Source organism: Anomaloglossus baeobatrachus, chromosome 5, assembly GCF_048569485.1.
Source record: "Anomaloglossus baeobatrachus isolate aAnoBae1 chromosome 5, aAnoBae1.hap1, whole genome shotgun sequence".
In the NCBI taxonomy this organism is placed as follows: domain Eukaryota; kingdom Metazoa; phylum Chordata; class Amphibia; order Anura; family Aromobatidae; genus Anomaloglossus; species Anomaloglossus baeobatrachus.
Window position 1 is genome coordinate 526,347,309 of NC_134357.1, and position 144,179 is coordinate 526,491,487.

Below are 144,179 nucleotides of genomic sequence, written 5' to 3' on the forward strand. Positions count from 1 at the left end.
TATTTCTGTTGGCCTTTAAAAATTTTTTTGTGTAAATCAGATTTTTTGGGCTTAAATTTTACCTGGCGGTGGTGAAGGTGGACACATTCTACAGTTCATAACAGATCACTTATTTATTACCCAGGAGGACAATGGTCCTTTATAGTTTGTTGTTGCAGTTGTGATGCCAGAATGTACGACGTGTGAAGCCTGAGGAGGTCTACAGCGATCATGTGGCATTATGTTTGCAGTCAAGGATTAGCTGTAGTGTTCAGGTGAAGATTTGTGGTATTGTGACCATAAACATGGAGGCGTTGCTATTATAATTTATGCAACTCCTGTTCTAGTCCAAATAAATAGAAATCTACACATTCTAACTCCTGAGCTGTTCAGCCTTTTTCTCTCCAGAACTTTTATTATTACATGGGATTCTTTATGATGTTACAAATTGGCTCATCTTCTGATTCAGGTTCCTACATTATCGGATCCTCTCAGTGCAGATCTTCTATATAATAGAATTTTCCTGATTGACCCATCAAGGATGGACAGGGACAGACCAAAGATGGTGGAGAGGATATTACACCTCACCCTAGAGATCCTCTTCCGTCTTACTGGAGAGGTGAGAGATTCTGATGACGTCACATTACATCATTCTTATCTATGGGAATAACAGATGGACAGAACTGGAGAGGTGAGGACTCTGGAAATGTCTGTAGTGAGATTTATTAATGTGTCTCTCCATAACCAGGATTACACAGTAGTGAAGAAGACCTCTAGTGAGGACTGTCAGGACCCTGTGTCTGAGGGATGGGGAAGACCCCTGAGCCCAATCACAGGGCCTCCACCTCACCCCCTGATACATGAGGACATCAATGACCAGAAGATCCTAGAACTCACTTACAAGATGATTGAGCTGCTGACTGGAGAGGTGACACTGCTGGGACATTATACAGTACCGCTATGAAGGGATCGGGGAGATGATTGTGTAATTGTATGTGTCAGGTTCCTATAAGGTGTCAGGATGTCACCGTCTATTTCTCCATGGAGGAGTGGGAGTATTTAGACAGACACAAAGATCTGTACAAGGACATCATGATGGAGGTTGCCCAGCCCCTCACATCATCAGGTAATAGACAGGACTAAATACAGACGGCCTAAAGTTATCTGTATGTAAAGAATGAATTCAGTCCCTGTATGTGTTTCCTCCAGTTCTATCCAGTAAGAGGACAACACCAGAGAGATGTCCCCGTCCTCTTCTGCCACAGGACTGTAAGCAAGAAGATCCCAATGTCCCTCAGGATCATCAGGTAGATGGAGAGAAGGTGTTGTGAAATGTCTCTATGGTGTGTAAATCAAAAAAGGCCGTGGAGCCTCTGTTAGGAGTCTCGACACCAGCCAGATATCCCTCCGGGAAGGACCCAGTGGCTCTTTTTAGGAGACCTCCATAACCACCATATTAAGTGGCCCTTTTAGTCAATATCCAACTTTTTGACAAGTTTAAAGATATGACAAGGGAAATACCAAGGCCAGGTATCCAACCACAGACAGCTTTTTCGGGGTATTTCCCCTCATCATAATATGGTGGTTATGGTGGTCTCCTAAAAAGAGCCACTCCTTGGCTGGGTCCTTCCCGGAGGGATATCTGGCTGGTTTCTGTGTCGAGACTTCTAACAGAGGCTCCACGGACTTTTTTGATTTGCAGATTTCCCAGGGGGCAATGTACCTAGGATTTCACTGTGTTGAGCGCCCTCGCTGGCTGCCGGCAGTGTTTTCTCTGCCTGGTCTCCTCGAGCTCAGTAATTGTTTTGTCTCGTTGGTCTACTAGGCATTGCTCCCACCTGGCCGGAATCCTACTCCACACTGATGAGGGGCAATACCCCGAAACAGCTGTCTGTGGATGGATACCTGGCCTTAGTATTTCCCTTGTCATCTTTAAACTTGTCAAAAAGTTGGATGTTGACTAAAAGGGCCACTTAATATGGGGGTTATGGTGATCTCCTAAAAAGAACCACTCCTTGGGTGGGTCCTTCCCGGAGGGATATCTGGCTGGTTTCTGTTTCGAGACTCCTAACAGAAGCTCCACGTACTTTTTTGATTTGCATATTTCCCAGGGGGCAATGTACCTAGGATTTCACCGTGTCGAGCGCCCTCGCTGGCTGCCGGCAGTGTTTTCTCTGGCTGGTCTCCCCGAGATCAGTGATTGTTTTGTCTCCTATGATGTGTAGACGGCTGTGCAGGTCTTGTGTTCAGTCTTTTTTTCTCCACCAGTATTATCTGTTTTATACTTGTGTAATGAGAACGGTGGAGATGGCAGGATTAGAGCTGATCATAGATGTGACTTCTCCATCTGTCTGTGACTTTTACAATATTTGTTTAAGGTGGAAGATCTGACCCATATTAATACTACAGAGACCTATGTGAGGGATGATGAGTGGTGTAAAGTGGAGATTCCTACATATGACTACCCAGGTGAGTAGTAACCACTAAATGCATAGAAGTCACAGATTCTACTGTCGCTGATTTGTACAGTTGTGTTAAATCTTTTAGGGTTAATTACACTTTCAGGTTTTTCAGTTTTACATTCACCCCTTCTGTCAAAATAATAAATATAGATGAAAATATATTGTTATAAATATAATAACATAAAATGATAAAATAAGGATATAAAATACAGAAGAAATTTGCCAATAGAGGGGGAAAAAATGCAACTTATCTTGGAACTAGCTGCTTTTTTTAATTCTCAATGGTTTTCAATTTAAAATAAGATTTATCAGCAGCTCAAACAAAAGTTTTTTAATATACAACAGTAAATCTCTCAATGAATTGTAGCTCCCCACACTTGGCAGCATTCATGCAGTCCCAAACCATGATACTCTCGCCACCATGCTTGACTGTAAGCAGGACATACTTGTCTTTGTACTCCTCACCTGGTTGCCGCCTTACACACTTGATACCATCTGAACCAAATAAGTTTGTTTTTCTCATCAGACCACAGGACATGGTTCCAGTAATCCATGTCTTTAGTCTGTCTTGAGCAAACTGTTTGCTGCCTTTCATATGCATTATCTTTAGAAGAGGCCTCCTTCTGGGATGATAGTGATGCAGACCAATTTCATGCAGTGTGTGACATATGGTCTGAGCAATAACAGGCAACACCCCACCCCCACCCCTTTAATCTCTGCAGCAATGCTGACAGCACTCATATGTCTATCTTGAAAAACTAATCTCTGGATATGACACTGAGCATGTGCACTCAGCTTCTTTGGTCAAACATGGTGGGGCCTGTTCTGAGTGGAATCTGTCTTGTTAAACTGCTGCATGGTCTTGGCCACCATGCTGCAGCTCAGTTTCAGGGTGTTGGCAATCTTCTTATAGCCTAGGCCATCTTTATGTAGAGCAACAATTCTTTTTTTTCAGATCCTCAGAGAATTCCTGTGGTGCCATGTTTAACGTCTAGTGACCAGTATGAAAGAGTGTATGAGCGATAACACCAAATGCAACACCCCGCACCCCATTCACACCTGAGACCTTCTAACACTAATGAGTCACATGACACCGGTACAATTTGGCCATTTTCACTTAGAGGTGTACTCACTTTCGTTGCCAGTGAATTTAACATTGTCTGTGTGTTGAGTTATTTAGAAGGCACAACAAATTTACTTTGTTATACAAGCCATACACTGACTAGTATACATTGTATCAAAGTGTCCCGTGAAAAGATATAAGAAAATATTTTAAAAAATGTGAGGGATGTACACACTTTTGTGATATACTGCATGTATATTCTTCGGTATGATCACTGCCAAGCTCCCCAACAACTAAAGAAAAACTAGCCGCCATCACTAATCATTTATTACAGGCAGTGTAGCCAGTGTTCCTGTGTACAGTGGAACCTTGGTTTACGAGAACAATTCGTTCTGGGAGTATGCTTGTAAACCAAGTTACTAATCTAGCAAAGCAAAATTTCCCGTAGGAAATAATTGAAACTTAGACAAATCGTATCCACAACTTGTGCAATATCCCATCCTGGTCCCCTATTGTGAGATTCCACACACAAACACACACATATTATGCTCACCTTACCTTCCTTTCCCTCTGCGGCCTCCTGGTTGTTGTAGTCCGCAGGTATATGTATCCAGTAACCATCGCGACCGATGCCAGAGATTTCCCAGTCAGCGCTTCAGTAGCAGACGTCATACGCAGGAGCCGCTTGCCTCTGATTGGTCAGTGCACTGCCTTTGAGAAGCGCTGAAAGCGGAAGTACTAGCATCAGTCGCGATGGTTACCGGATACACATACCTGCGGACTACAACAACCAGGAGGCAACCGAGGGAACGGAGGGTAAGGTGAGCATAATGTGTGTGTGTGTGTGAGTTTGTGCGTGTTTGTGCGGACTGCAAGCGCGGGTCAGAGCGCAGTGAAAGTACGGAACCAAAACTTTGTGTGGTGAGTATTTGCTCGTACAGCAAAGCATTACTCGTAAACCGAGTTACAAACTTACAACAAGCTTTGCTCGCATAGCGAAATACTCGCACACCAAGTTACTCATAAACCGAGGTTCCACTGTATATTAATTTGTAAAGTATTGTTACAGCTGTATCTCTTGGAACATTCAATACCTTCCATTATGATTCTGTATCCTTTTTCCTTATGCGGAGTTGATAAATGTAATTGCTTTGTTATTGCTAATAAAATTGTTACTTCTCTGTACCTCAAAAGGGTCATTTTCAGTGCAGACGTCTTATGACCAAGAAATCTCCAATGCCTGAGAACCTATAGCTATTTTAATATTAGGTGTTTTTCTGAAAATAAGACAGGGGCTTATAATATTTTTGCTGCAAATGATGCGCTAGGCCTTATTTTCAGAGGTTGTCTTACCTTTTCCCATGAACAACGATCCACGTTTATTCTTGAACAAAAAAAAATCAACATTTATTCAAATATAATCATATCATCATATTCTGGAACATTAAAGTTTTGTGCTAATCCAATTACTGGTTCACATGTAAATTTTCTTATCTGATCAGCTATTCTCATAGTGCAGAACCAGTCCTATAGTGGTGGGTAAATATCAAACTTACAATGGTTTAAATTACGGTACTTGTTTACATTTATTATTCTCTATGTAGTGCTAAGCTTATTCCCAAAAAAAGTAGACATCCCCTTAAAGAATAGCACTTACCAGACCCTAAAGAATTAGAGTTGGTAAGTGAATGAGCTCTCACATACAAATCAGTGTCACTGTCAGGTCTCCCTGCGTTCTACAGCGGTTGGCTCCCCCTAGTGACTGGAAGCAGTATCAGTCGAGTGGAGTGATGTTGGTACCCGATCTGTTTGTGAGAGCTGTTGTGCAATGCAGTCGGAATGGTGAGGGACCTGACAGCGACGCAGATCTGTGTGAGAGCCCATCCACCATCGACACTTGCCAATTATATTTGTTGGGGGTCTGGAGAATGCTATTTTTTTTTCTTTGTGTGTGTGTGTGTGTGTGTGTGTGGTGTCTGCTTACTTTGATGGATATTTTTGCTGTATTCTTAGCTTTTTTAGCTGCTTGGACACTTCCATAACCGCAACTAGGGCTTATTTTTGGAGTAGGGCTTATATTTTAAGCATACTCCAAAAATGCTACAAGTGCTTATTGTCAGGGTGGGTCTTATTTTCTGGGAAACAGGGTACATATACATAGGTAGTATAGGATATCTCAGTATTCTAATTGGAAGTTTTTATACATTATATAATCATGTGTTCACCGTAGTTTCAAAGAAATGTTAAATTGTGGTTTTTGATTATTAGGATTTACCTTACGCATTACGCAAAATGATGTGTTTTGTAAAATGTTTTTCTGCCTCCTATCATATTTTGCTACTTGCTATGCAATTTGTATGGGATTTTTTTCATATAGAAAAATTATAAACTAAGTTTACATTATACAAAAATAATGTTTTTTTTTTCTCTGCAGGTGACTGTATCTGGAGTTCAAAGAACTATGCAATGTCTTCAGATTTTAAAGCATTTCATCATGGAATCTCACAAGATATATATGAAGAGCATGCCAGTATCCTAGATATACCATCATCTATTCAGAGCCAAGATTTATCACTTAATCCTTTTCAACAGGTCCTAGCTCCTCTTTCTTTTCAGAAAAATAAAAATCACATAACAGATTTTGAACAAAAACAATCCCACAAAGAAGCGAATCAATTTGCAAGTGGAACATGTTACATAGACATATCAAATGTTGTTAAGCATGTGAAAAGTCATACAGAAGCAAAGGCATTTTCATGTTTACAATGTGGGAAATGTTTTAAGCGAAAATCAAATCTTTTTGAGCATCAAAGAAGTCACTCGGGAGAGAAGCCATTTTCATGTTCTGAATGTGGGAAATGTTTTGCCACTAGTTCAAAACTTGTTATACATCAGAGAACTCACACAGGGGAGAAGCCATATTCATGTTCTGAATGCGGGAAATGTTTTACAGAGAAATCATATCTTATCTCACATGAAAGAAGTCACACTGGGGAGAAGCCGTACTCCTGTTCAGAATGTGGAACCTGTTTTAGCCGTCAATCAAATCTTATTCGACATGAAAAAAGTCACAGAGGGGAAAAACCATTTTCATGTTCGGAATGTGGGAATTGTTTCATACAGAAGTCAGACCTTGTGACACATCAGAGAATTCACACAGGGGAGAAGCCATTTTTATGTACAGATTGTGGGCAACGTTTTAGCAGAAAATATTCTCTTCTTACACATCAGAGAAATCACATGGGGGTGAAACCATATTCATGTTTGGAATGTGGAAAAGGTTTTAGCCGAAAATCCTGTCTTATTAGACATCAGCAAAGTCACATAGGGGATAAATCATATTTATGTTTATAATGGGAAAAATAATTACGCGAAAAACACATTGTGAAAAGCATCAGAATAATCACACAGGGAAGAAGCCATTCTATGTTCAGAGTGTAGAAATTTTTTGTCCACAAAAACATTTTCATATGCATCAATAAACTCACCCAGGGAAGTAGATATATACTTTTTGCTTCAAACTTGTTTTACTAACAGATTGTACAATAAAACATACAGTGCCTTGAAAAACAATTTGTGCTCCCTGGATTTTTTTTCACATTCTTTTCACGTTACACTCACAAAGAAATATAACCACATATTCCACATCTTGTACTACCGTAATCCGGATAGCATCCTAACAGACAGTAAATCCACTTATATCCTCTGAAAAGAATATACATGATGCCAATACTCCTCATAAAAAAACAGAACATTTTATTAAATCTGGGATAAAAAACATACATAGACAAAGGGCACAACAGGGTAGGGAGAAGTGCAAATGTAAGGCTATGTGCGCATGTTGCGTACTAGCCCTGCAGAAATTTCTGCAGCGATCTGAAGAGCACACGTGCGCTTCAAATCGCTGCAGAAAATGTCCGTAGAGAAAAAAAAAAAAAGCCGATTTCATGCGCTCTGCCTGCAGCTCCTGCCATAGACAGAGCAAGAGCTGCCGGCAAAGCGCACGGAAGAAGTGACATGTCACTTATTAGAACGCAGCGCTTCGGGCAGCAGCCAAAGCGCTACGCTCTGACGCCACGTGCGCACGGCCCCTGCACAATCTCCATAGACTGTGCAGGGGACGCAGGACGCATGCAGTTACGCTGCGCTACAAAGCGCAGCGTAACTGCATGGATATGTGCAGTGAGGTCTGACAGGCAGAACCACTGTGAGCTACGGCTATGCCAGATATCCATGACGGTCACTAACCATATTAATGTATTTGAGATTGTTTTGGATGTTCCCTTGTGTGCAGTGGAGGGAGCGCTCAGTGGCACTCATACTTATGTTGCTAATGCGATGATTATTTAGTTGGAAAATGTACACTTTGTATCTAGGGTTTTTTTTATTGACTAACCCTTGGTGCCTTGTCTGAGATTCCCCTCCCCTGGTCACGTCTGCATGACCATCTGGTGTAGTGTTCCATTAGCATAGCACTTAGTCTGTGTGATAATAATATTACATATGACATAATTTTGAATGTTTATTCCCTATGACTTATGAGAGATAAGTAAGTCTCTCTACCCACCCTCCCCCCAATTCGTGGGAGTTACATTTGCACTTCTCCCTACCCTGTTGTGCCCTTTGTCTATGTATGTTTTTTATCCCAGATTTAATAAAATGTTATGTATTTTATGAGGAGTATTGGCATCGTGTATATTCTTTTCGGACGCTATGAGTGGATTTACTCACAAAGAAATGTATTTAATTGGGATTTTATGTGATATAACACAAATAAGCAAGTATTTGGGAAGTGTAAAATAAACGATACATGGTTTTCTAAATGTTTTAAAAATATAAATCCGAAAATTGTGAGGTGTATTTGTATTTAGCCTTCTGTAGTCCTAAATAAAATCCTGAGTGACCAGTTGCTTCCAGAAGTTACCTTAGTAAATTGAGTTTACCTGTGTGTAATTTATTTTCAATTTAGCTACAGCTGTTCTGTGAAGAACTCTGAGGTTTGTTTGAGAACATTGGGGATCAAACAGCATCGTCAAAACCAAGGGCCACACCAGACACGTCAGAGATACAGTTGTCGATAAGAGTAAAGCACGGTTAGATTATAAAAAAAAAAAAAAAAAAAATACCTCGGCTTTTAACATCACATATATGTTAGATCCTGGTGGTGGAAACACTGGACCGTACACCAGAGTCTCCTGGTGAGGCAATCAGGCCGGTCACCCCACCAGAGGGCCTTGATGCACGGCAGCCGAAGCACTCCTGGTAGCAAGACAGTCCGTACGGAGAACTGGGAAGTAGATGTCCCTGGGATCACAGAGTTCCAGAAGGTAGTCCGGGTGACGAGGCTCAGGGTCAGAGGCCGGGTTGAAATGTCAGGCGGAATCCGGAACCAGCTGAGCGAGATGGCAGGTCACCAAACGGAGCCATGGACCGGAGACTGGCGGGACTGAAGAGATGGTAAAATGTCAGCCGACAGTCCCCGACAGGAGTTCTGGAGCAGTCGTGGTTAGGACCGGTTGGCGTGGCAGGACAGGCTCTGCGAGACAGACAAGGGTTAATACCGGACAAGGCAAAAAGGGGACCTGAACTCCTAGCTTACTAAACACGTAGAACAGGCCCCGCCCACCTGGACGCTGGCCCTTTAAGAGAGGGTCAATGACCGCGCGCCCTAATGCGCATGCGCGGGGCCCGTGTGCCAGACGCCAGGGCAGGAAGCGGTGCAGAGGAAGCAGGAGTGCTTGACAGAGTATCCAGCGTCGCAGAGGAGCGCGGGGAACAGGACGCAGGAGAGGAAGCAGGAAGGCCGTGGAGGAGAGGGCCGGAGACCGGAGCGGTGAGCAGGGAGCGCAGTCGGGACCCGGAAAGCAGGGCACGGGGACTGGGGAGCAGGACACGGGAACCGGGGAGTGTGACAGTACCCCCTCCCCGCAACCGGGACAGGAAGCCACGTATCAGGGGGGTTCCAACATTCTCCCGGGGCTCCCAGGACCTATCCTCAGGACCATAACCTGCCCAGTCCACTAGGAAGAACTGCCGACCCCGTACGGTCTTCATGGCCACGATATCCCTTACTGCGTAGATGTCATAGTCAGCAATAGGAGGAGGAGCCGTACTGATATCAGCGGAGAAGGGACCAAGGACAACCGGCTTGAGCAGGGAGACATGGAAGGAGTTGGGAATCCGCATCGTGGCCGGGAGCTGCAGCTTGTAGGAGACCTCATTGATCCGGCTGAGAACCTTAAACGGTCCGATGTATCGAGGACCCAACTTGTACGATGGTAGCTTCAGTCAGACATATTTGGAAGCCAGCCAGACCAGATCTCCTGGAGAGAAACACGGAGGATCCAGGCGCCTCTTGTTCGCGTGCCTCTTCATCTGCAGGGAAGCGCGCTCAAGGGATGTCTTGACAGAGTCCCATATAGCTGAGAAGTCCCGGACTAGAGCATCAGCAGCAGGGACATCTGAAGCCAAGGATACTGGTAATGGGATGGGAGGCTGAAGTCCTTAAACGACATAGAAAGAAGAGCTGGAGGTGGACTCGCTGATGTGATGGTTATGGAAGAACTCAGCCCAAGGAAGGAGTGTGGACCAATCGTCGTGATGGATGTTGACATAGTGGCGTAGGAAGGAGGTCAGGATCTGATTGACTCGCTCCACTTGGCCATTCGACTGAGGGTGTGAGGGTGGTAGGCCGATGAAAAGTCCAGAGACACTCCCAGGTGTCTCCAGAGGGCCCTCCAGAAGCGCGAGGTGAACTGAGTACCTCTGTCGGACACAATGTGTGCGGGAAAGCCATGCAACCAGAAGATGTGCTGTATGAAGGCGTCAGCGAGCTCCTGGGCAGAGGGCAGTCCGACCATGGGAACGAAATGAGCCATCTTTGAGAAACGGTCCACCACGACCCATATAACCGTGTGTCCGGAGGACAAGGGCAAGTCCGTAATAAAGTCCATTGCAATGTGTTGCCACGGAACGGAGGGAATTGGCAGAGGCAGGAGACGACCGATTGGCAGGTGCTTGGGAGTCTTGTTTCGGGCACAGGATGGGCAGGCTGAGACAAAGGATGCGACATCTGTGTGGAGGGACGGCCACCAATAGTGACGGACAATCGTACTCCATGTTTTCTTCTGACCAACATGGGCAGCGATTTTCGAGGTATGACCCCAGTGTAAGACTCTTTGTTTGTCGGAATCAGGGGGTATCTGAGCCAGAGAGACAGGGGCCACCGGAATGACTTTACTGGGACAGATGATGGGCTGGAACGTCTCATCCTCCTGCTCCACGGACACGAAGGACCTGGACAAGGCGTCTGCCCGCATGTTCTTATCCGCGGACCGAAAATGGAGTTGGAAATTGAACCGGGCAAAAAACAAGGACCAGCGGGCTTGTCGCGGGTTCAGTCTTTGAGCAGACCGCAGGTATTCCAGGTTCTTGTGATCCGTATAGATGATCACAGGGTATACTGCTCCCTCCAGGAGGTAGCGCCATTCCTCCAAAGCCAGCTTGATAGCCAGTAACTCTTGATCACCGATGGTGTAGTTGCGTTCTTGTGCCTAGAAGCTCTTGGAGAAGAATCCACAAGTGACCATCTTCCCGGTGGAGGATTTTTGCATAAGCACTGCCCCGGCCCCTGAGGAGGAGGCATCCACCTCCAAGGTGAACTGTCGGTTCAATTCAGGTCGATGGAGAACAGGAGAGGAAGCAAACGCCCACTTCAGGGAGCGAAACGCGGTGTCAGCCGCGTGTGACCAGTCCTTCGGGTTAGCCCCCTTCTTGGTCTAGGCAGAGAGAGGCACAGTCAGAGCAGAGAAGTGGGGAATGAACTGCCTATAATAGTTGGCAAAGCCAAGAAAGCGCTGAATAGCCTTCAGTCCGGCAACCAGCAACTCGTGTAGCCACGCTCCAGCGATCCCTGCCAGGTCAGGTTGCTGGTGGGATCGCTGGAGCGTCGCAGTGTGACATCTCACCAGCAACCTCCTAGCAACTTAGGGGTGCTTCACACACAGCGAGCTCGCTGCCGAGATCGCTGCTGAGTCACGCTTTTTGTGACGCAGCAGTGACCTCATTAGCGATCTCGCTGTGTGTGACAATGAGCAGCGATCTGGCCCCTGCTGCGAGATCGCTGCTCGTTACACACAGCCCTGGTTCGTTTTCTTCAAAGCCGCTCTCCTGCTGTGACACACAGATCGCTGTGTGTGACAGCAAGAGAGCGACAAATGAAGCGAGCAGGGAGCAGGAGCCGGCGTCTGACAGCTGAGGTAAGCTGTATCCAAGATAAACATCGGGTAACCAAGGTGGTTACCCGATATTTACCTTAGTTACCAGCCTCTGCAGCTCTCACGCTGCCAGTGCCGGCTCCGGCTCTCTGCACATGTAGCTGCTGTACACATCGGGTTAATTAACCCGATGTGTACAGCAGCTAGGAGAGCAAGGAGCCAGCGCTAAGCAGTGTGCGCGGCTCCCTGCTCTCTGCACATGTAGCTGCATTACACATCGGGTTAATTAACCCGATGTGTACTGTAGCTAGGAGAGCAAGGAGCCAGCGCTCAGTGTGCGCGGCTCCCTGCTCCCTGCTCACACTGGTAACTAATGTAAACATCGGGTAACCATACCCGATGTTTACCTTAGTTACCAGTCTCCGCAGCTTCCAGACGGCGGCTCCGTGCAAGCGCAGCGTCGCTTGCACGTCGCTGCTGGCTGGGGGCTGTTCACTGGTCGCTGGTGAGATCTGCCTGTTTGACAGCTCACCAGCGACCATGTAGCGATGCAGCAGCGATCCTGACCAGGTCAGATCGCTGGTCGGATCGCTGCTGCATCGCTAAGTGTGAAGGTACCCTTACAAGCGATCCCTATCAGGTTGGATCGTTGTTGGGATCGCTGGTAAGTTGTTTAGTGTGACTGGGCCTTTATGCTCTTTTGTTAAAGGCAATCTATCAGGTGATTTTGTAGTACAATATTAATGTTATCTTTAAATAGGGCTGAAAGAGTCCTTTCAGGATTAGTAACTTTTATATATCTTCCTCTTCCTGTTATCTTGTTGTACACTCCATAGAATTCAGTGTGACATAGTAAATAGTCAAGTGTATATAAATATGAACTGAAATTGCACTGCTGCCCCCACACAAACTGCCTACCACCTCTCCGCAGTGATAGTGAATGCACTGAGAGGGGGGAGCAGTGAATATGTAAATTGTATTTACATACATGTAACTAGTGTGAACAAGACACTGAATTCTACAGAGCTAACAGCAAGGTAACAGGATAAGGTAGAACAATAAAACTTACTAATCCTGAAAAGTCTCCTTAAGCTCTATACTACAAAATCATCTGACAGATTCCCTTTAAAGGATAAACCCAATAATGTGCCTCAAACTAAAACACAGGGAATGTGCGCTTCTTAAAGCCAAATATCCCAATCCATATGATAAGAAATTATGTCCACCATGTTTTGGACAAACTATCTGTGAAAAAAACCCTTTAGTTTGCCAGAGATATTAGATGTATGATTAAAGTAGAAATAAGAAATATGTTTAAGGTTATGGTTCAAGAAAAAATGTATCTTTGGCCCACGCAGGCAGACACTTGACACTTTGTATTTCTCCCCTCCGATTCGGAGATCATTCAGATAGCTCTCGCTCTTTTCATCTTTGGATGATGGGATTAGGATTGTGATTAATATATGAAGCGTAAAAAAACTCTAGATCAATTTAACCCCTTCACGACCGGCCGATTTTTCGCTTTCCGTTTTTTTTTTTCGCCATTCTTTTTCTGAGAGACGTAACTTTTTTATTTTTCAGTCAATATGGTCATGTGAGGGCTCATTTTTTGCGGAACGAGCTGTACTTTTAAATGAAACCATCTGTTTTACCATATAGTGTACTAGAAAACGGCAAAAAAAATCCAAATGCAGAAAAATTGCAAAAAAAGTGCGATAGCACTATGGTTTTTGAGATATTTTATTCACTGTGTTCACTATATGGTAAAACTGATGTGTGGGTGTGATGCCTCAGGTCAGTGCGAGTTCGTAGACACCAAACATGTATAGGTTTACTTTTATATAAGGGGTTAAAAAAAATCGGAAGTTTGTCCGAAAAAAGTGGCGCACGTTTTACGCCATATTCCGTGACCCGTAGCGGTCTCATTTTTCGGGATCTATGGCTCAATAACGGCTTATTTTTTGCATCTCGAGCTGACGTTTTTAATGGTACCATTTTTGCGCAGATGCTACGTTTTGATCGCCTCTTATTGCATTTTGCGCAAAAGTTGTGGCGACAAAAAAACATCGTTTTGGCGTTTGGAATTTTTTTGCCACTACGCCGTATACTGATCAGATTAATTGATTTTATATTTTGATCGGGCGTTTCTGAATGCGGCGATACCAAATGTGTGTATATTTTTTATTTTTTTAACCCTTTAATTTTCAATGGGGCGAATGGGGGGTGATTTGAACTTTTAGGTTTTTTGTTTTTTTTTTAATTTTTTAAAACTTTTTTTGAACTTTTTTTTTTATTTTACTAGTCCCCCTAGGGGGCTATTGCGATCAGCAATCCGATCGCTCTGCAGTATCTGCTGATCACAGCTACAAGGCTGTAAACAGCAGATACGCTCTCTTTCTCTTTTGCTGTGCCGCTGGCACAGCGAAAGTGAAAGATAGTCAGGTGTAGTACAGGAGTCATCACATGACCCTGTGCTAGCATGATAACTATCGGAAGTCACGTGATCGCGTCACGTGACTTCCGGTATCGGGCGGTAAGTAAATGTTTACCGCGATCGCGCTTATAATGGCGCTGTCACATATTGACAGCGCCATATAAGGGGTTAAACGGCACGAGCAGATAACGATTCTGCTCGTGCCTAGCAGGCACACATCTCAGCTGTGCAAATCAGCTGAGATGTGTGCCGATTGCAGCATGATGCTGCCGGCAGACCGCGGGCAGTAACATTATGACCGCAGGGACGTAATTTTACGGCCCGCGGTCGTTAAGGGGTTAAAATATAATGTTGGGATGTCTGGAACATCACAAGCATTGGTCCTTTCCAATGCACAAAAATGTTTTCTCCCCATTATAACGAGAATGTAAGAAACCAGGCAAGAAACAAAAGTATCCCTTTGAAGAGGAAATAGCAGCTATTTAGGATAGACTTCCACAGATAAATGCCACAGTTTTGTAAAGTTTTCAGAAAGTCATGGTTTCTTTTTGATGACATGGGATAGTTACAGGAATTTTTAGACGGTAAAAATGGTCTTTAATTTTCTAGCTAAATCAACTAGAAGCACAGATAAAAAGTAAAGCCCTTGGTGTAAAAATGTTATCAAAGTTCCCTATGATTGAAAGAGTGGCTGACCTTTTAGCAGATGCCTTGAAAGACACAGTACTTTTGGCCACGAGGTCACTAACTTCATCCTATGCAGCTTTTCAAGTCCTATGGATAAAATGTTGGGCCTATGGCTGAGAGGCACTAGGTACTTAGCGCATCCTCCCATTATGGGAGGTGCCTGAGCATTGTTGTCTTGATAGACACACTGCTAGTTGTCAGGTCCTGTTTCCTGTATCCATTATCTGTGCCTGCAAACCCATACCTGGGTTCTAGTTCCTGCCATGCCTATTAGAACCTGCTGCACCTGTGATGCCCTGGCGCCGCCAGGTGGTCACAGAAGAAACAGTACACCCCACACAACACCATCCCACATCAGGAACCATCTGCCACAAAACCCTAGCCACCCCCCCAGGGTAGGAAGGACACACCAGTGGGCGGGACCAGGCAGATTGGGAGCGCCCACCTAGGGGTCTTGAGGCTCCGGAGGAGGGAACCAAAAAAAAAAAAAGGAGAAAGAAGAAGAGAGTTGAGGAGAAAGCTCTGTTGGAGTCAAGTCTGAGCCTAGTGAAGGGTAGCCAGGGTAGTGGCCCTGGTCTACTGGCTAGGTGGCAAGCAGTGGACTGTGTCCAAAGGCGACGGGAGATCGGTCGCAGGAAATCCAAAGTGGACCGGAGCAGGGTTGGAGCCCGCCGGTACCGACAGCGGAGATCCGGTCCGGAAACCATGCACAGGCGGGGTACCTGGACCCTAGTTAGAAGACGGTTGCAAGCCCCTTCTCTAATTAACCAGGCCGGGGACAAGGTTCCAGACGTTGTTCCAGCCAGTGTGTTAGCCCAGATAGAGCGGAACGGCAGCCCACCGCAGGGGATAGGGTATCTGCAACAACCCACTGAGATCCCACAGGTCAGTTTTCGTGGGCACATCTCCCAACCAAAACAGAACCGGGAGAGGACTCCCCCGTTCCACACGAGGTTGTCCAAAGGAGAAGAAAAGTACATAGTGCCGGAGGAAGGGACATTGGTACACCAGCTGAGTGTGGGAACAGTGTACACCCGGAAGCGGCAGCCGGCCACTGACACCTTGGTTTACCAGCGGACTTGTGTGCAATCATTTAATCGTGAGTAAACCAACACCCTCCGGTCCGGCCCGGTGTACCACCAACAGCAGCCATCACCTCCCATGTTCTGGACACTGAGGCCCAGGGCATCCACCCCTACCCACGGAGGGGTCAAACACCTAGCTGCCCCTCCATCGCCCCCGGGTTCTCCCCAACAGCAGCGGTGGTACTCCACCTTACCACACACCCTGGGTGGCGTCACAAACTATCTACAACAATCCCCTGTACATATTACATCCCCTTTTTATTTGAGTGTACGCACGACCCCCGGGTCCGGAGACCCCTCGAGCCACTGTGGATCCGGATCCGAGCAGCTCGGCTGCTTACGTGGGGGCGGCGCACACCTGTCTGTACCTACTGTACCAGACGTCCAGTCTGTACCTACCTGAAACTGCCGTCCAGTTTGCACCAGCTGTCCAGTATGCAACAGCCATCCAGTCTGCATCTGAGTCCATCGTTGCATCAACAACCCTTGGGGTCAGTTGCCATAGTGCTGTGAAATTCCCTGGAGTAGCACATTGCGGCTATCTTCCAGCACAAGCCTATCCTCACCATGAGAGGCTCTAGTGAAGACATGTGTCATGGGATCCTTATCCGATATCACACAATCAACAGAGCAAGAGATGATTGAACAATCCAAAGCATATTTATTCCATGCAATCCAGAATGTCCATCAAATAATCCACCACAAAAAAGGGGTAAAATAGTCCAAAAGTGGCATACATGTCTCAGGGATGAGTCACAATCCTTCAGTAGTCCTTTTCCAGGGAAATCGGGGTGTCTCAGTCTCTCTGGGGTGTCAGCCTCTCACAGAGGATCAATCTAAAGGTCCAGTCACACTAAACAACTTACCAGCGATCCCAACAACGATAGGGATCGCTGGTACGTTGCTAGGAGGTTGCTGGTGAGATGTCACACTGCGACGCTCCAGCGATCCCACCAGCAACCTGACCTGGCAGGGATCGCTGGAGCGTCGCTACACGAGTTGCTGGTGAGCTCACCAGCAACAAGTGTCCTAGCCCCCAGACAGCAGCGCCGCGTGGAAGATGCTGCGCTTGGTAACTAAGGTAAATATCGGGTAACCAAACCGATATTTACTTTGGTTACCAGCGCACGCAGCTACATGTGCAGAGAGCAGGGAGCAGTGCACACTGAGCGCTGGCTCCCTGCTCTCCTAGTTACAGCACACATCGGGTTAATTACCCGATGTGTGCTGCAGCTAAATGTGCACAGAGCAGGGAGCAGCGCACAATGCTTAGCGCTGGCTCCCTGCTCTCCTAGCTACAGCACACATCGGGTTAATTAACCCGATGTGTCCTGCAGCTACATGTGCAGGGAGCAGGAGCCGGCACTGACAGTGAGAGCGGCGGAGGCTGGTAACAAAGGTAAATATCGGGTAACCAAGGACAGGGCTTCTTGGTTACCCGATGTTTACTGTGGTTACCAGCCTCCGCAGAAGCCGGCTCCTGCTGCCTGCACATTTAGTTGTTGCTGTCTCGCTGTCACACACAGCGATCTGTGCTTCACAGCGGGACAGCAACAACTAAAAAATGGCCCAGGACATTCAGCAACAACCAACGACCTCACAGCAGGGGCCAGGTTGTTGATGGATGTCACACACAGCGACATCACTAGCAACATCGCTGCTACGTCACAAAAGTTGTTCGTTAGCAGCGATGTTGCTAGCGATGTTGCTTAGTGTGACGGGGCCTTTACTCCTTCTCTCTTATCCTTCTCAGCCAGACTGAATTACTAATCCCTCAGGTAAACAGAGAGTTTAGGTGGATTCCAGGACCCCTCCCTCAGACCTAAGGACAGAAACACTTCAAGGAGTTATAACCCTGCAGACAGGATAAACCATACATCGAATACACAGACCACTACGCCCAAAACATGAACCCACACAAAATGGTACATGACCCACAATATCCCACCATCACAACGAGGTAGTCTCTTAGTTACACCCCTGCAGGTTAAACTGGTCCTGTGGCAAAGTGGGTCTACACCTAACAGAATAACACCAGCATTGGCTTTCAACACTGACTGAATCCTTCTGGGCATACTCTCATTCAGATTCAAGCATGTCTTGACCAAAATCTGATCCAAAGTCTCTTCTAGACATTCCCAATGTTGACGCATACTGGTCGACACATTTGGATACGTATACAGCTATTTCTTCAACTCTACTCACAAGTGTTCGATTGTGTTGAGGACTGTAGACTGTGGGGGCCAAACCAGCATCTCTTCTTCATTGTCATTGAAACATTTCTTCTCCAATTTTGACGTATGCTTCAGGTTATTGTCCTCCTAGAATACTATGCCGTCCTTTTCATACCCATAGTACTCGAGTATACGAAGTAACTCGTCGCGTAGGATACTCACATACAGTATAACTCAGCATTAAGACCACCATTGATCCTGGTCAAGTATCCAATGCATTTGGCTGTGAATCAACCCCATATCATCAGGCTTTCTCCACCTAAATTGACAGTTCCTTCAGTTTCTCAATCCATTTTTTCCCTTGTTTCTTTCAGACCCATTTGCACCCATAAGAGCCCAGTCTATAAATTTTTGTCTCATTGCTCCAAACCACCTGTTTCCAATCTTCTACTGTCCACTTCTTGTATTTTTTTGCAAATTTAAGCCAAAATGTCATATGACGATATTGAAATTGAGGCTTCTTTGCCTTTTTCTGGCCACCATTCTAGACTTGTGCATCGTGCTTTACATGGTGCTAGCATGGACATCTGTGATCTCACTATTACAAAAGCATACAAGCCACTTCCACTGACGTGTTTGTTGTGTCAGAAATAATAGACCTTGTTATGGGCCAACTTGTTTATGAGTTTTGAATGGATGGACAGACAATTTCCTATACTTCCAATTTCATTTTTCATTCACAAGATGCAGTTTGGCAATTTTTCTTGGCCAAGACGTTCACTTCTTGGCTTTTGAATGGATGGATGAACTTTATTTCATATTCTTCCAACTGTTGTGGCACTCAAAAGATGCAGTTTGGCAATTTTCTTGGCTGAGAGACCACTATTGATGAGCTGGATGATGCTGTTTTTCTTTTCTTGGGAAATCTTCTTCATCTATGCTCCTTGATTCGAACCAGTGACCTTTCGTATGTGAAGCAACCTAATAACACACTTAGCTATTAAGGAATGTGAGAACAGGTTGTAATTTGTAATATACAGGAGGAAAAATATTTTTATACTTCCAGGGGCAAAACTGTAACAATGCAGTGAAATGTCAAGGATCTGCATAATTAATCATATGCTAAATAGTTGCAAGTGAAATTTATGTATGACATAGCCAAGATGATTGTCTATAAAATTATGGTAGTCCCCCGCTCAAAGCTGTAGTGGATGGTGAGATATGGAGCCTGAAATGCAAACATTCAATACATTGATACCCTTTTGCGCTTCAGTATATAAAAATGAAGGTACTTAGTGCACATATTAGCCTACCAGCAGTGACAAGGCGTACCTTTCTTTGATGGGACCCTAAATTAATATCATGCCTCTCTAAAAGTCTACATATTTAAAATGCAGGCAAGATCCAGCACTAATTGTATGACTGTCATGTCAGCAAAGGTCCTCCAGTACTCTCAACATTGGAAACTACACTGATAATGCAGAACTGCAATTGTTAATTTAGTTTTCTAGATAATTGAAAATAAATACAACCTGCGCCTCACAGAAAGCACCAGAATGAACTGTGCAATAACAAAAAAACCTGAAAAAAATAAAAATAATTTAAAAAAAGTTGACAGCAAAAAAAAGGTTGATAGCTAATTAGCTGTCAACCCTGCTGCCATCTTCTTTTCTTTGCTTGAAACAATATCAATCTTTATGGTGTCTAGGGCAGGGGGTTCTTTCTTATAGTTAACTAGCTGTAGTACCCGGTGTTATCCGGGATAGTAACTGTCACTCTGTCTCTCTCCCACTCTCTCACTCTCCATATCTGTCTGTGTCTCGGTGTGTCTGTCTGTCTCTGTGTGTGTCTTTGTGTGGCTGTGTCTCTGTTTCTGTCTTTGTGTGTCTCTGTGTGTGTGTCTCTGTGTATGTGTCTCTGTGTATGTTTGTCTCTGTGTGTGTCTCTGTGTGTGTCTGTCTCTACCAATATTATATTAACTCACACATAATCTTCTTATACTAAGAATGTCCTTCGTTGCCTATAGCAACCAATCTGAGCTCCTATTAATGACCTGTAGCTCCCAGCTCCACTGACTTTAATGTAAGCAGGTTTTATGGTGAATAACTGCAAAGCGCGGTGTCATGAACAGCCGGGGGAGTCACTCAGATATCCCGCAGCTGTTCACGGATTTGTCAAGAACACGACTACTCTCTAGCGCCCCCTTAGTGTCAGGTCAATTTCGGAACTGCCGGACAATAAGTAAATGAGGCTGCTGAGCTAATAATGGCAAATATTGGAGGTCTCACAGCAAGGGTTAATGTATATATCACTGATTCCCGCTAATGGAATATATATATACCTCGGTACCCTTAATGATAGCACCACAATAATTCTGCTGCCACCACCGAAACTTGGTACAGGAAGTTCGGACACTCGTTACAGATAGCATAAGGCCCTTCGGGTTTTGGATTCACAAATATAGAGCATGAGGAAAGAAACTATTACATTTTACATATTTAATCCGAAAATAGGCAGAGTTTATAAAAATACAGTGCCGACAAGTAGTATTCAACCCCCTGCAGATTTAGCAGGTTTGATAAGATGCAAATAAGTTAGAGCCTGCAAACTTCAAACAAGAGCAGGATTTATTAACAGATGCATAAATCTTACAAACCAACAAGTTATGTTGCTCAGTTAAATTTTAATAAATTTTCAACATAAAAGTGTGGGTCAATTATTATTCAACCCCTAGGTTTAATATTTTGTGGAATAACCCTTGTTTGCAATTACAGCTAATAATCATCTTTTATAAGACCTGATCAGGCCGGCACAGGTCTCTGGAGTTATCTTGGCCCACTCCTCCATGCAGATCTTCTCCAAGTTATCTAGGTTCTTTGGGTGTCTCATGTGGACTTTAATCTTGAGCTCCTTCCACAAGTTTTCAATTGGGTTAAGGTCAGGAGACTGACTAGGCCTGTTACGGGGGGACCGGCAGATTATGACCAGGGGGTATATATCCTAATCGCCAGTCGGGGCCCACCGTGCTCCAGATGACAAAGGAGCTGCTGGCACCTGAGGGTTAGGCGGAGACTATAGAGCTGGATGGCTCTGAGATAACCCAGGAACTCTGGGAACCGGTCACGTGTGTTGGGACACGTCAGACCGGACGACAACCCGATTAGCGTTTTGGTGCACCTAGCGCTACACCAACCACGTGTGCAGGAAACACGTCAGGCCGGGTGGTAACCAGGTAGCGTTGACCAGAAGACCGCCACGAAAGCGCCCTGTCGGCCACGTGTGTAGGACACGTCAGGCCGAGCGGTCCTCCGATTAGCGTTTCTGGCCACCTCTCGACTGGCCACGTGTGTGTAGGACACGTCAGGCCAGATGGGTACACCAGTAGCATTGACCGGGAAGCCGAGGAGGATAAGGAACACCCTGTTAACTCCACAGGGGTCCTGGGGTACGCTGTCCGTGCGCGTAAGAGGCACAAACGGACAGGTGGCGCAGCATGTGCGTTGTCCGTGTGCGTAGGGGGCACAATCGGACAGGAAGCACAGCAGCCGCAGCCCAGTTAACGCCACTGGGCTGCTATAGCAAGACTGGAACGGCAGGAGGGAAGCACGGCGCCTGACCCTGATGTGCCGAGCCATGAATCTTGGCGTGACAGGCACCGTTCGCCTAACCCTACCTACTGCTTCCCAACATAGGCTTATGCCGCAATGAGGCTCTAACATGGAGGTGTGCTCTGACTGAGCAAAAGTGAAGACTGCGCACCTCCATGTTGTCTCCAGCCCCTTTTATAACCTGGGTCCGCCCCAAACCCAAGGTGGAACCACCAAGGTCCAATAGCAGAGTGCCATGTCATCAGTGACGTCACATGCGACCTATCCGGAACCGCCACGTCATTCATGACCTCATGGCAGCCATGCCCCAAACACTTCACCAGTCATCGTCTGATGACCAATACTGAGGTGCCAGATCATAGGGGCGGGCCTCTGCGAGCCAGTCCGGAGTTGCCACGTCATCAGGACACCTGACACCCTCTGCCCTATTAGGGCCTGCCACCTCACGGACATGCTCAGTGAGGTCCTTACCGGACCTAGCCTCTGGTGCACTAAGTGGCTGAGCATGCCCAGTAGCCTGAGCAACAGGCTCAGAAAGCAGACTATCAGTTTGAGCATGCTCAGTAGGCACATCCCAGAACTTAGACACAGCACGAAGTCCACGTACCTGTGCAAAGAGGCTGTTGGGGTTAATTGTGGGAGCATGCTCAGTAGCCTGAACTGAGGACTTAGTCTCAGACATAACACAATCAGGCTGAGCATGCTCACTAGGCAAAACACCGGGCTTAAACTCTGGCTGGGGTAAATCGGCGCACACATGCGCACTAGCCGCCTCTCCACACTTAGACGTGGTGGAAGGAACAGCCAACTGGACGACCCGAGGCACGGCCAAGAACGGCAGCCGGCGCCTGGGCGCAACAGGAACTGCAGCAGGCTGCTTGCGGCTATGGCGGCGCCGGTTCGTAACAGTACCCCCCCCTCTAGCGGCCCTCCCACTTGAATGGTCTATAGTCGCCACAGATACCACTGAGCGACGGGCGGAAGATGGAGACATGCAGTGGGAGCTACAAGATTCGCTCCACCGCGTAATCACCCCAGATGACCAGTCGATATGTGGGGAATGTTGCTTCAACCAAGGAATACCCAGCAGAATATCATCTGCACCCTTAGGGAGAACCAGAAATGAAATGGTCTCCCTATGCCCAGATGACATGGCAAGGGTAATGGGCACTGTCCGCTGGTGAATTACCTTGGGCAACAAGGACCCATCCAATACACGGACTCTCACTGGCCTTGGCATTTGCACCAGTGGGATGGCATGCCGCCGGGCAAAAGAGGAGGAGATGAAACTATCCCCAGCACCTGTGTCCACACTTGCCCTTGTGGACCATATTGACCCCTTAAAGGAAATGGACGCGGGAAACGTCACCCTAATGGATGACGCAGAGTCCAGTCTACCTTCAGCTATGGTCACCAATCGCGGTCGCTTACCCTGACGCTTTGGGCAACGGTTGGCATAATGACCATACTGCCCACAAGCGAAACAGGAAATGCCCTTGCGACTCGAAGACCTAGCAACACCAACCCTAGCGATGTCCATAGGGAGAGAGATGTCCTCTAAGGGAGGTGCAGTAGGAGAGACCACTACAGTGGCTGAACTACCCTCTGACCTGCGCTCCAGCTGACGTTCGGAGGTCCGCAGGTCAATGCGGGTAGCCAGAGTCATGAAGCCCTCAAGGGTAGTTGGTACCTCACGCGACGCTAATGCGTCCTTCACGTGCGAGGCTAATCCCCTCCAGAACAGTGGAATGAGAGTCCTCTCTGACCACCCCAGTTCTGCAGCAAGTGTCCTGAAACTCACAGCATATTGACTTGAGGAGGTACGCCCCTGCTCCAACGTCAGTAGCTGTAGGGCCGAGTCGTGAGTGACCTGAGGCCCCAGGAACACTTGTCGCAAGGACTCCAAAAACTCCTTAGAGTCCTGTACTACGGGGTCATTCCTCTCCCACAATGGTGTAGCCCACTCCAGTGCTCTATCAGAGAGCAAGGAGATGATAAACCCCACCTTCGACTTCTCTGTAGGAAACCGTGCAGCCAACAGCTCTAGATGGACTGAGCACTGGTTCACGAATCCCCTACATGCCTTGCTGTTCCCCGTAAACTTGTTGGGCAGCGAGAGGTGAGGGAGGGTTGGAGTAGGCTTGGTGACTGACACCATTGCAGCCGCTTGAGCCACCACATCATCCATATCAGCAAGAGCAGACTTCTCCAGAGACCTCACTCTAGCATCAAGCTGCAGCATGAACTGACGTAGCTGCTCCATCTCCGCCATGCCAGCCAGACCCTGGCGCAGTCTTACTGTTACGGGGGGACCGGCAGATTAGGACCAGGGGGTATATATCCTAATCGCCAGTCGGGGCCCACCGTGCTCCAGATGACAAAGGAGCTGCTGGCACCTGAGGGTTAGGCGGAGACTATAGAGCTGGATGGCTCTGAGATAACCCAGGAACTCTGGGAACCGGTCACGTGTGTTGGGACACGTCAGACCGGACGACAACCCTATTAGCGTTTTGGTGCACCTAGCGCTACACCAACCACGTGTGCAGGAAACACGTCAGGTCGGGTGGTAACCAGGTAGTGTTGACCGGAAGACCGCCACGAAAGCGCCCTGTCGGCCACGTGTGTAGGACACGTCAGGCCGAGCGGTCCTCCGATTAGCGTTTCTGGCCACCTCTCGACTGGCCACGTGTGTGTAGGACACGTCAGGCCAGATGGGTACACCAGTAGCATTGACCGGGAAGCCGAGGAGGATTGTTACGAGGGGCTGTCTGATAATAACCTAAAGGAGTATCAGACAGTCAGGGTCCACCGTGCAAAGACTCTGCTGCAGACTATGGCAGAGTGCAATACCTCTGTTAACTCACAGAAGGATATAATAAGTAAAGCAATTCCTCCCTTACTTGGAGGGTGTGTGGAATGATCTCTGTTAATAATCACAGAGACAAAGGCAATGTGTGCGAAATGGCACCTACCTAGGTCCGCTCTTCTAATGGTGCAAAAGAGACGAACAGCAGCGTAAGCCGCACAAATCTCCTACCTGCGTTCGCTCCACTAGTGTGCGAGGACACGAACCACTAGATATGGCACCTGCCTAGGTCCGCTCTTCTAGTGGTGCAAAAGAGACGAACAGCAGCGTAAGCCGCACAAAGCTCCTACCTCTGTTCGCTCCCCTAGTGTGCGAGGATACGAACAACTGCCAGACGCAGTATAAGGAACGTTACCCTAGCGGTAACGTCCACCTACGAGTCGAACCACAAGGCCCAGCCAGACCATGTGCCTCAGGCACCTGCCTATGTCCGCTCCCCTAAGAGGTAAGGATACGGACAGCAGCCGAAGCTGTAAGGTATAAGAACGCTACCCTGCCGGTAGCGCTCACCTAGCATAGACAGAGGAATGCCTAGAGGAACGCTCACAGAGCGTCTACTCTTATGCATGAACCAAGAGGACTGAGCGCCATGCGGCGTCTGTCAGGGTCTTATATAGACTCTGTGCCTCATCCAAGATGGAGGACTCCAGAGCCAATCCGCTGCCAGAACGACAGGAGTGACGTCATGCTGGCCTATCACCGAGCAAGGCATCACAAGCACATGACCAGCGACCAATCGGCATAGAAGGTGTCAGAGACATGTGACCTCGTGTCAGCGATGATGTCACCCGCACATGTGCAATGGCTCCAAGATAGGACTTAGTCTCCGGCGCTCGCACATGTGCAGTAACAAGAAATCTGGACTTAGTCTCCAGCGCTCGCACATGTGCAGTAGCAAGAAATCTGGACATAGTCTCCAGTGCTCGCAGCAACCATAACAAGGATAAGGAACACCCTGTTAACTCCACAGAGGTCCTGGGGTACGCTGTCCGTGCGCGTAAGAGGCACAACCGGACACGTGGCGCAGCATGTGCGTTGTCCGTGTGCGTAGGGGGCACAATCAGACAGGAAGCACAGCAGCCGCAGCCCAGTTAACGCCACTGGGCTGCTATAGCAAGACTGGAACGGCAGGAGGGAAGCACGGCGCCTGACCCTGATGTGCCGAGCCATGAATCTTGGCGTGACAGGCACCGTTCGCCTAACCCTACCTACTGCTTCCCAACATAGGCTTATGCCGCAATGAGGCTCTAACATGGAGGTGTGCTCTGACTGAGCAAAAGTGAAGACTGCGCACCTCCATGTTGTCTCCAGCCCCTTTTATAACCTGGGTCCGCCCCAAACCCAAGGTGGAACCACCAAGGTCCAATAGCAGAGTGCCATGTCATCAGTGACGTCACATGCGACCTATCCGGAACCGCCACGTCATTGATGACCTCATGGCAGCCACGCCCCAAACACTTCACCAGTCATCGTCTGACGACCAATACTGAGGTGCCAAATCATAGGGGCGGGCCTCTGCGAGCCAGTCCGGAGTTGCCACGTCATCAGGACACCTGACACCCTCTGCCCTATTAGGGCCTGCCACCTCACGGACATGCTCAGTGAGGTCCTTACCGGACCTAGCCTCTGGTGCACTAAGTGGCTGAGCATGCCCAGTAGCCTGAGCAACAGGCTCAGAAAGCAGACTATCAGTTTGAGCATGCTCAGTAGGCACATCCCAGAACTTAGACACAGCACGAAGTCCACGTACCTGTGCAAAGAGGCTGTTGGGGTTAATTGTGGGAGCATGCTCAGTAGCCTGAACTGAGGACTTAGTCTCAGACATAACACAATCAGGCTGAGCATGCTCACTAGGCAAAACACCGGGCTTAAACTCTGGCTGGGGTAAATCGGCGCACGCATGCGCACTAGCCGCCTCTCCACACATAGACGTGGTGGAAGGAACAGCCAACTGGACGACCCGAGGCACGGCCAAGAACGGCAGCCGGTGCCTGGGCGCAACAGGAACCGCAGCAGGCTGCTTGCGGCTATGGCGGCGCCGGTTTGTAACAAGGCCACTGCAACACCTTGATTTTTTCCCTCTTGAACCAGGCCTTGGTTTTCTTGGCTGTGTGCTTTGGGTCGTTGTCTTGTTGGAAGATGAAATGACGACCCATCTTAAGATCCTTGATGGAGGAGCGGAGGTTCTTGGCCAAAATCTCCAGGTAGTCCGTGCTATCCATCTTCCCATGGATGCGGACCAGATGGCCAGGCCCTTTGGCTGAGAAACAGCCCCACAGCATGATGCTGCCACCACCATGCTTGACTGTAGGGATGGTATTCTTGGGGTCGTATGCAGTGCCATCCAGTCTCCAAACGTCACGTGTGTGGTTGGCACCAAAGATCTCGATCTTGGTCTCATCAGACCAGAGAACCTTGAACCAGTCTGTCTCAGAGTCCTCCAAGTGATCATGAGCAAACTGTAGACGAGCCTTGACATGACGCTTTGAAAGTAAAGGTACCTTACGGGCTCGTCTGGAACGGAGACCATTGCAGTGGAGTACATTACTTATGGTATTGTCTGAAACCAATGTCCCCACTGCCATGAGATCTTCCCGAAGCTCCTTCCTTGTTGTCCTTGGGTTAGCCTTGACTCTTCGGACAAGCCTGGCCTCGGCACGGGTGGAAACTTTCAAAGGCTGTCCAGGCCGTGGAAGGCTAACAGTAGTTCCATAAGCCTTCCACTTCCAGATGATGCTCCCAACAGTGGAGACAGGTAGGCCCAACTCCTTGGAAAGGGTTTTGTACCCCTTGCCAGCCTTGTGACCCTCCACGATCCTCCACTTTGTCTTTCCCATGTTGACCAAGTATGAGTGCTGTTCACAAGTTTGGGGAGGGTCTTAATTAGTCAGAAAAGGCTGGAAAAAGAGATAATTAATCCAAACATGTGAAGCTCATTGTTCTTTGTGCCTGAAATACTTCTTAATACTTTAGGGGAACCAAACAGAATTCTTGTGGTTTGAGGGGTTGAATAATAAATGACCCTCTGAATAAACTTTTCACAATTTAAAAAAAAAATAAAAAAAGAAATAACATTCTTTTTTGCTGCAGTGCATTTCACACTTCCAGGCTGATCTACAGTCCAAATGTCACAATGCCAAGTTAATTCCGAATGTGTAAACCTGCTAAATCTGCAGGGGGTTGAATACTACTTGTAGGCACTGTATATAAGAATTTACAAGAGTGAACAATACAAGTACAGTATATAATTACATAAAAATAAAAGGGAACAAAAATGAAAGATTACTACACCTGGTCACGGATTATGGCTCAGATATAGGGAGAGAGGCAGCCCCTTGGAAATGGACAATTCTATACACAGAATGTATATCCTCTGGCATTGACACAGAGTGTTCTAAGACACTGGCTTTTATTAACCTCTGAAGGCAAAAGGAGGAAAGGATCCAGCACAAAATACCTCCGAATAAAATGTCGAAGCTTTATTGGCAAATATTAAAAAGATGACCGGATGTCACCTCTTTCCCATCCTGCTCAGCAGCAGGTGACGGCCGGTCATCTGGCCAGCGAACGCTTGCGCATAACGCTGGAGTAATAGGGGAAAGTGCGGTCACGAGGTTATGGGCGGCACTTGCTGATGACACTCACAGCTCCGCCCATAACCTCGTGCCTGCGCAAAGCGTCACCAGTGGTCACACGTGCACACAGTGCACGGCACTGCTACAGTGGAACAGCACATGCACGGGACCACGGGCACCCAGGGGCGGCGTCCTGAGCTTTGAAATTCAGCGTTCGGGGGCGGCGTAAATCGGCAGGAGGACAGCAACGGGCCCCAGGCAGCCCGCCCCCATGGAAGATTTACGAAATTTGCATAAGAAAAGGTACAAGTTTACAAAGTGTTTATTTTGGTATAAAAGGGGCCACAAGAACTATAGGAAGCTTCCTAGAATGCAGCCCAGGAGCTGCAGAGGGGGGAACTTTTAGCTTTATAGCTAAATTTCTGATGACAGGTTCCCTTTAAAGGGACAGCACAGCTGTCCGGAATATCACTAATAAATAACCTTGGGTATTTAAGACTTGCTACTCGCCATGGCAAGTGCTTATTCAACGTGTCCCTGTAGCTTGTCTCTTGTACGATCTACAATGAGATGGGGGGGGGGGGACACAAGGTACAAGTGTTTATTTACAATGACAATCCATCCGTCTCAAGAAAATGGGGGATAGATAATGGCTGCCTGGACCATTTGGCCAGAACCTTGAGATGTATTTGGCTGCCATGGAAAGGGATTGAGAACTGGGAAGTTTGCCTCCATGGATGAAAAGCCCTCACAAATGATTGGTCTCAGGATGCTTTACTGTTGTCAGACACAGAACTCATGTTAGGATTCCCCTTATGTTCTCTAAACGATCATTTTTCAAGAGGTCTTGAACATTTTGAAGGGACCGCACCAGACAAAATAGCTTTGCAGGAAAATGAAACCACAGTTTTGGATAAACAGGCCGACGAACAAAAAAAACAGAAATTGTGATAAAGTCTAAGCCGTGATTAGAAAGAATAGGTTATGTCAGTATTTAGACCAGAAGGTGATAACCAACTGCCAAGGCAAATGGCAGAACTCCTGAAAAATAAAAGTTAACACGGGAAAAATTACTTAAAAGGGAGGTCCAAAGGCCAAATAAATTTTAATCTAAATCCCTATCTATTTAGTGCCATAGTCTAAACTATTTTCTAATATGCTTGGATTAAACATCTAAAATCCTTCCCAAACGAAACTGTTATTGGGTTAGTTTTCTTTAGTTCCTATGTGATGACGCTTTGTTTGAGAATCACAGTTCACCCTGGGATACTGAAACTAAGCATCATCAGGGTACAGAGGCTGGTTTGTACACATCATACACACATGGCTCCTCTCCTTACATGTCGTACACACATGAGCAGTATTATTGTACTGTAGTTATATGTACATTTGCATGCATATAGCCCCTCTCCATAGAATTGAATGCAGATGGCTCCTACTCCACATACGTCTCTGGAAAATACACACGGCTCCACTTCATACACGATACCGCTCCATGCGCGTTGTGTACATGGCTCTGCCTTGTACACATTGCACACATGAAGCTCCGCTCTGTACGTGTTATACTCACATGGCTCTGCTTTGTGTGTGGCATTCACACCTGGGTCCGCTCTGTGAGCGTCCCACACATGCGGCTCTGCTCCGTCCATGTCCTACACACGACTTTGCTCCATGCGCATCATTCACATGCAGCTCCGCTCCATGCGTGTCCTAAACACGCAACTTTGCCCAGTGTGCGCTCCGTACTTGTCGTACACTCGAGACTCCGCTCAGTACGTTATACACTCTGCTCTGCTCCGTACACCTCGTACACACACGGCTCCGCTCCGTACACCTCGTACACACACGGCTCTGCTCCGTACACGTTGTACACACATGGCTCCGCTCCAAACACCTCGTACACACACGGCTCCGCTCCGTACACATCGCACACATGCATCCATGACACCCAGCACAGCAGTCCTGCACACACTGAGGAGCTGACCATGTGACCCCTGACTCCTCCCCTCCATGTGACATCATCACAGGTCCTGTAAGCACAGAGCAGCCATATATCTAGTGTGCGGCTCTGCAGGTGGAGGTATGTGGAGATTCCCCATTACTGGGCACAGTAACCCCTCCATTCCCGGAGATAGTGTCCCCTCCCCCAGCTCTGCCATGTGTATATGTACAGTAATATACAGCTGGGTGTGCTCATGTATACAGGGGAGGTCACTCTGGGCTTGGGGACAGATGACGCTTTCTCTCTGGGGTGGGGATTTATAGGGACATTTCTGGAGACAAGGTGATATCTTTAGGTATACGGTGAATTAACCATGTCCTTAGGTGGAACTGGCGAATGTATTCTCCCTGCAGTCGCGCTCAGTGTCGGACTGGCCCCCCAGAGAGTCCTCCGGTGGCCCAGGTCACTGACACTGCTGCTGTAGGGTTGGAGCATGTATGAAGGATGCAGCTCCATTGTGGCCCAGTTCTGCAGTCCATCCTCCTCCTCTTCTATAGCTCCTCCTCTCACAGGAAGTTTTGTCTTCCTTGCTGTGAGGCAGTGACAGTGAGAGGTGTCCTCCAGCTTTAGCTGCACTGAGTGGACCATTTTTTCACGACTTTTTCACTTTGTTGTAAAGTAAGCTTATATGTGTGTTAGGCCAGAGTCACACTTGCTAGTAACTTGCGTGAGTTTCGCATCGCATCACCCGGCACGGCCGCGCGAGTTACTAGCAAGTGTGACTCTGGCCTAAGGTGTATATCAGTATTGATGTGTGTGTTTATACTCCTGTATAATGTTTGTATAGATATTAACGTGAACCTGTCAGGTCCAATATGCACCCACAACGACGAGCAGTTCTGGGTGCATATTGCTGATCCCTGCCTAACCGTCCCTGTATACACTAGCATAGATAAAGAGATCTTTAGAAAAAGTGCCTGAGGGCATTATATCTCCCGACTAGCCCAACTCTTAGCATGTTAGTATGCCCACAGGGGTGTACTAACATGATATTCAATGCAGTCTCACCAGCGGTGATATGTGTACCTGTGTCCGTGGTGAGCGCTGTTCTGAATGTCGGGCACTTCCGGTCATGCGCTCTAGACCTGTCTGAAGCCGGGACAAGTATTCCTGGCTTCATACTGTGCATGACCGGAAGTGCCCGACATTCAGAAGCACAAACACAGGTACATACGTCACTACTGGTGACGCTGCATTGAGTAACATGTTATTACGCCCCTGTGGGTGGGCTACCATTCTAAGAGGGCAGAGTAGTCGGGGGATATAACGCTCTTGGGACTAGTCCCCGCTCTCATTAGCATAAGATAAAAGCTTTATAAATACTTTTTCTAAAGATCCCTTTATCTATGGTATTGTATACAGGAACGGTTAGCCAGGGATTAGCTATATACACCCAGAACTGCTCGTGGTTCTGGGTGAATATTGCACCTTACAGGTTCCTTTAGGGTATGTGCGCACGTTGCTTTTTACCTGCTTTTTACCTGCTTTTTTGCTGCTTTTTCTTCTGCGCTGTTTAATGCCAAAATGGATGTGTTCTTCTATTCAAGCAAAGTCTATGGGAATTTGGGTTTCTTGTTCACACTATGTTGTTCAAACTGCAGCCTTTTTGTGGCAGAACTTTGGTCAAAAACTCAGCTTTGCAGTGCAAAACCCAAATGGCAAAAACAATTGACATGTTGCTTCTTTGAAAAGCTGAGTTTTTGACCAAAGTTCTGCCTCAAAAAGGCAGCATTTTGAACAACATAGTGTGAACAAGAAACCCAAATTCCCATAGACTTTGCTTGAATAGAAGAACACATCCATTTTGGCATTAAACAGCGCAGAAGAAAAAGCAGCAAAAAAGCAGGTAAAAAGCAGGTAAAAAGCAACGTGCGCACATACCCTTAATGTGGGGCCTCATTCAGTAATGCGAATGGAGAAGTATCCTGATCTTGATGCATCTTGTACCCTGAATACGATTATAACCTTAATGCATCTGTCTATGCTTTGCATAATCACCTGGTATCTGTCCTCGGCTATTTCCTTGACTACAGTTTTGTCTCCTTATTATGTCCCTGGTATTATTTCCCCAATTTCTGACCCAGCTACCCGACTATTCCTGAGGCCTCTTTCACACGTACCAGAAACACGGACACACGTAGACCCATTAAAATCAATGGGTCTGCGCACACCTGCGTGTTTTCGAGTGTCCATGTGCTCCACACGTCGACATGTCTGTTTGTCTCCAGAAGCACTGATGTCACACGAACCACACACTGATGTGCTCCTTGTGACATCAGTGTGACGTACTGGAGAAAACTTGTGCCTGTGAAATAAAATTATTTTTTTTACTTATCTTCTACTTCTACTATCTTTGGCGCTGCTGTCACTTGCTTCCGGACCTGCTCATTATGCCCATACATATTAACTGCACCGCCGACCCGGAAGCAGCAGGAACGCCGGGGACATTTAAGTATAGACGTTCATTCTTTCCGGATGTCACACGGGTAGTACACAGAAAACACGCACACACACATGCACCTACACCATGGACCATGCAAAATGTATGTGTTTTGCATGGACGTTTGAAAGAGGCCTAAGAATCACACCTCTGGCCAGCAGTGATACTGTAGACTCACTCACGGGACCTGTTGTAAATCCAGATTCTCTACAGAGGTGAAAGGGTGTAGGCCAGGATTCCTCTGGGATCTCATCATGGAGTGGATAGAGCCAAGTCTGTCCAAGGTACCCTTCTTGGGCTGATGGCCTCAGACAGATTTAACAAATGGGGAGAAATAGTTTAAAAAGGGAAGGAACGACTGCTGTAAGGCTATGTGTTCATGGGATTATGTACCTGTGGATAAATCCGCAGGTACATCCGCAGGTTTCCCGCAGCAGATCCCCAGAATCCACAGCTATACATAGCTGTGGGATTCCAACGAAATATCTGTGGTATACCTGAGGATATTCGTGCAACTTACCTGCGGAAGTCCTGGCTTCTATCTCCATAGTGGAGGGCCGGGAATTCCGCAAAATCCAGATAAATCTGCAGGTTTTCCACAACAAAATCCGCGGGAACAGAGTCCCGTGGGCACATAGCCTTAGGGTTGTGATCATTAATGACTAGAAGTGTGAGGTCTTGCTAAGTATATAAATCCATCACCCTTAACAAGGCCCGCTTTACTTGTTGTCCTTGGGTTGGGAATCTGAATAAAAGCTTAAGCTCTGGAAGAACCAAGGTTGTTTGTCCCGTATGTTTCCCTTGTGGTGGTGTAGGTGGAGGCATTCTAAAGATAACTACAGATCAATAATTTATAACACAACATCGTGGTCCCTTGAAGTTTGTTTCTGCAATGTTTCCAATCTGCAAAAACAACATTAGTTGCAGTGATGCCAGTATGTATGGCATGTGACCCCCATGGTGATCTACAGCAAACATGTGGCATTACATGCTGGCATTAATTTTTAGCCAGTGATTAGCTGAAGTATTCATGTGACGTTATCCCAACTGTGGAGGAGCAATTAAACTCGTGTTCCAGTTCATAACATCAACACCATACCTCCCAACCGTCCCGGATTCTGCGGGACTTGCACGATTTATCAGGGCTGTCCCGCACTCCCGCGGCTCACAGCTGATGTCCCGGCTCCTCCCCTCAGTGAAGTGAATAAATTAAATTATCATCGGCTCTGGATTTTCGGGGCGGCCGGGACTCGGACTCGAACTCGTGGAACTGTGAGTTCATTGTTTCAAAGGCAGCAGCTCTAACAACTGAGCTACTGCCTGTAATGAAAGCAATAGTAAGATTTTGTTATCTTGACCTCTATACTGCAGGTGAGACACCAGAAGCAGGTTATTCAGCTGCAAAGATGGATGAATGGATGATAGAGGGATGAATGGAGGGATAGAGGGATGAAAGGAGGGATAGAAGGAGGGATGAATGGAGGGATAGAGGGATGAATGGAGGGATAGAGGGATGAAAGGAGGGATAGAGGGAGGGATGGATGGATGATAGAGGGATGAATGGAGGGATGAAAGGAGGGATAGAGGGATGAAAGGAGGGATAGAGGGAGGGATGGATGGATGATAGAGGGATGAATGGAGGGAGGGATAGAGGGAGGGATGGATGCATGGATGATAGAGGGATGAATGGAGGGATAGAGGGAGGGACGGATGGATGATAGAGGGATGAATGGAGGGATAGAGGGATGAAAGGAGGGATGGATGGATGATAGAGGGATGAATGGATGAATGGAGGGATGAATGGAGGGATGAATGGAGGGATAGAAGGAGGGATGAATGGCGGGATAGAGGGTTGAAAGGAGGGATAGAGGGAGGGATGAATGCATGGATGATAGAGGGATGAATGGAGGGATAGACGGATGGATGGATGATAGAGGGATGAATGGAGGGATAGAGGGAGGGATGGATGGATGATAGAGGGATGAATGGAGGGATAGAGGGAGGGATGAATGGAGGGATAGAGGGAGGGATGGATGAATGGAGGGATGAATGGAGGGATAGAGGGAGGGATAGAGGGAGGGATGGGTGGATGAATGGAGGGATGAATAGAGGGATGAATGGAGGGATAGAGGGAGGGATAGAGGGATGAATGGAGGGATGAATGGAGAGATAGAGGGAGGGATGGATGATAGTGGGATGGATGGATGATAGAGGGATGGATGATAGAGGGATATATAGATACACGACAGATAATAGATAGATAGAGATAGAATCATAGATAGATAGAATCATAGATAGAGAGATAGATGGATAGATAAATACTGTATCTCAATGTTGGTGAAAGAGTCAGATTCATTTGTTCCCATAAAACTACTATAAAGAAATGAGGAAAAAAATACAAATACAATTTTTTTTTTTTTTTTTTATCTTCACCACCTTGGATTCAAACCAGCAACGTTCAAAACTTGTGTCCAGCAACCTCCTAGCTTTCCTAGCTGCTCTAGCTGTTGAGCCACTAGGATTGATGATGTCAGAGGGAGGATTTCACATAAATGAACCTACAATGCAGCCTCTTACACAGCAGATTACACAGGACACAGCTACATTGTACAGAGCAGCATCTCTATGTCCTGTATTCTAGAGGGAGAGGAAAAGAGGATTTTTTTTCTTCTAATAAAGTTACTAAAAATAATAAAAAAAAATAGAATGTAATTTTATTGCACTTTTTTATAAAATAATAAACATCACAAATCAGCAAATAACATGGACATATTTGGTGTCCCTGTAATCGTAATGACCTGAACAACACAGTGATCAGATTATTTATGGGGATCGGTAAATGGCGGGAAAAAAAAGGCGCAGTTTAATATTTTTCTTTATTAAAACCCATAAAAAATGTAATAACAATGGATCACTGAGGCCGTGTTCACACATAGCGTAAATGCTGCATTTTTTCTGCAGGTGTCCGTGCCACGAGTGCAATAACAATGTTCTCTGATTATTGCGTGTTTGCGGTATTTTTTATACATTGTCCCCCTTATTTGATACATGTTTGTTGCTGATGTGAATCCTGAAGCTTATAAAGAAAGAAACACCAAATCTGCACAGTTCAGCGGCGTCTTTACACGTACCAGGAGCGGAGATTTCAGGACGTCTCATCCACTTTGCTTGGACAATTAGTCCGTGTTCACATGTAGTGTAAATGCTGCATTTTTTTCTGCTGTTTCTTTGCACATTTATTCTGCTGTGTTTAATTGTCCAAGTAAAGTCTATGTAGTGCCATGAAAAGACGCTCCTGAATTCTGCGGTTTTCGGGGGGGGGGGGGGGGGGGTTCTCTGGAGGTTTCTATGTGGAGCTTAAAAAATGCAGGAAAAAGCTTCTCTGTACAATAAAAACACTTAAAAACGCACATTCACATCTGAACCAAAAACGCATTAAATAATGGAGAAAAGGCAGAAAACATGCAGCAAAAATGGAAAAAACAGAGAAGATTATTGTATAGTTTGGTGCAGACAGAAACAAAAAGAAACAGAATTTATGCAACGTGTGAACACAGATTGATAGGCACAAATAAGCAACATGTCATATAGTGACACAGAAATATAAAAAAATTCTGACTGCTATAAATATGAATGAACAGTCCACGGCATCTGCTGAATGACCCTTACTGCCAAATGGGTGTGGCTAGGGGTGTGGCTAGGGGCGTGGTCAAAATTTGCCGCGGCGCGCGCCTTTCTTGAAAAGTTGGGAGGTATGTCAACACATATACAGTGACAAGCAAAAGGGTAACAATGTTTTGAACTTTTGATTTTCAGGTTCCATGTCTTACCATCCACTACATCTTTTAGCGTGAGACGACCTTCATTTTGTAGACAATCATCTTCACTATATCATTCCTAAATTTGACTTGCAACTATTTTGTAAACCTATCTTTGGCTTTCAACACTGCTTAAATCCTTCTGGGCTTTTGATCAGATTGCAGCATTTCTCTATTGAAATCTGATCCCAGGTCTCTTTACACATTCTCAATGTTAGAAAAAAACAAAGAGAAAAATTGCATGAAAAATACCCCGACTATAAATAAATAAATTGCAAGTGCTTAATAACAGGGTACTTGGTGTATACATTTTTGCAAAAAGGTAAAAAGCTGTCTCACCTCGTCATCTCAATGTTGATGCATACTGGTCAACTCACTTGGGTATATATACAGCTTTTTTTTTTTCTTTTCAACTCTACCCACAAGTGTTCTATTGAGTTGAGGTCTGGGGGCTCTGAGGGCCAATCCAGCACCTCTACTGAACCATTTCTTAACCAATCTCAATGTACTGTATGCGTCGGGTTGTTATCCTACTGCACACTGTCATCCTTTTCCGACCCATAGTACTTGTGTATGAAGTAACTAATCTTGTACAATGCTCAAATATAGCTCAGCATTGATCCTGGTATATGCTTTTGTCTGTAAAACAACCCCATATCATATGGCTTCCGTAACCAAACTTGACAATTCCTTCAATTTCTTGATCCATAAGCCACGATTTTGTTTCTTCCAGATATATTTGCACCTATCAGAGCCTAATCTATAGACTTTCGTCTCATCACTCCAAATCACCCCTTTCCAATCTTCTACTGTCCACTTTTCATTTGAGCCAACTCTTCTTATGATGATATAGAAGTCTAAGTTTCTCACTTTTACGAAGCATAAGAGCTGCCTCCACTCCTGTGATTATTAAGCCAGAACTGATAGACCATGTGATGAGTCAACATGTTGACTTGGATATTTTGACTGGACATCCACTTCTTGGCATTCGAATGGATGAACGGACTTCATTTTGTATTCTTCCACCTGTCATGGCGCTCACATGATGCAGTTTGGCAATATACTTGGCCGAGAGACTATCGATGGACTGGATGATGCTGTTCCACTTTTCTTGGAAAATCTTCTTTTCCTCTATTAGAACCAGTGACCTTTCGCTTCAGAATCAACCTAATAACACACTGAGTTATTAGGGAATGTGAGAAAAGGTTTTTATTTTTAGTATACAGGGGGAAAAAAAGATTTTTCAAACAGTAACAGTGTAGTGAATGACAAGAATATGCATAACTAATTATATGCTAAATAGTTGTAAGTGAAATTTATGTATGAGATAGCCAAGATGTTTCTGTAAAATTAAGTTAGGCTATGTGCGCACGTTGCGTATTTGCATGCAGTTACGCTGCGATCTGCACCGCAGCGTAACTGCATGTGTCCTACGTCCCCAGCATAATCTATGAAGATTATGCAGGAGACGTGCGCACGTGACGTCTTAGAGCGCAGCGCTTCGGCTGCTGCCCGAAGCGCGCGTTCTAAGAAGTGACATGTCACTTCTTTTCTGCGCTCTGCCTGCAGCTCCTGCTCTGTCTAATGGAGGAGCTGCACTCAGAGCGCATGGAATCACCTTTTTTTTTTTTTTTTTTTTCATTCCGGACTCTTTTCTGCAGCGATTTGAAGCGCACGTGTGCTGTTCAAATCGCTGCAGAAATTTCTGCAGGGCAGAACGCTACGTGCGCACATAGCCTTAAGGCCGCTTTACACGCTACGATTTATCTGACGATCTCATTAGCGATGTGACACACTCAGATCGTAGTTACGATTTGCCGAGATCGCACATAGGTCGTTTATTAGCGGTCACACGTAACGATCTTACAAGTGACGCAAAATCGTTCAGCGATATATTGTTTGCCCAAGGCGGTCGTGTGGACATTGTTCGTTGTTTGCAGGGTGTCAAACGTGCCAATATGTCTGCTGCGTTCCAAACGATGAACATTATTTTGAAAGTGAACGACGTGGCAACGATCAACAATTTTCAACCTATTTGCGATCGTTCGGAGTCGCTAACGATGACGGAAGTGCGTCACAGAATCCGTGACCCCGATAACATATCGTCAGATAAATCGTAGCGTTTAACGCTGCCTTTAGTCTCACGCTCAAAGATGTAGAGGTTGGTGAGATATGGGGCCTGAAAGTGAAAAGTTTAAAACGTGCTCATCAGTGTATCTCCCCCATGTTTTCCCTTATTATCTCCAGTAATTGTATTATTACACGGGATTATTTATGATGTTACTTTGGCTCATCTTCTCCCCATTCAGGCCCTATCGGATCCTTGCAGTGCAGATCTATATAAGAGAATTTTCCTAATTGACCCGTTGAGGATGGAAGGTAACAGGGACAAGATAGTGGAGAGGATATTACACCTCACCCTAGAGATCCTCTTCCGGCTTACTGGAGAGGTGAGAGATTCTGATGGCGTCACATTACATCATTCTTATCTATGGGAATAATAGATGGACAGAACTGGAGAGGTGAGGACTCTGGAAATGTCTGTAGTGAGATTTATTAATGTGTCTCTCCATAACCAGGATTACACAGTAGTGAAGAAGACCTCTAGTGATTGCTGTCAGGACTCTGTGTCTGAACGATGGGGAAGACCCCTGAGCCCAATTACGGGGCCTCCACCTCACCCCCCGATACATGAGGACATCAATGACCAGAAGATCCTAGAACTCACCTACAAGATGATTGAGCTGCTGACTGGAGAGGTGACACTGCTGGGAATATTGGGACATTATACAGTAACGCTATGAAGGGATAGGGGGGATGACGGTATCATTGTATGTGTCAGGTTCCTTTACGGTATCAGGATGTTACCATCTATTTCTCCATGGAGGAGTGGGAGTATTTAGAAGGACACAAAGATCTGTACAAGGACGTCATGATGGAGGTTCCCCAACCCCTCAGATCACCAGGTAATAGACAGGACAAAATACACGCGGCCTATAATTATCTGTATGTAAGAAATTAATTCAGTCTCTGTACGTGTTTCCTCCAGTTCTATCCAGTAAGAGGACAACAGTAGAGAGATGTCCCCGTCCTCTTCTTCCACAGGACTGTAAAGAAGAAAATCCCAATGTTCCTCAGGATGATCAGGTAGATGGAGAGAAGTTATCATGAAATCTCCCCTATGATGTGTAGACGGCTGTGAAGGTCTTGTGCTCAGTCTTTTTTAATTCACCAGTATTATATGTTTTATACTTGTGTAATGAGAACGGTGGAGATGGCAGGATTAGAGCTGATCATAGATGGGACTTTTGCAATATTTGTTTCAGGGTGAAGATCTGACCCATATTAATACTACAGGGACATATGTGAGGGGTGATGCCCAATGTAAAGAGGAGATTCCTACATATGACTACCCAGGTGAGTAGGAACCACTAAATGCAGAGAAGTCGCAGATTCTACTAAGTCACCGGCTGGTAAAATAGAAGTTATGTGGAGTAGAGATGAGCTGTTCTGACGGGGCTCGGTTCACCTGCAGCAAACAAGCCTAGCTCCACAGGCTCGAGCTTGACGCAAATCCCGGATCAAGTCACTGATTGGCAGTTTGACTCTCTGCCCACATACACCCAGCCATAAGCAGATCACTTTTGGGGGCAGGTGGGCGGATTTTTTTTCAAATGTTTTTTTTGTTTGTTTTTGTTGCACACTACATGTGATCACGCTGTTGTTACCCCCAGTGTGCACCATTCAAACATTGCAAGTGGCTCACACAGGGCTGATCACCAAGCGTACCTGAGCACAGCTTTGCTCGCTTGGTTTTTGTTCGCATCCGATCCCAAAACTCGAAGCTTGATTTTTAAATTTGGTGTTCAGTTCAAAAACCGAATATCAGGTTCGCTCATCGCTAATGTGTAGTTGATAAATGTAGATGCTTTAACCCCTTCAGCCCCCCGGCATTTTGCGTTTTTCCGGGGGGGTTTTTCCCCTCTCTTTCTTCCGAGAGCTGTAACTTTTTTTTATCTTTCCATCAATCCTGGTATATAAGGGCTTATGTTTTGCGGGACGAGTTGTAGTTCTAAATGGAACTATAAGTTTTACCATATAGTCTACTGGAAAACGGCAAAAAAATTCTAATAGCTGAAAAATTGCAAAAAAAGTGTCATCGCACAATAGGTTTTGGGATATTTTGTTTACCATGATCACTATATGGTAAAACTGATGTGTCGGTGTGATGCCTCAGGTCGGTACAAGTTTGTAGACCCCAAACATGAATAGGTTTACTTGTATCTAAGGGGTTAAAAAAAAATTCACAAGCCTGTCCAAAAAAGGGGCGCACGGTTTACGCCACTTTCCGAAACCCGTAGCATTCTCATTTTTCAGGATCTATGGCTCAGTGACAGCTTATTTTTTGTGTCTCGAGCTGACGTTTTTACCTGTACCATTTTTTGCGCAGATGCTACATTTTGATCGCCTGTTATTGCATTTTGCGCAAAATTTGTGGCAACCCAAAAACGTAATTCCTTTCTCGCCTTTTCATTGGGGGACACAGACAGTGGGTATTATGATGTCTTCAGGGAGGCGTGACAGTAGATTTGAAAATGTGTTAGCTCCTCCTCCCACAGCATATACCCTAGCTAGGCAGGAAACTAGCTCAGTTTTTTCTAGTGTCAGCAGGGAGGCTGACATGTCTGGCCTGAGCCCTACCAGGGTGCCTTAGGCCAGCTTATTTTTTTTTTTTTTTTATTCATTCTATTTTTGATTATGGGGCAATACCAGGGTGCCTTGTCACCTTCGTTCCCCCCGCTTACGGGCAGAGGAAACCTGGCGTGCACAAGCCGTCAGTTTCCCTCGCGCCCAAGTGGTCGGGTCTGCGTACCCCTCCAGGCTCCCTGGAAGCACCTCACACCAAGGTAGCTCCAGAGGGCTAAGCAGAGCCGAGGACCTGCTTCAGCCTTGAGCCGAAGATGCGTCCCTGAGATCCCCGCATCCCCGGACCGACGCGTCTTCAGACGGAGCCAGGAGCAGGTAGGGAGACGACGAGTCCTCTGTCCCCTGCATCCAAACCGCCGCCTGAAAAGGCGCCGGTGGGGCGATGCAGGCTGTGATCCCGGGGAGCCTCATTAATTTAGCCCCCGACGTCGGCCTGCATTCTAGCAATGCCCCCTCTCACTGCTCTGGAGGCCGCTCCCTCAGTTAGCAGAGGCTCTCCTTCTGATTGGCCGTCACGTTTAGTCCCAGCCCTGGGACCAATTAGCCTCCGGGGGCCGTCTCTCCCCTCCATGCTGCCAGGAACGCTGGACGCCATCTTCCACGTGGGGAGCAGACACGGGTGAGATCGCCTCCTTGGCTCTGTACTTCTACAGCGCTGTATACCGCTCTGCTCAGCGGTATATCGCTGTCTCTAGCGGTGTGTGCCTGCTGGCTAACGGTGTATATCAGCTGTTAGCGGTATATACTGGTTCTGCCTGCAGGTATATGCCGACTGTTTGACAGTATATGCCATTTTGCTATCGGTATATACCTGCTGTGCATAGCAGTCACTTTATAATACTGCTAGTGGCTCCTCACTCATAGTACAGGGGAATAACTCTATCTCTATAGGGCTGTAGGACTCTGTTGCTAACATGCGTAACCGCAAGGGTGATAAACCTTCCCAGGCGTCCTCTACGGACCTGTACTATCTTGTACCACCTGTGGACGCTCGTTTTCTAATGGCCGAAGCTATCCACTATGCCGGGACTGCAATGCCACTACTATCGTGTCACATTAGACCCCGTTGCTGGACCAGGATGCCGTGCAGTCTTTGGATTCTGCTCCGGCCACTGGTCAGGCAGCACCCCCGTCTGATGACGTAATTCCTGCATGGGCTCTTCTAATGTCCAAAAGGATAGAGGACCTTGCCGCTCAGATATCCCAGACTTCCACAGGCTCCCACAGCCTTCCCCCGGCTCAGCTTCCTCAGAGGAGCCCGCCTGCTTCGTCTGGTCCCTCTTTTCCAGAACGTAAAAAGGCTGTTTCCAAAAGGCGCCATTGCGACCTCTACGCCTCATCCGACTCAGACGATGGTCAGTCTGACCGAGGTTCCGTGACTTTTAGTAGTCACGATTCTCAAGACTTTGACTCTGATTCATATGTCCTTTCTGAGTCTAGGCATATAGAAGACACTCTAATTTCGGCTGTCAATCACTCTCTGTCGATTTCTGATCGGCCTCCGGACCCGACTTCTCAGTCGGCAATCAAGCGGGCCAAGAAGCCTCCTAAGTCCTTTGCCCAGTATCCGGTTTTTCGTCAAATCATATCAAAGCGGTGGGATCACCCTGATAGAAGGTTTAATAAAAAACCCTTCACTTCATTCGCTTATCCCTTTCCATCTGAAATGGTTAAGACCTGGTCAGTACCCCCCGTTGTGGATCCGCCAGTATCCAGACTGGCTAAACACACGGTCATGTCTGTTTCAGACAACGCGTCTCTCAAGGACTCGTCCGACCACGCAGTTGATGCTGCGGTCAAATCTATTTTCCAAGCTTCGGCCTCCTCTCTTCGCCCCTGTTTGCCTTGACATGGGTCGCGAGAGCTATGGGTGTGTGGAGTAAGAACCTGCGCAGGATGCTTCGCTCTTGTAATATTCCTCTGGAGGCTTTTGAGATCCTTGATTTGTTCTCTCTAGCCTCTAATTATTTTCTTCACGGCTCCCTAGATGCAGCTAGTCTGTCAACCCTAACGGCAGCCAATGCTGTTTTTGCCCGCAAAGTCCTTTGGCTAAAGATATGGAACGCGAACAGTGCCTCCAAGAAATCCCTGTCCACACTCCCCTTCCATGGCCTTCGTCTGTTTGGAGAATCCTTAGACAAACTGATATCTGAGACAACGGGTGGTAAAAGTACCATTCTACCACAAAAGCGGCCTGTATCCAGGAATTTTAAAAAATCTTCTTGGCGCAGGCAGTCCTTTCGGCACGCTCCCCAAAAACTGTCAGCCTAAGGATCGTCCCAACGCTCAGATCGAGGATCCGGTCCCTCAAGGGCCTCTTCCTGGCATTCCCACTCCAAGCAGTCTAAACCCAAAGGACCTCGCCCTGTACAGGCCCCCTCAGCATGACGCCAGGTATCCCTCAGAACCGACTCCTGTTGGAGGGCGGCTTCTGCTCTTTCGGGATATCTGGCTAGACCTCACTCACGATGCTTGGGTTCGAGAAATCGTCACCTCAGGTTACAAGATCGATTTCCATTCCCTGCCGGCCAACAGGTTTCTGCGTTCTCGTCTTCCAAAGTTCAAAACGCAAAGCCAGGCCTTATTTCAGGCCATAGCCTCTTTACAGAAGGCAAACCTTTTCATTCCAGTGCCCCTGGAACAGGGCGGCAAAGGTTTCTATTCAAACTTTTTTGTCGTTCCCAAAAAAGACGGCTCTGTCCGTCCTATCTTGGACCTCAAAAGACTGAACAGATCCGTACGGATTCGGACCTTCCGAATGGAATCATTGAGAGCAGTGCTAGCTGCCATGGAACCGGGAGAATTCCTAGCTTCCATAGATGTTCAAGATGCTTATTTACACATTCCCATATGTGTATCTCATCAACGGTTCCTTCGCTTTGCCGTAGGACATCGTCATTTCCAATTCAGGGCCCTCCCCTTTGGACTGGCCACTGCGCCTCGGGTGTTCACAAAGGTCATGGCGGCCGTCATGTCCATTTTACACCCCGAGAGGCGTACTGGTCGTTCCCTATTTGGACGACCTACTTGTCAAAGGGAGCTCTCTTCAAGTTTGCTCAGAAAGCGTGCAGATTTGCCTAGTCATGCTGTCAAGGCTAGGGTGGCTTATCAACTTCAACAAGTCATCCCTCATTCCTCATCAGCGCATCACCTTTTTAGGTATGCTGATAGACACGGCTCAGTCCTGAGTTTTTCTTCCAGAAGACAAGAGGTCTTCCCTGATCCGGGCCGCCCAATCGCTCCGCTCCAGCCGTTACACATCCCTTCGGAAAGGGATGAGAGTGTTAGGCAAGATGGTGCAGTCATGGAAGCTGTGTCTTTTGCCCAATTCCATCTGCGCCCTCTACAGCTGGATCTTCTGTCCTCCTGGGACAAGATTCCAGCTTCTCTAGACCGGTCAGTCCACCTATTTCGGACTGCGCGCAGCTCACTCGTCTGGTGGACTCAAGTCTCATCCCTATCTCAAGAGAAGGCCTTCCGCCCTGTCCACTGGCAAGTAGTCACGACGGATGCCAGCCTGATAGGCTGGGGGGCGGTGTTTCTCCACCACACTGTTCACGGACACTGGTCTCCTTCCGAGCGCTCCCTGCACATCAACGTTCTAGAGATCGGAGACATATTTTTGGCCCTTCAGAACTTTCAGCCCTTACTATTGGGCCTCCCTGTTCGGATCCAGTCAGACAATGCCACGGCTGTGGCTTACATCAACAGTCAGGGAGGAACGCGCAGTAGGGCAGCGATGAAAGAAGTATCCAGGATTCTTCTTGGGCAGAGATGCACATTCCCATCATTTCAGCTGTCCATATTCCGGGGGTAGACAACTAGGCCGCAGACTTTCTCAGCAGCCAAGGTCTAGCGGCAGGGGAATGGTCCCTCCACGACGAAGTGTTCCATCAGATCACTCTTCGTTGGGGACTCCCAGATGTGGATCTCATGGCTTCTTGGATGAACGCCAAAATACATCCCTTCATATCCCGGTCGAGAGACCCGTTAGCGCTCGGCTCCAACGCTCTAGTCTTTCCGTGGTCGCAGTTTCGCCTACCCTACATCTTCCCTCCGTTTCCTCTCATTCTGAGAGTAATCAAGAAAATCAAAGTGGGGGGAATCCCGGTGATCCTCATGGCCCCGGACTGGCCCAGGAGAGCCTGGTACCCAGAGCTTCTCAAACTTCTCAGCGACACTCCCTGGCGTCTCCCTGGCCGCCCGGATCTTCTGTCGCAAGGTCCAATATTCCACCAGAATACAGCACAGCTGCATTTGACGGCGTGGCGCTTGAATCGTTGATTCTAGCCAAGTCGGGTCTGTCTTCTAAGGTAGTTCATACCATGCTTAATGCTCGGAAGCCCTCCTTCGCCAGTATCTATCACAGGACCTGGAAGACCTATCTTTCCTGGTGTGACCGTCATAATCGGTCGCCCCTTGCCTTTTCCATCCCTAATGTTCTTGCCTTTCTGCAAGACGGTCTGGACTCGGGACTGGCTCTCAGTATCCTTAAGGGACAAGTTTCTGCCTTGTCATTTTTCCAGAAGCAGCTGGCTTCTCGTCCTCAGGTCCGTACCTTTCTTCAAGGGGTAGTGCATTTGGTCCCTCCTTATCGCCACCCCTTAGATCCCTGGGATCTGAATTTGGTTCTCGGAGCTCTTCAGCTTCCTCCATTCGAACCTCTGAGAGAAATCTCTCTTCAACGACTGTCTTGGAAGGTTGCCTTTTTAGTCGACATTACCTCTATCAGGCGAGTGTCCGAACTGGCGGCCCTTTCCTGTCGCTCACCTTACCTGATATTCCATCATGATAAGGTGGTCATTCGGCCTTCCCCCACTTTTCTTCCGAAGGTCGTATCTTTTTTCCACTTAAACGAGGACATTATGTTGCCGTCATTCTGCCTGGCCCCGGTCCACTCCTTTGAAAAAGCCCTTCACACTCTGGATCTCGTCAGGGCTCTGCGGATCTACATCTCCAGAACAGCGCCGTTGCGCAAGTCCGATGCACTCTTCGTCCTCTCAGAAGGACACAAAAAGGGCAACCAGGCTTCTAAATCCACGATTTCTTGATGGATCTGGACTGCCATCTGCGAGGCATACAAAGCACGAGGTTTTGTTCCTCCTCAATCTGTGCGAGCCCACTCTACGCGAGCAGTGGGTGCTTCCTGGGCTATCCGCCATCAGGCTTCGGCGGCCCAACTTTGCAAGGCCGCTGCCTGGTCCAGTGTGCACACGTTTACAAAATTCTACAGAGTGCATACGCATACCTCTGCGGATGCTGCTCTTGGAAGACAAATCCTTCAGGCGGCAGTGGCCCATTTATAAGTGGCCACTGCTCGGTTTTTTACAGTGTTTTGATATATGTTCACTGCAGTTGCAGTCGTTAGTCAGCTCTTAGTCTGATGTTATACACTGTTAATAGTTCAGTCCCCACCCAGGGACTCCTTTGGGACGTCCCACTGTCTGTGTCCCCCAATGAAAAGGCGAGAAAGGAAATGACATTTTTGTGTACTCACCGTAAAATGTCTTCCTTGGAGCCTTTCATTGGGGGACACTGCTCCCGCCCTTGTGGTTTTGGTTGTCCTTCTCCTACTGCTTTTACACCAAACTGAGCTAGTTTCCTGCCTAGCTAGGGTATATGCTGTGGGGGGAGGAGCTAACAGTTTTTCAAATCTAGTGTCCTGCTTCCTGGAGACATCATAATACCCACTGTCTGTGTCCCCCAATGAAAGGCTCCAAGGAAGACATTTTACGGTGAGTACACAAAAATGTCATTTTTGGCGTATGGAATTTTTTTGCTGCTATGCCATTTACCAATCAGATTAATTGATTTTATATTTTGATCGGGCATTTCTGAAAGCGGAGATACCAAATATGTGTATATTTTTGTATTTTTTTAACCCTTTAATTTTCAATGGGGTGAAAGGGGGGTGATTTGAACTTTGATGTTTTTATTATTTTTTAAATTTTTTAAAACTTTTTTTAATTTTTTTTTTATTTTACTAGTCCCCCTAGGGGGCTATAGCGATCAGCAATCTGATCGCTCTGCCATATCTCCAGATCACAGGTATAGAGCTAAGATCTGCAGATATGCTGCTTTACTTTCAATGCCGGCAGTATTCCAGCGTTGAGAGTAAATGATTCATGTTAGCTACAGGCGTCATCACATGACCCTGTGCTACCATGGCAACCACCGGACGTCACATGATCATATCACGTGACTTTCGATGGGGGCAGGGTAAGTCAGCATAATGGCGGCGCACATATACATCTCGCTGCCAGATTTTGGCAGCGAGATGTAAGGGGTTAAAGGGAACCTGTCATCAGAAATTTAGCTTGAAACCTAAAAGTTTCCCCCTCTGCAGCTCCTGGGCTGCATTCTAGCAATGTTCCTGTTGTTTATATGGCCCCTTTCTGACCAAAATAAAAACTTTATAAAGTGGTACCTTTTTGTATTCAAATCTTGATAATAGTACATGGGGGCGGGCTCTCTGGTGGCCGTTAGTCTGCCTCCTGTCGCTTTAGGCCGCCCCCATCGCTCCATTCCTTACTTCAGGACGTCGCCCACTGTGCCCGAGGTGCCGCGCACGAGAGGACCGCTAGTCACGTGTGTCGCAGGCACGAGACTATGGGCGGTGCTGTGATTGCATCGCAAGTGCCCGCCCATCATCTCGTGCACGCTCTCCCCTCTGCCTCCAGCGTTCTGTGGAAGCGCTGACCAGATGACCCGACGGTGGAACGGTCTGCGCAGAACGGTGGAGGCAAAGGGAAAAGGGCGGGCACGAGATGATGGGCTGGTTCTTGCGATGCAATCACAGCGCCGCCCATAGTCTCGTGCCTGCGACACACGTGACCAGCGGTCCTCGCGTGCGCGGCACCTCGGGCGCAGTGGGCGGCGTCCTGAAGTATGGAATGGAGCGATGGGGGACGGCCTAAAACGACAGGAGGCAGACTAACGGCCACCAGAGAGCCCGTCCCCGTGTACCATTATCAAGATTTGAATACAAAAAGGTACCACTTTATTAAGTTTTTATTTTGGTCAGAAAGGGGGCACATAAACAACAGGAACATTGCTAGAATGCAGCCCAGGAGCTGCAGGGGGGGAAACTTTTAGGTTTCAAGCTAAATTTCTGATGACCGGTTCCCTTTAAAGGAGTTGTCCGACATTAGCTTACCAAACATTTTTGAGTTTATCTGTGCTGTATTGTCATATAAAACACCCCTACATTGTTCTTTTTTGTTTTCTAACTTCTTTTGTTCCTCTTGAATTATGACTTTCTCTGCAGCTCCTTGTTTACATTCAGCTTCAGCAAACTGACCTCTTCCTGTGCCACACCTCCCAGTCCGCCCGCCCTCAGTGTCCAGACTCACCCCCTGCACACACATTCCCTGTCAGTATTCTGCCCCAGCACCTGACCTGTTATCACTCTAGCATTGGAAATAACAGCCCCACATCGGGCTCTGCGCCCGACACACACATCGAGCTCTGCGCCCCCACACACAACGGGCTCTGCAACCCCACACACACAAACGGCGCTCTGTACTGACCCCCCCCACCATCGTTCTGTACCGACCCCTATCCCCATAGAAAACACATGTAGACTACATTCTAATGACTGTTCCGTTTTTGCGGTCCGCAAAAAAACGGTCCGTTTTTTTCATGGATGCATCCGTGTCATCCTTGTGCCTTCCGTTTTTTTGCGGACCACAAAAAACGGAAGCAGCAAGAAAGATAAATAGATGAGTAGATATATAGACGGATAGATAGATATAGAGACAGAGAGATAGAGGGATGGATGAATGAATGAATGAATGAACGAACAGAGGGATAGATAGATATAGAGACAGAGAGATAGACGGATGAATGAATGGGATAGATAGATAGATAGATAGATGAGAAAGACCTATATAATGTCCTACCCCCCTGCATATTCTAAGCTGGCACCCTTTAGTGATTTTCATGTGGCACTAAAGGGTGCTTAGCCTTGTATTTAGCCAAAAAATAAATAATTAAAAAAAAAACGACGTGGGGTCCCCCCCATCTTTTGTAGCCAGCTAGGGTAAAGCAGACGGCTGCAGCCTACAAACCACAGCTGGCAGCTTCACCTTGGCTGGTAATCCAAAACAGAGGGCACCTCACGCTGTTATTTTAAATTATATAAATAATTTAAAACAAAAAACGTGGGGTTCCCCCCCCCCAAATTGGATCACCAGCCAAGTTAAAGCGGACAGCTGTGGTCTGGTATTCTCAGACAAGGGAGGTCCACCGTTATTGGACACTCCCCAGCCTAAAAATAGCAGGCTACAGCCGCCCCTGAAGTGACGCATCCATTAGATGTGCCAATCCTGACGCTTCGCCCTAACTCATCCCATTACCCTGGTGCGGTGGCAAATGGGGTAATATACGGGGTTGATGCCAGATGTGTAATGTCACCTGGCATCAAGCCCAGCAGTTGGTGATGTCACGCGTCTATCAGATACCCGACATCACCAACCCAGTCAGTAATAAAAAAAAAATAGACAACAAAAAAAGTTTTATTTGAAAAAACACTCCCCAAAACATTCCCTCTTTCACCAATTTATTGAAAAGAACAATAAAATCAGGGTCCGGCGTAAACCAATAAGGGGGTCCCACGACATCCATACCATAGTCAATGTCCCAGTCAATGAAGAACAGAATGTTCCCCATTGTCTGGGAGACCAGTGCAGTGACCTGAGCTAACATCAATAGGTCAGCCCAGGTCACTGCAGGGGATGACGAGCGCTGATTTCAGGAGGTTAGATGAGATCATTACCTGCAGTGACGATCTCCTGCTCACCTGATGTCACTGCCTTCTATGCCCGCCGCGTTCTCAGCAGTATCGCGAGAGCCCGTGACGTCACCACTAGTGACAGTCTCGGGCCGCCCGCGAGACGTGACGTGGAACGCGGCAGGAATAGAAGGCAGTGACAGCGCTGACGTCGGCAGAGGAGGAGATCGTCACAGCAGGTAATGATCTCATCTAACCTCCTGACGGCAGCGCTCATTATCCCCGCGGCTGCACGCACTGTGAGAAGCTGCTGATACACTGCAGTGCGAGCAGCCGCGGGGATGGCAGGGAGCGGGACACAGACTGCACGGGCACTCCTGCTATCCTAAGCATTGTAAGCAGGGGGCCCGGTGCTGCCGGTGACACCGTGGGCGGGGAGAGTACGGGGTGCGGGAGAATGTGTAAGAGGGTGCAGGGAAGGGGGGCGGGGACTCACGCACTGTACAGCCCAGCAGGGCGGCAACAAGCTGTTCCCAGATTTGCATGTCAACATGGTCCTGCCCATGTTGACATGAAATGACCAGAAGCAGCAAAATCGCGGCAGGAGCGGTCACATGACCACTCTGAGCCGGGGGAGAGGGGCTGACAGCAGGGCAGGTAAGTGCTCACTATCTACTTACCTGCCCCATTGTAGCGCAATAGGGTAATAATAATAAAAAAACTCAAAATAAGCCAGATAACCCCTTTTAATAGTCGCGGGTGGAAGCGATTCTACCTGCGACTAGCAGGCACACATGTCAGCTGTTGAAAACAGCTGATATGTGTAGATCGCCACCGCCTGCCCACGGGGGGCGGGGATTAACCGCACACGATCCATGACGTACCCAGTACGTCATGGGTCGTTAAGCGGTTAATAATGCTAATAAACCTTTTACTTCTGTTCCTAAAAAACGGGATTATTAACCAGCCATATTATGACCAAGAAATCTGCTATTTCTTAGACCTTGCAGACATTTATACATTGATGAGCAAAAGGGTAACAATGTTTATAACTTTAGACTTTCTGACTCCATATCTCACCATGCACTACAGTTTCGAATATGAGACTACCTTCATTTTACAATCAATCATCTTGGCTATCTCATACATAAATTTAACTTGCAACTATTTAGCATATGATTAGTTATGCAGATTCTTATTACATCACTGCATTGTTACTGTTTCTCCTAAAAATCTAAAATTTAATTTATTATTTTTAGTGATGGACGAGCTCTAAAATGCTCGGGTACTCGGTACTCGAGCAGAGCAGGTGAGATGCTCTAAAAGGGCTCAACTTGAGTAATAAGTATTATGGAAGTAAGTGAGTGGGTAGTTCTTCTCTCTGCCCACTTACAGCCAGCCATAAACAAAGCATTTTTGGGGGAATGTTCTCATTCAAATTCAATCATGTCTCTAATAATATCTGATCTCCGGTATTTTCTACACCTTCAAAATGTTGCTGCATACTGGTCTACTCACTTGACTTAGCTTTTTCCTCAACTCTACCCATAAGTGTTTGATTGGGTTGAGGTCTGGGGATTGTGGGGGCCAATTCAGGACCGCTACTTTATTGTCACTGAACCATTTTTTTTTCGGCAGTCTCGATGTATGTTTTGCTTGTTGACCGGCCGGAACACTGTTTCGTCCTTTTCATACCTACAGTACTCGACTGTACGAAGTAACTCATCTTGTAGTATACTCACCTATAGATCAGGATTGAGACCACCATTGATCCTCGTCAAGTATCCAATACCTTCGGCTCTGAATCAACCCCATATCATCAGGTTTCCTCCACGGAACTTGACAGATCCTTCAATTTCTGTAAAGGTGGCTTTACACGCTACGATATCGCTAATGCGATCTCGTTGGGGTCACGGAATTTGTGACGCACATCTGTCCGCTTTAGCGATGTCGTTGTGTGTGACACCTATGAGCGATTTTGAATCATCGCAAAAACGTTCAAAATCGTCATCGGTGACATCATCCCCTCTTCCCAATTATCGTTGCTGCTGCAGTAACGATGTTGTTCGTCGTTCCTGTGGCACCACACATCGCTACGTGTTACACCGCTGGAGCGACAAACATCTCCTTACCTGCGTCCCGCTCGCAATGAGGAAGGAAGGAGGTGGCCGGGATGTTCGTCCCGCTCATCTCCGCCCCTCCGCTTTGATTGGGCGGCCGCTTAGTGATGTCGCTGTGACGCTGAACGAACCGCCCCCCTTAGAAAGAAGGCGGTTCGCCGGTCACAGCGACATCGCTAGGCAGGTATGTGCTTGTGACACTGCCGTAGCGATAATGTTCGCTACGGCAACGATCACCACATATCGGCCTAACGAAGGGGGCGGATGCAATCGCGCTCGACATCGCCAGCAAATGCTAGCGATGTTGCAGCGTGTAAAGCACCCCTTAGACTCTTTTTTTTTTTTTTTCTTCCCCTTTTGTTTTTTCCAAACCCATTTGCACCCATCAGGTCCTAGTCTATTGACTTTCGCCTCATCGCTCTAAATCACCCATTTTCATTCTGCTATTGTCCACTTTTAGTACAGTTTTGCAAACTCTATCCAACGCTTATAACGATATGAAGTTGAGGCTTCTTCCCTTTTTTCGGGCCACCATTCCAGGCTTGTGTAATGTGTGTGGCGTGGTGCTTGCATGGACATCTGTGATCTCACTATTATGACGTAAATGAGCCACTTCCACTGCCATGTTTGTCGTGCCAGAACTGATAGACATTGTGATCAGCCAACTTATTAACCCCACTATTTTGCCTGGATGTCCACTTCTTGGCTTTTAAATGGATGAACGGGCTTCGTTTTGTATTTTTCCAACTATCATGGCTCTCACATGATGCAGTTTGGCAATTTTTTTTGGCCATGAAACCACTATCGATAAGCTTGATGATGCTGTTTCTATTTTCTTGTGAAATTTTCTTCATGGCTGCTCCTAGATTCGAACCATTGATCTTTCACTTGGGAATCAACCTGATAACACACTGAGATATTAGGGAACAGGTTGTTATTTGTAGTATAAAGGAAAAAAAAGATTTTCCACCAGGAGCAAAATAGTAACAATGCAGAGTGACGACAAGAATTTGCATAACTAGTTATATACTAAATAGCTGCAAGTCAAATTTCTCTAAATAGGCAAGATGATTAAAAATGAAATTAGTTTCATGTTCGAAGCTGTAGCAGATGGTGAGATATGGAGCTTGAAATTCAAAAGCTCAAAATATTGTTGCCCTTTTGCTCGTCAGTGTATATACAGTAGGGAAAATAAGTATTTGATACACCAATGACTTTGCAAGTTTTCCCACATACAGAGAATGGAGAGGTCTGCAACTTTTATCATAGGTACACTTCACCTGTGACACAGGATCCCCCCCAAAAAATCCATAAAATCCCATTGTGTGATTTTTAAATAATTAATGTGCATTTTATTGCATGAAATAAGTATTTGATACAATAGAAAAACAGAACTTAATATTTGGCACAGAAACCTTTGTTTGCAATTACAGAGGTCAGATGTTTTCCGTAGTTCTTGACCAGGTTTGCACAGACTGCAGCAGAGATTTTGGTCCACTCCTCCATATAGATCTTCTCCAGATCTTTCAGGTTTTGGGGTTGTCACTGGGCAACATTGAGTTTCAGCTCCCTCCAAAGATTTTTCTTTTGGGTTAAGGTCTGGAGACTGTCTAGGCCACTCCAGGACATTGAAATGCTTCTTACAGAGTCACTCCTTAGTTTCCCTGGTTGTGTGATTCGGTTCTTTTTCATGTTGGAAAACCAAGCCATGACCCATCTCAGTGCTCTTACTGAGGGAAGGAGTTTGATGGCTAAAATTTAGTGATACATGACCCCATCCATCCTCTCTTCAATACAGTGAAGTTATCATGTCCCCTTTGCAGAAAAGCACCCCAAAGGTATGCTGTTTCCACCCTTGTGCTTCACGGTTGGGACTGTGTTCTTGAGATTGTACTTCTCCTCAGTCTTCCTCCAAACACGGTGAGTGGATTTGATACAAAAAGTTCTATTTTGGTCTCATCTGACCACATGACCTTCTCCCATGCCTCCTATGGATCATGCAGATGGTCACTGGCGAACTTCAAATGGGCCTGGACATGTGCTGGCGTAAGCAGTGGGACCTTTTGTGCCCTGCAGGATTTTAATGCATGACGATGTAGTGTTACTCATGGTAATCTTTGAGACTGTTGTCCCAGCTGTCTTCAAGTTGTTAACCAGGTCCTCACTTGTAGTTCTGGGCTGATTCCTGAATTTTTTTTCAGAATCGTCCTTACTCCACCAGGCGAGATAAATCATGGAGCCCCAGACCGAGTAAGATTAACAATCATCTTGTGTTTCTTCCATTTTCTAATAATTGCGCCAACAGTTGTTGTCTTCTTACTATGCTGCTTGCCCATTGTCCTATAGCCTAATTTAGCCTCGTGCACGTCTACAATTTTGTTCCTGATGCTCTTAGACAGTTTTTTGGTCTTGGTCATGGTGGAGAGGGTGGTGTGGGATTGATTGTGTCTTTTATACAGGTAATGAGTTCAAACAGGTGCAATTAAGACAGATAATGAGTTCAGCATAGGATGGTTTCTTAAAGAACAAAATAACAGGTCTGTGAGAACCAAAATTCTTGCTGGTTGGTAGGTGATCAAATACTTAGTTCATGCAAAAAAAATGCTAATTAATTATCTAAAAATCATATCTGATTTTATATTTTTTTTGGCGGGGGGGCGGCTTCTGTTTGTCACAGTTGAAGTGAACTTATGCTAAAAATTACAGACCTCTCCATTCTTTGTAGATGGGAAAACTTGCAAAATCGGCAGTGTATCAAATACTTATTTACTCCACTGTACATATGTTTGGGTATTATGAAATGTTCAAGTATTCTAAGCTTTGAACCATTATACAATTTGTATTTGGCATTGTTTTAACGAATTCTAAAGACGCGGTCCCATGAGTAACAGGAAATGCCTTAATAACATACTAATATGTCATGACATAAGTGTTTTATCATGAGGCTTTGTTTCACATATTTTTCAACTTTTATTGAATTTGAGTTTAGCTACGTGGCGTTCAATTTGTATGGAAATGTTTGCATAGAAATGTTAAAAAAAAAATAATAAAATATGACCATATTTCACATAAATACAAATTTTATTCTTGGCAGGTGATTGTATAAATAACTCAGAAGGACACATAATAGCTTCAGATTTTAAAGAAGATCATGGTATAACACAAGATGCATATGAAGAGCAGACTACTATCCAAGATATACCAAGAGCCCTTCACAGTGCAAATCTATCATCTAATCGTTTTCAACAAATCCTATCTCCTGATTCATTACAGACTGTTATGTCCTGTTTAGAGTATGGAGGATGTTTTAGCTGTCAATTGAAACTTATCAGAAATGAGGGAATTCAAAGAGGAGAAAAGACTTTTTCGTGCTTAGAATGTAAGAAATGTTTTCCTCGGAAATCAAAACGAAAAACTCAAGCAGGGGAAAGGCCATTTTCCTGCTCAGAATGTGGGAAATTTTTTAAACATAAGTCATATCTTGCTATACATCAGAGAATTCACACAGGGGAGAAGCCATTTATATGTGCCGAATGTGGGAAGTGTTTTAACCAACAAGCACATCTTTTTGTGCATCAGAAAATACACACAGGAGAAAAGCCATATTCATGTTTTGAATGTGGGAAAAGTTTTTCTCAGAAATCAAAACTAATTGACCATCAAATAACACACACAGGTGAGAAACCATTTTCATGTGCAGAATGTGGGAAATGTTTTAAACAAAAGTGGAGTCTTGTTACACATCAGAGAACTCACACAGGGGAGAAGCCGCACTCATGCACAGAATGTGGGAAGTGTTTTAACTTAAAATCTGTTCTTGCTAAGCATATGAGAAGTCACACAGGAGAGAAACCATATTCATGCTTAGAATGCGGGAGATGTTTTTCTTGGAAGTCACATCTTGTTGATCATCAAAAAACTCATACAGGGGAGAAACCGTTTTCATGCTCAGAATGTGGTAAACGTTTTTCTCGGAAATCAAATCTTGTTGACCATCTAAAAACTCACACAGTGCAAGTGCCATTTTGATGTTGAAGGACAAGTCTGTTCTGATGCTCAGAATGTGGGAAGTGTTTTAACCAAAACTCATCTTGCTAAGCATCAGACAAGTCATCCAGGAGAGAAGCCATTTTCATGCTTAGAATGAGGGAAATCTGTTTCTAGGGAATAAAAAATATTTAAAGATGTGACATTTCATATTCATGTCCTAAATATGGTAACTATTTAATAGCGAACTCAAAACTGGTTAGTAGAGATAATGGATATAATTGAATCAAATGAGTGCTGAATAGTTAGTAATTCACTGCACATGACGAATTTAAAGAATCTGTGATTTGCAAATCACCTTAGCCATCCACCAGTATTTTACACAATCAGATAGTGTAGGCTCCCATAACCTTGGGCTCGGCTGTGCAGACTTGCCTATAATTCCTTGCATATATCACATCTCTTGCCCAGCCAATCTGGAGGTATTATCATAGCCTTTATAAAATCAGAAGCAGGGAAAGCAGCAGTCATTTTGTGGTGGATCTAGATATTGAGAAGACATCATAGCTTGGCCACAGGGAAAGGACTGGCTGTGATACATCACTCTGGTTATAATGCTGTTGCTGCATTTCAGCTACACTTCTTTTATTTTTTGTACTCATGCAAAAGTAGACCATGTACGCTACTATGTGTTTTAAACCCATCTTATTAGTCAGATTTGAAGTACATACACGCCACACCAATTCTGCAGTTGTTGTGTTTTGGATGTACCATGTACTAGGCATTTCTTAGTCCTTTTATTGAAGGGGGGAATTATTCAAAACTGTGACAAAAGTTAATTATTAAAAAAAAGTATACAAAATGAAGCAAAAAAAGGACAATTAACGGGGTAATGTAAAAAACAAAAATATGGCATCTAGAGATACGAATGTGGGAGTCGTAAGCAGTCGCACAACCACTGGCTCAAGCTGTTGGGCAGTATTGCTACCAAACAATGGTGAAAATTGCTCTCCTGTGTCTCCAGAAAGCGGGATATTACACAGGAATTGGGAGATGTTATGAAATATAAGAAATGGTACTCATCTTATTACAGCAGGATGATATTGCTTCTGCCAGTGACACTGTCAACTTGAATTCCATCAATGACATCTCTCTGTTTTGATCCCCAATCCCTACAGCCATAACAGAAGATATTTCACAAGTTCTTTCAGTTGATTTACTGGATGAGTTGAACAGCGGATTTAACTTTGGTGAAGAATATGACTCAAATGTGTAGCTCTGTTGGTGGTGGTAATGGTGGTAGTAGTAGTAGTGTTCGCACTGGTAGCTGTGCTGGTAGCATCAATATCATTGTCACTGATAGACTTGGTGATAGTGGCACTCTGAGTCAGGCAAAATCTAGAGGGGTGAATCAGAATAGGGGCCGGGATCTTAGAATATTTCCAAAACTAAATAATTTGTCAGCTGGGGGCGGGATGACGATGATTGTGCTGTGGACAAGATCTGGGATCTAGAACGGAGTGTTGTGGTGACAGGGAGAAGTGAAATTCCACAGGCATGGGACAAGGCTGATAGTCAGTGTGAAATTAATGATGACTAATATACTTGTTATGATATTGAAATGTCACAGAGGAGGAAATGAAACAAATGGGGTTCTTGATCATGCTGATGAGGTTGGCATACTGCATACCCAATTAAACTGGGCTGTATCATTAGTAGCAAAGCAAAGGGATGATTGTTGGGTAGCCACGATTTTGGACTCCTAAAATAAAAGAAAAATGGGGCGTTTTTACAACTTTTGAAAGATGGTCAAAATTGATGTATTAGTGGGATAAACTGTCTTCACTGATCATATATCTGACAAAGAGACTCCTCTCCACTCCCAACAGAGTCAACACCTCTCCACTGTTTCAAGGCTATTGCTAAAACAAATTGCCAAAGCATTAACAGCAATTACAGTATATATAAGATGGACTAGATGTTTTATTAGCTGCTGCACCAACCTGATGCTATGTTCTTTTTCCAACATAAACCCTGAGCTCTAACCGCATGGGTTAGCAATTTTTGACCAGTGGCAAGAAATGTGAGGATTTTTCACTCACCTAAGGCTGGTTTCACATCAGCGTTTTTCTGCCGCACTGCCGCATCCGGGACAAGTACAGTACAGTTCAATACAGTCCACAGACAGTGCGGCAAGCCCCGGTCATATGCTGTCACATGCTCCGGTCACATGGTCGCATGTGCCCGGAGCTTGCCAGTGAACTGTATTGAACTGTACTACGCTTATGCCGGATCTGGCAGTGCGGCAGGAAAACGCTGATGTGAAACCAGCGTAAGGCTGACACCAATAATTAGATGAGCTTTAGCATCTGCCTGTCTGTCCTCTATGTTCCATTCAGTTTAATGCCTACAGTCCCTGTGCAGTATGTTCTCATATTGTAGTTTGCTATGTCATGGCTAAGAACTTGTAAAATGTGTATGCTAGTATGGTTATTGTGTGTGTTTTTGTGATTTTTAACTTACTGCATGTGAGTTTTTAATGGATTAGTAATTAATTATAACTTTTTAATGATCCGGAAGATGAGTATTGTGGCTTCATTTTTTTCTTTGGTTCAATACAATATGATGCCCGTTTTCCGTTCGGGTTTATTCCACTCCATCTCCCGAATAAATCATATAATATGTTTTTGGAAGATTACCGTATATATATTTGAATACAAGTCGACCCGAGAATAAGCCAAGGCACCTAATTTTACCACAAAAAAACTGGGAAGACTTATTGACTTGAGTATACGCCTAGGGTGAGAAATGCAGCAGCTAATGGTAAATTTCAAAAATAAAAATAGATACCAATAAAATGTAATGTGCCCATCCTTGTCCCCCCTTGTAGTAATGTGCCCATATTGTCCTCTGTAGTAATGTCATCATTCCGGCGGGGCACACACACACACACACACACACACACACACACACACACACACACACACACTCACTCACAATTATTCTCACCTGTCCTCCGTTCCCGTAGTGCCCTCTTACCTACTTCTTCCGGACCGCAGGCACAGTAGACCCCTCAATGATCGTGGCTGGTGCAGGGGCCATCGCTGTTGATGTCAGCACTATACTTCAGTTAAATGCTTTGCAGCGCCGCAAAGTGAAATAAAATGCTAAAGACAACAGCAGTGGTTCCTACAGCGGCCGTGATCATCGAGGGGTCTATGTGCCTTCGGTCCGCAAAAAGCAGGTAAAAGGGCATCACAGGAACAGAGGACAGGTGAGAATAATTTTTTGTGGGACCCTCAACTTGAGTATAAGCCGAGGTAGGCATTTTCAGCATAAAAAAATGGGTTGAAATACTTGGCTTATATTCGAGTATATACGGTATATCTTAAACAGTGTCGAAAGCCATACACGCCCAGACATCTTATGCCTTCTTATCGTATTCTTTTCTGTGGTGTTGCTGTTGCTACCCCTGACAATAGACAACTACACATCCCCTACCAACCCTTTTTGTTCTATAGCCATACTGAACATACCCTACAGAAAGTAGAAATAATAAAAGAACTGAAATGCTTCTAAAAAAAGGGACAAATTTGGAACATTTTTATTTTAAAAGCTTAAAAAATTCAAAAGTGCAGTGTTTTATTAAACACTCTATTTACTACCTTTTACAATTTATTTACTCATAGCCATATATACAGTCATATGAAAAAGTTTGGGCACCCCTATTAATGTTAACCTTTTTTCTTTATAACAATTTGGGTTTTTGCAACAGCTATTTCAGTTTCATATATCTAATAGCTGATGGACTGAGTAATATTTCTGGATTGAAATGAGATTTATTGTACTAACAGAAAATATGCAATCCGCATTTAAAAAAAAAATTGACCGGTGCAAAAGTATGGGCACCTCAACATAAAAGTGACATTAATATTTTGTAGATCCTCCTTTTGCAAAAATAACAGCCTCTAGTCGCTTCCTGTAGCTTTTAATGAGATCCTGGATGAAGGTATATTTGACCATTTCTGTTTACAAAATAATTCCAGTTCAGTTAAGTTTGTTGGTCGCCGAGCATGGGCAGCACGCTTCAAATCATCCCACAGATTTTCAATGATATTCAGGTCTGGGGACTGGGATGGCCATTCCAGAACTTTGTAATTGTTCCTCTGCATGAACGCCTGAGTAGATTTGGAGCGGTGTTTTGGATCATTGTCTTGCTGAAATATCCATCCCCTGCGTAACTTCAACTTCGTCACTGATTCTTGCACATTATTGTCAAGAATCTGCTGATACTGAGTTGAATCCATGCGACCCTCAACTTTAACAAGATTCCCGGTGCCGGCATTGGCCACACAGCCCCAAAGCATGATGGAACCTCCACCAAATTTTATTGTGGGTAGCAAGTGCTTTTCTTGGAATGCCGTGTTTTTTGCCTCCATGCATAACGCCTTTTTGTATGACCAAACCACTCAATCTTTGTTTCATCAGTCCACAGGACCTTCCAAAATCTAACTGGCTTGTCCAAATGTGCTTTTGCATACCTCAGGCGACTCTGATAGTGGCGTGTTTGCAGAAATGGCTTCTTTCGCATCACTCTCCCATACAGCTTCTCCTTGTGCAACGTGCGTTGTATTGTTCACTGATGCACATTGACACCATCTGCAGCAAGATGATGCTGCAGGTCTTTGGAGGTGGTCTGTGGATTGTCCTTGACTGTTCTCACCATTCTTCTTCTCTGCCTTTCTGATATTTTTCTTGGCCTGCCACTTCTGGGCTTAACAAGAACTGTACCTGTGTTCTTCCATTTCCTTACTATGTTCCTCACAGTGGAAACTGACAGTTTAAATCTCTGAGACAACTTTTTGTATCCTTCCCCTGAACAACTATGTTGAATAATCTTTGTTTTCAGATCATTTGAGAGTTGTTTTGAGGAGCCTATGATGCCACTCTTCATAGGAGATTCAAATAGGAGAACAACTTGCAAGTGGCCACCTTAAATACCTTTTCTCATGATTGGATACACCTGCCTATGAAGTTCAAAGCTCAATGAGGTTACAAAACCAATTTAGTGCTTTAGTAAGTCAGTAAAAAGTAGTTAGGAGTGTTCAAATCAAGAAATTGATAAGGGTGCCCATACTTTTGCATCAGTCAAATTTTGTTTAAATGCGGATTGCACATTTTCTGTTAGTACAATAAACCTCATTTCAATCCAGAAATATTACTCAGTCCATCAGTTATTAGATATATGAAACTGAAATAGCTGTTGCAAAAACCCAATTTGTTATAAAGAAAAAAGGTTAACATTAATAGGGGTGCCCAAACTTTTTCATATGACTGTATGTGGAGGTCATTTTAACATTACTAAGGGTGCATTACCACGATCAATATTTGCAGAGTTTTGGAGGCAGCATGCTTCAGCTGTGTACAAAACGCTGCATCGTACAGTACAAGCATAGTGGATGGGATTTCTAGAAATCCCGTGCCCACTGTGCTGTTTTTTTCTGCAGCAAACACTGACCTTTGGTACGTCTTTCCAGACCGCAGCATGTCAATTGTTTGCTGCGGATTTGCATGCGTCCTCCGTAGGGAGTACACAAGCGAAAGACCGTAGCGCACTGAACCCTGTTAGTGGGTACGAGCAGCTGTGGTCTCCTGCGTTCTCATGCGGAGGAGACTCGCGGACCCGCAGGTCAGGACTCACTGCGTCCAAGACGCAGTGAGTCCTGATCGTGGTCACATACCCTAAGGCTGTATTTGCATTGAAAAGCTTGAAAGAGATTCCTTCCGTTCCTAGGAGACAGCAGAATATTATTCACATTTTTTTTTTAGAGTAAATCAAACTTTGCAGCTCTTTTGATGCATAGTACAGTGTCATCGAACTTGTCTCCGGCAAAAAAACAATCTGTGACATTATTGGTCAGTAATTGCAATGGGAACTGTCAGCAATAGATTTTGATGATTTGCTGTCCAAGTGCTTTTAGCATGGCAGAACATTCCTTAGACAACCATTAATAACTTCTTCGATAGCAGCTAAGGTGTGTATTTCTAGCCATGTGGCGCTCATACGCTGTACTGAGTTGATAAATTTTGAATATATTGTTTGCATGTTTTCATTATTTGTACATCAGTAACATGTCTATAGATCTCTGATTTACATAACTTCATGACTTTTCTCACTTGGTGTTGCAATTGAATTAATTACATTGTGCGTGAAGACCAAAATATTTCAGTTTACATAAAATACCAACACTTTCTTGTTTTCGATCCATTTGGTGAGACTACAAATAATCATTATACAATGTGCCTCGTAAGGGCAGAGAGAAATACGCAGGAGCGCAATGAAGGACCATGTGTGGATGACTTAGGAAACATCATCCACATGAAGCAGGGAAAGAGGATGGCGATCACAAGAAGAGAGGCGGCACCAGATCAAAATCAGCAATGCCCACTTGACCAGACCGCTCCACAGGTGAATATAACAAAATCTTTTTTTTTTTTTTTTACTTTTATGCAGTGCTGATTGGGGACCTATATGCAGTATTCGAGAATGGTGTATATAAGAGCTTTCTGCTGGTGGCGCATTTTATGAGGGGAAAAAAACCTTGTGACAGGCTCCCTTTAATAAAATAATACATCCTACCCACATAGATTTCGAAAATGTCTGGTTAATAGAGATGGGCGAACCCGTAGATGTTCAGCGGGTCCGGTCAGATATAAAAAAAAAAAAAAAAGTCAGGTTCGTAACCGGACTTGACCCAAACGTGACCCCAGTTGCCGAACCCTATATAAATCTAAGGAACATGAACTTGAGTGTTTATAAAATTGTTAGAAAGGGCTAGGGGGCTGCAAAAGGAATTGAAAAAATAGGGATTAAAGCAGAACAATTATACTTAAACAGCTGTCAGACTGCTTCTGGATCTACACATTAAACCTCATGAATATGTACGGCTTCCTCTGCCCACCCGCTATGACAGCGTCTGTGATTGGCTGCAGTCAGACTTGGTGTGCTGGTGTCTCTGGTTGCCCTCACAGTAGCTGTCTGGGTCCCATGACTGGAATGTAAAAATAAATAAATAATTGGGAAAAAAATGAGGTAGGGTCTCCTGTTATGATCCGGAACCATGGAAGACCACCACAAATCATTGGCAAAAGGTGACAGGAGCATTGGCAACTAATCTGGCCGCCATCCCCTTACTAACCATCACAACTAGAAGTAGCCGAGGGGTGAACTAACATCCTGTGCACCGCGAACCCAGCCGGAGAACTAACTATCCTAAAAGGTAGGAAAGATGAATAACTCTGCCTCAGAAAATAGACAAGAATAGCTAGCCCCCCAGATTCAAAGACTGCGGTGATATATGAAAAACACAATACACAGGTAGATGACAGGATTAGCAAAAGGTGAGGCCCCCGCTGACTAAAATAGGAAAGGACAGGAAAGGGACTGATGGTGGCCAGAGAAAAACCCTGCAAAATACCAACTTCATGATAGTACAAAAAGGCCCCCAGATCGCACGATCTGAACTCCGTCCTATACCAGGTGCCCTTGTCATACCAATGAACAGAAAACAAGAATCATAACAAAGTCAACAAGCCACAAACACATGGACCCAAAGGAGCTATACTCCACACAGAACTGCAGGAAGTTCCTCAACAATCCACTAAGGGGGAAAATCTCTGCAAGCAAATAAAGTGAAAATAACGACAGCAAATGACAAACCCAGATAAACAAAAGAACCAGACAATAAATAAAGAGCAAGCACTTATCTGGGGAAGATGTGGTGTAGAGCAGGATTAAGCAGGCTGGTGATACAAAGAACAATTGACATCCGGCAACAGCCTGCAATCAGACCAGGATTTAAATAAGCAGAGAGTTAGGGGTGCTTCACACACAGCGAGCTCGCTGCCGAGATCGCTGCTGAGTCACGCTTTTTGTGACGCAGCAGTGACCTCATTAGCGATCTCGCTGTGTGTGACACTGAGCAGCGATCTGGCCCCTGCTGCGAGATCGCTGCTCGTTACACACAGCCCTGGTTCGTTTTCTTCAAAGGCGCTCTCCCGCTGTGACACACAGATCGCTGTGTGTGACAGCGAGAGAGCGACAAATGAAGCGAGCAGGGAGCAGGAGCCGGCGTCTGACAGCTGAGGTAAGCTTGTAACCAAGATAAACATCGGGTAACCAAGGTGGTTACCCGATATTTACCTCAGTTACCAGCCTCCGCAGCTCTCACGCTGCCTGTGCTGCCGGCTCCGGCTCTCTACACATGTAGCTGCTGTACACATCGGGTTAATTAACCCGATGTGTACAGCAGCTAGGAGAGCAAGTAGCCAGCGCTAAGCAGTGTGCGCGGCTCCCTGCTCTCTGCACATGTAGCTGCATTACACATCGGGTTAATTAACCCGATGTGTAATGCAGCTAGGAGAGCAAGGAGCCAGCGCTTAGTGTGCGCGGCTCCCTGCTCCCTGCACACACAGCTAAGCGGTGTGCGCTGGTAACTAATGTAAACATCGGGTAACCATACCCGATGTTTACCTTAGTTACCAGTCGCCGCAGCTTCCAGACGGCGGCTCCGTGCAAGCGCAGCGTCGCTTGCACGTCGCTGCTGGCTGGGGGCTGTTCACTGGTCGCTGGTGAGAGCTGCCTGTTTGACAGCTCACCAGCGACCATGTAGCGATGCAGCAGCGATCCTGACCAGGTCAGATCGCTGGTCGGATCGCTGCTGCATCGCTAAGTGTGAAGGTACCCTTAGCAAAGGAAACACCCACTGCACAACACACCTGGTCCAAGTCCAAACCATTCCTGGCCACCAGAGGGAGCCTCCCAGCAGCCAAAACATAACTAACATTCACAACAGTACCCCCCCTTGAGGAGGGGTCACCGAGCCCTCACCCACGCCACCGGGTCGCTCGGGATGAGCATGATGGAAGGCGCGAACCAACCTGTCCGCATGAATGTCAGAAGCCACAACCCAAGAGTTATCCTCCTGCCCATAACCCTTCCATTTCACAAGGTACTGAAGCTGACGCCTACTGCGACGGGAATCCAGAATTTTTTCAACCTGATACTCCAGATCCCCTTGTACCAAAACAGGGTCAGGAGGCGCTGCTGCAGGAACTGCTGGCTCCACATGTTTCTTCAACAAGGACTTATGGAAGACATTGTGAATCTTAAATGACGCGGGGCAGAGTCAAACGGAAAGTTACAGGGTTAATAATCTTCGAAATCGTATAAGGTCCAATAAATCTGGGCCTAAATTTAGGAGACGGAACTCTCATAGGAATATTTTTAGAGGACAACCACACCATGTCCCCTACTTTAAACCGGGGACCAACAGTCCGACGCCGGTTGGCAAACTTTTGGGCAGTTTCTTGGGACTGAAACAATTTATCCACTACCTGCCCCCAAATCTGCTGCATTCTGTTGACCACCTAATCCACCCCCGGACAGTCAGACGCCTCAAGCTGCCCTGAGAGGAACCTAGGGTGATACCCAAAATTGCAGAAAAAGGGGGACACCAACGTGGTAGAGCTAGCTCTATTGTTAAGGGCAAATTCAGCCAAAGGCAAAAACGAAACCTAGTCATCCTGATCCGCAGAAACAAAACACCGTAAATAGGTCTGGTTAGCCCTTTCAGTCTGACCGTTGGTCTGGGGATGAAACGCCGAGGAGAAAGACAGCTGAACACCCAATTTGGAGCAAAAAATCCTCCAAAACCTGGATACAAACTGCACCCCTCTGTCAGAAACAATGTTTTCGGGAATACCATGCAAACGAACAACATGTTGGAAAAACAAAGGCACCAACTCTGATGAAGACGGCAACTTAGATAGGGGAACCAAGTGGACCATCTTGGAGAATCTGTCACAGATCACCCAAATTACAGTCATTTTCTGAGAGACGGGAAGCTCTGAAATAAAATCCATATAGATGTGCGTCCAAGGTTTCTTAGGTACAGGCAAAGGCAATAATAGCCCACTAGAACGTGAACAACAGGGCTTGGACCTAGAACAAACTCCACACGACTGCACAAAACGACGGACATCTCGGGACAGGGAAGGCCACCAAAAAGAGCGTCTCACAAGATCCCGAGTACCAAAAATGCCAGGATGACCCGCCAAAACAGAGCAATGAACCTCAGAGACAACTCGGTCTCTCCATTGGTCTGGGACAAACAGTTTCCCTGTAGGACGTCTCTCAGGTTTATCCCCCTGAAATTCCGCCAGTGCCAACCGCAGATCAGGCGAAATAGCCGAGAAAACTACACCATCATTCAGGATAGTAGACGGTTCGACAACCTCCAAAGAGTCAGCGCAGAAACTCCTGGAAAGGGCATCGGCCTTAACATTCTTGGTGCCCGGCAAAAAAAGAGACCACAAAATTAAACCGGGTAAAAAACAAAGCCCACCTGGCCTGCTGAGGATTCAACCTCTTGGCCGATTCCAGATAGATGAGATTCTTGTGGTCCGTAAGCACCACAACTTGATGCCTAGCCCCCTCCAACCAATGCATCCACTCTTCAAATGCCCACTTCATAGCCAATAATTCCCGGTTCCCCACATCATAATTCCGTTCAGAAGGAGCAAACGTCCGAGAGAAAAAGGCACAGGGCTTAAGTTTACCCGAAGTAGCGTCTCGTTGAGACAGAACAGCACCTGCTCCGATCTGAGGCATCGATCTCAACTCCGTCCTATACCAGGTGCCCTTGTCATACCAATGAACAGAAAACAAGAATCATAACAAAGTCAACAAGCCAAAAAACACATGGACCCAAAGGAGCTATACTCCACACAGAACTGTAGGGAGTTCCTCAACAATCCACTAAGGGGGAAAATCCCTGCAAGCAAATAAACTGAAAATAACCACAGCAAATGACAAACCCAGATAAACAAAAGAACCAGACAATAAATAAAGAGCAAGCACTTATCTGGGGAAGATGTGGTGTAGAGCAGGATTAAGCAGGCTGGTGATACAAAGAACAACTGGCATCCGGCAACAGCCTGCAATCAGACCAGGATTTAAATAAGCAGAGAGTTAGCAGAGGAAACACCCACTGCACAACACACCTGGTCCAAGTCCAAACCATTCCTGGCCACCAGAGGGAGCCTCCCAGCAGCCAAAACATAACTAACATTCACAACAGTCCCCGGTATTTGATACCCAGCACAGATAAAGCAGGAAGCTGGAAGCTGCAGCCCCCAGATCTGTGCCTTATCTTGACTGTATATCAAAATACGAGGGAACCCCCAAGCCCGGCTTTTTTTTTTTAATTATTATTATTTAAATAATTTAAAAAATGGCCAAGATAAAGCAGACAGCTGTGGGCTGGTATTCCCAGGCTGGTGAGGCCAATAGTTATTGGGCCCTCCCCAGCCTAAAAATAACAGCATGCATCTACACTAGGATTGGCACAGCCATTAGATGCGCTTTACCCAGCTCTTCCCGATTGCCCTGGAGCGGTGGTAATTGGGGTAATATAAGGGGTAAATACCAGCTGTGATTTGTCAAAAAATTACAGCTGCTACAAAGTCCTGGATTAGTAATCGGTAGCGGTCTATGAGACTTTCCCCATCACTAATAATGTAAATAAACACAAAACACAGAAAAAAATCCTTTTTATTCAAAAAACAAAAACCTTTTTTCTCCAATTTATTAACCCCCCAAATCACCCTTGCAGGTATGATGTAATCCACAGACATGAGGTCACACTATGATCTCGGCTCTGCTACATCCTGAGATCGTAGTGCTTGGTCACATTAGAAAACGTGACCGACATTGTGACGTCAGGGACATACTGACTGAGCTGCAACTGTGAGAGAAGTTATGTTAGTGGGTTCACCTGAGATCACAGCTGGGGTTATGGATTGACTAATAGAACTGGTAATTATCTATTTTGGTCTAGTGATCTCTGTACCGGTAAGTTGAATATTTAATTTGGTGCTTGTAATTTTGTGGTGCTTTCTTATTGTGCATGGAATGTTATACATGTTTGGCTGCTGATCTGTGCCTCTAATTTAGGGATTTTTTGGGTAAATGTTAACATTACAGTAATCCTATTTTAAAATCATCTGTAGAACCTTACTATATGTTGAAATTTTGCTTCTAATCTATACTTCACTGGAAATAACTATTTTAGAAAGTTGACATGCTGTCGTGAGCAGGGGGACGTTGCATGCAATGCAGGATTTTAATCCATTGTGGCCTTGTGTGTTACTAACGATATTTTTTTAGACTGTGGTCCCAGCTCTATTCAGATCATTGACCAGGTTCTTCCATTTAGTTCTGGGCTAATTCCTAACCTTTTTCTGAATCAACCTTACCCAATGAGGTGAGATCTTGCATGGAACCTCAGACTAAAGGCCGCTTTACACACAACGACATCGCTAACGAGATATTGTTGGGGTCATGGAATTCGTGACGCACATAGCGACCTCATTGCGTGTGACACCTACGAGTGACTGCTAACGATTCGAAAAACAGCAAAAATCGTTGATTGTTGACACGTCGTTCCTTTCCCAAATATCGTTGCTCATTTTGGATGCAGGGTTGTTCGTCATTCCTGAGGCAGCACACATCGCTACGTGTGACACACCAGGAACGACGAACAACAGCACTCCTGCGTCCTCCAGCAACGAGCTGGGAGTGACGTGAATTCGGCTGCTCTCCGCCCCTCCGCTTCTATTGATGGCCTGCTCATTAACGTCGCTGTGACGCCGCACGAACCGCCCCCTTAAAAAAGAGGTTGTTCGCCGCCCACAGCGACGTTGCTAAAAAGGTAAGTCCGTTTGACGCGTCCTAGCAATATTGTTTGCCACGGGCAGTGATTTGCCCGTGACGCACAAACGACGGGGGCAGGTGAGATCGCTAGCAACATCGCTAGTGATGTTGCAGCGTGTAACGCGGCCTTAAGTGTCATGATTCCTGTGTACAGAGCATCTTGCACACTAGGAGATGCTCTGCTATGCTTTCCTGGACTACTGAGCTGGCAGTGACATGATTCCTCTGTGCAGAGGATCTTGCACATTAGGAGGTGCTCTGCTGTATTTTCCTGAGCACTGGGATGGCAGGTTGATTGATAGCACAGGATTACATACATGTTCTGGGAGGTGCTGATTACACAGGTTTGCAAAAAAAATTTTTTTCGAGCTATTTTGGTTATGCCACGTAATTTTTGTTTTTGAGTGCGCTGAATCCGAAAATGACCTCCGTTTTGTCATAGTCCATCACGTTTTCTGACAATTTAAGTAACTATGTTAAATAAGACAATACCTCAAAATAAATAAATAGACTCATAAAATTGATTTTTTTATTACAAATGTTTCATGAAAATCATTTTTTTAAACTGCAATGAGCTCACTAACACACATTAAAATCGATTCTTCTTCCCTGTGAGGCTTCTCTTGGTTCATTTACGCTTGTGAGTAGCATCTGTAATGTCTCTCTGAAGCGTCCAACAGTAGTCTGCCATCATTGTAATGCTCCATCTTCCCTGGTATCTTCTTTCCATCTCTTTAATGTCCTGGTGGAATCGTTCACCTTGCTCTTCACTCACAGCTCCCAAATTTTCAGGAAAGTTGTCAAGGTGGGAATGGAGGAAATGCACTTGCAAACTCATCAGGCAACCTAAAGCTTGAAATGCTTTCAGCATTCGTCCAACGATTGTTTGTAGTCAGGGTCTTTGTTATTGCCTAAACATTTCTCTACGACCTCTTTAAATGCAATCCACCCTTCTTTTTGAGGATGCGTCATGGTATTGATAAACTCTTGATCAGCTATAAGCCTTCTAAAGTCTGTTCCGACAAACACACCTTCTTTCAATTTTGCCTCCGAGAGGCCTGGAAACTTGGCGACCAAGTATTTGAAGCATTCTCCATCTTTTGGAAGTGATTTTACGAATTGCTTCATCAATACCAATTTGATGTGGAGAGGTGGTAGAAGAACTTTATGGGGAGGAACCAAAGTTTCTCAGAGGACATTTTTTTCACCAACTGTGAGCAACCTCGGCTGCCAATTCTTCTTGGTCCAGTGATTTTGTCGGTCTCGACTGTCCCATAGACACAGAAAACAAGAGTATTTGGTATACCCAGCTTGTTGCCCGAGCAGCATGCACAAGACTTTCAAATCCCCGCACACTTGCCAACGGTGGTCTTCATATTTAAGTTTACGAAGAACCAATTCCAAGTTCTCCTAGGTTTCCTTGAGGTGTACGGAATGACCTACAGAGATGGAAGTATAAAAAGCACTGTTGTGGAGTAAAACTGCTTTGAGACTTCTTTTTGCAAAATCTTTAAAAAGACGCCATTGCGCTGAATCATATTAGATTTTGAATTGACCCATCAAACCTTCGACATCGATGCAATAAACCAACTTATCTTCCTGGCCAAAGTAAGGAACGAACTTGTCTTCACGATGTCTGAACCATGAAAAAAACACTCCTGGCAACAATAAATTCTTGCTTTTGAGCCTTGAGTCGAGTAACTCAGCGGCATCTTTGTGAAGATTTAAGTCTCTTACCAAATCGTTCATCTCCTTCTGGGAAAACCATTTTGGTCTTGTATCATCAAAGTCAGAAATTGATTCATCTGGTTGAGGTATAACTCCATCTTCATCGGACATAGTTATCTCTTCCAAGGTAGCAGGGGCCTTGGGTACTGGTATATCTGTGCCATGGGGGATGGGACGAATTGCTGAGTGAATATTGGGGTATGAAATGGAGTGCTTCCATTTTGAATTATACCCTTTCACATCGCATGAACAAAAGTAAGAATCGTCACTATGGTTCTTTTGCTCTCGCCATACCATAGGAATCCCATAATTGAAAGCTTTTTTCTTACCCTTGAACCAATTTCGGAGGTCCTCAACACACCGTTTGCACACTTTATGAGGCGCCCAAGCTTTATCTTGATCTCCAAGTCCGAAATATGCGAAGTATACTTTTTTCACAAAGTCTGTAATATTCAGCTGTTGCTTCAACACTGTATATTCACCACAAATGTAACAGAAACTGTCAGGCGAATTAATACACTTCCGCTGAGCCATAATGCTAATTTTGGGAAACTCGGTTGAATATGAAGAGCTAACACGAACTGAGATTAAAAAGTGTGAACAGGCGAGAACAAAGATAAAACAATTGAAACAAGCCCGGGCATGTCAGAGCCCGCTCATTCAGCTTGCAAAATGTTGATCCTGGTTTCATGAGCTCACTCTGAAAGTTCTTTTCTTTGAAAGTTATATTTTTTTGGCATTATATATCTTCAATTCATTGATGTGAATTAATAGTAATTTTGACTTTCAAAACCCTAAAAAAAAAAAGAAAAAAAATTATGAAAAATTTACTAAATTTGAACATGATTTTGCATTTTGTGGCAAATCCTGATGGCCAGGATTTATTTCAATATTATTTTCATTTTCAGCACACCAAAATACATGGAAATTAGATGAAAATAATCAAACAGCTTTTTAGTCGCAGACCTGTGTTATTTAGGTGTTCTATCTTCCTGTTAATTTCTCTGCTTCTTTATTGAGTATTTTCTCCCAGAACCTTGCCAGTCGTACATTTTGGTTCTGTAGTTGTGCCGTTGGCCTGTGTTTCTGCATGTGTTCTGATCTTTGTTTCTTGACCCCGGACCGCTGTTTGACTCCTCTCTGCCCATTCCCTGTTCTTGTCATGACCTGCTGGCTTTGGACCTTGGACAGTTACTTGACCATGTCTCTCTCTGTTTTCTCCCTAAATCTATTATGTACTCTTCTGGAATTCTGACCTTCTGTGTACTAACTGTGTCCATACGTGTCCTCCTGTTACCTGATCCCGGCTTGCCTGACTACTCTTCCGTCTGTACTATCCATAAGTAGTGACTTTCATTATCGTAAGATTGCCAGTCATCTTGTGTTTCTTGTATTTTCTAATAATTTCGCCAACAATTGTTGCCTTCTCCCCAAGCTGCTCAACTGTAGCCCATCCCAGATAGTGCAGGTCTACAATTTTGGCCCTAGTGTCTGCAACAAACTTTCATATATCCATGACTTTTTCGTCACCAACAATTTTTCCTTTCTCGGCATCACCGAAACCTGGCTCACACCCTCTGACACAACCTCTCCTGTTGTCTAATGGTGGTCTCCATCTCTTTTACACCCCCCACCCCAGTAACAAGCATGGTGGAGGAGTTTGTTTTCTCCTGTCAGAAAAATGCTCCTTCACCCAAATTTCACTACCACCCTCCATTACTCTTCCCTCTTTTGAAGTGCACTCAGTCTGCATCTATTTCCCCTCCAACCTCCAGCTGCCTGTCTTTACTATCCACCTAGGCCGGCAACCACCTTTCTCGACCACTTAACTACCTGACTACTTCCTTTTCTTTCCACCGACATGCCCACCATCATCATGGGTAACTTTAACATCTCAATTGACACCTCCCACTCATCTGTCTCACCCAATGGTCCTCTGCAGCTACTCACAAAGAATGTACAGCAACAGTAGTCTGAAGCCACAACAAGGAAAAACCACAACTTATCTTGAGAGGGAATCTTCAGAATATACAGCAACAGTAGTCTAAAGCAACATGCGCTCCTGAGCAAGCAACATCTCAAAGTGAAGAGTAAAACCCACACTGGAGGAGTGAGAGGCCCCACGTTATAAAGGCCCTTAATTACCAGCTGGAGAAAAGGCTCCTCCAACCTGGCAAGGAAACAGAAAAAACCTAAATCAAGCCCTTAAAGGGACAGCATCCATTAACGTCTGGACGATCACCGGGCCCTTCTGCACCTGGTCCCAGCAGCAGCACCTGAAAGTCCAGACACATCCGTGACATCTCAGCTGAAGACTTTGCCTCTTCCTTCAAGCAGCTGATTGACAACATCAGAGCAAGCTTTGGCCCACAATCCCCACAGCCCCTCCGCATAACTACTGAGCCCTCTTCCTCCAAATCCAGCTTCTCCACCATTACAGAAGATCATCTTTCCACTCTACTCTCAAGGTCACATCTCACCACCTGTCCACTTGACCCACTCCAATGCCACCTCATCCCCAATCTCACCACAGTCTTCATCTCAACCCTAACCCATCTCTTCAACCTATCACTAACAACTGGTGTATGTGCTTCACGCATTAAACATGCCTCCATCACACCCATCCTCAAAAAGTCCTCCCTTGACCCTTCCTCTGTGTCTAACTATCGTCCCATATCACTTCTCCCCTATGCCTCAAAACTACTCTAACAGCATGTCCATTTTTAATTGTCCTAATACCTCTCTTCCTGCTCCCTCTTTGACCAACTACAATCTGGCTTCCGACCACATCATTCCACTGAAACTGCCCTAACTAAAGTCACTAGTGACCTACCAAATGCCAAAGACAAGCGACACTACTCTGTCCTCATCCTGGACCTGTCTTCTGCCTTCGACACAGTAGACCACTCCCTCCTACTACAGATTCTCTTATCTCTGGGCATCAGACTTGGCGCTATCTTGGATCTCCTCATACCTAACAGACCGGACTTACAGCATCTTCCACTCTCACACTGCTTCCTCATCTCGCCCCCTATCTGTCGGTGTCCCCAAGGTTCAGTTCTTGGACCACTGCTGTTCTCCATGTACACCTTTGGCTTGGGACAGCTCATAGTCCCGTGGCTTGCAGTATAACCTCTATGCTGATGATACGCATATCTGACATCACCTCCCCACTAACCAAAATCCCACAATGTCTGTCTGCTATTTCATTCTTTTTCTCTGCTTGATTTCTGAAACTGAACATGGAAAAAACAGAATTCATTCTTTCCTCCTCCTCACTCAACCCGCCCAACTGACCTATCCATCAAAGTCAATGTCTGCTCACTCTCCCCAGTCCATCGTGCTCGCTGATATGGACTAACTCTAAACTCTGCTCTATCTTTCAAGCCACACATCCAAGCCCTCTTCACCTCCTGCAACCACCAACTCAAACATATTTCCTGAATTCATACATTCCTTTCCTTTCCCAAGAAGCTGCAAAACCCTAGTGCATGCCCTTATTATCTCCCGCCTGAACTATTGCAACCTCCTGCTCTCTGGCCTCCCTTCTAACAGTCTCGCACCCCTAAAATCGGTTTTACACTATGCAGCCCGACTAATCCTCCTGTTTCCCCGCTACTTCTCAATCTCCCCTCTCTGCCAATCCCTTCACTGGCTTCCCATTGCCCAAAGCCATCCACAACCTGTCTCCTCCTTACATCTTTGACCTAGTCTTCCAGTACTTACCCACACATAACCTTCGATCCTCACAAGATTTCCTTGGAACGAAAGAAGCAATATTTGAATTTTGGAAAGCAAATTTGGTGAAACAGATTGCGGGCACCATGTTGCATTTACAGGTCGTCTAAGGTACCTAAACAGCTTAAACCCCCCCTCAAGTGACCCCATTTTGGAAACTAGACCCCTTAATGCTTCTATCTAGGGGTATAGTGAGCATTTTGGACTAACAGGTACTTCACAGAATTTGATAACATTAGGTTGTCATATTGAAAATGTTTCATTTTTTTAACAAAAATGTTACTTTAGCATCAATTTGTCACTTTTTTCAAGAGGTAGCTCCAAAAATTGGACCTCACACTTTGTTACCCACTTTCTTATGAACATGGTGATACCCCATATGTGGTGAGAAACCTCTGTACGGGCAAATGGGAGAGCTTGAAACGAAAGGAGCAATATTTGAATTTGGGAAAGCAAATTTGGCTGAATTTGGAATATATTCTCATATTTGCAGAGCTTTTGGGTTTCAAGAACAGAAAAACCCCATAAATGTCTTTGTAAGGTATACTCTGTAATGTATTTGTTTACGGAGGTAGGGAGTAGTTTGACACCATTTTTTATGCAGTTGATGCCTATTATAGATTGTGCACCATTTGGTCTTCAGGGTAAAACTGATGGAATCCCAGAACCTATTCAAAGCTTACAGAGAAATTGTGCTACCAAACAAGAAAATCCTTCCAGGAATTATTACTCACAAAGGGCGGCATGCCCCATAAAACACATTTACTGATTATTAAAACTTGGTCTTGCTAACAAAACAGTTATAGAAGGAAGAATAAACTTTATTGGACGAAAGGGCAAAATGTTCAAATGTGGAGGAGTAAGCAGCCACTATGTGGCAAACCTGAGTGTGTGCCAAAGATGAAAGAACACCAGCAGGGCCAGAAGGACAGGTTTATCTTCCAAATAACTGGTCGTACAATGTCTTCTTAGCTCCATCAATCCCTATATGAGGGACAAATGTGCCAAGCGACATGGTACACCATAACAGGCTCCTGCCCGCCAAGGTAGGAACCGCTATGTGCACAAAACGACCAATCCGTTACAGAATTCTGAAAGTATTGTGAGATGCAGGTGGTTCGGCAAGAACCCTGCAGTAAAGCCCATAGTGTATGAATACGGAACAGCATCATTGTTAGGGGATCCTCCAATAAAATGATCATGCCCACAATACCAACATAAATGCAAGAAACGTTTTGTGTAGCAAGACCTAGTGGTAATATGAGTCAAACTAAAATAATTGGTAAAAAAAATATTTGAGTAATGAAGTCCTGGAAAGTTGTCAAATGATGAGGCATTTCAAGAACAGTAGTGGGGTCCACACTCTGGATTCTAAAGACGTGGGCATGTGGACTAGGTTTTGTCTGAATAATTGTTCGGTGTGTAATGATAAAGTCCTGGAATTAATTGTGAAATGGGGTAAAATGTGTTTTACTGCTGAAAATTTTCTCTTTATTACTAGTCCACTAAACAGAAATATAAAAGTTAAGTATTTGCAAAATTAAAAAAAGCTGCTACCACACAGTTTGGTTTAATTTATTTATGCCAATTAATAATTGTGGTATGTGTGGTAGGTTTCAAAACAGGGGGAGATGCAAAGGCCTGGTTGGGAGGGGCACATGGGGCAGTAGTACCGGGAATCGCTCCTTGTGCCGTGCTTTCTACAAACACGGCATCTTTTTTGGGGATACCTTTGGGTGGGAGTGGAAGGGATGGGGGTGAATAAAATGATGCTCGGACAGTCTCCGGACATCCTATGACTCAAAGGCTTCCTCCTGTGCCTCCAAGTCAAAGAGGAGGCTCTCAATAATTTTCTCCTGGTATTGGAGGAAAGAGAGCAGTCCTTGAGACTTTTTTATAAAGGATGAAGCTATTATAGGTAGCAACCTGTAAGAGATAGATTGCTACCTTTTTGTACCAGGTCCTGGGTTTCCGCTTCACTAGATAAGGCTGAAGCACCCGGTCAGACAGATCTACACCTCACACGAACTTATTGTAGTCTGTGACACAGAGTGGCTTCTGTTTGTCCCTGGTGGCGCCCTTCTAACTGACCGTCACAGTGGGGTCCGCATGCAATGTGGTGAGCATGAAAACGTCCTTGCGGTCTTTCCATTTTATGGCAAGAAGATGGTCACTTGCCAGTGAGCAGGACGCACCCTTCTCCAGACGTTTAGACACCAACTGTGACGGTAGACCAACTCTGTTTTTTCTGATTGTTCCACAGGCCCCTGTGTTTGCAGCGTGGAGGGATTTATAAAGGGGGACACTGGTGTAATAATTATCGGTATACACGTGATAGCCTTTCCCAAGGAAGGGAGTCATTAGCTCCCAGACAATTTTGCCTGGGATGCTAATTGTCTGGGGGCAGTTTGGGGGGTTGATTTGGCGGTCCCTCGTAAATGAGAGAGGTACACGTGTACCCGGTTGTGCTTTCGCACATTTTGTATAGTTTTATACCATATTTGGCACGCTTGGAGGGGATAAATTGGCGGAAAGACAGATGGCCTTTGTAGCTCATAAGGGACTCGTCTATGGAAACATTTTTGTCAGGGGTATACGAATTTAGGAAGGAAGCTTTTAGAAGGGATATTATGGGTCTCAATTTCTAAAGTCGGTCATAGTTTGGGTCATTTCTTTGGGGGGGCTTGGGAATTATCGTTAAAATGGAGGAATCTTAAAAGGGTCTCATATCGGGATCGGCTCATGATGGCTGCAAACACAGGGGTGCTGTGCACTGTTTTTGTTGCCCAGTAGGAGCGGAGAGTAGGTTTTTTCACTAACCCCATGTTAAAAGTAATGCCCAAATTTTTTTTTTAGTTCGGGGACATTTGTGGGGATCCAGGAGCAGGAATGGATATTGGTAGGATTTTGGGATATATGTTGACGGGCATATAAATTGGTTTGGTGGGCAAACAATTGGAGGACTTCTGGGGTAACATAAATTTGGAAAAAATCGAATGGGGTAAAATTTGTGACATTTACATTTATACCAGGGGTTGCTACAAATGGAGGAATTTGAGGGGAAAAGGAAGGGTTAGGATACCATAGTGGGCGGGGAAGGGTACTACTTGGACCTGCCTCTGACTTTTCAGCAGTGACGACCGACTACGCTACCATCGGGCTGTGGGATCCCGAGGAGGAAGCAGAGTCGTCACTCTCTGAAAATCGCTCGATTTCAGAGGCAGACTCTGTAGCCGAGCCTGAACTGCCGGAGGCAAGAAGCATGTATGCCTGCTTGGCGGTGAATGTTCTCTGCTCCATTATTTTTCACTGCATAACAAAAAAAAATACTATTAATTTTTAGGATATTAGGGGAGGATATTTTGGGTGAGGATATTGGGGGTGAGGATGAGTGATTTATAAAAAAAAATATTTATTTATTTATTTTTTTTACAAGCAGCAGCAACTGCAGTCTCTCTCTCTTCTCTCCCAGATCAACTACAAGGGAGGGAAGAGAGAGGCAGACCCAAATGCTGCCATTTTTCAAAATATTTTGGGTATTTGATCACTGTGATAGGATCTACCACAGTGATCAAATGTCAAAACAAATGAAATTGGTTCCTGACGTTGCTAGGTTGAAAGAGGCAGATTTCGGCGTTCGAGCTGCGCTTGTGCCCGCCATTTCACGACGAGAAGGAGGGGTGCCGGGGGAATGCCATGGGAACTCTGTAACGACACCTAGGTGTTGGGGTGGGGACCGAGAGGGACCGGAAAAGGACAGTTCTCTCACATTTGACTGTTAGATCACGTCAAATGTGAGCGAAACCATTCAAAACCGGCATTTCATTTTGACAGTATATGATCACCGTTATTCGGTTAATAACGGTGATCACCGTATCTCTAAATGAAAAAAAACATCCCAAATCGTGATCTCCGGGGTCTCAGCTACCCCCGGTAGCTGAGACCCCGGAAATTTTCTGACTCTGGGGGGCGCTATACCCTTTTTCCGACTGTCATTAAAAAGCGGCGGATCGGAAGAAGTACCCTTAATTACTGCCGTTAAAAGGCGTATCGGCGGTCGTTAAGGGGTTATACAGCTCTTTGGTCTTGGCCATGGTGGAGAGGTTGGAGTGTGACTGATTGCGATGACTGGTGTCTTTTATTCAGGTAACCGGTTCAAACAGGTGGAAAAAATACAGGTAATGAGTGCAGAGTAGGAGGGTTTCTTAAAGAATATATAACAGGTCTGTGAGAGCCAGAATTCTTGCCAGTTGGTAGATAATCAAATTGCTTATGCAATAAAATGCAGCTGTCAGGGGGCGGAGCTAGCTGATGGCGCGTTAAAATGCAGAGAGAAGGAGCTCCAACAAACCCACGGTAGAATCCTGAATCCACAGGCATTCACCGGATCCCAGGTCGGTGTAATGGTGCGCAGGAGAGGACGGGCGATGGGCACGCAAATCCCAGAGGGAGAAGGTACCGATATCGCTCGTTTTTTCGGGGCCACAGCATCTCAGCCAGACACCACTGCTGCTCACAAGATGGCGCCGGCAGACAATGAGGCAGGAGGTAACGCTCAGCAGACATGCAGCGTAGCGGCCTCACCGCCTCCACACATGGGAGCAGACAGGCCAGCCTTAAGCCCAGACACATTACAGCAGAGCACCACAGGGGGGAATATTGAAAACCCCTTGCTCCAGCCACAGCGACGATTCCTGGATGAGTTGCAAGCAGAACAAGGCCCCAGCTCACCATCACTGCAGACCCCAGCAGCCATAGGGAACAGACCTGTAGCACCCGGAGAGGAGCCTATAATACCACTACAAAAGTATTCATCACCTAAAGAACAAAGATCTCCCAATTACTACCACCTGCAGAAACAAGGGAGAAAAGAATAAACCAGACCAGACACAGGCACAAGAGGAAGATTGGGATTGGAAAGCACATATCAGATCAATTCCAACCAGGCAGGAAATGGACTCTTTATTGGGGAAACTGAGGGAATCTCATAAGCAAGACATGGCCTCTATACAATCAGAGATCAAGCAAATTGGCCGGCGCGTAGCAGCTACAGAAGAGTTACAGGAGCAGATATTTTTCCATATAAAATCACACCAACAAGTCCTACCAGAGCACACTGTCCAGATACAGGGCATCCTGACCCATTTAGATGACATCGAGAACTGGCACCGCCGTAATAACATATGGATCATAGGCCTTACAGAAGCAGTGGAACCATCACAGCTGGAAGAATGGGCACAAAAATTCTTCATCAGTCTTCTCCAACGTGATCCAGGACAACGCATAGAACTGGACCGCATTCACAGATCCCTGGGTCCTAAGTCTCCTGATCCGGCCAGACCAAGAGATGTGATATGTCAGATCCATTTCTATAAAGAAAAGGAGGCCATACTACAAAGATACAGAGATAAGGGAGTGGGCACGTACAAAGGGTCACCCTTGATTGTCCTACCAGACCTGGCACGAAGGACACTGCAACTGCTCAAGGCCTTAAGACCACTCCTCCAGTCCCTTAAAGATAAAGATATTCCATATCGTTGGGGATATCCTTTCCAACTCATAGCAAAGAAAAATGGGAAGTCGGCAGTCCTTGGGAGATCTACCCAACTTTTTAGGGACTTTTGAACTGCCTATGATCAGCCTACCAGATTGGCCAACCCCGGGAGGTCCCACACCCTTACCACCGAGGGAGCAATAGCGACAAGTCCAGAACAGACGAGCTGGAGGATCCCCCAGAGATGTGCACCGCTGATCATTGCTGACCATCCAGAGAAAAGGAGAAAACTTACTAGAAGAGCCAGGAGTCGAGACGCATGTTGATTATATTTGATTGTTTACCTGTTTACAGAGCGTAACTTTATCACTATCTCTCCCCCCCTTTTTCTTACCTTTCTGCCTCTCCCCCTCCCCCTTTTTTTTTTTTTTCTTTCCCCCCTCTCCCTCTTCTCCTTCCCCCTCCCTCTCTCTCCTTTCCTCACCCCCCCCCCCGCTTCTCCATCTTCTCACACTCTCCAACACACAGTTTCACAACAACCAGTTCACCATCTATTTTCTACTCTTTCACCCTCTCCTCTTCTTGGTCATGCTCTTTACACACACTCTTTCACACATTCCTTACACCTCATCTTTCCACTTCCCAATTCTTCCCACACACCCCTCCCTGGCCCTTTGCCTCACACCATTCTATGTCTTACATTGTCTCTCATATACTGTTGCTCCCTCCCCTTTCTCCTCTTCTCTCTTCCTCATTCTTTTTCATCTCGATCTAATATTGAGCTCTGGTTTAACCACATTTTTCATTGAGTTTGCTGTCTAGTGTTCTCTTTGTGCCATATGTTTCATATTTAAAATGTACCAAACATTTCATGGTCTGGGGTTGGAGGGGGGGGGATAGAAAAGTGACTGACCAATACTAGACTATATATGTGGATTGTTACTCATACTACCTGTGGGAGTTTGTCGCGGGAGCGGGGGAGCTCCTGACAGGCCGTAGGCTTCCCCGTACCTCTAATATGGACATGGCAGAGTGCCACAGTAGACAACAGTCTATTAGTAGATACTCAGGATCAGTAGGAACTCTAGTTCTACTTAGCCTATCTAACTCTTTTTTTTTTTTATTCGCTATCCTCTTTGAGCTCTTTTCCCTCTCCTTTCGGTTTACCCTATCTCTTGCTTCCCCTCTTCTGTGATGTCACACCTAACCTTTTGCACCTACAATACTAAAGGTTTAAATAAACCTGAAAAGAGGAGCCAGATCTTGTATCGCCTTCACAGGAAGGGAGTTAAAATAGTCCTATTTCAAGAGACACACTTCTTAGCCTCCAACACACCTAAATGTAAAACCAAAAATTATCCAACATGGCTCCATAGCCCGCACCCTAGCAGGAAGGTATGTGGGGTTTCCATCGCCTTTCACAAGATATTTCAGCCAATAATTCTTGACACACTCATTAGCCCGGAGGAATATTGGTTATTTCTTAAAATATTTTTTTGGCAGGATTGGATTAGGTTTAGAGAGTCCTCTGATTTCTCAATGATCCTCGGAAGTGACATTCCATTCATGGTCAAATAATACATGGCACCATCCTCGCCTCTCCCCCCCCCCCTTTTGTTTTGTTTTTTTTTTGTTTTGTTTTTCTTCTCTCTTCTTTTCTTTGTTCCTCCATCTCTCTTCTCTCTCCTTTCTCTATAATTCTTACTACACTATTCTGTGATTTTAGATTTACAATAAAAAACAGTTTCTGCATACGGTAGCAAATACTGGGATTTTTATGTTCACATTATATGAGACACTTTTGTTCCTATGTTCGCCCTTGAGTTTAGTTCTGCTGGATACTTAAAGACACGTGTTGTCGAGTTTGGGCGGTCTATTTTGAGTGATTTACTGTCTATATTGTAATGGTGCAATTACACTTACTTTGTATGTATCCTGTCTTGTTGATACACTTCAATAAAAGATTTTTGAAAAAAAAAAATATCTTTTTTGAACAACACCTATACTATTGCTAATATCTATTTTCCAAACCAAGATCAGGTATCCTTTGGAATGGAGACTCTGGAGAAACTGGCAGAGTTTGCGGGTGGCACCTGTATCATTCTGGGAGGAGACTTCAACCTTGTTCTGGAACCGGCTCTGGACTCGTCCTCTGGTAGGTCTGCAATCCCCCCCTCGGCACTACGTAGATTGAAAAGACAACTAACATCCCTTAAATTAGTTGACCTTTGGAGAGTCTAAAGCCTGCTTTACACGCTGCAATGTATCTTACAATGTGTCGGCGGAGTCACGTCGTAAGTGACGCACATCCGGCATTGTAAGGTACATTGCAGTGTGTGACAGGTACGTGTGATTGCAATTGAACGGTAAAACGTTCATTGCATACACATCGTACCTTTCTCTAGAATTGCACGTCAGATTGTTCATCGTACCCGGGGTATCACACATTGCAGTATGTGACACCCCAGGAACGATGAACAGATCTTACCTGCGTCCTGCGGCTCCCGGCCCACAATGCGGAAGGAAGGAGGTGGGCGGGATGTTTATGTCCCGCTCAGCTCCGCCCCTCCGCTTCTATTGGCTGCCTGCCGCGTGACTTCGATGTGACGCCTAACGTCCCTCCCACTCCAGGAAGTGGACGTTTGCCGCCCACATCGATGTCTTATGGAAAGTAAGTACGTGTGACGGGGGTTAATCGTTTGTGCGGCACGCTCAACAAATTGAACGTGCCACACATACGATGGGGCGTTGCAAATCGCATACGATATCGTATGCGAAATTGCAACGTGTAAAGCAGGCTTTACATCCCGGAGTCAGAGACTACAGCTTTCACTCCACAGTTCATAATAGCTACACCAGACTGGATCACATTTTTATATCCCATGACTTGCTAGACAAATCCCCGGGCTGTTCGATGGATGTCTTTCTTTGGTCGGACCACGCGCCAGTATATGGGGAAGTCAGGGTAAGAGACAGAGGGGGAATGGGGCACACTTGGAGACTGAACGACAACCTGCTCAAGAATGAGCAATGTCTAGAAGATATCCATAAAACTATTGCAAACTTCAAAATAGATCATGCGGCAGACCCCACACCTGCCCCGGTCAAATGGGAAACGCTGAAATGTATGATTCGAGGGGGTTGTGTCGCGGGCGGAGGAGCCGAGCTCGCTACGCTTGGGTCTGGGGCTGCTGCTGCTCGGTGGCTCAAGCGGTGGGCCAGACCCGGGGACTCGAGCAGCGCTCCTCGCCCACAAGTGAAAAGGGGGTGGTTTGTTTGGGGGAGATAGTCCGTGATGTCACTCACGGGTCGTGGTGATGATGGGCACCACCGCTGCTGGTGACGGGGATCCCGGGAGCGATGGCAGGGAGCAGCTAGGATGTTGGTTCCCCCTCCATGGGTAGGGGTTGGTGATCCCGGGGCCCGGTGGTAGTACGGGGAGGCAGGGTAGCTGGGGTGCAGGGTTGCAGAGGCAGCGCGGCGCGGTGCCGGATGGCACTGTTGTACTCACTCAGGCACAGATTCACAGAGTCTCTGGTAAACCAAACAGCTGGATGGACGGGTCCCGCAGCCGGCTGCAGTGTCTTTGCTCTCCCCGGACAGGTTGATGGTGGCTGTCTTTCCCTGCACCTTTGTAGAATGTGTTGACTCCGATGGTTTCCCACTGGTAGTCCGCTCCCCAGCGTGTATGTACCGAAGGAGCCCCTTTTGCCTACAGGCGCTGGCCCTTGGATCTCTAGCCTATGGCAGTGGCTTTTTATCCTCACTGTGTGGACGGTTGCCTTCTGTCAGGTCTTGGGTGTTAGGGAACCCCTGGGGTTCCGGTCACTCTCAGATTTGACCGTTGTCGGCGGCTCCTAGCCTGGTCGGGGTCTGATGGCCCTGCCTTTGTGCTTGGTACAAATCTGCTCCCTGGTTCGGTACCGGTGGGCCACCGCCCGTCCCCGGTCCTACGGTTCCGCTGACTTGCACCACCTCCTGCAGACGGCCACCACCGTCTGCCGACCTTACGGACAGTGCCTGGGCTCCTACCCAGACACTAGCAGTTTCTCCACTCCAAACTCAACTAGTTCACTTCACTTCACTAACTGAACTCACTGCTTTTTCCCGCCTCCAGGCCTGTGAACTCCTCGGTGGGTGGGGCCAACCACCTGGCTCCGCCCCACCTGGTGTGGACATCAGACCCTGGAGGAGGCAACAAGGATTTTGTTTGACTGGTGTTGACTATCCAGGGGAGGGGGTGTGTGTGATGTTATGTTTGTGACTACCTGGCTAGTCCAGGGCGTCACAGTTGCATATCCCATGGATACAGAATTAAAAAAGAAAGTGCAAGGGAACTAAAAGAACTATTACTGCAACTAGGTCACAAAGAAACAATAAATAAATCCAGGTCCAGTGATATCCTTAAAGCAGAAATATCTAATATTTGGCACCAAATATTATCTATCCTTGATCGAAAATCACTGTGTACCAGAGATAAATTTCGTAGGAATATTTTTGAGTTTGGAAATAAAAGTGGACGATTGTTGGCTAGAACCCTACACCCCAGACATACACAAACCCCAATACTCGCGTTAAACTCGCAGGCAGGAACCCAGATCCACTCCACCCCTGACATATTAGAAGAATTTAGAACCTACTATGCAAAACTTTATAACATCCCAACTCCACATGCCCCATTATCTGATGCGAGACATCATGACATTTTGGAATATCTCAGGTACTAGGTATTAGGTACGACTACAAGGAACGCCAATCTGTGTCATCAAAATCCAAACTGAGACTTTACACATGGATATCACTGAATGGGGCCTATAAGAATCAGATTGACTGCATATGTCTTAGCGAAAGATGGACGTCGCCAATCATTACTGCAAAAATAAGGTCAGGAGTAGTGATGGGCAAACCCACCGATGTTCGGGATCGGGAGCCTTGCCCGAGCTTTTTGTAAAGTTTGGGTTCTGAGATAACACGATCTTGCGTCCGAACACCGGACTTGGACTTTACAGTTATGGGATGGGGCGCGGGGCTGTAAAATAAAGAATATAGTTAATAATAAACATTGTCATTATACTTACAGGTCCTGCGATGCGTCCTGCAGACCCGCTCAGCCACTGTCTCCCGGCCGCTTCTGCTTCCGAATCCGATCATTAACTTCCGGTGGTGTTCACTGCACTGCTCGTCACTCAGCAGTCTTTGGCTGTTTTCGGCCGTGTTCACGGTGAATGGGTTAAACCCTGACGTTACCGCGAACATCGCCAAAAACAGCCGAAGACTGCCGAGTGACAAGCAGTGCAGTGCAGTGAATACCGATTGAACGCTGACTATGTCTGTCACTGTCAGCCTGCTTCTCGCTCTGTAGTAATAGGATAAACCTGGCTCGACTATCAGAACTATAGGTGCTCTGGAGAAATAAAGTCGAATAACGAGAAAAATACTCTAGCACACTAAAATAGAATTGTGACAGGGTCCAATATGGTGCTTCAAAAATTTTTTTTATTGAATATTTGTGTATAGTCCAACATTTTGACCCTAGTGGGTCTTCTTTAAGGACATAGGTCTATGTGAATTAGGAACAATTTCTTTATGCACCAAAAGAAGTAATGAATGTCTTTATAGACTACTTGCTGATAAGTCTGAAACGACCTCTAGAAAGTAATGGAACCTCAGAATTTCCACATATGATATAGTATAAGATCATGACATATGACCATCTCTACAGGTGAGACGCAGTGTGAATCATCAAAGATGTTTGTGAAACTTGCAATAAAATTCTCCGTATATTGTAAGCGGGACCATAATCAGTCGCACAGAAGATGTATATGGGTAATAACTCCAGGAAAAGGTTTTATAAAAGCAATAGTAGTGCTTCTGGAAACCTCTCCAGTCTAGGTGAATATGCTCCCAGGACAAAATAAGAGTAAAGTCCTCAGTGTATGAGCTTGCAGAATGGCCCTGCGTTGGTGGAGGAAGTGGTGACTCAGGTATGCTCAATCTGGTTTTCAGTTTCTGTCCATCACTGAATCCTCATACTCATCATCCCTGAATCTGCAGACTCTCATCTCATTGTGGGAAATGTCCTGAATAAATTGGAAATTGATCAAATTCAAGGATTTTAGCAAATTACTAAATATTTAGCACAAATTTGATTTGGATCAAATCAATTCAATCATCTCTAATATATAATACATGTTAAATAGAAGCTAGGAGAGAATAAATGTTCTGGTGTCAGATTTTCCACCTGTCCTATGAGCTCAAAGGTGGGAGAATTTCACTATATTTTGTACAGGTAAAATATATCTTTGTACCGTGTTAGCCAGTAGAGATATATATTTTGTACTCCTGTAAAGGGTGTAAGATGGTCATTGGTAAAATCCTGGAGGGGAGATATGTTTCACCAAGATTGATAACTTCAATGATGTGAAACCCGGATGCAGACTGCGGCATGTTATGTGCTGAGAGGGTTAATCGGTCATGACTAAGGCCCAAGGTTTTTGTGAACAGTCAAAGAAATTACTATCTCTACCCTAGGGTTTGGCCCAGCAGGTAAAATGAAGGTCTCAGGATTCACTCAGTGTTCTGTGTATTTGGAGGTGAACAAACCTCCAGAGCTGTGCTCCTACTGTAAAGAGCTGAACACTGTTCCTATGCGGGTGGCCCCCGTAGTTCTATGGACTGTTGAGCGATATTTGTTCTCTTTATGCCAGAAAGGCTGTTTGTTTTATTCTGGTCTGGTTTATGGCGTGATAATAAGGCTATGTGCGCACGTTGCGTATTTGCATACAGTTACGCTGTGATCTGCACCGCAGCATAACTGCATGCGTCTTGCGTCCCCAGCATAATCTATGAAGATTATGCAGGAGATGTGCGCACGCGGCGTCTTAGAGCGCAGCGCTTCGGCTGCTGCCCGAAGCGCGCGTTCTAAGAAGGGACATGTCACTTATTCTGTGCGTTCTGCATGCATCCCCCGCTCTGTCTATGGGAGGAGCTGCAGTCAGAGCGCATGGAATCGGCTTTTTTTTTTCCACTACGGACTCTTTCTGCAGCGATTTGAAGCGCACGTGTGCTGTTCAAATCGCTGCAGAAATTTCTGCAGGTCCAGTACGCAACGTGTGCACATAGCCTTAACCATTTTAGGATTTAAATGGAAAGTCTTCCTCTCTCTAGCACATGAAGCAGCTCCGTGAGCTGGTCTACCACAGGGGCATGAGAGAAACATTTATTTCTATACAGTAGGGAGGACCTGGGAGTTAAAACCAGAATATATGTAGATTTGGAAGAGAAAAGACAAAAGGGACAAAAACATGTATTCAAATTTACAATATAGAGATATAAGATATAGCTTATATTACATACACTCACTGATCCAGTCAATGCACGTCTTGTCATATGCACACAAAGCTCCACTCTATACACATTGTACACGCACAACTATGCTTCGCACACATAATGCACACCCATATCTACTCTGTACAGTTATTGCTCCGCTCCGTACACATTGTACACACGGTTCTGCACCACAGGTTCACTCCATATACAGATGACTTAGATTTGTACACGTCGTACACACGCGGTTCCGTATAGGTCGTATACACGCGGTTCCGTATATTTCGTATACACGCGGTTCCATATATGTCGTACACACGCGGTTCCGTATATATCGTATACACGCGGTTCCGTATATGTCGTATACATGTGGTTCCATATATGTCGTACACACGCGGTTCCGTATATATCGTATACACGCGGTTCCGTATATATCGTATACATACGGTTCCGTATATGTCGTACACACGCGGTTCCGTATATATCGTATACACGCGGTTCCGTATGTCGTACACACACGCTTCCGTACATGTCGCACACACGCAACTCTGTACACGTAAATCCCTCCTGACCCCACACATAAGTCCTGCACACACTGAGGAGCTGATCATGTGACCCCTGACTCCTCCCCTCCATGTGACATCATCACAGGTCCTGTAAGCACAGAGCAGCCATATATCTAGTGTGCGGCTCTGCAGGTGGAGGTATGTGGAGATTCCCCATTACTGGGCGCAGTAACCCCTCCATTCCCGGAGATAGTGTCCCCTCCCCCAGCTCTGCCATGTGTATATGTACAGTAATATACAGCTGGATGTGCTCATGTATACAGGGGAGGTCACTCTGGGTTTGGGGTCAGATGACGCTTTCTCTCTGGGGTGGAAATTTATAGGGACATTTCTTAAAATATAGTGTGACGGCAGTGGAAATGGAGCAATGGCCACAGCAGAAATTGGAGTTATGTTCTTCCTAAAACTGCTCGCTTCCAGTCACTGAGGAAGTACAAGGGCTGTAACAGTCACTGGCAGCGCTGGACCGGCCCTTTGGAGAATTAGATCCCATCGTTTATGCCAGCACTCGCACACATTGTGGCCCCAGTTCTGCCCCTTCCATTCTCCTCCTCTTCTTCTTTAGCTCCTCATCACACAGGAAGTTTGTCTTCCTTGTGGGATAACAGTGGGAGGCGTCTGCCGACTGCAGCTGTAATGAGTGGAGCATTTTTTGCTACACTCAGTCTTTAAGTAAGTTTACATGTGTGTATTTATTGTGTGTGTGATGTGTAGTTATACATGTGAGTAGTGAGATGCGACAAGTTATGTGTTTCTGACAAAATCAAATTGAAAATAATTCACACAAATCCCCGAAATGGGCTGAACATTTATTTTATTTAACCTCATAACGACGGCCGTACGACTTAAAGCGGCGGCAAAACAGGGTACTTATTCTGTTCCGCCGCTTTAAAGCGGCGGCCCGAAAAAACCCTGTAGCGCCCCCCAGCGACCGAAAATCTCGGGGGTTTCAGCTACCGGGGGTAGCTGAGACCCCCCAGATTATGAATCGGGGTGTTTTTTTTGGACCCCAATCATATGATCGGCGGTATACACTGTATACCGACGAACACATGAAAAAAAAAGAAATGGCCGGTAAAACTGATTTCTTTTTCATCTGACATGATCAAACATGTCAGATGAGAAAGAAATCTAACCCCCTAGTGCCCCCAAAGCCCCCGGTACCGGAGAGGTCCCCCCCCACCCCTACCCCCCCTCCGGAGCACTCAAAATGGCGCCGAAGCGCACAGAAAACTGCCGCCGGCGCCGGCTCTGCATTCATTTCCCTCCGATCTGAAATGATCAAACATTTCAGATCGGAGGGAAATGTCCTCCCCCTGACCCCTCCTCCGGTCCACCGGAGCCCTCTGGTCACCGGAGCCCCCTCCGGTTCTCCAGAGCCACCACCCCCCCTCCCCCCTCCGGAGCGTGGAAGATGGCGGCGCACAGCGCGCGGCCGCATTCATTCTGCTCTTTCTGCCGCATGTGACACGTCACATGCGACAGAAAGGTGTCCCCAGGTCCCGCTAGGTCACCCCCCGTCACCCCCCCCCCCAGCCCCCGGTCATACGTTACCTGTCTGCTGGTGATCCGTCCCGCGATCACGCCGCCTCCTTCTTCAATGCTGGCTGCGCATGCGCAGACAGCGGCTGTCAGCTGGATCCCTGCAAGCAGGGACCCTGACGTCACTGATGCACAGGCTCCACTGTGGACCGGGGGAGGGTGAGTGCGGTAATCTGCAGTCACACTCCTCACATGGAGAGACTGCTGTTCCAGAAAATGGGGGGTACGTTCTGTGAGCGTGCCCCTCATATTCTGGAATGAGGTTACTGCAGGTCACGCTGCCCTAAGTTGGACCGGGGCAGTGTGAGTGCAGTATTCTCAGATTACTGCACCCACACTGCTCATGGAGAGCTTGCTCTTCCAGAAAATGGGGGATACGTTCCCTGAACGTGCCCCCCATATTCTAGAAGATCCAGAGTCGGCGTGGGACCTCCAAAATGGATTACAGCGACCGGAATTTCTTTATTTTCAATACATTGGTAAAAGAGGAATGTTTCGGGGAGTTTTTTTTTCAAATAAATTTTTTTTTTGTCTTTTTTTTTTCTATTACTGACTGGGTTAGTGATGTCGGGTATCTGTTTAGATGCCGTGACATCACTAACCCCAGGGCTTGATGCCAGGTGACATTACAGCTGGTATCAACCCCATATATTACCCCGTCTGCCACCGCACCAGGGCGCGGGATGAGCTGGGGCGAAGCGCCAGGATTGGCGCATCTAATGGATGCGCCACTTCTGGGGCGGCTGCAGCCTGCTATTTTTAGGCTGGGAAGAGTCCAATAACCATGGCTCTTCCCACCCTGAGAATACCAGACCCCAGCTGTCCGCTTCACCTTGGCTGGTGATCTAATTTGGGGGGGACCCTTTGTTTTTTTTTTAAAAAAAACGCCTGGGGAGCCCTCCAAATTGATCACCAGACAAGGTGAAGCTGTCAGCTGTGGTTTGCAGGCTACAGCTGTCTGCTTTACCCTAGCTGGCTATCAAAAATAGGGGGGACCCCACGTCGTTTATTTTAATTATTAATTTTTTGGGGGGCTAAATACAAGGCTAGGCACCCTTTAGTGCCACATGAAAGGCACTAAAGGGCGCCAGCTTAGAATATGCAGGGGGTGGGACGTTATATATGTTTGACATCTATCCATTCATCCATTGTAGCATTTTAGGCTATGTGCCCACAATCGGGATTTGCAGCGTTTTGGGCGCAGAGTGTTTTCCCTGCGTCCATAACGCTGCGTTGTGCACAGTGGAAGGATTTTTAGAAATCCCATGCCCAATGTGCTTCTTTTCTCCGCAGCATAAACCGACCTGTGGCGCAGCTTCCCGAGCCTCAGCATGTCAATTTATGCTGCGGAGATGAGTGTTCTCTGCAGGTAGCATAGAGCTCCACAGCGGCCTGAACCCAAATCGTGGGCATGGGCAGCTGCGTTCTCCCGTGGACAACACTCACATCTCTGCAGGAGGTTGACACTGTGTACTGGACGCCGTGTCGCTGGATCATGGCCACATAGCCTAAAAGTGAGACATTTGTTGCTACAGCAACATTTTTGTGAAGTACCTGTGGATTCAAAATGCTTACTATACTCCTGAATAAAATCCAGTTTCCAAAATGGAGTCACTTGTGGGGGGTTTCTGCTGTATAGGTACCCAAGGGGCCCTGCAAATGTGACATGGTGCCCGCAATTTATTTCAACTTTTCCAGAATTCAAATGGTGCTCCCTCCATTCCAAGCCCTCCCATTTATCCAAACAGAGGTTTTTGGCCACATGTGGGGTATCCCTGTGCTCATAAGACATTGGATAACAACCTGTGGGGTCCACGGTTTGTTGTTGTCTCTTGAAAAAGTGAGAAATTTGATGCTAAAGCAACATTTTTGTGAAAAAAATGAAAATTTTCAATATGGCAACCTAAGCTTATCAAATTCTGTGAAGTACTTGTGGATTCAAACTGCTCACTATACACCTAGATAAAAGCCTTGAGGTGTCTTGTTTCCAGAATGGAGTCACTTGTGGGGGACCGCCACTGTTTAGGCACCTCAGGGGCTCTCCAAATGCAACCTGGCGTCCGCTATTGATTCCAGCCAATTTTGCAGTCAAATGGCACTCCTTCCCTTCCGAGCCCTGCCATGTGCCCAAACAGTTGATTTCCACCACATATAAGGTATCGCCAAACTCAGGAGAAATTGCACAATAAATGTTATGCTGAATTTTTTCCTTTTACTCTTGTAAAAAAAAAAGCTACCTGGTTGAAATAACAATTTTGTGGTAAAATTTTATTTTTTTTTTTTCATGGCTCAACGTTATAAAATTCTGTGAAGCACCTGAGGGTTCAGGGTACTCACCAAACATCTAGATAAATTCCTTGAGGGGCCTAGTTTCCAAAATGGGGTCACTTGTGCGGGGTTTCTGCTGTTTAGGTACCTTAGGGGACCTCCAAATGCGACATGGTGCCCGCAATCTTTTTCAGCCAAATTTCCTTTCCAAAATTCAAATATTGCTCCTTTCGTTCCAAGCCCTCCCATTTGTCCAAACAAAGGTTTCAGACCACATGTGAGGTATCACCGCGCTCATAAAAAAGTGGTTAACAAACCTTGAGGTCAAATTTTTGGAATTACCTCTTGAAAAAGTGAGAAAATTGATGCTAAAGCAACATTTTTGAGAAAATTATTAAAATTTTCAATATGACAACGTAACGTTAACAAAATCTGTGAAGTACCTGTGGATCTAAAATGCTCACTATACCCCTAGATAGAAGCCTTGAGGGGTCTAGTTTCCAAAATGGTGTCACTTGTGAGGGATTTCTTCTGTTTAGGTACCTTAGCGGACCTGTAAATGCAACATGGTGCCCGCAATCTATTTCAGCCAAATTTGCTTTCCAAAATTCAAATATTGCTCCTTCTGTTCCGAGCCCTCCCATTTGTCCAAACAGAGGTTTCTGACCACATGTGGGGTATCGGCGCACTCATAAGAAAGTGGGGAACAAGTTTTGGGGTCCATTTTGTTGTGTTATTTCTTCTAAAAGTGAATAAATTTGGGTTAGAGCAACATTTTTAGGTAAAATTTAATTTTTGCTTTTTTTCATTCCACATTGCTTTTGTTCATGTGAAGCACCTGAAGGGTTAATAAACTTCTTGAATGTGGTTTTGAGTACTTTGGGGGGTGCAGTTTTTAGAATGGTGTCACTTTTGGGTATTTTCTGTCATCTAGGCCTATTGAAGTCACTTCAAATGTGATGTGGTCCCTAAAAAACTGGTTTTGTAAATTTTGATGTAAAAATGAGAAATTGCTGATAAACTTTGAACCCCTCTAACTTCCTAACAAAAAAAAATTTTGTTTCCAAAATTGTGCTGATGTAAAGTAGACATGTGGGAAATGTTATTTATTAACTATTTTGTGTCACAGAAATCTCTGGTTTAACGGTATAAAAATTCAAAAGTTGAAAATTGCTAAATTTTCAAAATTTTTGCCAATATTCAATTTTTTTCATAAATAAACGCAAAAAATATTGTCCTAAATTTGGTACTAACATGAAGTCCAATATGTGACGAAAAAACAATCTCAGAATCACCGGGATCCGTTGAAGCGTTCCAGAGTTATAACCTCATGAAGTGACACTGGTCAGAATTGCAAAATTTGGTCTGGTCATTAAGGTGAAAATTAGCTCCGTCACTAAAGGGTTAATCGTATGAATGTATACCTTACCATCATATAAAAGTAAACACCAGACAATAGACAGTGATTGAAAAATATCAAAAGGATAAAAATCAAATTTGAATATCTAGATTTTCTATATATGCAATAGCGTTATCATTTACAATATAGAAATCATTCTTGTCACCATGGTAGGATCTCAGGGGGCGCTCCTCAACAATGTGTTCGATAGTTTGACGATCTGCGCCACAGTCACAGGTCGGAGAGTCATATTTTCCCCACTTATACATAAAATCTGCACAGAAGTCAAAGTTTGTTCTGATACGATTTAGAGTAACCCATGTTTTCCTTGGTAGATTAAAGCCTGGTGGAGGGTTTTGTAAATTAGGGAACATTTGGGGATCACCATCTACTACAAGGGTGGGGAACCTTTTTACTGCCGGGGGCCATTTGGAATTTTCTACCAACCTTCGGGGGCCGCACCAAATTATCAACTTGAAAACGACCAGGCTATATTTGGTCAAACAATTAATTAACTCACCCCTACTGTGGTGGCAGGAGCTGCTTCTCTTTGGTGTGGCTGTGATGTTCGGTGATATTGATCATTTTGTTTCTCACAACTGCTTTTCCAGGTTTGTCTTGGTCTGGAGAGGCTGGGGGCACACACATCCCAGGAGAAGCTGGGGCATATACATCACAGAAGACACTGGGGTGCATATACATCACAGGAGACACTGAGGCATATACATCACAGGAAACATTGAGGCATATACATCCCAGGACAGGCTGGGGCGTATACATCACAGGAGGAGCGTATAGATCACAGGAGGGGTGTATACATCACAGGAGATGCTAAGCATGGACAGCACTAGTGGCGGGCACAGACAGCACTAGGCGGCGGCATAACGGACAGCGCTAGGCGGCACAACGGACAGCGCTAGGCGGCAGCACAGAGAGCGCTAGGCGGCAGCACAGAGCACTAGGTGGCAGCACAGAGAGCACTAGGTGGCAGCATGGACAGAACTAGGTGGCAGCACGAACAGCACTAGGCGGCATAACGGACAGCACTAGGCGGCACAACGGACAGCACTAGGCGGCAGCACAGAGAGCGCTAGGTGGCAGCACAGAGAGCGCTAGGTGGCAGCACAGAGAGCGCTAGTTGGCAGCACAGGGAGCACTAGGTGGCAGCACAGGGAGCACTAGGTGGCAGCACAAAGAGCAGTAGGTGGCAGCACAAAGAGCACTGTCAGTGACAGCACAGAGAGCACTAGGCGGCAGCACAGAGAGCACTAGGTGGCAGCACAAAGAGCACTAGGTGGCAGCACAAACAAACACTAGGTGGCAGCACAAAGAGCACTGACAGTGACAGCACTAAAAGGCAGCATGGAGAGCATTAGGTGACAGCACTAGGAGGCAGCAGGGAGAGCACGATGTGGCAGCACTGACAGCACTAGGAGGCTGCACAGATTACACAGCACTGAGGGGTTACACACAGTACTGGGGGGTACACAACACTTGGGGCTACACACAGTACTAGGGGGTACACAGCACTGGATGGGGGGGCAGCGATGGGTTGCATACTCACAGTACAAGGGGAGGAGGAGGAGTCACATAGCACAGGTCCGGGAGGCATGTACAGCAGGAAGGCATCTGCTGCACATCTTCTGCTGTGACTGGAGCACAGCGCGCTGTTTACCCCACCCTCAAGGTAAACCCTCAGCATGTGAGCACAGTCCTGGGTTCAGTCTAGAATGTATGGGCTGTAGTCAGGTCCCGAAAAGAGCCCGTACATTCTAGTACGGGCTGCAATCAGGATCTGTAAATAGCCCGTACATTCTAGCATTTACCCATAACGCACTGGGATTTTAAAGGGCCGGCGGCTGGCAAAAGCGCAATTGCCGCTCGAGCACTGGGGTAGCCTGGAATGTGCCCGGGGGCCGCATTAAATGTCATCGCGGGCCACATACGGCCGCGGGCCGGAGGTTCCCCACCCCTGATCTACTACATTGACCCAAAGTTCTCGCCATTTCTCCTCTAAATTGAAGTCTTGTTCATGCAAGGTGATTGCAGTTCGGATGGGTGGGTGTCTTGATTTCATTCGTTGTATTGTAACATCTCTGATACTTTGGTGTATTGGAAGTTTTTCATTATTCACTACTTTATTGTATTCTTTAAGTAGGAGCTTTGGTCTTCTTAGATTTGCGGGTGCGATATGACCCAGCACAGGTAACCAGTGAACAGGTGTAGGTCTAATAGCACCAGATATTATATGCAAAGAGTTGTTCAGCTGAGTGTCAATTAAGTTTACATGACAGCTATTTAACCATGGGCTGAACAAAATTGTGGGTAAACAACTTTGTTTGAAGCATGTGATGCTCGTTCAAACTCACCTATGGCAAGTAACAGTTGCAGAGACAGAACAGTTGAACCGCTCACCACAGTGGAAGTTAGCCTGATTAGTTCCTCCAGATAAGTATCCTCGGTCCCAGCACGGTTCACAGCAGCCAGCCATATATAGACAAGAAGCAAGCAGGGGAAGGATCCAGCTCAGACTCCAAGGATTTGAATAAAAGGCATTCCTTTATTTCAATTTGTTAAAAAGAATATATCCAAAAAAGTATAATGACACCGGCTGATAACACTGACAGATGGTAGATGATAAAAAAAAAATACGCGTTTCGGCGGTACGCCTTCATCAGCTCAAGTAACTAATGTGGGCAATATGAAAATCATACCTGAAACAAGATAAAAAGGGAGAAGTTGACTCAATCTTTGCATTGTGTGTCTGTGTGTGTCACACTAAGCATGGAGAACAGAAAGAAAAGAGAACTATCTAAGGACTTGAGAACCAAAATTTTTGAAAATTATCAACAATCTCAAGCTTACAAGTCCATCTCCAGAGATTTTGATGTTCCTTTGTCCACAAGGCACAACATAATCAAGAAGTTTACAACCCATGGCACTGTAGCTAATCTCACTGAACGTGGATGGCCAGAAAGAAAAAAATTGATGAAAGGTTGCAATGTAGGATAGTCTGGATGGTGGATAAGCCGCCCATCAAGTTCAAGTTCCCATCTGTGTCAGCGTGAAATATCCATCTAGATTCAAATTAAATGAAATGCTATGGCATGGCATGGTATTTTTATAAAGCACATCATTCTATTGTTCACTGAAAAAGATATGAGGCCTACAAAGAGGAGAGCACAGTACCTACAGTCAAATATGAGCCACCAGAAATGGATGGAAACAAAGAATTGGAGAATTCTAAAGTCGCAGCAATAAGTCCGGATCTAAATCCCTTTTAACACGTCACACTTTCTCCAGATTTCTGATTTGTTCAAAGTAGGGGAGAGTGAAGCCAGCGTTGATTGGCTGCACGGATTTCATGACATAACCGTGTCAGAGACCCGCAACACACATCCGTTTTTTTTTACGTGTGCGGTACGTATTTGCACGTAACGGAGACCCATGTTATTCAATGGTAGATGGCACACACACGTAAAATCACACGGAGCGTGTGTCCGTGTGGTAAGTACGTGTGTGCGCTTTTCCACACGGACGACATGTCCGTTTTTGGCCGGCAGCATGCAGGCACGGACCCGCTTTAGTCTATGGGTCCGTGCCTGCACGGACCGCACACGGAGTATGTCCGTGTTCAGCACGTATCGTCCGTGTCCGTTTTTAATCACAAAATCAGAAACACTTGTTACCAATCTATCAGGTCAATTGATGACAAACAACAACACCAGGATCTCATGATGAATGATTAACAACGTTAATTGGGTAAGAATGCGGACCTTTAAAAACGGACAGCACACGGACAGCACACGTACGTATTTTATGTCAATACGGACATTCCACACGCACACACGGCTCGCATACGCCATCACACGGATGCCATACATACCGGAGAAACGCTCCTAAAAAACGGAACATGGACCCGAAAAATGGACCGTGCGACACGTACGTTTTTTTTGTGGAAGTGTGTTTTAGGCCAGAGGCAGTGCTGACACATGTGCTAAACAGCGGTGCAGGTAAGTGTAGGTGTTATAATTTTACTAAGGGAAAATATGTAGTGAAAACAGGTTGCCTGATTAGTAGACAACACTGTTCATTAGTGATCCCTTTTTTCCAATTTTGATTTTTAGTTTCTTTTTTGTTGTGTGTTTTTTAGATACTCATAGTCACAGCATGCCACCTATTTGGTTTTTAATTATCGGGAGATGGATTACATCTTATGATATATATTCTATGACGAATACTATCTGGTATTTACCACTGCTTTATATGTCCTCTTATGTTTGCCCTTATTATTTTTAGATATTGACCTTTTTATGATTTTACATTTTCTCAGCTTCCCATTCAGACTCCTACAATATTGGATCTTCTCAGTGGAGATTATCTTATATAGACTATCTCCTGACTGATCCGTTAAAGATGGATAGGGACAGGGACAAGATGGTGGAGAGGATATTACACTTCACCCTAGAGATCCTCTTCTGGCTTACTGGAGAGGTGAGAGATTCTGATGACGTCACATAACATCATTCTTATCTATGGAAATAACAGATGGACAGAACTGGAGAGGTGAGGACTCTGGAAATGTCTGTAGTGAGATTTATTAATTTGTCTCTCCATAACCAGGATTACACAGTAGTGAAGAAGACCTCTAGTGAGCACTGTCAGGACCCTGTGTCTGAGGGATGGGGAAGACCCTTGAGCCCAATCATGGGGCCTCCACCTCACCCCCTGATACATGAAGACATCAATGAGCAGAAGATCCTAGAACTTATCTACAAGATGATTGAGCTGCTGACTGGAGAGGTGACACTGCTGGGAATGCTGGGACATTATATAGTAACGCTATGAAGGGATCAGTGAATGATAGTATCATTGTATGTGTCAGGTTCCTATAAGGTGTCAGGATGTGTCCATCTATTTCTCCATGGAGGAGTGGGAGTATTTAGAAGGACACAAAGATCTGTACAAGGATGTCATGATGGAGGATCCCCAGCCCCTCACGTCACCAGGTAATAGACATGACTAAATACACACGGCCTATAATTATCTGTATGTAAAGAAGAATTCAGTCCCTGTATGTGTTTCCTCCAGTTCTTTCCAGTGAGAGGACAACGCCAGAGAGATGTCCTCGTCTTCTTCCACCGGATTGCAAACAAGAAGATCCCATTGTTCCTCAGGATCATCAGGTAGATGGAGAGAAGGTGTCATGAAATCTTCCTATGATGTGTAGACGGCTGTGAAGGGCTTGTGCTCAGTCTTGTTTTATCCACAAGTATTATATGTTTTGTACTTGTGTAATGACTTCTTGTGTGACTTCTCCATCTGTCTGTGACTTTTACAATATTTGTTATATTTGTTTCAGGGTGAAGAGCTGACCCATATTAATATTACAGAGATATATGTGAGGGGTGATGAATGTTGTAAAGAGGAGATTCCTACAGATAACCTATCAGGTGAGTAGTGGCCACTAAATTCAGAGACGTCACAGATTCTTTTCAGTCACTGGCTGGTACCATTTCGTATTAATTGTTATGAGCTCTCTGGTCTTTCAGATGTCTTCTCTTTAGATTTACCCCTTCCAAAATACTAAATAAAAATGAATTAAGATATGATATTGCTACAGACGATAACATAAGGCTGTAAAAATACAGCTGAACTATGCCAATTGAGGGAAGAAGAACTTGTGGTGGATAAACTGACCAAAATGAGTTGTTTTAACAACCTCTAAAGCAAAAGTTTGGGCAATCACAATATGAAAAAGTCCTTTAGAAAACATTACATAATATCTTTGAGCTTAGATTTTATTTAAGTAACAATTATCAGTTAACTACGGTATGTATACTACCGTGTTTCCCCGAAAATAAGACCTCCCCCGAAAATAAGACCTCCCAGGAGTTTTCAGGGAAGCTTTAATATAAGACATTCCCTGAAAATAAGACCTAGCCGCGGTCAATAATGAAGTGTCATGCAGCGGTGAAAGAGTTAAAGACACTGCAGGACACTTCATTATAGATAGCGGGCACCCCCAGAAGAGAGAAGACAATAGAAAGAAGATCCCCGATCATACTCACCAGACGCCGGAGCAGGTGAGCGCATCAAGGTCCTACGGCAGAACACACACACACACACACCAGATCGCATCCACACACTCACAACATCCAGCGATATCGCTTGCTTCTTGGCAGCGATACTGTGCGTGCAGTGATCTTCCAGGACCTGCCGAGGATCACATGGCCAGAATCATGTGGTATCTCTGGATGTTGTGAGTGTGTGCGCGCGTATGTGCGATATCGTGAGTGAGTGTGTGTGTGTGTGTGTGTGTGGGTGGGTGTGTGAATGTATACAATCAGATCTGTGAGTGTCAGCAGGAGGCAGAGGAGCACGGCGTGCAGCACAGCTGCTGGGACCGCCCACAGGAGGCCACAGGGAGAAGTGTGTGTGTGTGTGTGTGTGTTTGCTGTCTGATGTGTGACTGTTCTGATGTGTGACTGTTCTGATGTGTGAGTGTCGGCCAGACTCAGGGGAGCACAGCTGCAGGGAGATCACAGAGATGTGTGTGTTTGTGTGTGTGAGATCTGATCTTGGCCAGATGCAGGAGAGGCATGCAGCGTACATGCTGGGAGATCACAAGAGGATCTGGGAGCCACACAGACGCCCTGGGCTGGTAAGTATGACGGTCCTGGGGGGTCCTGCTTTTTGTGGGGGGTAAACTTACCTCCAACCATGTCTCCTCGAGAATAAGACATCCCCTGAAAACAAGACCTAGCGCTTTTTTCAGGGCAAAAAAAAATATAAAAGACAGTGTCTTATTTTCGGGGAAACAGGGTACTAACTATAACTGCAAACAATACAATGTTCTGAAGACTAAACAGAAGACCACTCCATCAGAACCTCGCAGAATTGTTACAACAGCTACTTTTAGAGTTTGGATCATTTACAGCGGTTAATATTTTTTGTGTCTGGTATCTAACAGCAATCTTGACTAATTTGGGGACCACAAACTGCGGTTCTGCCTTACATTGTTTAGAGTGTAGGTTTGGGGATTCTAGTCCCCAGTCTAAATGCACCGAAGTGTCACATAGAGGTCCTGTGTCGAGTAAGTTCTTGGCGTTACGTAGAATGGATAAATTTAGATACTGAAATATTGTTAATAAGCCTGTCACTTCTCTGTAACTAGCATAGGGAATATTCCTCTTATTCAGTGCAGCCGTATAATGGCCAAGAAATCTCCTATCCTTGAGAGATGAAAGAACCTGAGGTTCAGTGTTCGCTGTTCATACCAAGCACAAACTTTACAAAAAAAACAGAGTTTGGGTGCTTTATGTATGCAATCCACTTGCTCGAGTATCGCTGTGCTCAGGTACACTCGGTGCTCAGCCCAGTGCGAGCCGCCTGCAGTGCTTGGACGGCTCACACCGGGGGTAACAATAGTGTGATTTGATGTAGTGTGCACCAAACAAAAAAAAAGGAAAAATCTCGCCACCAGAAGTGATCTGCTTATGGCTGGCTGCATGTGGGCGGCGGAGACCCAAACTGCCCAATTAGTGACTTCCATTGGGGTTCAGGTCAAGTTCGGGTCAAAAATCGAACCACAGCTTCTCTGCTGCTGATCTTGCAGATCTTGTTATGCTCAGCTGTATATAACCCCACCCACACCACTGACTGGCAACTTTTTGTCTACAGTGTATATTGACAGAAAGTTGCTTATAAGTGGTGTCAGTGTGGTAGGACCAGGAGGCATGAGATACCTAGTCCTGTAGTGATAATGTCCTGCTGATAAAACACAGATTTTATTGGAACACAAACAGCGTAGTAAGACACACATCTTTGGCATTAGGGTCTCTGCTCTTACATTATGCTCTTCTCAGATTACATAGCATAAACATGGCAAGAGATTCCTTTTAACAGAGATGCTTTCTTTTTTTCCCCTGTATGACAATGTCCAATCATAAAAAAGGCACCATAATAGTATGGGAGGAGGGAAGTGGGAAAGCAAACACCTCCTGTGAAGCTCAGTATCATCTTTTCCACTATGATATGGTAAAACTGGTTTGCCTAAACTTACAGTTGAGATCTCCATCTCCTTGTCATTACAAGTGCCGAGAGAGAAGACAAGATTTATGCTGTCACGTCATTACATACTGTTCAAAGCTTGGTATCTGTACCAGGCGTGTGACATATACTGCTCCCATGCTGCAGCTCTCATGTCCCAGCCCTGTCATAATGTAATCACATGCATGACAGCACTGAGATAGCAGAGGGTCCTTCCCAAATAATGTTTTATGTTTACCCTGAGTATCGGGCATTATTCAGGTACAATATGTAATGATGTTACAGCACAACTCTTCACACTATCAGTGCTTGTAAAGTCATTAAGCAACAGTAGTCATGAGATCTAAGTGATAAGGTTAAACACATCAGTATTACCAGATCACACTGAAAATGTTGGTTTTGAATTTGTTCTCCTATATGATGCTACTTCCTTTTAATTGGGCAATTTTATACAGATGAAACAGTTTAGTTAACGAGGAAAGTGGAATGTTATATACCCTAAATTTTACAATCTTTTATCTCCGCAACAGAATGGAAAAATTAAAAAAAGAAATTTATATTTTATTCTGCTCTTAACTTTAACCACTTCATCATTAGGTAACAAGTTTCACAAGAAAAAATTGGTGAACGTTCTCTATGTAGTCTAAGTTTTGAATTATTACATATCTTGTACTCATGTATTTGTCCTGCTTTCAAACAAATATAATTTTGTTGTCCTATGATTAATATGAAATGTCTTAACGCAATTAACAACACTACCTCACATTACATACAGACATACTAGAAAGTGGTTGTACCATTGAAATTGTTCCAGAAAATGAAGTATTTCTTCCTGAAAATTAGTGCAATTACACATTTTTTGTTAAACACTTGTTTATTTCCTTTGTGTGTATTGGAACATCACAAAAAACCTGAGAAAAAAAAGTCAAATTGCACATAATTCCACATAAAAACCCCAAAACGGGTCAGACAAAATTGTTGGCATGCTCAACTGAATATTTGGTTGCACGCACTGGAATAAATAACTGCAATCAATTGCTTCCTATAACCATCAACAAGCTTCTTTCACCTCTTAACTGGAATTTTGAACCTCAAAACATCTTTGAGTCTCCACCATATTTGACTGTAGGTACTGTATTTTTTTTTTGTAGGCCTCATTGCATTTTCGGGAAAACCATAGAATGATGTGTTTAACCAAAAAAGTCAATTTTGATCTCATCTGTCCATAAGTCTTTCCCAGAAGGATTTTGGCTTATGTTTGTGTATTTTGACAAATGCAGTATAGCATTATGTCTCTATTTCAGTAGTGGGTCGTCCAAGGGTTTCCTGTCATAGCGCTGACACTGATACACCCTGAGCCTGCAGTACAGTTTGAATTTTTTTGGAACTTGATAGGGAATGCTTATCCACCATCTAGACTATCTTGCTTTGCAACTTTTCATCAGGGTTTTCTCTACTGTCCATGTCCAGGGTCCAGTAAGTTTAGCTACAGTGCCATGGGTTGTAAACTTCTTGATTATGCTGCGCACCATGTACAAAGGAGCATCAAGATCTCTGGAGATGGACTTATAACCTTAGGATTGTTGATATTTTTCAACAATTTTGGTTCGCAAGACCTCAAACAGTTCTCTTTTCCTCTTTGTGTTCTCCATGTTTAGTGTGACACACAGATACATATTGCAAAGATTGAGTCAAGTTCAACTTGAAACTCCCTTTTTATCTTGTTTCTAGTGTGATTTTTATATTGCCCACACCTGTTAGATGCTACAGGTGATCTTCAAGAGCATCACATGCTTGAAACAAAGTTGTTTAATCACAATTTTGGAAAGGTGACAACAATGTTGTCTAGCTCACTCTTGGGTTTTTGTGTGAAATTATGTCCAATATGCCTTTTTTCCCTCTGATTTTTTTTTTTTTGTGGAAACAAACGTGTATAAACAAACTTTGTGTAGTTGCAATAATTTCCAGTGAGAAATACTTCATTTTTAGGACCAGTTTCAAGTTCCAACATTTTTTCCCATGATTGTAGTGTTTAAGCAGAAAGCTTTTTGTCACATACTGTATGTTTCTACCTTCTATTTTATTTAAATTTCACATGTTGCACTGCAATTTGCATGGAAATGTTCATATAGAAATATTATAACATATTAATATTTTTATCTTATATGAAAACTGTTTTATTCTTTGCAGATGATTGTACCAGAAGGTTAAGTGGAGGTGTGATGGCTTCAGATTTTAAAGCAAACGATCATGGTATCACACAAGATGCATATGAAGAGCATGTCAGAATCCCAGATGTACCATCAGCTCATCATAGCAAAGATCTATTACCTGATCCTTCTCAACATGTCCTAACTTGTGATTCATTACAGACAGTTAAGACAAATAAAAGTAACAGAGGTGATGTTAAACATGAAAGACCTCACAAAGAGGAATATCCATTGGCTTTTGTAAACTGTGGAAAATATTATGTAGCTGAATCAAATCCTGAACAGGAGAACAGTTGCACAGAAACAAATGAATTTTCATATTCAGAATGTTTTACAAGAAAACTAGTTGGTTTTGAGCATCAAAAAAGTCACACGGGCGATAAACCTTATTCATGTTCTGAATGTGGGAAATGTTTTACAGAGAAATCACATCTTATTGCGCACGAGAGAAGTCACAATATGGAGAAGCTGTTCCCATGTTTAGAATGTGGAGCATGTTTTAATCGTCAATCAAAACTTATTAGACATGAAAGAAGTCACAGCGGGGAGAAGCCATTTTTATGCTTAGAATGTGGGAAAGGTTTTTCTCAGAAATCAACTCTTATTGACCATGAAAAAACTCACACGGGGGAGAAGCCATTTTCTTGTTCAGAATGTGGGAAATGTTGGAAAAAGAAGTCAGATCTTGTTATACATCAGAGAGTACACACAGGAGAGAAACCGTTCTCATGCTCCGAATGTGGGAAGTGTTTTAACCAAAAATCTCATCTTGCTATACATCAGAAAAGTCACACAGGAGAAAAGCCATTTTCATGTTTAGAATGTGGGAAATGCTTTTCTCAGAAATCAAAGGTTATTGTCCACCAAAAAACTCACACATCAGAGAAGCCATTTTCCTGTTCAGAATGTGGGAAATATTTCAAACATAAGTATAGTCTTGTTACACATCGGAGAATTCACACAGGGGAGAAGCCATTCTCCTGTGCAGAATGCGGGAAATGTTTTAAACAAAAATCGGTTCTTGATATGCATCAGACAAGTCACACTGGAGATAGGCCTTTTTCATGCTCAGAATGTGGGAAATGTTTTTCACGGAAATCCTATCTTATTGATCATCAAAAAACTCATACAGGAGAGAAGCCATTTCCATGCTCAGAATGTGGCAAATGTTTTTCTCGAAAATCAAATCTCTTTGATCATCAAAAAATTCACACAGGGGAGAAGCCATTTCCATGTTTAGAATGTGGGAAATTGTTTCAACAGAAATCAGGTCTTATTACACATCAGAAAATTCACACAGGAGAGAAGCCATTCTCCTGTGCAGAATGTGGGAAGCGTTTTAACCAAAAATCATATCTTGCTAAGCATCAGAGAAGTCACAGCGGGGAGAAACCATTTTCATGTTTAGACTGTGGGAAATGTTTTTCTCAGAGATCAAATCTTGCTGACCATCAAAAAACTCACACAGGGGAGAAGCCATTTTCATGTTTAGAATGTGGGAAATGTTGTAAAAAGAAGTCAGATCTTATTATACATCAGAGAATTCACACAGGGGAGAAGCCGTACTCATGCACAGAATGTGGAAAATGTTTTGCTCGAAAATCAAATCTAGTTGATCATCAAAAAATTCACACAGGGGAGAGACCATTTTAATATTCAGAATGTGTGAAATGTTTCATAAATAAGTTTGATCTTGTTACACATCAGATAATTAATACAGGGGAGAAGCCTTGCTCATGCGCAAAATCTTGGAAGTGTTTGAACTAAAAATCAGTTGTTGCTAGGCATCAGCAAATTCAAACAATAGAGGCAACAGGACACAGCTTATCAACAATGTAGTGCAACTAATATGTGAAATAAAAAATAATTTTCATTAACCTAATAAAGAATACACATAAATGCTGTGCACAATCTAAAATTATATTAAAAGATTATTCTTAAGTCGTGTCTTGACCAGGGCACAGATTTCCCATCCTTGTTGCTACTGGGTGGGCTCTCCTTCTTGTGTGACAGTTCAGGTTAGTTTTCTTCTGCTGAGCTTATGCTATTGTGAAACTTTAACTGTCATTCTGTCATTGCTTGTTCTGTAGGCTACATTGTTATCACAATATTTGCTTATAGAGATGACAGTGCCTTTGAACAAGGGAGCAGTAATTAGGAAAACTGATTTGGAAAAGGTAGATGCTGGGGGCTGGTAATGTTGCAGGACTGAGTGCAGAAGCTTTAGGGTATGTTCACACAGGGCTTTTTTGGGAAGTTTTTGCGGTGTTTTATAGCTGCAAATTTGCCTTGGTTTTACTGTCCCAGCAAAGACTATGAGATTTCTGAAATCTCATGAACACACACACAAACACCTGCAGATTTTTTGCTGACTTTTGTCAAATACCAGCATTTTTCTGCAGATTTCAAAGAATGAGCATGTCAATTCTTTGCAGTGTTTTTGCAACTTTTTTGATTGATACAACCCATTTTGTAGAAAAAAACGCACCAGAAACTCATCAAAAACGCCACTTAAAAAAGCACCAAAAACGCAGATGACTCAAATGAGATTTCCTGCCACAAGATCAGGTTTTGGTCAAGAAAAAAAACTTACCAAAAAAGCCCTGTGTGAACATAGCCTTAGAACTGAGAGGAATGGGGCAGGAGGTGAGCAATTAGCTCTTGTTTAGTAATCAACAGGCTAGAGAAAAGGTATCTTGTTATACTGTATAATTTTTTTTTTACTTGATGACTTTTTAATACATATTATGGTTGTCAGGGCAGGGAGGACTGGTAGGCCCAGGAGGTGGATCCACTGGACCATGCACCCCACCGGAGGGCAGGGTACACGGCAGCCGGAGCACTGGCGAGGCAGGGACAGGTATAACCAGGTCACCAGGGTCACGGAGTTCTTTAAGACGGTACAGAATGCTGGTACAGGTAACAGGACACGGTACAAGGGGACCTGAGGATCTAGCTCAAAAGACAAGGCTTCAAGACACGTTGATCAGGCCCTGCCCACATGGAAAGGCAAGTCTTATATACCCAGCACAGCCCTATGTCATTTCCTGCTTCAGGTGTGCTGGACCTAAAAGACCAGGAGAGTGGGCGCGGCCTGGTCCTATACAGAGGCATTAGTCAGAGTCCTGAGACCAGGAACAGAACACAGGAGAGCACAAGCGGGGGCGGTAGCCATGACCGGTGGACACGTGGACAGGATCAGTGGTCACGGAGCGGTGGTGCGATGCAGGTACAACTGGATCAGTGGGTACGGAGCGGTGGTGCGATGCAGGTACGACTGGGTCAATGGGTAAGGAGCGGTGCTGAGGTATCGGGAGCGTGACAGTACCCCCCCTCTAAGCCCCCCCCCCCTCCGTGCACAGTACCCCAGGGGCACCCCGGATCGAGTCACCGGACCAGGACCCAACGCAAAGGCGGGGAAGGACCGCTGACCCCGTGCCGTCTTCTTGGCCGCACGACGCTTAGCCGACGATCTACCAGTAGTGGCAACGGGAAGCGGAGGACAGACAGAAGTAGGACTGGGGTCGTGGACGACCGGATCGGGCGTCTCGGACCGGGTACAGGACATTGTCTCATCCTCAGTAGCCGGTGACATCGAAGTCTCAATAGCCAGGGACGGTGGAGCGACGCTAGACTGCATCGTTTCTTCTTCAGGGTCCGGTGGTACCAAGGACTCAGGCGACAGGAGTTGTGGTACGACGCTGAACTGCGTCGTCTCCTCTTCTTGTTCTGGTGGCACCACAGGTACAAGAGACAGGAGTTGTGGTACGACGCTGGACTGCGTCGTTTCCTCTTCTTGTTCTGGTGGCACCACAGGTACAAGAGACAGGAGTTGTGGTACGACGCTGGACTGCGTCGTCACTTCTTCCTCCTGTTGTGACATGACAGGCCCAGGTGACAGGGACCGAGGAACAGGTTGTAGACAGGTATCCTGGCACAACGGACTCCAACGAGTGATTGCGCCAGAGCGCCAACTGATGTCAGGGTCATGGAGTTGTAGCCAGGGAAGACCCAGCAGGAGCGCGGGAGTCATTCTCGGGATGACGTACAAAGCAATAGTCTCAGTGTGCAGGGCACCAACACAGAGTCTCACGGGTTCGGTGGTGTACTGGATGGGTTCGTATAGTGGTTTTCCGTCCACGGAGGCGAACCAAAGGGGTTTAGCAAGCGGGATGACCGGTATTCGATAACGGTCCACTGTCGCTTGTAGAATGAAATTACTCGCTGCTCCCGAATCAATGTGAGCCTCTGCCGCTAACTGGGTCTTCACGGTCGTGACCTGGACGGTCTGTGTAACCGGAACTGAAGGGATTCCGGTACCAAGGGTGGCGGTTCCCACCATCCCTTGGACTTGGGGTCTACCTGGTCTCTCCGGGCAAGAACGAAGCAGATGTGTACCGCTTCCGCAATAGAAACACAGGCCCCGGGCAAGTCGCTCTGCTCGGCGTTGTTCAGCTTGGCTCAGTCGGTCGATTTGCATGAGTTCGGAAGCGGAATCGCAGTACGGCAATGGCGGGGGAACGGTAGACATCTGCGGAAGGGAGATGTGACGGATTGGTCGTTTCTCCCGGGATACTTCCTTGGTTCGCTCTTGAAAACGGAGATCAATCCGGGTAGCTAGTGATACCAAAGCATCCAAGGTACGGGGAACATCACGACCGGCTAATTCGTCCTTGATGCGACCGGAGAGCCCCTCCCAGAAGGTGGCAGTCAATGCCTCGTTGTTCCAGCCTAGCTCGGAGGCAAGCGTGCAGAACTGAATGGCGTACTGGCCAACCGTTAGGGTCCCTTGGCGAAGCCGGAGGAGCGAGGAGGTAACCGCGGTAGTGCGTCCCGGTTCATCAAAGGTACTTCGGAAAGCCTGAAGGAATTCCCGGATGTCGGTCGTTACCGGATCCTCATTCTCCCACAACGGATTTATCCAGGCCAGAGCTTCGCCTTCTAGGTGTGACATTAGAAATGCCACTTTTGCTTGGTCTGAAACAAACAGGTGCAGGAGCAGCTGGAAATGCAGAGAGCACTGGTTCAAGAAGCCTCTGCAGGTCTTGGGATCTCCCGCATAGCGAGGCGGTGCAGCAAGGTGGAGATGCGAGGCCGAGGAGACAACGGGTTCGGACGTAGTCGCTGTACGCTGTGAAGATGAGGTCGAGGCGGCAGTCTGTAACGTATACAAGCGGCTGTCCACAGACGTCAGGAAATTCAATATACGGGTTGAGGTTTCTCTCTGTCGCACCAGTTCCTGGCGCAGTTCAGCCAGTTCAGACGTCTGTGCTCCAGCGGAATCCATGGCCTGATCAATCTGTCAGGGCAGGGAGGACTGGTAGGCCCAGGAGGTGGATCCACTGGACCATGCACCCCACCGGAGGGCAGGGTACACGGCAGCCGGAGCACTGGCGAGGCAGGGACAGGTATAACCAGGTCACCAGGGTCACGGAGTTCTTTAAGACGGTACAGAATGCTGGTATGTCGCGGGCGGGGAGGAGGGTGTCAGCACACCGCGCTCACCCCTTCTGCTCGGGTCCGGCAGCTGCTCAGTGGTGGCTCGAGCGGTGGGCCGGATCCCGGGGTTTCTCGAGCGACACTCCTCGCCCGTGAGTGAAAGGGGGGGTGTTTGTCGGGTGTGGGGATTGTTATAGTTCGTGACGCCACCCACGGTTGTGGTGATTGCACCACCGCTGCTCAGTGTGGGGGTCCCGGGGATGGTGATGCGGAGCAGCCAGGTGTTGTGTTGCCCCTCCGTGGGTAGGGGTTGGTGATCCCGGGGCCCAGTGAAGAGATGTAGAGTGTAGGGCCTGGAGGGCGCAGGGACGCGGGGGCAGCGCTGTGCCTTGCGGCACTGTGGTACTCACTCAGCCTGAGACTTGGACACAGTTTGTACGGTAAACCAAACGGCTGGTAGGACGGTCCCACAGACGGCTGCACCTGCACTCCCGGTAGGTGACGGTGATGTCTCTCTTCCTTGCACCTGTGTTGACTGATGGTAGCGGTGGATTCCCTCCGGTTACCCGCTCCCCGACTGCAATCTGGGCCGGAGGAGCTCTACACTTTGCCCGCAGGCGCTGGCCCTGGGGAAACTGGTGCCCTGGCGGTGGCGGTGTCTCCCCTGTAATGGTCGGGCTGTTGCCGTCAATCGGGACTTGGTTGCTGGGGGATCTACGTCCCCTTCACTGACGGATTCGGCAAATTTGGCGACTCCTAGCCTTGCCGGGGTCCGAGAGGCCCCTGCCCTGGTGCTGACTGTCCTTCGGAACACTGCTCCAGACCACCGGGCACACAGCCAACGGGGTCCTTCCAGGAACTTCCAAACGGTCCCCCTCCAGACAGTCACCGCCGTCGCTGACCTTGCTGTTCTGGCCCTACACAAAGCTGGGCTCTCAGGCGTTGCACACTCTCTGCTCTGTCACCTCTTCTTGCTTTCCTCCTTTACTCCTTTTCTTTCCTCCACTTTCACTTCTTGGTTGTTTACTCTAGCCCTTCACTGGACTTCACTCTTCCCCTGCCCGGGGCTATCTGCCTGGTTTTCCCGCCTCCAGAGTTGTGAGCTCCTCGGTGGGCGGAGCCAACCGCCTGGCCCACCCCCTGGTGTGCATCAACAGACTCCTGGAGGAAGGCAACAAGGATTTCTGGTTAGCAGATGTGCCTACCTGGAGTGTGGGGTGTGGTGGTGTTGTGACCTGTGTCCCCTGGCTTGCCCAGGGCGACACATTCCCCCTTAGCAAAATGCAGACCGTCCGCGGGCTGCCGTCCTACACCGGTTTTATTTTTCTGTAAAAAGGGGATAACAGGGTTAAACAACATGCATAACATTTTTAATAACTTCTTCCCAAGACGGGAGGCACATTTACTTTTAACGTTGCAACGGTATACGGTTACGGTTTCCGCTCTCTCCCACCCAAGTAACCTGGCCCTGATGCTGCCCCTAAAACCCAGGCAGCACCCCTTGACCCACAGTCCAGCACACGGTACCCGAGCGGGATCTGTCCTTCCCTCCAGAGGGTAGCCACCGGTTCCTTTGGTGGCTGGGCCCTGGCCTTCTCTGCTCAGGGCCCTCCCTCCAACCTGCCTCTCCGGAGGCGGCATTGCGGAAAACGGTAACGGTACCCAACATATTTACAAGCCACTAACGTTTGTGGTTGCCCTGCAGAGTTCACGGGCTTGTCCATGGATAGTTCCCATGCATAAACTTTTAACGGTCCCCACGGGGACAACGGTGCCGGCTCCAGCCGGTTGCAAATCAACAAACAAATCAGGTTACTTCTTCGGTGTAATCATTTTCATTATTGGCAAAACTTTCAAACTTTTAAACTTTTTCAAACAAACAACCACTCCTTCACATTTGCGGACCCCTTTTACTCATAGAACGGTCTCCCTGTACCTAAGTGGGGGTCTACCTAGGTTGGAACGGGTGGACCTTCGGAGCCCGGTGTCAGTGTTGCTAGACAGTGGGGTAGAGGGAACAATCGGTTCCTCCTCCCTGCTATAGTGTGGGGCAGGCGGAGGTATAGGGGGGCTGGGTACAGGTTCATCCCTGGGCACTGGCACTGGTTCTGGCTCACGGTTAACCGCTTCCACTACTTCTTCATCCACGGGTTGTGGGAACAGTATCACTGGAAGTATCACCGCGCCGTTCTGTGTAGGCCAGTTTGCTGGGAAGTCACCCATTACAGTGTGGATTACCTCTGCTGCCTTCTCCACGGGTGAAGGAACCGGTACTTCAGCCTCTGCCTTCAACGCTGGGGGGCATTTTTTTAGATGGTCCCGGGAAACAGTGGCCAGGGTGCCCCCTTGGTCACGACTGATCTGGTAGGTCTTCCCATCTTCCCATGCTGTGGGTTGTATGACGTAAGGGACCTGCTCCCACTGATCATCCAGCTTGTGGGCTTTTCTCTTCCGTTTCAGCACCACATCTCCTGGCTGGAAAGGACCTGCGGGCGCCTTCTGATTGAACCGGTGCTCTTGCTGTTCTCGACTTCGACCGAGGTTTTTCTCCACATACTCCTGGATTTGCCGGTACTGTGCCCTCCTCCGACTTTCCCACTCTGCCGTTGAAGGGAGTGCTTCTGGGGCCTCCAACCCCATCTCCAGATCCACCGGCAGGCGGCCAGGCCAAGCCCTCATCAGATACGCTGGGGTGCACTTCGTCGAGCTGGACGGGATATTATTGTACATGTCGACCAAGTCGGGCAACTTTTCCGGCCACATGTTCCGTTCTTCCAGCGGCAGCGTCTTGAGGAGCCCCAGGACCAAGTGATTCATTTTCTCGCACATGCCGTTGGTTTGGGCGTGGTACGGAGTGGTCCGGATCTTCTTGCAGCCGTACAACTGGCAGAATTCGTGAAACACTTCTGCTTCAAAAGCCGGACCTTGGTCTGTCAGCACCTTCTCGGGGTACCCATGGGGTCGGCAGAAATAAGCCTGGAACGCTCGAGCAGCGGTTCGACCAGTTAGGTCCTTAACGGGGACTACCACCATAAATCTTGAGTAGTGGTCTACCATGGTCAATGCGTAGGTGTACCCACTTCGGCTAGGGGTGAGCTTGACATGGTCCAGGGCGACCAGTTCCAGCGGCTGATGGGTAACGATGGGATGTAATGGTGCCCTCTGGCTAGTCTCGTCCTTTCTCCTCAGTGTACAAGGACCGCACTCTCGGCACCAGGCTTCGACCGATTCCCGCATCCCACTCCAATAGAACCGCTCCCTCAACAGCATCTCCAGCTTCTTCCACCCGAAGTGGCCAGCACCATCATGGTACGCCCGCAGGACAGTAGCAACCTCAGCTTGAGGAACGATCAACTGGCATATTTTCTCATGGGTCTTTGGGTTGATCAGCTCACGGCACAGCCTCCCTTGGTGTAGGTAGAGCCGTTTTCGTTCTTTCCACAAGCGTTGGGCTTCGGCTGGAGCGCTAGGGTCCATTCCCATGGCGCCTTGTTCCACCAGAGTCTTGACAAGGCGGACAGCCGGCGCTTGGTCCTGGGCGTCCTGCCACTCTTGACTGGGCCGCGGGTCCAGATCCACCCTTTGCTGACATATTTTGCTGACATACTTGTACCTTCTCAGGAGGCGGCTGGTGAAACGCAGGCAACTCAATCTCCTGGAGGTCGTCATCCTCGCACCCCTCTTCTGACAAATGGGGCATCCGGGAGAGTGCATCTGCATTGATGTTGACACGACCAGCGCGGTACTTTATGGTGAAATCATAGTTGGCTAACCGGGCTACCCACCGCTGCTCCAGCGCGCCCAACTTGGCCGTGTTCAAGTGAGTCAGCGGATTGAACAAATTTTCATAGAAGAAAAGGGGTATAATGTGTTGTGAATATACATGTCAGGCAAAAACATCATCTGCCTATAGTAAAACCCCCTTGATAGGATCTGATTATGGAAGGAAACATTCCAGTCTAACTGCAAAATTATGTGAAACACACAAAGGAATGATTAATCCAATTTTATTCATGAAATGTACATACAAATTAAAAACAGGAGTGCACACACATACTCCTGATTAGTAATACTCATCACTTATGAGGACATTGTAACCTCACTAACGTGGGGACCAAGACCGGATAAAAGTATATCCACTATGCTTAGGTGAGTAAACGGCAAATTGCCAATCACAATACCCCTAGGTTATCCCCAAGCATAGAGAGTGACTCCCTCAACCTAACTCTGATATCGGATAATGCAGTACTAACCCGGAGTGCACGATGCACGATCGGGTCACATATATGTTATAGGTACATACCGAAGGTCGGAGTAGGTAGGGGAGCCGGTCCAGAGTCCACGCCCGACGCGCGTTTCGGATACCTTTTTCAGGGGCACCGCACGCTGTTGTGGACTCCTTTCCCCCTCCCCTAAATACCCCGTTGCCTCCAGGTGATGTCCATCTCACCGTCCGCCGTGCGCACGCGCCCACCGCGTCATGGGAGGATCGTATGCAGACCGGCGGTCAGCGGCGGCCCAAGTGTGCATGCGTTGGAGAAAATTCTCCGGTGACGTCATTGACGCATGCGCATGGCCGCCTAAGATGCCGCCGGGTGCATACACCCAAGACTCTCGTCTGGACGGCGCGCTAGGAGGGACAAGAAGGACATCACGGACAGGCGGACCAAAGTGACAGATGTATTACGTACTGCACATGATGTTGGTAACATAAAGGGCAAGCGTACCTTCTCCACATATATAGCTGTAGACTGTACATATGGCATATTATAAGTATCTGTGCACCAATCACATCAACGCGATGCATCCATAGTTAGACAGCCGTATAGCAACTCATATAAGGAGTACATGCCGGTTCGGCTACAAGTCATAGTCACATCAGGGGTACATCCAAACGGTTAAACCATATACAAATCATATCTCAACCACCTGAGCACATATACGTTCGGATGGACCCATGAATATGATACCATGTGACAAAGATTATCTTAAAAAAGGCCTGCACAGTCTCACAATACTCAAAGGAGACATCATATTGACGGATCAGTGCATTCACACATATCGTCCATACACGCGGACGTGACCACATTCGGGAGCCCCCAGACACAGCCAGAAGTCCCGAGGTGGTCACTACCACGTCAAGGTACGAGGCAGAAGAGGCCATGCATCCCAAATGTGTTGTAAATCCACATCCAGAATGGGAACATATCCACCTATTCCTGCATGTGGGCGTGACCAACGCCGGCGCCCCCGGCCAAAGCCAAGAAGCACCACCGTGGACACGCCCACATACATCCAACCAAACATCATCCACCATAGCATCACAAATGTCACCCAAACACATCAAATGCACATTTAGTAATTATGTGTGGCTAAGCGACATCGCAAAAACCACACTGGGAGTAAAGCTGGTAATGTCCAAAAAAGTGCTTCATGAGGCGGCAGTCAGGTCTTTCCATCCTTATCCTTGATTCCAAGATCACATCTCATCACAAGGAGGACACACGAGAAGGGGAGGGGGGAAAAACAACGGGGAGTCCACAATTCCTCAGATGAACAATTACTGGAATTAAAACAACATGCAATTAAAAAGCAGCACGACAAACAGACGATAATGCATCACAATCGTCCTTAGGACGAAAAACAGAGAAGCTTAGCTCTTATGCTCTTATGCAAACTATATGGCAAAGGTTCCCCTTCCAGGGGATCTAAGTATTCAAGAATGGGGCAAAACTAAGCTGTTCATTCAACCCTGCCGGAGCAAGGGTCCCCAGGGAGAAGATCCACCTACTTTCCAATCTCAAGAGGGCCGTCTTGAGGTCACCTCCACGGATCCCACCGCCGACGAGGTCTATCCCCACCACCTCCAGTCCACCAGGATCACAATTGTGGTGGACCTTAAAGTGTCTGGGGAGAGTCCTCAACAGCGATAGGTCCGTAACGGTAGGTGCCCTCAAGATGTCGCGAACATGCTCGCGTATACGAGTGCGGAATTGTCTTGTGGTCAGGCCCACATACACTAAATCACAGGGGCACTTAGCATAATATATTACGTGCGTGCTACTGCACGAAATATACTTCTTAATCCGGTAACATTGTTTACCATCTGCCGAGGTGAAATCCTTGCCCCTAATGATGTTGCCCGACCTACATGTAATGCAATCACCACATGTGAAGCTTCCCATCCATATACAAATCATATCTCAACCACCTGAGCACATATACGTTCGGATGGACCCATGAATATGATACCATGTGACAAAGATTATCTTAAAAAAGGCCTGCACAGTCTCACAATACTCAAAGGAGACATCATATATATAGCTGTAGACTGTACATATGGCATATTATAAGTATCTGTGCACCAATCACATCAACGCGATGCATCCATAGTTAGACAGCCGTATAGCAACTCATATAAGGAGTACATGCCGGTTCGGCTACAAGTCATAGTCACATCAGGGGTACATCCAAACGGTTAAACCATATACAAATCATATCTCAACCACCTGAGCACATATACGTTCGGATGGACCCATGAATATGATACCATGTGACAAAGATTATCTTAAAAAAGGCCTGCACAGTCTCACAATACTCAAAGGAGACATCATATTGACGGATCAGTGCATTCACACATATCGTCCATACACGCGGACGTGACCACAATCGGGAGCCCCCAGACACAGCCAGAAGTCCCGAGGTGGTCACTACCACGTCAAGGTACGAGGCAGAAGAGGCCATGCATCCCAAATGTGTTGTAAATCCACATCCAGAATGGGAACATATCCACCTATTCCTGCATGTGGGCGTGACCAACGCCGGCGCCCCCGGCCAAAGCCAAGAAGCACCACCGTGGACACGCCCACATACATCCAACCAAACATCATCCACCATAGCATCACAAATGTCACCCAAACACATCAAATGCACATTTAGTAATTATGTGTGGCTAAGCGACATCGCAAAAACCACACTGGGAGTAAAGCTGGTAATGTCCAAAAAAGTGCTTCATGAGGCGGCAGTCAGGTCTTTCCATCCTTATCCTTGATTCCAAGATCACATCTCATCACAAGGAGGACACACGAGAAGGGGAGGGGGGAAAAACAACGGGGAGTCCACAATTCCTCAGATGAACAATTACTGGAATTAAAACAACATGCAATTAAAAAGCAGCACGACAAACAGACGATAATGCATCACAATCGTCCTTAGGACAAAAAACAGAGAAGCTTAGCTCTTATGCTCTTATGCAAACTATATGGCAAAGGTTCCCCTTCCAGGGGATCTAAGTATTCAAGAATGGGGCAAAACTAAGCTGTTCATTCAACCCTGCCGGAGCAAGGGTCCCCAGGGAGAAGATCCACCTACTTTCCAATCTCAAGAGGGCCGTCTTGAGGTCACCTCCACGGATCCCACCGCCGACGAGGTCTATCCCCACCACCTCCAGTCCACCAGGATCACAATTGTGGTGGACCTTAAAGTGTCTGGGGAGAGTCCTCAACAGCGATAGGTCCGTAACGGTAGGTGCCCTCAAGATGTCGCGAACATGCTCGCGTATACGGGAGAGGGGGTACGGCATCCGCGGAATTAAACAAGGGTATATAAGAGCCAAACAAACACCCAGAGAACAACTTTTATATGGGCGCAACATAAGACCATTGGATGGTGGTGTGAATCAGACTCGATTTATCTCCACTTACAATGGTCAGTGGAGACGGATCGGGGATGCACTATCCAGACACTGGTCTGTGTTACAGACGGATGCTGTCCTGGCTAATGACCTGCCGGGGGCACCGCTGCTAACCTCAAGGAGGGGTAGGAGCTTGCGGGACCTCCTGGTAGATAGCCATTATGTGACCAAGACATCTGGGGGCCTTTTTGGACATAATGTCCCAAGGATGGGAAGCTTCACATGTGGTGATTGCATTACATGTAGGTCGGGCAACATCATTAGGGGCAAGGATTTCACCTCGGCAGATGGTAAACAATGTTACCGGATTAAGAAGTATATTTCGTGCAGTAGCACGCACGTAATATATTATGCTAAGTGCCCCTGTGATTTAGTGTATGTGGGCCTGACCACAAGACAATTCCGCACTCGTATACGCGAGCATGTTCGCGACATCTTGAGGGCACCTACCGTTACGGACCTATCGCTGTTGAGGACTCTCCCCAGACACTTTAAGGTCCACCACAATTGTGATCCTGGTGGACTGGAGGTGGTGGGGATAGACCTCGTCGGCGGTGGGATCCGTGGAGGTGACCTCAAGACGGCCCTCTTGAGATTGGAAAGTAGGTGGATCTTCTCCCTGGGGACCCTTGCTCCGGCAGGGTTGAATGAACAGCTTAGTTTTGCCCCATTCTTGAATACTTAGATCCCCTGGAAGGGGAACCTTTGCCATATAGTTTGCATAAGAGCATAAGAGCTAAGCTTCTCTGTTTTTCGTCCTAAGGACGATTGTGATGCATTATCGTCTGTTTGTCGTGCTGCTTTTTAATTGCATGTTGTTTTAATTCCAGTAATTGTTCATCTGAGGAATTGTGGACTCCCCGTTGTTTTTCCCCCCTCCCCTTCTCGTGTGTCCTCCTTGTGATGAGATGTGATCTTGGAATCAAGGATAAGGATGGAAAGACCTGACTGCCGCCTCATGAAGCACTTTTTTGGACATTACCAGCTTTACTCCCAGTGTGGTTTTTGCGATGTCGCTTAGCCACACATAATTACTAAATGTGCATTTGATGTGTTTGGGTGACATTTGTGATGCTATGGTGGATGATGTTTGGTTGGATGTATGTGGGCGTGTCCACGGTGGTGCTTCTTGGCTTTGGCCGGGGGCGCCGGCGTTGGTCACGCCCACATGCAGGAATAGGTGGATATGTTCCCATTCTGGATGTGGATTTACAACACATTTGGGATGCATGGCCTCTTCTGCCTCGTACCTTGACGTGGTAGTGACCACCTCGGGACTTCTGGCTGTGTCTGGGGGCTCCCGATTGTGGTCACGTCCGCGTGTATGGACGATATGTGTGAATGCACTGATCCGTCAATATGATGTCTCCTTTGAGTATTGTGAGACTGTGCAGGCCTTTTTTAAGATAATCTTTGTCACATGGTATCATATTCATGGGTCCATCCGAACGTATATGTGCTCAGGTGGTTGAGATATGATTTGTATATGGTTTAACCGTTTGGATGTACCCCTGATGTGACTATGACTTGTAGCCGAACCGGCATGTACTCCTTATATGAGTTGCTATACGGCTGTCTAACTATGGATGCATCGCGTTGATGTGATTGGTGCACAGATACTTATAATATGCCATATGTACAGTCTACAGCTATATATGTGGAGAAGGTACGCTTGCCCTTTATGTTACCAACATCATGTGCAGTACGTAATACATCTGTCACTTTGGTCCGCCTGTCCGTGATGTCCTTCTTGTCCCTCCTAGCGCGCCGTCCAGACGAGAGTCTTGGGTGTATGCACCCGGCGGCATCTTAGGCGGCCATGCGCATGCGTCAATGACGTCACCAGAGAATTTTCTCCAACGCATGCGCACTTGGGCCGCCGCTGACCGCCGGTCTGCATACGATCCTCCCATGACGCGGTGGGCGCGTGCGCACGGCGGACGGTGAGATGGACATCACCTGGAGGCAACGGGGTATTTAGGGGAGGGGGAAAGGAGTCCACAACAGCGTGCGGTGCCCCTGAAAAAGGTATCCGAAACGCGCGTCGGGCGTGGACTCTGGACCGGCTCCCCTACCTACTCCGACCTTCGGTATGTACCTATAACATATATGTGACCCGATCGTGCATCGTGCACTCCGGGTTAGTACTGCATTATCCGATATCAGAGTTAGGTTGAGGGAGTCACTCTCTATGCTTGGGGATAACCTAGGGGTATTGTGATTGGCAATTTGCCGTTTACTCACCTAAGCATAGTGGATATACTTTTATCCGGTCTTGGTCCCCACGTTAGTGAGGTTACAATGTCCTCATAAGTGATGAGTATTACTAATCAGGAGTATGTGTGTGCACTCCTGTTTTTAATTTGTATGTACATTTCATGAATAAAATTGGATTAATCATTCCTTTGTGTGTTTCACATAATTTTGAGTCAGCGGATTGTTGTCCGTGAATGCGGTGAATTTTGCTGCCGCCAAATAGTGACGGAACCGCTCCGTGATAGCCCACACCAACGCCAGTAGCTCGAGCTTGAAAGAGCTATAGTTCTCAGGGTTCCTTTCGGTCGGCCGGAGTTTTCGGCTGGCGTAGGCGATCACCTTCTCCTTTCCATCCTGGACCTGGGAGAGGACCGCTCCTAGCCCCACATTACTGGCGTCCGTGTGGAGGATGAATGGGCGCCCGTAGTCAGGGTACGCCAGGACCTCTTCTCCGGTCAGGGCCGCCTTCAACTGGCAAAAGGACTCCTCATGCTTGTCCTCCCACGACAGTGGGGCTCCGACGGGTCTACCACCTTTGGTCTGTCCCACGAGGAGATCTTGCATGGGGGCGGCCATCTTCGTGTACCCCTTTATAAAGCGCCGATAGTACCCCACCAGACCCAAAAACTGCCTTACCTCCCTCACGGTAGTGGGCCTCGGCCAGCTTTGGATAGCAGTGATCTTCTCAGGGTCGGGGGCGACACCATCCGCACTCACCACATGCCCTAGATATTGCACCCTGGGTTTCAGCAGGTGGCATTTTGAAGGCTTCAACTTCATCCCGTACTTAGCAAGGGACGCGAACACCTCGGCCAGGTGCTCCAGATGGGCTTTATACGTCTGGGAATAAACAATCACATCATCCAAATACAGCAGGACGGTCTCGAAGTTTAAATGTCCCAAACAGCACTCCATCAGCCGTTGGAAAGTCCCGGGGGCATTGCACAGCCCAAACGGCATGCTATTGAATTCGCAGAGTCCCATCGGGGTGGTGAAGGCGGTCTTCTCCCGGTCCTCCGGGGCCACGGCCACTTGCCAGTATCCGCTGGTGAGGTCAAGGGTCGAGAAGTAGTTTGCAGTTCTCAGTGCAGCCAAAGACTCTTCGATACGAGGCAACGGATAGGCATCTTTATGGGTTATCTGGTTGATCTTCCGGTAGTCCACACACATCCGCATGGTACCATCCTTCTTCTTGACCAGTACCAACGGAGCGGCCCAGGGACTACAGCTGTCCCGAATAACCCCTGCCTCCTTCATATTCTTCAACATATCTTTGGCACACTGGTAATGTGCAGGGGGAATAGGTCTATACCTCTCTTTGATAGGGGGATGTTCTCCCGTGGGAATGTGGTGTTGGACCCCCTTAATCTGCCCAAAGTCTAGGGGGTGCTTACTGAAAACCTGTTCGTACTCCTGCACCACCCTGTGTACCCCTGCCCTGTGATGTGTAGGGGTATCATCAGTGCCTACATGGAGCTGTTGGTGCCACTCCTTTGTGTCCCCCTGGGGTGGGGAAGTGTTGGTGGTAGGTGGGAGTGTGGCTGGACTGGCTTCCTGGATAGTGTGAGGGTCCAGGGTGAGCAGCTTGGCAATGGTGGCATACCGGGGGAGCCTGACTTCTTCCTCCCCACAGTTCAACACTCTCACGGGCACTCTCCCTTTCTTCACATCCACCACCCCTCGGGCGGCTACTACAGTGGGCCAGTGCTCGGAAGGCATGGGCTCCATCATCGCAGGGTAGTCACGCCCCTGAGGCCCTACCGCTGCCCTACACCAAATCATCATCTCACTCCTAGGGGGCACAGTCAATGGAGCAACATCCATCACTCTCACTCCACCAATCTCCCCTCCGGTTGAGCTTACATGCTGGCAGTACATCAGGGCGCGGATCTCACGCTGCACAGCCCTCTGCCGGCTCCCCGCCGCCGTAGCGGCTAGCTGTTCCAATAGGTTCAACACATCAGCCATGCAGTGTTCCATCACATTGGTTCCCAGCACTATTTTCGGGTTATGATCACTGGGTTCATTCATGATCACAATCATACCCTGGTGTTGCAGTTCAGCTTGCCCCACTGTCATAGCCACCTGTTTATACCCCACCTGGGTCAATGGAAGTCCATTAGCGGCAATCAAATTTATACTATTGTCTGGGGGCGCCAGCTCGTCTGTGGCCCAATATTGCTGATACAACGTGTACGGTATGGTAGTTACCTGTGATCCAGTGTCCAAGAGAGCCATCACTGGTATGCCGTCCACAGCCACAGGGATGATAGGGCGGGCCCCGACATATCGGTCTCGCCAGTCCGGGGGGCCACGGTGTTCTACTCCTGAGGATTGGCCCGGGGCCCCAGGGGTTGCTCGTTTAACGGGCACTGTCGGTAATAATGGCCCGGTTTACGGCAATTGTAGCAGATTGGAGGTCTGCTCCGCAGGTTGTTAGCGCTTCTCCGTTGCATCCAGGGAACATCTTCGGGACTGTCAGCAAGCTGTATCTGTGCCGGAGGCTGAGATCTGGTCAGAGGTTGTAGCGCAGCAAGGATATTGGCAAGGTCTCCGTCCATGCGACGGACCTGGGCTGCCAGTTCTTCCACTGTGCTGCTCGGGGCTGCAGGTATTAAGGAGGTTGGTTTGGCTGAGGCCGCCACAACGGGAGCTGTCTCGGCGGGCCACGGGACGGGTTCCAGAACTTCAGCAGCTGGGGGTTGTAGTGCTTTGATAGCCCGCTCTTTTAACACAGCAAAGTCCACATCAGGGTGTTCCAGGGCCCACAGCCGGAGTTGTTTACGATCCTCAGGGGACCTCATCCCCTGTGCAAATTGCTCCACTAACATCTTGTTGCTGTCCGCCTCATTAATAGAGTTCACTTGCTTCATCGTGCGGAGGGCGGTCTGCAGACGTAGAGCATAGTCCCGAATGCTATCCCCAGCTCGTTGCCGGCACTGGTAAAACTGCATCCTCAGCTCAGCTTCGGTCCGGGTTTCGAAGGCAGTCTGTAGCTTCTCGAAGATGGTGGCTACAGAGAGCCGATCCCCCTCGGCCCAGGTCTCCGCTTCCTGCTCCGCCGCACCGGTTAGCTGGCCTAGCACTATCGCTGCACGTTGCTTATCAGTCAGGGGGTACAGCTCTAGCAACGGGTTAAGCTTTTTCCGGAAGGCCTGTAGGGCATCCGGTTTCCCGTCATACTGCGGTAGCCAGGCAGCTCCGGGCGCATAGGGCAAGGAAAACGGCATGACCTGAGCAAGCGCGGGGGCCGCGGCACCTCCCGCCGGTACGGCCGGGACCTGGGCAGGCCCATTCCCATCTGCGGGTGCCGCTGCGGCTGCGACCACCGCTCCTCCAGCGGCTCCGTCGGGCGCAGACATCTTGTTTCCGTCCCCCTTAGCTCTTTAAGGCCCCTCCTCTCTCGGGGCGGGGTTTTGGCCTTCGCGCCTCTACTGCTCGAGAAGACGCTCGAGCGGGAACTTTTCGCGCCAAAGATGGCGGCTTCTGAAATTTTTCTGCCGGATACCTCCGGCGGTAACAAGGCGCACCTCTACCAGACGGCAGAGCGGTAAGATCCTGTTCGTGACGCCAAGTTGTCGCGGGCGGGGAGGAGGGTGTCAGCACACCGCGCTCACCCCTTCTGCTCGGGTCCGGCAGCTGCTCAGTGGTGGCTCGAGCGGTGGGCCGGATCCCGGGGTTTCTCGAGCGACACTCCTCGCCCGTGAGTGAAAGGGGGGGTGTTTGTCGGGTGTGGGGATTGTTATAGTTCGTGACGCCACCCACGGTTGTGGTGATTGCACCACCGCTGCTCAGTGTGGGGGTCCCGGGGATGGTGATGCGGAGCAGCCAGGTGTTGTGTTGCCCCTCCGTGGGTAGGGGTTGGTGATCCCGGGGCCCAGTGAAGAGATGTAGAGTGTAGGGCCTGGAGGGCGCAGGGACGCGGGGGCAGCGCTGTGCCTTGCGGCACTGTGGTACTCACTCAGCCTGAGACTTGGACACAGTTTGTACGGTAAACCAAACGGCTGGTAGGACGGTCCCACAGACGGCTGCACCTGCACTCCCGGTAGGTGACGATGATGTCTCTCTTCCTTGCACCTGTGTTGACTGATGGTAGCGGTGGATTCACTCCGGTTACCCGCTCCCCGACTGCAATCTGGGCCGGAGGAGCTCTACACTTTGCCCGCAGGCGCTGGCCCTGGGGAAACTGGTGCCCTGGCGGTGGCGGTGTCTCCCCTGTAATGGTCGGGCTGTTGCCGTCAATCGGGACTTGGTTGCTGGGGGATCTACGTCCCCTTCACTGACGGATTCGGCAAATTTGGCGACTCCTAGCCTTGCCGGGGTCCGAGAGGCCCCTGCCCTGGTGCTGACTGTCCTTCGGAACACTGCTCCAGACCACCGGGCACACAGCCAACGGGGTCCTTCCAGGAACTTCCAAACGGTCCTCCTCCGGACAGTCACCGCCGTCGCTGACCTTGCTGTTCTGGCCCTACACAAAGCTGGGCTCTCAGGCGTTGCACACTCTCTGCTCTGTCACCTCTTCTTGCTTTCCTCCTTTACTCCTTTTCTTTCCTCCACTTTCACTTCTTGGTTGTTTACTCTAGCCCTTCACTGGACTTCACTCTTCCCCTGCGCGGGGCTATCTGCCTGGTTTTCCCGCCTCCAGAGTTGTGAGCTCCTCGGTGGGCGGAGCCAACCGCCTGGCCCACCCCCTGGTGTGCATCAACAGACTCCTGGAGGAAGGCAACAAGGATTTCTGGTTAGCAGATGTGCCTACCTGGAGTGTGGGGTGTGGTGGTGTTGTTACCTGTGTCCCCTGGCTTGCCCAGGGCGACACAGGTACAGGTAACAGGACACGGTACAAGGGGACCTGAGGATCTAGCTCAAAAGACAAGGCTTCAAGACACGTTGATCAGGCCCCGCCCACATGGAAAGGCAAGTCTTATATACCCAGCACAGCCCTATGTCATTTCCTGCTTCAGGTGTGCTGGGCCTATAAGACCAGGAGAGTGGGCGCAGCCTGGTCCTATACAGAGGCATTAGTCAGAGTCCTGAGACCAGGAACAGAACACAGGAGAGCACGAGCGGGGGCGGTAGCCATGACCGGTGGACACGTGGACAGGATCAGTGGTCACGGAGCGGTGGTGCGATGCAGGTACAACTGGATCAGTGGGTACGGAGCGGTGGTGCGATGCAGGTACGACTGGGTCAATGGGTAAGGAGCGGTGCTGAGGTATCGGGAGCGTGACAATGGTGTATTATTAATAATAATTATGAAACTATATTATTTTTACAATTTTTCTTTGCTGGTGTGCAATATGTCTGAGCAAACCTCGTACACACAGTGAATACGGCAGACAATGGCCAAGGGAGAGTTACAAGTTTAACGTGAACACACAAATCCCTATAAAATCACTTTTATAGGGATTTGTGTGTTCACGTTAAACTTGTAATTTTGACGGTCCCAACAATATTGGTGTTTTGTCAGCCAAGGGAGAGTTAAGGCCGCTTTAAACGCTGCGATATCGTTACCGATATCGCTAGCGTGCGTACCCGCCCCCATCGGCTGTGCGACACGGGCAAATCGCTGCCCGTGGCGCACAACATCGCTCAGACTCATCATACTACTTACCTGCATAGCGACGTTGCTGTGACCGGCGAACCGCCTCCTTTCTAAGGGGGCGGTTCGTTCAGCGTCACAGCAACGTCACTAAGCGGCCACCCAATCAAAGCGGAGGGGCGGAGATGAGCGTGAGAAACATCCCGCCCACCTCCTTCCTTCCTCATTACTGGCAGGACGCAGGTAAGGAGAGGTTCCTCGTTCCTGCGGTATCACAGGTAGCGATGTGTGGTGCCGCATGAACGACGAACTACATCGTTACTGCAGCAGCAACGATAATTGAGATTAGGGGGGCATGTCATCGATTAGCGATTTTGAACGTTTTTGCAACGATTCAAAATCGCTAAAAGGTGTCACACGCAACGACATCGCTAACGCGGCCGGATGTGCTTGACAAAATCCGTGACCCCCAACGAGATCGCTTTAGCGATGTCGTAGCGTGTAAAGCAGCCTTTAGGCTACATTCACATGACCACAAAAAACGGTCCGTTTTTTTCACGGATGCATACTTGTGGCATCTGTGTGACATCCGTTCCGTGCCGTATACGGTCCGTGTGTCTTCCGGGTTTTTTTTGCGGACCGCAAAAACCGGAAGCAGCTAAAGATAAATAGATGGGTAGATATAAAGATGGATAGCTAGATATAGAGATAATGGGATAGATGGATGAATGAATGAATGAATGAATGAATAGAGGGATAGATAGATAGATAGATAGATAGATGAGAAAGACATATATAATGTCCCACCTCCCTGCATATTCTTAGTTGGCACCCTTTAGTGACTTTCATGTGGCACTACAGGGGGCTTAGCCTTGTATTTAGCCAAAAAATAAATAAATAATTAAAAAAAAACACGACGTGGGATCCCCCTATCTTTTGTAGCCAGCAAGGGTAAAGCAGATGGCGCAGCCTGCAAACCACAGCTGGCAGCTTCACCTTGGCTGGTAATTCAAAAACAGAGGGCACCCCACGCTGTTATTTTAAATTAAATAAATAATTTAAAACGAAAAAACGTGGGGTCCCCCCCAAATTGGATCACCAGACAAGGTTAAAGCTGGGGTCTGGTATTCTCAGACTAGGGAGGTCCATCGTTATTTTACACTCCCCAGCCTAAAATAGCAGGCCACAGCCACCCCAGAAGTGGCGCATCCATTGGCTGTGCCAATCCTGGTGCTTCGCCCCAACTCATCCCCATTGCCCTGGTGCGGTGGCAAATGGGGTAATATATGGGGTTGATGCCAGATGTGTTATGTCACCTGGCATCAAGCCCTGGGATTAGTGATGTCACAGCGTCTATCAGATAGCCGACATCACCAACCCAGTCAGTAATAAAAAAAAATAGACAACAGAAAAGTTTTATTTGAAAAAACACTCCCCAAAACATTCCCTCTTTCACCAATTTATTTAAAAGAACAGTCAAATCCGGGACCGGCATAATCCAATAAAGGGGTCCTACGACGATCCATACCATAGTCACTGTCCCAGTCAATGAAGAACAGAATGTTCCCCATTGGCTGGGTGAGTAGTGCAGTGACCTGAGCTAACATCAATAGGTCAGCCGAGGTCACTGCAGGGGATGACAAGCGCTGCCATCAGGAGGTTAGATGAGATCATTACCTGCTGTGACGATCTCCTGCACCCCTGACGTCAGCGCTGTCACTGACTTCCATTGTCCGCCGCGCTCACAGCGAAGAATCGTGGGAGCCCGTGACATCACCGCTAGTGACAGTCTCGGGCCGCCTGTGAGATGTGATGTGAGAACGCAGCGGGCATAGAAGGCAGTGACAGCGCTGACGTCAGGAGTGCAGGAGATCGTCACAGCAGGTAATGATCTCATCTAACCTCCTGACAGCAGCGCTTGTCATCCCCACAGCTACCCACACTGCAGTGTGAGAATCTGCTGATACTGCAGTGTGGGCAGACACTGACACACTGCTGTGCGGGCAGCTGCAGGGCTGGCAGGGAGCGGGACACAGACTGCACGGGCACCCGACGGAGGTCACGCGGAAGTGCTTCCGTGCGGCTTCCAGGGATTTTGCAGACCCACTGACTTGTATTCAGTCACGGTCCGCAATTATGGAACAGAATAGGACATGTTCCATAATAACGGAGCGGACATACGGCATCTGATGTGTTTTTTTGTAGGATCGGATGCACATGGAAGTTCTTCCGTGTGCCATCCGATCCTACACAAAAGACATTGAAAAGATGGTTCTGTCCGTGGGTTCGCAAAAAACAGGAACTGACCAGGACAAACGGAACGGTCATGTGAATAAGCCCTTAAATTGGTGTCCAACCCAACTTCCTATGCTGTGGCTGCATCAGCTGTGAAATGCTCACATCCCTTATTATCTACAATTCACAGCTGTGCGGAGAGCCATGTGCCATTTTATTGCAGCATACAGTAATTTCTGACTGTCATCTCTCACTGCTACTTATAGTTTTAAGAGGTGAGTGGTGATACTCGTAGCAGGTGTGTGCACCAGATCAGAAGTCTTGAGAACAGGTTGGGCAGCCTGGTATTTTATTACTAAGCTCTCACTGCTTATCACTTTTTACAGTGTTCAGAGCACAGTAGCGGTGAGCAGTGAGAGCAGGTCAGGCACCAGCGCTGCAATAGTAACCCCTTCCACCAATGAAAAGAGATAGAGCAACCTGGCATACAAAGCTGCCCCATCTGTCTTCACCCCCTTTGCTCTGCTGCCCAGATTTGCTTTCCCTGTTCATTGCTACATCATGGAGGATGAAAGGGAAAACCACAATGCTGTTGAAGAACCACTAATCCAAGGATGGTGAATTGGTGACTTTTTATTTGTCAACGCGTATCCGAGAATCTCGTTCATCAGGACACAGAAATCACATGTAGGTATGTTTTTGTCCTGATATAGGAGATTGATTCTCAAAAATGCGTTGACAAACAAAAAAAAAAGTCACCAATTCACCATAGTTGGATCAGTAGTTTTTCAATGGTAGCACAGTTTTTTCCTTTCATTCTCCCACTCAGATCATCTTCTCCAGGGGTGTTGCAGCAGCTGTCTGATACACGTTAATACTGTAGTAGCTGTGACTCTCACAACTACTCAAGGTGAACCTTGCAACCTACACTAACCCTCCTTGTTTTGCCGGGTAATACCCTATTTGCGCTCCTTGTCTTTCCAGTTGCTTACTCCCTGCTACTTCATTCAGAGCACAGCAGTCAAACCATCTCCGGCTGCTGTGCTCTGCACACTTTAAGTAGTGATGAGCAATGGCAGTAGGTCTGGCACCAAAATTCAACCAGTCAGTTCCTCCTGTGAAGTCGAACAGGCTGGCATTAATTGTTCAATGACAGGCTTTCACCACTGCATGAAGTCAAAGATGAGGAACAAGCCTCCTAAAGGGACTAACAAATTATGTAAAAAAATGAAAAAATAAATATTTTGAATGGCCCCTCTTTAGTATCGCTTCATCCATAAAAGTCTGATCTATCAAAATTCTGAATTAGTTCAACCCTATGGTAAATCCCATAAACAGAAAAATAATCAAAACATCAGAACCTACCTAAAACAAAATTCAACATAAACCAATGAAAACAGTATGTAGCCCAAAATGGTATCAATAAAAACATTAGCTCACCACACACAAAACAAGTCCTGATGTGTCGCCCTGGGCAAGCCAGGGGTCACAGGTCACAACACCACCACACCCCACACTCCAGGTAGGCACATCACAGCTAAACTACAAATCCTTGTTGCCTTCCTCCAGGGACTGGTGATTCACACCAGGGGGTGGGCCAGGTGGTTGGCTCCGCCCACCAAGGAGATCACAGTTCTGGAGGCGGGAAAACCAGGCAGTCAGCTCAGGGACGAGCTTGAGTAAACAACAGAGTAGCCCGGGGAGGGCAAGAGTGAACAAGTAGTGAAAGTAGAGAAGTGGAAAAGGAGGAAAGCAAGTGAGGTGACAAGAAGGAAGGAAAGCCTGAAGGGTCCAGCTTTGTGTAGGGCCAGAACAGCAAGGTCAGCGACGGCGGTGACCGTCTGGAGTGGGACCGTTTGGAAGTTCCTGGAAGGACCCCGTTGGCTGTGTGCCCGGTGGTCTGGAGCAGTGTTCCGAAGGACAGTCAGCACCAGGGCAGGGGCCTCTCGGACCCCGGCAAGGCTAGGAGTCGCCAAATTTGCCGAATCCGTCAGTGAAGGGGACGTAGATCCCCCAGCAACCAAGTCCCGATTGAAGGCAACAGCTCAACCTGAAGCAGAGAGACACCGCCACCGCCAAGGCACCAGTTTCTCAGGGCCAGCGCCTGCGGGCAAAGTGTAGAGCTCCTCCGGCCCAGATTGTAGTCGGGGAGCGGGTAACCGGAGGGAATCCACCGCTACCACAAGTCAACCATAGGTGCAAGGAAGAGGGATATCACCGTCACCTACCGGGAGTGCAGGTGCAGCCGTCTGTGGGACCGTCCTACCAGCCGTTTGGTTTACCGTACAAACTGTGTCCGTGTCTCAGGCTGAGTGAGTACTACAGTGCCGCAAGGCACAGCGCTGCCCCGCGTCCCTGCGCCCACCAGGCCCCGCACCTCACACACCATCACCGGGCCCCGGGATCACCAACTCCTGCCCACGGAGGGGCAACACAACACCTGGCTGCTCCGCATCACCATCCCCGGGACCCCCGCATTGAGCAGCGGTGGTGAAATCACCACAACCGTGGGTGGCGTCACGAACTATAACAATCCCCGCACCCAACAATCCCCTTTCACTCACGGGCGAGGAGTGCCGCTCGAGAAACCCCCGGGATCCGGCCTATGGCTCGAGCCACCACTGAGCAGCGGCCGCCGGACCCGAGCAGAAGGGGGCGAGCGTAGTGTGCTGACACCCTCCTCCCCGCCCGCGACACTGACACATCTTGGAATCAACAGAAATATTAAAAAAGTTACAGGTTTTGGTAAATGGTACCACAAACCAATTTGTTTCTTAACATTAAAATATAGAAAAAAATGTGTGCAAGTTTGGTATCGCCATAATCATATTGACCTGGAGAACCATGTTAACAGGTAATTTTATTTTACTATACATTGAATATTGTAAACAAAACCCCCAAAACAATGGAGGAATTACGTTTATTAACTTAACATTCATATTGTATGGTGGGGAGGGGTGCCATTTCACTCTTCACCTCCAAAAGCTAGAATCAACACTGTCAGCTATCCATGGGATACTGTCCACAAATCAGTATCACATTGCAGTCACCCAAAAAATGGTACTGCACTGTTCTAAATTTTATCTTCATTCCACCCATCATTCCTTTTGCAAGCACCCAGAATGGAAAGGGGAGAATGACACGTGAGCAGATTCTGCTCAAATTTACGAAAATTGTAATGTGAGCTTGAAATATAATTGGTTTTCATATCATATGTGAACAGCTGCTCCCCATAGAGTTGAAAAGTGGAAAATGTCAACATTTTTTTATCAGTTTTCATATTTTATACAAAATATTAAATATTTGAAGTAAAAAAATTAAACCTACTTAATTTTTTTTAAATAGTTTTTCATTTCTTTTTTTAAAAAAAATATCTTTAAAGGGAACCTGTCAGGTCCCCTATGCCCTCCAACCTAGCAGCATTCATATTTGTATGACAAAATTCCCTGCCTTACTAGCCCTGTCTAAAGTTACTCGCTTACCGCATTTTTCGTTTTATAAGACGCACCGGATTATAAGACGCACCCCAAATTTAGGGGAAAAAAAAGTGGGATCTGTCTTCTAATCCAGTGGTGTCTTACGAGGGAGGCAGCAACGGTGGTACAGCGAGGGTCACAGGAGGCGGGGGTGGTCGTGGAGCAGGGGTCACAGGGGACGGGGCAGTCGTGGAGCTGGGTAGTGCGGCAGCAGTGGTAGAGTGAGGGTCACGGGAGGCACGGGTGGTCATGGAGTAGGGGCAGTACGGTGGGTGTCCCAGATGCTCGGCAGTGCTGTGAGGCAGAGGAAACATCCAGTAACTGTCAGCGGTGTGGGCTTTAAAGATATGGTGCCCGGAGTCAGCGCGTGTGCAGATTGAGTTATCGGCTCAATGACAAGCTGAGATCTCATCTGCGGACACGCCATCTCCAGGCACTATTTCCTTAAGTCTGCTGCTGGGACATCAATGGGCCGAAGGCGGTGCGTGCACAGATGAAATCTTGAGCTGAGAGCGCCATTATTTGAAGCCTGAACAGAAAACATTTTCAGGTAGTTCTTGCCTCACCGTACAGAGCAGCGCCGCCCACCACACAGAGCAGTGTCTGCAGCATTGCCCGACGCACAGAGCAGCGCCCGCAGGACCGCCCCTGAGTTTGCCAATTTATGGTGGGATTATGTAAGGCTAACCAGGGAAACCCTAATATCATTTGTGCAGGAAGGCCTTTGAGAACATAACATGATATTTGCTCTGAATGCAGTACCCCTATACGAAGTTCCAGCCCCGGAACACATCATCAATAAAAAGTGATGAATCAATGGCAAAAATCTTAACAGGATTTTGAGGGACAGGCACTTATAAAGTGTCCCTTTTTTCCACACAAAAAAACAGACTCAGCCCCTTTTTAGTGAAGTGGAGCTTCTCCCTTTATGGGGCGTCCCTCCCAGCTGCATTCGCTCTTGTGAGGCCTGAAGGTATTACAGATACAGAAACATACTCCCCAGATGTTTTAGATCCATGGGACCTCTGTCGAAATCAGCGATCAATATGTATTACCAAGGCCATAGCATGCTCTACAGCAGGAAGGGATCTCATACATAACCAACGCATCCTTTACCCTCTGGGACAACTCCTGGCTTTTCAACGCAGGGTCATTCCATTGCTTATCAGTGGACTAGCGCCGGAATTGAGCTCAATAATCCTTGGCAGGATGATTCTCCTGTTGCAGAGTACAAGTCTTTAGCTTAGCTAATGATGTTCTATCCAGATCATCATGGAGGAGAAACAAAAGTCAGTCGACCATCAAAAACACAGGAGAATCAGAGGGTAAGGAAAAGGCCCATGCTTGTGGGTTCCCACTCAAAAAAGACAATGATTTCAACCTGCTGTTCCTCACCACCAGAGGAGTGGGGACATAAACGGAAATATAACTTACACGCCTTTCTGAAAGTAGTAAACTGGCCGCACTCCCCCGAAAATCTTTCTGGAAGAGGCAGTTTGGGCTCAGATGATCCAGAGACAAGGGTAGCACCTGTGTGGAGGAATGAGCTTGCTGTTGTACTTCCCCTTTTAATTCAGCCACTTGAAGAGACAAGATTTGAAAATGTCTTGCGAATGCAGAAACTGGATCCATGCTGAAAAGTAATGAAAGTAGGGTCAGCAATAATGTCACTGTCATGGGTGTTGCCCTGCTCTGCGGGGATCTCTGGTGTGTCTGGGACCAGAGGGTCACAACACCTTATTGTGCACAGATCTAGAACTTATGTTTAAATGTTTTTGTTTTCCTTTGATGCTGTAGGGGTTAAGGACTCTCCTATCTGGCTATACTTTGGAGCTTAAGGCTCTGTGCGCACTGGGAAATGGAATTTTCTTGAGAAAATTCCGCATGCCCTCAAAGATTACCACACCCGCGGTAAAAAACCACGGGAAACCGCACCCAAAAACCGCATGCGGTTTGCCGCGGTTTTATTCGCGGTATTGCCGCGGTTTTGCCGCGTGCGGGTTGGGATGTGCTTTATTGCATTCAATGCAATAAAGCACATTGAAGAAAAAAAAAAAAAAAAATACATTTAATTCTGATAGTAGATAGACAGAAGAATAGATAGAGGGATAGATAGAGGACAGATCGCTGCATTTCCCACGGTCGGCAGTGAGTTCACATTACCGGCCGTGGGAAATGACCGGTAATTACCTCTGCTGTCTGCTGCATTCAGCCTGTGTCTGTGACAGTCGCGGCTGGATGTCAGCAGTGCAGGACGCCGGAGCCGGAGCTGTGGATGTCGGACCTGTGGATTACGCCGGAGCTTTGTTTGGGGGGGTTAATAAAATGGTGAACGAGGCTTGTTGGTTTTATTTAAAATAAAGGATTTTTTGGTGTCTGTGTTTTATTCACTTTACTTACGGGTTGATCATGTCAGCTGTCACATAGACGCTGCCATGATCAACCTGGGGTTAATGGCGGTGGTCCCCCATCACCATTAACCCCTTGTATTATCTTGTCACCACTGCTACACGGTGGCAAGAAGAGCCGAGGACACTCCCGGTGCTGCCGCATAATGTATGCGACAGTGCCGGGGCAGCTGCGGCTGATATTCTCGGCTGCCGGAGGGGGAGTGAGGCGGGGGACATTACCCTGCCCCTCTCCCTCCCCAGCCTGAGAATACCGGCCGCCGCTGTGTGCTTACCTCGGCTGGAAGGTAAATATGCAGCGGAGCCCACGTTCTTTTTTTCCTATATTTCCGTTTTCTTTCTATGTGTGTTCTATGTGTCTGTATCTGTGATCTGTCTGTGTGTGTGTGTCTGTGATGTGTGTGTGTCTGTGATGTGTGTGTGTTTACTCTCTGCACGGCTTCCTCTTCCTGTAATGACATCACTTCCCTGCAAAACCGCAAGCAAGTGATGCACATTACCGGAGGTAAACCGCAAAATACCGCAGGGAATAACGCAGGAAAACGCAGTGAACCGCACAGAATTTGCTGCCTGCGTTATTCCCTGCGGGATTTCATGATTAACATTGAGTCAATGGAGTGAAATCCCGCAGCGATGTGCGGAAAAGAAGTGACATGCACTTGTTTTTGCTGCGGGATTCCTGCAGCAAAACATGCAGCTGTCAAATTCCGCCCAGTGCGCACAGGATTTTTTTTCTCCATAGGATTTGCTGGTGATTCACTGCGGAGATGTTATGAACATTTTCTGCAGCGAAACATGCAGCAAATCCGCGGAAAATCCGCGGCAAAATCCGGTAAGTGCGCACATAGCCTTAATCTCAGGTGCAGCTATTTGTGACCACTCCCCTTTGCTATAAATCATAACGTGGGTTAACATCTGATGTCGGTTATAGATTTTCATATCTAGCTGTCCAACTTAGAAGGAGCGAGTCTCTGGAAGAAGCTGACGTTTTGTAAGAATTGTAGCTGTGGTGTTAGCTGCATTGGAGTTGCTTGGGGTGTTTTCCTTTTGTGTCTATTTTCCAGTCTGTCTTCCTTCCCTTGTGTTGGATTATTGCAGTGGCGAAACTAGTGCTGTCACCAACCTTCTCACTAGCCATGGTGAGTTCATGGCAAGGGAGAACCTATGCATGTGATCAGCAACGTGGTGAAATAACCCATATTGGAACGTTAGAGCATGCAGGGAACAGCCTCAGGTGAGTGCAGGAGGTGACCCTGCTCCCCTCTCTTTAGTGCCAGGGCCTACTGTTGTATTATGTTGCCCGTGTACCCTGCTTGTTGCGGCGCTAGCAGGGGGTTCCCTTATTCCTGGCGGAACCCCGGTGGTCACTGTGTGACAACCATACATCTTATTAAAGGATACATTAAAACTCATTACGGTAATTTGTGATCACTATTACCCAAGTGACCCCCCAACCCATATATATGATATACCGTTCGGCCTATTGGATATTAGGTCTAGCAATGCCCCCTTCTTGTTGGGTCTTGAAACATTTGTGAAAGGTAATTGTCTTTCATTATTGTAAAAAAACGTGTTCTTTTGCTGGACCTGCAAGTTTTTGCTCAATTTATTTCTGTAACATTACTGGAGTCCCCACACTGTCTCACTTCCTCCTCTCGGCAGGGACAGCCGCGCTCTCACCTTCCTGGCCGCTCAGTGTTGCCTCCTGTCCTGTTAATTCCTCCTGCTCCTGGGGCCTGAGCACTCTGCACAAGTCTTCCAGGAGCGCACTTAGGGTACGAGATCTGTAATAGAGAAGGCCCGATTGTTGTCATGGTGATCCGAGGTTGTCCTGACGACCTCCGGGTCATCTGACTATGGAAAACCTGTGTGATCATGCCTGCAGTATGATCACTCAGGTTTTCTCAGTGCAGCTCTGACAGCTGTGATGTTCTGCAGTGATCGAATCCTGTGAGGTAATGTCCCATAAAGGGACTGAGTGAAAAAGTTTAAAAAAAATATTCCAATAAATAGTTATATTTGTGGAAAAAAAAAAAAGTACACACATTAGGTATTGCTGTATTCTTAACAACCCAAGCTATAAAACTGTCTCACTTGTTAACCCCTTCAGTGAACACAGTAAAAAAATAAATAAAAGATGTAGCAAAAACTCTCTTTTTAACTAAAAACCGACAAAAAAGTGGAATAAAGCGTAATCAAAAAGTTATATATAAAGAAAAATGTTACCGCTGGAAATCTAGTCCCACAGAAAAACAAGCCACCATACAGCTCCATCAGCTAAAAAATAAAAACATTATAGTTCTCAGAATATGCAAAAAATGTTTTTATGGTGTAAAAGTGGCAAAACATAAAAAAACTATAAAGATGTGGTATCGCTGTAATTGTACCGACCTGAAGAATAAAACTGTCTTATCACTTATACAGCATGGGGTGAACGGCGTAAAAAAACAAAAATAAACAATTCCTGAATTGCAGTTTCTTTTTGATTCTACTTAACAAAAAGTGGAATAGAAAGCAATCAAAAATTATTATGAGGCCAAAAATGGTACCAATAAAAACTCCAACTCATCCTGCAAAAAACAAGTCCTCACCTGACTCTGTCGATAGAAAAAAAACCTAATCCGTTGATGCAAAAATCCCTTATGTTGTAAAAAGCATTTTTAGTGTGATAGTTGCCAAACCTAAAAAGAAAAAGATATAAATCTGGTATCGCAGTAATCATATTGACCGGAGGAACAAAGACGTCTAATCACCTATACTGCAAGCGTAAAAAAAATAAAGCCAAGTTTTCAACCACTCTTGATTTGTTCATTCTGCCTCTAAAAGACCCTAGTATGGCACAGTTCATATTTATCCTGCACTCTACGCCAGGATTATGTGTAAGGGTGCGTGCCCACAATCAGGAATAGCAGTGTTTTGTACACAGCGTATTTTCATTGCGTCCAAACCGCTGCGTTATGCAGTGTACAGTAGATGGGATTTATAGAAATCCCATGCCCAATGTGCTTCTTTTCTCTGCAGCGTAAACTGACATGCGGTGTAACTTCCCTAGATGTAGCATGTCAATTTATGCTGCGGAGACACAAGTGTCTTCAGCTGGGAAAACAGACAGAAAGTTTACAGCGCCCCAAACCCTGACAGTGGGCATGGTCAGCAAAATTCTTCTCTGGAGAACACTTGCGTCCAAGTGTGCGGACTGTGGGCCTAAATCTCTGACCCTAAATCTCTGAAAAAACGTGATTTAGACAAAATTGCCAATGGAAAACTAACTATAATAAGGCAGAAGGAGTCTCTTTGACCTCACATCTGGCAGTGTCCATCTTTTTAAGGCGTGCACAAAAGAGCGGTCATCAACAGTTTTGTTCACCTTTGAAAAAACGGACACTGCTGAACAGAGACCACACGGAATACGGAGTAACTCACGTATTTCAGAGATGTAGATGGAAACCCCAATGTAAGTGCTCGGCATAGATGACAAGATAATTGTGAAGTGATCCAAAATTGCCACCAAATAAGCATTCAACTAATCCCACAAAAAAACAAGTCCCCACTCAGGTCCTTCATCGGTTAACGGAAATATAGGGGGCTGTTTGGCATTGTTGTAGTGAAACGAGCCCGCTTACAGAAGCACGAGCTGGGCACAATGTTCGGGCACTAGAATATACTCGGCACAACAAGAACTTATTTGCAATTTTTATTTCTGCTACATTTACTATGTTTAACACCATGTGTGTTTTCCAGAGACTAAATAATCTGTACACCTATAGATGAACTCCCAGAGGGGTGAAATTTCCAAAATTTGGTCACTTGAGTGGGATTTCTTTTGTTCTGGCACTTAGGGGCTTTGCAAATTGAGTCCACAAACTGTTCTAGGAATATCTGTGCTCCAAAAATTAAATGGCACTCCTTCGCTCCCGAAGCTGAAGGGGGATTTTGTGGGGGATTTCTGCTTTTATGGTACCTCAGGGGCTCTGCACCGTTCCAAAGTAAGTCTGCACTCCAAAACGGCACTCCTGCCTTTTGTATTGGGTCTCAAAAGTAGTTTTTGACCACATATGGGTTACTGGTGTACTCAAAAGATATTGCACACCAAATTGTATGGTTCATTATCACCAATTACCCTAGTGAATTTGAATAAATAGGCATTACCGCAACATTTTTGAGGTTAAAAATGTATTTTTTCATTTTCACAACTCAACTTTATAAAATTCTGTGAAGCCCCGGGGGTTCCAAGTGCTCACCAATCATCTAGATAAATATCTTAAGTGGTCTAGTTTCCCAAATGGGGTCACTTGAGGGGGAGCTCCACTGTTTAAGCACATCAGGTGCTCTACAAACGCGACATGGCATCCGCTATCTATTACAGCCAATTTTGGGAGTCAAATCGCACTCCTTCCCTTCTGAGCCCTGCCGTGCACCCAAACAATTGATTCCACCACATATGATGTATCAGCGTACTCAGGAGAAATTTCACAATAAATTTTATGGTGCATTTTTTTCTGATCGCTTTTTTTCACAAGGGTATCTGGTTGTAGTAACAATTTTGTGGTAAAAATGTATTTTTTTTATTTTCATGGTTCAATGTTAAAACATCTGTGAAGCCCCGGAGGTTGAAGGTGCTCACCAAACATCTAGATAAATTCCTTGAGTGGTATAGTTTCCAAAATGAGGTCACTTGTGGGGGAGCTATGTTAAGGCACCTCAGGGGGTCTCCAAATGCTACATGGCGTCCACCAATGATTCCAGCTAATTTAGCTTTCAAAAAGTCAAATGGCGCTCCTTCCCTTCTGATCCTGCCGTGCGCCCAACAGTTGATTTCCACCACATATGCCATATTATCATACTCAGAAGAAATTGCACAATACATTTTATGCTGCATTTTTTCTTTCTACATTGCTTTGGTTCTTGTGAAGCACTTAAAGGGTTACTAAACTTCTTGGATATGGTTTTGAGCAGTGTTAGGTGTGCAGTTTTTAGAATGGTGTAACTTTTGGGTATTTTCTGTCACCTAGGCCTCTCAAAGTCACTTCAAATATGATGTGGTCCCTAAAAAAATGGTTTTATGGGCACAAAAAAAACCCAAAGTTTGTGAATTATGAAATTTCCAAACTTTTCTCCAAATTTCCGATATTTTCACAAATAAACGCAAAAAATATCAGTCTTAATTTACAATTATCATGAAGTACAATATGTCACGAAAAAACAGTGTCAGAATCACGGGGATCTGTTGAAACGTTCCAGTTATAACCTGTCAAAATGACTGGTCAGAATTGCAAAAAATGGCATGATCATCAACCCCTTCACCCCTGGCCGATTTTCCGTTTTTTTTTTGTTTTTTTTTTAATATTTCTTCCGAGAGTTGTCTCTTTTTTATTTTTCCGTCAATATTGCTATAAGAGAGCTTGTTTTTTGAGTGACAAGTTGTATTTTTAAATGAAACCATAAGTTTTACTATATAGTGAACTACTGGAAAATGGCAAAAAAATTCCAAGTGCGAAAAAATTGCAAAAAAAGTGCAATTGCATGATGGTTTTTGAGATATTTTATTCACCGTGTTCAGTATATGGTAAAACAGATGTGTCGTTGTAATGCCTCAGGTTGGTACGTGTTCGTAGACACCAAACATGTATAGATTTACTTTTATCTAAGGGGTTAAAAAAAATCAGACGTTTGTCCAAAAAAAGTGGTGCACTTTTTGTGCCATTTTCTGCGACCAGTAGCGTTCTCATTTTTCAGGATCTATGGCTCAGTTCATAGTCAAAATCTGCCGCCCTTGGCCGGCTTCTCATTGCACCGCTACTGGTGATTAAGAGGTCTCTCCCATGTGTCTAGTTAGGGTATGGTTGCATTTGCAAATGGCTTCCGATGATTGCTTATCGGAAGTGATATGCTAATGACCCTCTGCTGCGTCAGCCGAGGGTCATGCGACTGTGATGCGATCTTGCAATCATATCACAGCTGCGAAGAGGGAGGGAGCACTTTCTCCCAATCTCTCTGTGTACATCGCACTGAAGTCGAATGACATGCGAGTGCAGTGCGATGTTTCACACGTTCCCATAGATTTGTATGAGGGTGCGTGAGCCGAGAATTGCTGTAAACGCAGCATGCTGTGATTCAGTTCTCAGGCCGATATGGCATGAGAAATCAATCGCAGATGGACACTGCCCCATAGTTTTGCATTGGTGCGAGTGCAGGCCGATTTTTTTATGCAAACAGGCATAAATAGATCATTTACGTGGGCGGCGTTTTTCTTTTTTTTATTAGGCGCACACTACATCTGATCATACTGTTGTTAAACCCAGTGAGAGCCATTCAAACACTGCAAGCTGCTCACACTGGGCTGAGGACCGAGAGTACCCGAGCACAGTGATGCTCGCGTTAGAGGTTTTCATAATGTAAAACCTCGAAACGCTGAACTCTGTTTTTTTCTAAAGTCTGTGTTTGGTACAAACCCTGAACTTCGGGTTCTATCACCTGATAAGAGACGTGTCAGTAAAGGCCATGTCTCACTAAGCAACATCGCTGCTGAGGCACGACTTTTGTGACGCAACAGCGATGTTGCTAGCGATGTTTCTGTATGTGACATCCAACAACAACCTGGCCCCTGCTGTGAGGTCGCCGGTCGTTGCTGAATGTCCTGGACCATTTTTTAGTTGTTGCTCTCCCGCTGTGAAGCACACATCGCTGTTTGTGACAGCGAGAGAGCAACAACTGAATGTGCAGTGAGCAGGGAGCCGGCTTCTGCGGACGCTGGTAACCAATGTAAATATCAGGTAACCAAGAAGCCCTTTCATTGGTTACCCGATATTTACCTTTGTTACCAGCGTCCGCCGCTCTCACGCTGTCAGTGCCGGCTCCCTGCACACATAGCCAGACTACACATCGGGTAATTAACCCGATGTGTACTCTGGCTAGGAGTGCAGGGAGGCAGCGCTAAGCGGTGTGCGCTGGTAACCAAGGTAAATATCGGGTTGGTGACCCGATATTTACCTTAGCGCAGCATCGCTTCCACGCGTCGCTGCTGGCTGGGGGCTGGTCACTGGTTGCTGGTGAGATCTGCCTGTTTGACAGCTCACCAGCAACCTGTGTAACGACACTCCAGCGATCCCTGCCAGGTCAGGTTGCTGGTGGGATCGCTGGAGCGTCGCTTAGTGTGACGGTACCTTAATAAGCCAACTCATTTACATTGAACACTGCTGGGAAAAGCTGTGGAGTGGCAGTAAAGTAGTCTGGTCTCTGCCTATGATCTCCAGGCAGCTTTTCAAACTATTTCTGAGACACCATAGCGGTTTACACAAGCATAAAACCTGATGCCACAACGTCATGGGCCACATGAAGGCACATGCACTGAACTTTCCTAAGCCTATCAAACCTGGAAGCCTCAGCCAAGCGACTTCGGGGATTGGAGCGTTGCCAACATCAATCCAAAGATAAGGACCAAATGGGTGGCCTTGGGTAGAAGAGGGTCCAGAGAGTGGAATATAAAATTTTCTTTAGTCGTCAGCGGCCTCCATTTTGATGAATTTCTGTAGAAACAAAAACAAACAAAAAAACCCAGCATTTTGGTAAATGCTGATTTTTTGTAAAGTTTGAATAGAATTCAGTTCCACTCAAATTTACAGTCATATGAAAAAGTTTGGGCACCCCTATTAATGTTAACCTTTTTTCCTTATAACAATTTGGGTTTTTGCAACAGCTATTTCAGTTTCATATATCTAATAACTGATGGACTGAGTAATATTTCTGGATTGAAATGAGGTTTATTGTACTAACAGAAAATGTGCAATCTGCATTTAAACAAAATTTGACCGATGCAAAAGTATAGGCACCCTTATCAATTTCTTGGTTTAAACACTCCTAACTACTTTTTATTGACTTACTAAAGCACTAAATTGGTTTTGTAACCTCATTGAGCTTTGAACTTCATAGGCAGGTGTATCCAATCATGAGAAAAGGTATTTAAGGTGGCCACTTGCAAGTTGTTCTCCTATTTGAATCTCCTATGAAGAGTGGCATCATGGGCTCCTCAAAACAACTCTCAAATGATCTGAAAACAAAGATTATTCAACATAGTTGTTCAGGGGAAGGATACAAAAAGTTGTCTCAGAGATTTAAAGTGTCAGTTTCCACTGTGAGGAACATAGTAAGGAAATGGAAGAACACAGGTACAGTTCTTGTTAAGCCCAGAAGTGGCAGGCCAAGAAAAATATCAGAAAGGCAGAGAAGAAGAATGGTGAGAACAGTCAAGGACAATCCACAGACCACCTCCAAAGACCTGCAGCATCATCTTGCTGCAGATGGTGTCAATGTGCATCGGTCAACAATACAGCGCACGTTGCACAAGGAGAAGCTGTATGGGAGAGTGATGCGAAAGAAGCCGTTTCTGCAAGCACGCCACAAACAGAGTCGCCTGAGGTATGCAAAAGCACATTTGGACAAGCCAGTTACATTTTGGAAGAAGGTCCTGTGGACTGATGAAACAAAGATTGAGTTGTTTGGTCATACAAAAAGGCGTTATGCATGGAGGCAAAAAAACACCGCATTCCAAGAAAAGCACTTGCTACCCACTGTAAAATTTGGTGGAGGTTCCATCATGCTTTGGGGCTGTGTGGCCAATGCCGGCACCGGGAATCTTGTTAAAGTTGAGGGTCGCATGGATTCAACTCAGTATCAGCAGATTCTTGACAGTGTGCAAGAATCAGTGACGAAGTTAAAGTTACGCAGGGGATGGATATTTCAGCAAGACAATGATCCAAAACACCGCTCCAAATCTACTCAGGCATTCATGTAGAGGAACAATTACAATGTTCTGGAATGGCCATCCCAGTCCCCGGACCTGAATATCATTGAAAATCTGTGGGATGATTTGAAGCAAGCTGTCCATGCTCGGCGACCATCAAACTTAACTGAACTGGAATTGTTTTGTAAACAGGAATGGTCAAATATACCTTCATCCAGGATCCAGGAACTCATTAAAAGCTACAGGAAGCGACTAGAGGCTTTTATTTTTGCAAAAGGAGGATCTACAAAATATTAATGTCACTTTTATGTTGAGGTACAATAAACCTCATAAACCTCATTTCAATCCAGAAATATTACTCAGGCCATCAGTTATTAGATATATGAAACTGAAATAGCTGTTGCAAAAACCCAAATTGTTATAAAGAAAAAAGGTTAACATTAATAGGGGTGCCCAAACTTTTTCATATGACTGTATATGATCAACTCTAATTTTCTACATTTAAACTTAAGATTCAAGGCACAGCAATAATATTGATAATATCTATAAGATCAATCGTCCTCCACGTGTTGTCCTTATCTTGTTTGCGTGGAATAAAACTTCACTGAGGGATCTTTAAGACTAGGATAGTCCACCAATTCTAAAATCCTATCAGGCAGGCGGGGTTGCAGAGTAATAGGCAACCTAGGATAAGAATGCTGCAATACCAAAGTGGCAGAGGCAACATAGTTGCACTTTGTGCTGAAAAATGGCACTGAGTGTTTTGAAAGGATACAGAATAAATGCACCCTGAATTTTTAGTGGCACTATAAATGATAATGGTGGCAAAGAGAGAGCACACTACAACTGTCACAATGGATTATTATGAAGTTGTGCTCAGAAGTTTACATACCCCAGCAGATTTTTTGCTTTCTTGCCCTTTTTTTCAGAGAATATGAATGATAATACAAAATCTTTTTTTCCACTCATGGTTAGTGGGTGGGTGAAGCCATTTATTGTCAAACTACTGTGTTTTCTCTTTTTAAATTATAATGACAACCAAAAACATCCAAATGACCCTGATCAAAAGTTCACATACCCCAGTTCTTAATTCCGTGTATTGCCCCCTCTTAACATAAATGACAGCTTGAAGTCTTTTGTGGTAGTGTTGAACGAGGCTCTTTATTTTCTCAGATGGTAAAGCTGCCCATTCTCCTTGGCACAAAGCCTCCAGTTCCTGTAAATACCTGGGCTTTCTTGCATGAACTGCGTGCTTGACTTCTCCCCAGAGTGGCTCAATGATATTTAGGTCAGGAGACTGAGATGGCCACTCCAGAACCTTCACTTTGTTCTGCTGTAGCCAATGACAAGTCGACTTAGCCTTATGTTTTGGATTGTTGTGATGCTGGAACGTCCAAGTACGTCCCATGTGCAGCCTCCGGGCTGATGAGTGCAAATTTGCTTCCAGAATTTGCTGATAACGTACTGCATTCATCTTTTCTTCAACTCTGACCAAGTTTCCTGTGCCTTTGTAGCTCACACATCCCCACATCATCAGCGATCCACCTCTGTGCTTTACAGTAGGAATGGTGTTCCTTTCATCATAGGCCTTGTTGACGCCTCTCCTAATGTCCCCTTGTGGTAATGTGCCCATATTGTCCCCTTGTACGTTTATGGTTGTCGCCAAAAAGTTTGATTTTGGTCTCATCGCTCCAAATTACCTTGTTCCAGAAGTTTGGAGGCTTGTCTTTGTGCTGTTTATCATATTGTAGGTGTAGATACTTTGTGGCATTTGCACAGTGTGGCTTTCTTCTGGTGACTCGGCCATGCAGCCCATTTTTCTTCAAGTGCCTCCTTATTGTGCATCTTGAAACAGCCACACCGCTAGTTTTCAGTGAGTCCTGTATTTTAGCTGATGTTATTTGTGGGTTTTTCTTTGCATCCCTAACAATTTTCCTGGCAGTTGTGTACAAAATTTTTGTTGGTCTACCTGATCGTGGTTTGGTTTTTACAGAGCCCCTGATTTTCCATTTGTTAATCACAGTTTGAGCAATGCTGACTAGAATTATCAATTCCTTGAATATCTTTTTGTATCCCTTTCCTGTTTTATACAGTTCAACTGTTTTTTCCTGTAGCTCCGTTGACAATTCTTTTGCTTTCTCCATGACTCACAATCCAGAAATGTCAGTGGCTGAATCAAAGATGCAAGAGTCTGGATCCCAGAAACTCACTCAGCTTTTATGCACACAGTGATTACAAGCAAACAGGTCACAGGTGAGAATGTTAACTTTATTAGCCATTCAAACCCATTTGTGTCAACTTCTGTGCATGTTATCAGGCCAAACATCACCAGAGTATGTGAACTTTTTTTCAGGGACATTTGGATGTTCTTGCTTGTCAATATGATTTAAAAAGAAAAAACACAGTAGTTTGACAATAAATGGCTTCACCCAACCACTAGCCATGAGTGGAAAATAATATTTTGTGTTATCATTCATATTCCCTGAAAAAAGGCCAAGATAGCAAAAAAATCTGCCGAGGTATGTAAACGTTTGAGCCCAACTGTATATAAATGGAGAATTGATCAGAGACTGCTGTGACAAAATGTACAGTGTGTTTCTCTCAGGTTGCTTAGTTAGATAATTGTCATTGAGAGTGCAAATTCTCTAAGTTATTACCAAAAATTAGGCACCAGTCACTTTAAGATCATAAGTTACTATCTAAAACATAGATCTCAAACATGCGACCCCTGGGCATATCCTGATTGGCCGGCGGCTGACAATAGTAAAGATGTGAGGAGAGCAGTGCTGCAAATCGTTCCCCTGAAGGAAAATGCTGATGGTGGCAGCCCTGTGTACCGGACAGCAATCATCATGGGGTCTAGGTACCTGCGGGCTGCAAGAAGCAGGTAGGAGGACACCAAGGGAAAGGAGGACAGGTGAGAAGAATCTTTTTTTTTTATTGTATGTAAACATTATTTCAATATTTGCAGATGATACTAAACTCTGCAGGGTAATCAATACAGAGGAGGATAATTTTATATTACAGGGAGATTTATGTAAATTGGAGGATTGGGCTGAGAAGTGGCAATTGAAGTTTAATGTAGATAAATGTAAGGTCATGCACTTGGGTAGAGGAAATAACATTTATGATTATGTACTTAATTGTAGAACACTGGGTAAAACAGACACAGAAAAAGACTTGGGTGTATGGGTGGATGGTAAACTTCACTTTAGTGGACAGTGTGAGGCAGCTGCTGCCAGGGCTAATAAAATAATGGGATGTATTAAAAGAGGTATAAGTGTTCATGAAAAAAATATAGTTCTACCTCTGTACAAGTCACTAGTGCGACCGCACTTAGA

General features: G+C 46.3%; 1 protein-coding gene across 1 annotated transcript; it reads left to right on the forward strand.

The window, feature by feature from the left end:
* Positions 1-452: 452 nt before the first annotated feature.
* On the forward strand, positions 453-104,965 carry LOC142312096 (uncharacterized). The gene is made up of 13 exons (XM_075350975.1): positions 453-598; positions 728-907; positions 982-1,105; positions 1,189-1,286; positions 2,358-2,448; positions 5,939-6,102; positions 38,719-38,859; positions 38,989-39,168; positions 39,252-39,375; positions 39,459-39,556; positions 39,736-39,826; positions 55,062-55,847; positions 103,633-104,965. The coding sequence occupies exons 1-13, from the start codon at positions 521-523 to the stop codon at positions 104,703-104,705; spliced, it is 3,228 nt and encodes a 1,075-aa protein (XP_075207090.1). The 5' UTR covers positions 453-520; the 3' UTR covers positions 104,706-104,965.
* The last annotated feature ends 39,214 nt before the right edge of the window (positions 104,966-144,179 follow it).

Coding starts and splice junctions, on each gene's coding strand:
- LOC142312096 (XM_075350975.1), top strand. CDS start 521: ATGGACAGGGACAGACCAAAGATGGTGGAGAGGATATTACACCTCACC. Junction 908..981: donor TTGAGCTGCTGACTGGAGAG/GTGACACTGCTG, acceptor TGTATGTGTCAG/GTTCCTATAAGGTGTCAGGA. Junction 39,376..39,458: donor CCAACCCCTCAGATCACCAG/GTAATAGACAGG, acceptor TGTTTCCTCCAG/TTCTATCCAGTAAGAGGACA.